General features: G+C 48.7%; 3 protein-coding genes and 1 pseudogene across 14 annotated transcripts; 2 read left to right on the forward strand and 2 right to left on the reverse strand.

The window, feature by feature from the left end:
* Window positions 1-2,178: 2,178 nt before the first annotated feature.
* PTPN5 (protein tyrosine phosphatase non-receptor type 5) lies at window positions 2,179-66,160 on the forward strand. 11 transcript variants are annotated; one of them, XM_032166436.2, is made up of 15 exons: window positions 2,179-2,455; window positions 21,911-21,998; window positions 28,090-28,166; window positions 49,413-49,606; window positions 50,183-50,290; window positions 50,537-50,620; window positions 51,109-51,350; window positions 52,824-53,013; window positions 55,645-55,729; window positions 59,992-60,071; window positions 60,255-60,392; window positions 60,925-61,035; window positions 63,827-63,987; window positions 64,079-64,192; window positions 64,631-66,155. In XM_032166436.2, the coding sequence occupies exons 2-15, from the start codon at window positions 21,979-21,981 to the stop codon at window positions 64,722-64,724; spliced, it is 1,698 nt and encodes a 565-aa protein (XP_032022327.1). In that variant the 5' UTR covers window positions 2,179-2,455; window positions 21,911-21,978; the 3' UTR covers window positions 64,725-66,155. The 11 variants fall into 11 exon arrangements, with proteins under 11 accessions (XP_032022327.1, XP_058302519.1, XP_032022321.1 ...); XM_058446536.1 differs by lacking the exon at window positions 63,827-63,987 and adding an exon at window positions 15,908-16,031 and having other exon boundaries at window positions 2,212-2,455; window positions 21,925-21,998; window positions 64,631-66,160; XM_032166430.2 differs by lacking the exon at window positions 63,827-63,987 and adding an exon at window positions 19,646-19,737 and having other exon boundaries at window positions 2,212-2,455; window positions 64,631-66,160.
* Window positions 66,161-67,487: 1,327 nt separating this feature from the next.
* IGSF22 (immunoglobulin superfamily member 22) lies at window positions 67,488-89,107 on the forward strand. The gene is made up of 23 exons (XM_032166440.2): window positions 67,488-67,602; window positions 69,416-69,557; window positions 71,599-71,730; window positions 71,970-72,106; window positions 73,340-73,439; window positions 73,522-73,561; window positions 73,732-73,909; window positions 74,875-74,988; window positions 75,514-75,676; window positions 76,605-76,877; window positions 77,839-78,123; window positions 78,908-79,032; window positions 79,114-79,255; window positions 79,384-79,680; window positions 81,127-81,429; window positions 82,686-82,859; window positions 83,059-83,187; window positions 83,825-84,121; window positions 85,213-85,301; window positions 85,512-85,704; window positions 86,295-86,594; window positions 87,367-87,696; window positions 89,002-89,107. The coding sequence occupies exons 2-23, from the start codon at window positions 69,449-69,451 to the stop codon at window positions 89,070-89,072; spliced, it is 3,981 nt and encodes a 1,326-aa protein (XP_032022331.1). The 5' UTR covers window positions 67,488-67,602; window positions 69,416-69,448; the 3' UTR covers window positions 89,073-89,107.
* An 84-nt stretch (window positions 89,108-89,191) lies between these two features.
* On the reverse strand, window positions 89,192-94,862 carry TMEM86A (transmembrane protein 86A). 2 transcript variants are annotated; one of them, XR_009215575.1, is made up of 4 exons: window positions 94,731-94,862; window positions 92,360-92,624; window positions 91,263-91,984; window positions 89,192-90,554 (listed from the first exon to the last, which is right to left on the reverse strand). XR_009215575.1 is itself a non-coding variant. In XM_032166441.2 (3 exons), the coding sequence occupies exons 1-3, from the start codon at window positions 94,749-94,751 to the stop codon at window positions 91,548-91,550; spliced, it is 723 nt and encodes a 240-aa protein (XP_032022332.1). In that variant the 5' UTR covers window positions 94,752-94,862; the 3' UTR covers window positions 89,192-91,547. The 2 variants fall into 2 exon arrangements, 1 of the variants encoding a protein (XP_032022332.1); XM_032166441.2 differs by having other exon boundaries at window positions 89,192-91,984.
* Window positions 94,863-129,340: 34,478 nt separating this feature from the next.
* Window positions 129,341-129,936, reverse strand: LOC116477293 (serine/arginine-rich splicing factor 3-like; annotated as a pseudogene).
* Between the last annotated feature and the right edge of the window lie 7,716 nt (window positions 129,937-137,652).

A 137,652-nucleotide genomic window follows, 5' to 3' on the forward strand; every position in this document is an offset into this window, starting at 1 on the left:
GATCTAGAACTAGAAATACCATTTGACCCAGCCATCCCATTACTGGGTATATACCCAAAGGACTATAAATCATGCTGCTATAAAGACACATGCACACGTATGTTTACTGCGGCACTATTCACAATAGCAAAGACTTGGAACCAACCCAAATGTCCAACAACGATAGACTGGATTAAGAAAATGTGGCACATGTACACCATGGAATGCTATGCAGCCGTAAAAAATGATGAGTTCATGTCCTTTGTAGGGACATGGATGAAAGTGGAAACCATCATTCTCAGTAAACTATTGCAAGGACAAAAAACCAAACACCGCATGTTCTCACTCATAGGTGGGAACTGAACAATGAGAACACATGGACACAGGAAGGGGAACATCACACTGTTGTGGGGTGGGGGGAGGGGGGAGGGACAGCATTAGGAGATATACCTAATGCTAAATGACGAGTTAATGGGTGCAGCACACCAACATGGCACATGGATACATATGTAACAAACCTTCACATTGTGCACATGTACCCTAAAACTTAAAGTATAATAATAATAAATAAATAAATAAAAATAAAAATAAAAAACAGTATTAACTCTTCCAACCCATGTATGCAGATGCATTTTCACTTAAGATATTTCTTAATGTATTTTAATAACGTGTAACGGTTTTCAAGATAAGATTGGACTTCTTTTGTTAAATTAATCCCTAAGTATTTCATTATTTTGGATGCCAGTATAAATGAAATTGTTTTAATGTCATTTTCAGATTGCTCGTTAGTATACAGAAATACAATTAATTTTAGTGTACTTATATTTTATGCTGCAATCTTGCTAAATTTTTTAAATAGCTCTAATGGTTTTTTTTGTGGATTCATGGGATTTTCTAAATGCAAAATAAAGTCACCTAAAACTAAAAAAAAAACAAAAAATAAAAAATAAATAAATAAATAAAAAGGCCAATGTGACTGGAGCGTGGGAGAATGGGGAGGGTGGTAGAAAGAGAGGTTAAAGAGCTAAAAGGCAGCTAGCTCCTGAAGGGCTTTGCAGGTCATGAGGGGCCTTTAACTTTCCCTTGGATGAAATGGAGTGCTAGTGTAGGATTTTCAGTAAAGGAACGACGTGCTCTGACTTAAATTTTAAAGGATTGCCCTGACTGCTGTGTAGAGAATCAGCTGTAGGGGGCCCAGGGTGGTAGCTGGGATACCAGTAAAGAGGGTATAATGGAAATCCCAGAGGAGGGGGGATGGTGGCTGGAACCAAGGTGGTAGCTATGTGGTGACTCGCCTCTGATTTCCCGTGTAAAAAATGGAGTTTAGGATCCCTGCCCTGTGTGCAGCCCACAGCCTCAAGCCCCCATGGGGATGGAATGCCGGAAACCTCTGGCCAGCGCAGTAGCAGCCTGGAGAATACGGAAGATTGTGGGAGGATTGTGGGGCGCATGGGCAGCTCCCTGCGCGTCCGGGCCCCTGGTGCCCACGAGAAAACCAAGACAGGTGCGTGCCCCGCGCCGCACGTCAGGAGGGCAAGACTCAGTGGAGGGAGGGGCTGTCCACTCGCTCTAGCTCCCCAGAGGCTGAACAGGGAGAACTGGGAAAAGGGACGCCTCTTCAGCGTCCTAGAACGGGTCCTTGGCACCCGGTATTGCCTGCACCCTAGTATGGGGCCGCTCCACTTGCGCGGGTGTTGGTAACATGCGGGGAGCGCCACAGTATGCCCCCAGTGAGCCGACCCCCTCCCCCAACTCTGCCCCCTTTCTCTCGCTGGCCCCTACTCCCTCTGTCCGCCAGTCTGTCCCGTCCCAGGTTCAGCGCGCACTGCCCTGCCGGGGTCCCTCTGGCGGTTGCCGTAGCGGCGCGGCCCGACCCGGGGCTCCCAAGAGGAGAAAAAATCATGAATGAAATGGATGCGCTGCTCCCACTCCTTCGCCCTCCCTGTCCAGGCAACCTTGGAGTGGGGGCGACGACTGCGGAGACTCCGCGCAGAGTTGCTTGGGAGAGGGAGGCACCTGAGATGAGGTCAGGGGTTAAGGGTCTGTGATCCGGCCCCCTTCATGCCCCGGGAGCAGCCCGATCTCCCGGTCCCCCGCCCCGCCAGCCCTGCGCAATTCCCGGCGAGCGGCACAAGCCCGCCCGGGGGCGGGGCGGAGCCGGGGCTGGGGGGTGCCAAACCCACCCGGCGGCTGCGCCGGCGACTCTGCAGCTGAAGCGCATTTGGTGAGGCGATCGGGCGAGGGAGCGCGCACGGAGCGCGGGACTGAGCGCCAGGCGGACGGACCGAAGGACGGACGCACCGAAGGACGGACGCCCCCGCACACGCAGACGCACAGAGCTCGGCGCGGCCCCCGTCGCACACACACTGGCACAGACACAAGCAGGGACACACGCAGACACACGCACACTCGCGCGCGCACATCCCCCCGCCAGCCTGCCCGCCTGCTCGCCGGCGCCCGGAGCCCGCTCTGGCCGGTAAGTGCGGCGCCTCAGTCTGCGCCTTTGTGTGCGGAGCCGGAAGGTGGAGGGCGCGGGTCCCTCCTTCGGGCGGCCCCGCGGCTGACACCTTCTCCAGCCCTCCGGGCCGAGGAGCCGGCGCCCGCCCCCGCCACGCCCCCGTGGGGCTCTGGGCGCCCCATGCTGGGGGAGGGGTCCCCCACGCAGAGGAGGGGGCTTGGCGCTTGGTAGCCGGGAGGGAGCGGCAGCCACTCCCCACGAAGCCCGTGCGCGGTTCCGGGGAGGAATCGGGATAGTGGTTTGGGGTCTGAGCCTCTGCGGCCGGCGGAGGCTGGTGCGCGGCTCTGGGCTGCATCGCCTCTCCAGAGCTTGAAGCCCCTGAGGGAGTTTGGAAATCGCTGCTAGCCTTCTGGCCTCTAACACGCGGCTCCCAGCCTTCCCATCGCTTCGCCTCCACCGACCCCTTAGCTTTAGCCTCCCGTGTCCCACCCTCCCCTAGAATAAAAGCTTAGCGCGCTCCCCTCCCCCAGCGTGCTGCTTGTTTCTGGATGAGGCCCAGGCTCCTGCAAAACCGGAGATTGCCCGGGTCAGAGCCTTGGGAGCTTACCTTATCAAGGATCACAGGGCTTAGAAGATCAGGGCCAGACGAATCCTGGGAACTTATTCAACCTTCTCATTTTACAGATGGGGAAACTGAGGCCCAGTAAGGTGGCTGGACCAAGGTCACCGGAGAGTTAGTGGTAAAGCTTTCATTAGAATCTAGGGTTCCTGGTTTTCATACTCATGCTCCCCTCCTACACAACTAGATCCTACCCACATTGAAGCCCCAGAACCCCAAATTCACCTGAGTGTACCACGAAAGTGTGTAATTCCAGCCCTGCCCCACTTGGAGGGGCAGGTGCCATTCATTTGCTACCTTCCCTACCTGTTGTACCAAAAAAAAGGAGAGAGGGGGCTTTAATTTGCTTCCTTCAACCTCAAAGGAGAGCTCTCATGTCTCTTATGCAAACACTCAAACACTCCGGGTTTGGGATTCGTTTGGGAGAATGAAGATGCCCGGACCTGAGATCAGATTCCCAGGCGTTAGTCCTGATCCACCCAGGACACACTGAGCCTGAGTGTCCTCAGTTGGACCAGGTGATGTGGCATCCCAGGATTCGTCCTCTTCTCCACTGTGTCCTGACTGCATGCCCTCCCAGTCACCCTTCCCTCCCCCTTGAGGGCCAGATCTTCTACTCCAACCAGGCCCCTTTAGTCATCCCTTTGCCGAGGTCCCCACCTCTTTCTCCTTGGGGCTTGTTAAGGGCAGCCTCTTGGTGCTGCTGACAAAGCTGCTGGGGAAGCTTGAGTTACAATCACACCAGGCTCGGGTGGTTTCTCAGCACACGGCTCCCTCAAGGGCAGCCAGGTGTCCCCAGAGCTGAGCCTGATGCCTGGTGCAGAGAGGGTGCCCCGAGAGGTGTGTTGAAGGAGTACAAGCATAGATGGATGGTGAAGGGATGGAGTCAGTCACCTTGGAGGAGATTCTGGATGGAATAGTTGGCAAGGAGGGCAGTGTTCAGTCTCCAGGGAGCTGAGGTTCTGGTCTCAAGAACTTCCTTTTTTTATTTTATTTCCATAGATTTTTGGGGAACAGGTGGTATTTGGTTTCATGAGTAAGTTTTTTAACAGTGATTTGTGAGAATTTGGTGCACCCATCACCCAGAGTATGCACTGAACCCAATGTGTAGTCTTTTATCCCTCATCCACCTCCCACCTTTCCCCAAGTCCCCAAAGTCCATTGTATCATTCTCATGCCTTTGCATCCTCATAGCTTAGCTCTCACTTATGAGTGAGAACATACAATGTTTGGTTTTCCATTCCTGAGTTACTTCACTGAGAATCATAGTCTCCAGTTCCATCGAGAACTTCCTTTTTGAGGGGGGTGAGCAGCTCATCATGGAGCTGAGCCAGGGTGGCCAAGTGGCAGAACTTCAGGGGCTGCCACTGACAATGTAGTCCATGTAGATGGCATTGGCTATGAAGTTTACACAGACTTGATAATGAATGGTGGCCTCCGGGTTTTTGGCATGTAGGGATTTCTGCCTTGAGAGTGAAGGGATCTGGATTCCAGGCCCAGTCTCTTCCTCACTGGCTGTACAATGTCAGTATATAACCCTTCTGGGTCTCAATTTCTCCATCCAATCATTGGATTGATGATGATGTGAACTATTTGGCGGTGGGGTGGGAGCACATATTTATATAACTGCTATGGGCTTCTTTTGCTCTATGAAGGAATAATTTCTGACTCAAGAATGATGTATGTAGAGTACTTAGTACAGTCCCTAGCACATAGAAAATGCTCAAGAATTGGTAGCTAGTAATTCCACTAGGACCCCAGCTTTGTGGATATACCCTATACTTCTTCCTTTCTTCAGATCATCCAAGGACATGGGATTCTTAAGGCCTCAAAGTCTTCCTCCCTCAAAAAATTCCTTACCCCCTGACCTATTCCTGGACTTCAGGCTCAGCCAGCATAAAACATCCATAAAAACTCCCTGGGAGGAGCAACACTTTTGTTTATTCAACGTTTTGTACATTAGCATGATAGAATTTCATAATTTGTATGTAGTGTCAAAAGCTCTTCCTATACTCTGTCACTTACTCCTCATAACATCAATAGTGTTATCATCCCCATTTTACAGATAGGGAAATTAAGGCTTGAATTTTCACTTATCTAAGGGTGCATACCTCAAAAGTCTTAGATCCAGAGAGCTAGGCCTCCAGCTCAGATGATCTGACTCCAGATTCTGAACTCTTTCTTCTGTGTCGTATTGCCTGTCCTTTCCCAAGACTTGCCCTAAAAGAGAGGCGGATATCCCCTTAAAAACAGTTGAAAGAGGAATTTTATTCTCCTCACAGGTCAGTAGCGGCTTCTTGGAGAACCCAAGTAGCATTTAAACTAGGTGAATGATTTGTACATTAGAAGAAAGGAAGAAAACTATTTCAAGGAGTGGAAACAGCATGAGCAGAGGATGGACAGGCAATGGGGACTTCTAGGATATATACAGAAACTGGAAAGCGGTTCATTCCAACTGGCACAAAAAGAATAAAAGAAGGGACTTGAGAAGGAAGGTTAGGTAAGAGGATGGAGGTTATTGGGGGGACATTGACTGCCAAGCTAAGGAGTTGGGAGTCTTTAGTTTTTGAGTGGGGGAGAAACATAATCAAACCGTAACATGATGAAACTCACTCTGGCTATCCCTTGGAGAACAGATTGGATGAGGAGAGCCTGCTGGCCGGAAGCCCAGGTAGGAAATGATGACAATGGTTTAGGTGAGAGATGAAGAGAGTATGGACTGGGGGTGGTTGTAAGAATGGTTAGAAAAAGGAGTTGATGCAAGAGGCCACAGTGTCACTAAAATTGGTAACTGATTGGATGTAGGCAGTAGCAGGAGGGAGGAATAAGTGATGGCAAGGCTTTGAGACTGAATGGTCAAGGATGTCATTCACAGACACAGCCCAATAGGAGGAGTGGGAGGCTTAGGAGTAGGGGCTATGAATCTACCAGGGACTGTAATGATCCCTCCTGCAAAGCTGGTTCATCAAGCTCCCTAAACTATCAAGAACCAGTTCATTCATTCATTTATTCTCCGAATACATATAAACATCTGTTACATACCAGGTTGTTCTAGCCCCTAGGGATACATTGCTAAAAAGATGAACTTCCTCCCTAAGCTCTACCAGGGGAGACAGCGAATAAAACATAAGCAAAGATAAAATTGTTCAGGTGGTGAGCAGTGCTTTGGAGAAAAATAAAGTAAGATGAGGGATGACTGGGAGAAAGAATGGAGAAAGAGATCTGCCTTTAAATAGAATTGTCTTTGAGGAGATGATATTTGAACAAAGACCTGAATGAAGAGGAGACTTGGGGAATAGCATTCTAAAAAGAGGAGAGACCACAGGTGCAAAGGCCCTGGGGTAACAGTAGCTTGGTGTCTTCAAGGAACCTGAAGTGTAGCTGTAAGAGATAGACAAAGGGGGAAAGTGGTAAGGAAAAAGGTGAGAGAGTGGGCAGAGCCAATCATTTAAGGGCCTATAGACCTAAGAATGAGAAGCTGCATGATGTTAATGAATCTAAGAGAACACATATCCTATTCACCTTATATTCTTTGTGCCTAGCAAACCAAGCCTGGCCCTTCACAGTAAATAATTGTTGAATGAGTGAATGAATGAATGAATGTTGGAAATGACCATTTATGTATGAGACTGCATATCTTAGACTTATATGAACCAATAAATAAAGATATTATACCATAGTAAGGGTATAGAAAGCTGTACTATGATCAAAATAATAAAGCTCAGACAACTTGAATTCTGTGTTGTCGCTCAAGTATGAACATTTAAGTGAAGTCTGCATATTTTATTCAATATGGCTTGATATTATAAACACTACTGTTGACTAAGACAAAATAGTAAAACATACCTGAAATGACTGTAAAACAATGAAAATAACATTTTTGGTCTTTCTTCATCCTCCTCCCAGCACAAATATACATCTTTCTGGCTTCATTTCAAATTTTCTCTTGCACTCTCAACCATTTCCTTCATAGAGGTTTTAAAGAAACTCATCTCTAACACAAAGACCCATATTTGCAGGACAAGATGCTGTCATCTCCAGTAAATTGACACATTCCCAAAAAGAGAAGGCAGTGGGGCAGGAGAAATTATTTATAGACAAATAAATGCTTCAGGCACCTAATCAATTGTTGAAATGGATCTACAGGTAGAGATGGGAAAACTGGCTGGACCAGGCGAGGGGCTAGGTGACATGCAGGCTCAGTCTTAGAATCACAGGATCTCTGGACCCTCTGGTCCAGATTCCATCTGAAGCCACAGGTCTGTCACCTGTAGAAGGTAGAAACTCAGGTCATCTCAAGGGGGGAAAAAAAAAACTAGAAACTCTTTTTCTCTTTTAAGCAGTGTTATCACCAAAAGGCTCTTCCTTATCTTAGGGGATTATGGAAAATAAGATTCTCCCCATTCTAGGCCGGGCGAGGTGGCTCACGCCTGTAATCCCAGCACTTTGGGAGGCCGAGGCGGGTGGATCACGAGGTCAGGAGATCGAGACCATCCTGGCTAACATGGTGAAACCCCGTCTCTACTAAAAATACAAAAAATTAGCTGGGCGCCATGGCGGGCGCCTGTAGTCCCAGCTACTCAGGAGGCTGAGGCAGGAGAATGGCGTGAACCCGGGAGGCGTAGCTTGCAGTGAGCCGAGATAGAGCCACTGCAGTCCGGCCTGGGTGAAAGAGCAAGACTCTTTCTCAAAAAAAAAAAAAAAAAATTCCCCCCATTCTTTAACATCATCTCCATCTTTTCTGCATCTGGTGAGATGTGGAACGAGCATCGTGGCCACTGGTGTCTGGCAAAACTCAGAAATTTCAAACTCTCAGACTGAGAAAAGCTTTTCCCACTGTGTTGCAGCACGTAGAACAGAAGCCACCCTCCTTCCTTTGTCCCCGTTGAAGCAAGCGTGACTCAAGTTTCTATACCTGGGGTGTAGCGTGTTGGATGGGGAGGGGATCCCCTCACACCAGATGTGGGAGATCCACTGTTTGCAGATTTGTAAGGGAACAAGCATCGTGGGAATTCCTAACTTTGGGCTAATGTAAGGGATAAACTGTTCACAGCCAAATTTCCTGGTTAGTCCAATAGCAAAATAAAGACCCTAAATTGCCCTCCTTTTTGTGGTGAGGTAGTTGGTTGGAGTCATTAGAGAGAGACACCAAGTCCCGAAGTGTCTTTCTGAAGAGTCAACATGAAACACCCCCTCGCCTCTCATTCCTCTACAAGCCTTTCAGGAGGGATTTGTGGCCCTCAGTGGTGGCAGCATATGGGCATCTGTTCTTGCAAAACTAACAATGTGTATATTTCATCATCTGCTTAAAGGTGTTGTCTGGTATAAATTAGAAATTACAGTTGTGAAAATAACCATACTCCATGCTAGAGAACAAACATAAGATGAACCATCATTTTATATACCCTATTCTATGTTTTCTGTAGATCTGTATTTTGTAATAGTTGAAATTAGTCCACATATAGGTTTATAGCCTGCATTTTTCACTTAACATTTTGTCATGACTTCTCTGTTTATACTTGGTTGGCTGACCCCTACTTTATTTAACTATGTCTTTATTGTTGCACATAGTCAATAATGAGCATCTCCAGGCACATAGCTTTCCCATCTCAGAGTCTCAAAGCATCCATCTGAAGCACCCCCAAGAGATATGATGGGATTAAGGTGGTTAAAGAGGGGTGCAAGGAAAAGAACATGTCGTGGCCCTGGCGTCTGGAGTAGAAAAAGAACAGAGAGCTTGGCGCGGTGGCTCACGCCTGTAATCCGAGCACTTCGGGAGGCTGAGGCAGGGGATCATTTGAGGTCAGGAGTTTGAGACCAGCCTGGCCAACATGGTGAAACTCTATCTCTAGTAAAAATATAAAAATTAGCCAGGCATGGTGGCGCACACCTGTGGCCCCTCCTACTCAGGAGGCTGAGGCAGGAGAATTGCTTGAACCCAGGAGGCAGAGGTTGCAGTGAGCCAAGATAGCACTGCTGCACTCCAGCCTGGGTGACAGAGCAAGACCCTGTCTCAAAAAGAAAAAAAAAGAACAGGGAACCCAAGAGTTGGAACCAAGGAGAGGATGGAGAGGAAGATAGATCATGGGCCAGGGGGTCAAGGTCACAGAGCCCTAGGGGTGGCAGAGGGGCGTGCAGCTCTGTCAGATTTCAGAGGAAAGTCTGTCCTTCCAGTGTTTTGTTTGTTTGGTGTGGGAGGCTTTTATTAAATTGTGGTAAAATACACATTTACTATTTTAACCAATTCTAAGTGTATAATTTTGTGGCGTTAAGTACATTTACAGTGTTATACAACCATCACCACTGTCCATCTCCGGAATCTTTTTATCTTCCCAGACTGAATCGCTGTACTCATTAAATACTAATTCGTCATTCCCATCTCCCCCAGCCCTTGGTGACCGTTCTGCTTTCTGTCTCCATAAATTCACCTATTCTAGGTACCTCGTGTAAGTGGCATCATGTTTGTCTTTTTTTGTCTGGCTTCTTTCACTTAGCCTAATGTTTTCAAGGGTCATCTCTGTTGTATCATATATCAGAATCTCATTTATTTTCAAAGCTGAATATATTCCATTGTATGGATATACCACATTGTTTAGCCATTCATCTGTTTCCACCTTTTGGCTATTGTGAATAATACGGCTATGAACATTGGTGTGCAAGGATCTGTTTGAGCCCCCGCTTTCAACTCTTTGGGGTATATACCTAGCAGTGGAATTGCTGGATTGTATGGTCATTCTGTGTTTAACTTTTTGAGAGGTGCAGGGTGCATTTTTTAAAAAGGATTTTTGTGTGCCCAGTATGAAGACTACTGAGTGAAGCCTTAGGACTAGAGAGTCCAGGAAGAAGCTGTTAATTTAAAAACTAAATGTTGTTTGGGTTCTGCATGGCCATGGAGGTAACAGAGAAGAGAGAAGAGGGAACAGAATACAAATGAGTCTGACTCCATTTCTGAAGAATTGTTGTGATTTAGAGGCATTGTGGGTGGAAAAAGAAAGCTCTCAGGAGAGATCTTAGTGGGTGGAATTGATTCAAGCATGCAAGTATTTACTGTACCAGGCACTGTGGTGGACACAAGGCCCTCAGCAACCAACATGACCACAGGGACCCTGCCCACAAGGAGCTTAATGTCTAGTGGAGGTGCCAGAGGAGTCACCTGGCAACAGTGGTCTGTATTGATGCATTCTAGGCTCATCATAAGCACTCACTCTTACTGAGTGCTTACTACAGTATCTCAATCTTGGTAACAGTTCAGTGAAGACGGTTTCTGTTATCCTCAATTTGCAGGTAAGGAAACAGAGAGCTTGAGTAACTCTGTTTCAGGTACGCACAGCAAGTAAGAGAGCCAGAATTCAAACCTAGGCAGTAACTGTGCTCTGTAGGGCTGTGGGAACACAGGAGAGACACCTGCCCAGGATGGAGGTCAGAGAAGGCTTTCCGAAGGCAGGGGTCAGGTGAGTATTTTCATGCAAGTCAGCTGTATTCTTCTTCAGCCCGTGATGTAAAACGGTGCTTTTCTATAGTAGCAGCAGTAGCGTTCAGCCCTGCTTCCAGGGACTCCAGACACTCAGGGAGACCCCCCTTCACTGAGACTCCACTTCGGAGGAAGATGATCACTTTTATCATCCTTGCTGCTTATCATGAGGCAGGGAGGCTGGGGGTGAGGCATTGCCATTTCCCACTGCCATCTGCTGCCTCTGCTACTTCCCTAGCTGGTCAGCATCTGAGGTGCCTCGGAGGGACCTCCGGGGCAGCATCAGGCCAGTGGGCTAAGAGTTAGGCAAATATGAGGCCTACGAGTGGCAGTGCAGATCATATGTCCACCTTCTGTGCCACATCACTGTCCCAAGATACTCCCACCACCACAGAGCCCTGTCTTACCAAAATACAGATGTGGCCAAGTCTCTGGTGTCTCCATCCTTCTGTGGCTCCCCATGGCTTGCAGCCGTATTTCTCAACAGAGGCCTACTGGCCTTTGGGTGGGAGAGTTCTTTGATGTAAAAGCATCCCTGGCCCCATCTCCTATATATTTGCCTGTAGCACTCTTCAGTCATTATAACAACCAAAAATGCTCACACATGTTCTTCAGGTTTACTTACAAGCAGTCCAATGTATAGATCTTAAGTATTCTGTTCAGTGCATTTTGACAACTGCATGAGCTCATATAACCATCACCAAGAGCAAGACTCAGAAGATTTCCATCACCCCCAAAAGTTCAGAGATAACGATTATTCCCATTTCTGTCATTGTAGATGGATTTTGTCTGTTCCTAATCGTCATATAAGTGGAATCATATAGTATGTGCCCTTTTGTGTCATGAAATAGTTTTTAAGAAGCCAGACACAGTGGCCCATACCTGTAACCCCAGCACTTTGGGAGGCCGAGATGGGCAGATCACCTGAGGTCAGGAGTTCGAGACCAGCCTGGCCAACATGGTGAAATCCCGTCTCTACTAAAAATACAAAAATTAGCTGGGCCTGGTGGCACACATCTGTAGCCCCAGCTACTTGGGAGGCTGAGGCAGGAGAATCCCTGGAACCTGGGAGGTGGAGGTTACAGTGAGCCGAGATTGTGCCACTGCACTCAAGCCTGGGTGACAGAACGAGACTCCATCTCCAAAAAAAAGAAAAAAGACATAGTTTCTGAGATCCATCCATGTTGTCACGTTTTCCCCACTAACCCCCGATACACACACAGATTTATAAATGCCAATTAGCATGGCAATACCTGCCTCTGTCCCCCTGAGAAAAAAATGGTCTGTGAGTCAAAGTTAGTGTGTCTTAGGCTGATGCATGAAAAGCCCTCTGCTGTGTGACAAGAGTCCCTCTTATGTCTACTCTGTGGCTACACTGAGGTGCCCGTCTGCCTGGCATACCTTGTGCTTTCACCTCTCTGGGCCTTTGTCCTGCAGTGTTCCCTGCCTGGAATGTCCTCCCTGTATCTGGTGAACTCCTGCTTGTCCTTCGGGTCTCTTCTGTGCAGCTTCCCAGACTCTATTTTTGTGCTCTCCTGAGTGCTCCCATAAGACAGCCTCAGTGGGCCTTTAATGCATTTCTCACTCAACTCACTAGGCTGAATGCTGGGTGGAGGGCAGGGACTGGCTCTTAGTTATCTGTGTGTCCCCCAAGGCTCAGTACAAAACCTGATATTAAAGAAATTGATATAAGATTGTAGTAAGATTATCTTAGAGACAAACTGGGTTTAAAATGCAAAATGTATTCTGAACCACCCTCTGGAGCTAATAAAGGTGGGGCTGGGCACTGTGGCTTATGCCTGTAATTCTAGCACCAGGGCGAGGCGGGTGGATCACTTGAGGTCAGGAGTTTGAGACCATCCTGGCCAATATGGTGAAACCCCATCTCTACTAAAAATACAAAAACTAGCTAGGCGTGGTGGCAGGCACCTGTAGTCGCAGCTACTTGGGAGGCTGAGGCAGGAGAATTGATTAAACCCGGGAGCCGGAGGCTGCAGTGAGCCTAGATCACGCCACTGCACTCCAGCCTGGGTGACAGAGGAAGACTCCATCTCAAAAAAAAAAAAAAAAAAAGTGGTCAAAAAAAGACAGTCTGATCTCTGGCTACAGATGATAAATGTAAACTGACTTCCTGCCAGTGAGGCAGAGACCTCCATCCCTTCCCCAGAGGACCTAGCATCATGGGAAGTGGCATGGATGAGTGCAAAGTAGTGCAGCTCAGGAAGTCAAGGGGAGGGGCGGGGGCAAAGATCAGCATCAATCACGGAAGGCTGCCTGGAGGAGGTGACTTCCAAAGGTTTTCAAAGAGGTCTCTGTGTCGAGCCTAGGAGTTTCATAATCAGAGTGTGAGACCCCTAAAGCATGATTCAAGGCCACCTGGATCATGGGCCTGATCTGTCCTCTCATGACCCTGGTACTGAGTGTCATGCAGCAGCCCTTCCCTCCTCCTTCACTCCTTTCCACTCATGTCTGTCTGCTTTTTCTCCCACTTGGTCTTTCCTTCCCATCTTCCTTCCAAATCTGAGTGTAAAGGAAAGAGCTGGACCTGCCTTCCATTTTTTTCCTCCTCTGCACTGGGCTTTCTGTCGTGGGGGATAAAGAGGGAGTTTTATCCCTTGCCCCTTCTCAACCTGGGGAGTTTACAGAAGCCAAAGTTATGGACAAGAGAGCCAAAGTTATGGACAAGCAGCCCGGGACGGGGTGTGGCTCATTACCAGTTTCCAAGTCACAAAAAATGCTGGGGGAAGGATTCAGCCAGAGGAGAGGTCAACACACCCTAGACTCACTAGGGAGGTTTCCTGGAGGAGACCTGGGCTGAGGTGGGCCTTGGAAGGGCAAGAAACCACAGCACAAAGAGGAGGAGCAGGAAGGCCTTTCCTGGCCAGGCCTGAGTACAGAAGGGTTAAACTAGGCGGGGGGCAGGGGCCCTGATGAGAAGCTGGAGCCCACAGCAGGGTGTGGCAGGAGCTAGGGGCCGCTCTAGGAGCTGAGAGACTAAGGCAGAAAAGCAGGAGGGAGCATGGCTGGGGTAGGCAGATGTCATGGCAGAGGAGGATTTGGGAAATCCTGCGAAGTGGAGTTTCCAGTTCTTTTACCCGCCCTTTCCTAGGGCTCTGGGTCTGACTTGGGGACCTGGAAACAGCCTGGAGCTCTCCAGAGGGCAGAGGAGGTTCTGCTGGGAAGACCCCTCTCATCCTCCAGCTGCTGTCACCTGCGTTGTTCTCATTAGCTCCAGTAACACCTGACAGCCTGAGGAACTAGGAAGCAGACCTTTGTAGCTGACGGCACTGCCTGGTACAAAGAGCAGGAGTGTCTCCTGTGTGAGGCTGACTTGGAGGGAGACAGGAAGTGAAGCTTCGAGCCAGGTCAGCAGGAATATGGAGAAGGAGGCCTGCCAAGCTCTCCCTATGTACAGCCCTCGCTTCCCAGGCGTCATCACAGCCCTGCAGCTCTCATCGCTGCCATGTTAAATGGGAGGAAATTGAGGCTCAGAGAGGTTAGGACACCGGCCCAAGGCCCCATGTGGAGAAAGTGGCAGAGCACAGCATTTTAGCCAGGTCTCTCTGCCTCTGAATTCATCCTTTTCCCGGAGGACCATGGTTGCCTTACAATATGTGACCTCAGAATGGTCAGTCTGTCATGCTTTGAGGAATTCAGCCCGTGACTGAGGACCTCTGTTGACAGCCTGCCCTGGGCCCAGGTTTCCAGCTGTCCACTGGCACAGGGCAAGGAGAGAATCAGCCATCCTTGGCCCAGGACCAGGCCCCTTCCTGTATTCTCCATTGGCCACCTGAGCAGGACCAGGGAGACCACGTACCTGCTCTCATATCAGTCCCTAACCTCTCTAAGTGCCTATAGCTCCTGCAGAGTGAGATAATGATGTTTTCATGGGGTTGTCTCAAAGAGCTAATGAAATAAGGTACTGAGAAGCATGTGGCACACGGTAGGTATGCAGCTGCTATTTATTAAATTTGAATTCAAGAGGTCAGGTTCCTTTCAACCTTGACTCTTGGTCCCACCTGGGTATTTTTTCCTAGTTTACACTCTATTTTTTCTTTTTCCTGGCAAAAGAGCCTCAAATCCAGCTAACGTTTCAAAACCCAGCCTGTCTGTGTCTTCCCCTCCAGGCCCTGCTTCTGACTCAGCTAGACTCTTCCACCAAACTCAAAAATGCCGAGATCTTCCCAGGTTGCCATGACCTGAGCCAGGCCTGAGCACAGAAGGGTTAAATCAGGCTGGGGGCAGGGGCCCTGGTGAGAAGCTGGAATTCACAGCAGGGTGTGGCAGGAGCTAGGGGCCCCTCTAGTTGCAGGTGGGAGCAAACTGAGCTCTGAACTTCAGCTTTCCCCTCTGTAAGTACATCCCAGCCCTGTGAGAAGGAGCCTTGTAAGCAATGAGGAGCAGAGCAGATGCCAGAAGGATCATCATGGACCATCCGGAGCAAGGCACAGCTGCACGGGCAGCCCAGGCCCAGGGCAGCATGAGGGAAGTCTAGGGATGAAACCAGAGGCATGAAATAATGTGTGATCAGGGTGGGTGTGTAACCAACACAGGCTAGGCCAGAATTCTAGTTCCGGGGTGTGTTAGACCATTCTTGCATTACTATAAAGAAATACAGCAATTTCGTCACAGCAATGCAAGAGACTGAGTAATTTATAAAGCAAAGAGGTTTAATTGGCCCATGGCCAGGCTGTACAGGAAGCAGGGCACTGGCATCTGCTTGGCTTCTAGGGAGGCCTCATGAAGCTGACAATTAGAAGGCAAAGAGGGTGCAGGCACATCACACAGCGAAAGCAGGAACAAGAGAGTGAGTTGAGGGAGGTGCCACATGCTTTTAAAAGACCAGATCTTGTGAGAACTCTCGTCAGGACAGCACAAGCCATGCGGGATCCGCCTCTGTGACCCACCAGGCCCCACCTCCAACACTGGGTATTACAATTCAACGTGAGATTTGGGTGGGGACAAATCACAGAGGGCGAAGGGAGAGCTGCAAGGTGGACAAGGCCTACTCCCAGAAGGCAGAGACTGCCCATCAGAGCAGAAGGCCAGTTGCTGGGGTTGGGTCAGTGTCCAAGCCAGATAAGCAACAGTGAGACTGAGTTAAAACTCTTAACAGTAATATTGGCTAACAGAGCATACAATGTGCCATGTGCTCGTCTAAGAGCTTCAGGTTTACACCTCAACAGTATTTTGAGTTAGGTCCTATTGCTGATCTATTTTAAAGATGAAACTGAGGCACAGATTGAGCAAAACTCTGGACCTCTGCTACGACTGGCAGCATGACTCTTCACAATCATAGCTTGAAATCAGCCACGGTGGGAGCATTTGCACCATGAAATTGGCAGAGGGCACAAATCAGGGCTCTTTTCCTTTCTTTCAGAGACAGGGTCTCGCCCTGTCACCTGGGCTGAAATGGAGTGGTGCGATCATAGCTCACTGCAACCTTGAAGTCTTGGGCTCAAGCGATCCTCCTGCCTCAGCCTGCTGAGTAGCTGGGACTACAGGTGTGTACCACCATGCCCCGCTCACATATTATTTTTTGGTGAGATAGGAGCTCACTGTGTTGCCCAGGCTGGTCTTGAACTCATGGCCCCAAGCGATCCTCTTGCTTCGGCCTCCTAAAATGCTGGAATTACAGGTGTGAGCCACCATGCCTGGCCTACATTCTTCTTTTTTTAATTCCTGCATAATATTCTAGTTTACTTCATCTTGCTCCCAGTGATACAGCAGTTCAGGTCCAGTAAAGAGAAAGTTAAGAACCAGTTTATCAGCACACCACAAGATTCATCCCAGAGCCTTCATGGACCTTAACCGTGGGAGGAGAAAAGTTACATTAACTGGGAAACAGGCAAAGCCTGAAACACAAGATGATGACAATTAACATTTTTAGAAGCTTCCTGGCCCTGTTCTACACATTTTCCATACATCTCATGTAAAAACTTTGTGTGAAGATCAACATTCATTTAATCTCCTTTATAACCCTCTGAATTGTAGACACACTTATCCTTGCTTCACAGATGAAGAAACTGAGGCACAGAGAACTCAAAGTCTTGCCCAAGATCAGGCAGCCAGTGGGGGAGCCTTGATTCATACTTGGGTAGTCCAGAGCCAAAGCCTATGTGTTTACTACTTTTATGGTGTTGTTTGTTTGTTTGTTTTTGAGATGGAGTCTCAGTCTATTGCCCAGGCTGCAGTGCAGTGGCGCGATCTTGGCTCACTGCAACTTCTGCCTCCCTGGTTCAAGTGATTCTCCTGCCTCAGCCTCCCAAGTAGCTGGGATTACAGGCGCCCACCACCACACCCGGCTAATTTTGTATATTTAGTAGAGACGAGGTTTCACCATGTTAGTCAGGCTGGTCTCAAACTTCTGACCTCAGGTGATCTTCCCACCTCGGCCTCCCAAAGTGCTGGGATTACAGGCATGAGCCACCGTGCCTGGCCCTTTATAGTGTTTTTAATGAGCCATTTGTAAATGCTCAAACATTACCCCACTTTTCTTTTTTTCTTTTTTTTTTTTTAACATTTGCCTGGTGCCAGATACAGTATTGGACATGGGAAACAGAAAAGTCTGTATCAGGTGCTGTAAACCTAGTGATTTAAATAAAGCCCGGGGTTGAGATAAACTGAGTTTGAAGCCTGGTTCTGCCACATACCAACTATATGACCTTGAGCAGGTGACTTAGTGTCTCCAAGTCCCAATCTCCACGTGTAGGTGGAGGATGACTGTTTACCTCATATGGTTATAGAGAGAAGTGAATGATGTCATACATGTGTGGTGCTTGGCATGACATCTAGCACACAATAAGACTGCAATAAAAGGAAGCTGCGGTAATCATAGACCACAGGTTTATGTCCAGGTAGCTCTGTGTGAGGCAGGGAGACTGGCATCAACAGATAATGACCGTATGGAGGGGTAAGAACAGAAGACGGAGTACCCAGTTCTTCCTAAGGGAGTCGGGGAGGGTTCTATTGAGGAGGTAACATTTGAACAGTCTTAAAAGGCAAATAAGAATTTTCCAAGCAGAGAAGGGAAAAGGGGGCTTTCCAGTGGAGGGAAAAGCGCATCCTAAAGCATTATAGGTAGGAGCAAGCATGTAACTGAACGGAAATACCAGAAGACGCCCACAAGAGGTGTGATCACACCTTTGCATTTACGATTGCCTGTTTTCTCCCTGTAAATTCAACTGCATACCTGGGGGCAGGTGCAGGGAGAGGGAGCAGAATGCAATGTTTTCAGAGTCTTGGAGAACAGAGGATCAGACCAGATCACCTTTGAACTCCAAAATCCTGCCTTTCTATCTTTTGGGTCCCTGACCGCCGCATCGTTTATAATCAGGTAGGACCATCCACAGCATCAAATCACAGCTGAACCTGGACTCTGTTAATAATTGGCTCAGGCCGGACACACTTGAAGTTTGGGCTCCATGGACCAAGGCCAGTTTCCCTGATGCTGTGAGCGCCCTCTGCTGGTTCACTGCCTTTCCACCCTCTGCCTCGTTAAACCTGACAGGCCCGGAATTGAAGCCTGACCTCTAAGGAAAGGCCCTTAGAGGTCATCTCATTCAGGTGCTTTGGTTTTCCTTTGGGGCTACTGAGATTCAGATAAGGGAAATGACTAGCCCAAGGTCACACAGTAGCCTGGGACTAGAGCCCAAGGCTTCTGGGGCCTGGGCCAGTGAGTGTATTCGTCACGGCACTGATGGAACACAGCTGCCACCATCACAGGCTCCCCACCCAAGCTAGCCTCCCAAACTCCCCATGCAAGCTAGCCTCCCGAGGCCTGCTCCCTGAGCTACTGCTTCAAGTGGAGAAACCCGAGGTCATGGTCCAGCCCAGGACTTCCAGTCGTTCTTCTGTGGAGAACAGCAGTGAGCCCAAGCAGGGACACAGGCACAGGGATCGCCCTCTTGCTCCTTCACTCGTTCACTTGGGTCACTTCACCCCCTGAGCCTTAGTTTTCTCATCTGTAAAAATGGGGATCATCACATGTTACTCACATAGATTTATGTTGAGGATTTTTTAAAAGAACATACAGAAAGCAACTGCTATGATGTGCAGTCTCTTCCTATTGTATTTGCAGAATATTTTTTCTTACCAAAAGCTAAAAAATGAAAGAGAGGTTAGGAATGTGGGCAGTGGGGGAAGCTCTGTGATGACTAGCTGTGTGGCCTTAGGCAGGTCACTTTACTTCTCTGAATTTTTATTTCCTCCTCTAGAAAATGCAGGGAATGTTAGTACGTTCCTCTAGGGGCTGCTGTGAGGACTGAATCTGCTAACACATGCAAGGCACTGGAGCAGGGCCTGGCCTGTGTGGTCCAGGTGCAGTAGTGATAGCTGCCATTTCTGTTGTGAAGATACCGTCATTGTTATCCTCTTCAGTCAGGAGCTAAGATGTTACTGAACAGGTGGCCCTAAGATTGCTTCTGCCCTTTTTCCTTCTTCCTTCCTCTCTCTGATCACTTCCTCCTGTTCCCTTCCATCCTCACCAACCTGACCATGAAATTTAAAAAGTGTAGATTTTAAAAGAAAGCCAGAGTGGCCCTGAGAAGAGGCTGGGAGGGTCCACAGAGTCTGAGCTGAATCATCATGAATTTCTGACCCTCCCCCCAAAAGGTGTATTTGGGACAATGTGTTGGCTTCAACCATGAGACCCTGGTCTCTCTCAATGCTGCCTACGCAGCTAGCCCCTGCTACTTTGGTCCCAGCAGGGTGGCCAAAGCCAGCAAAGAATCTGTGTGTGTTTTTCCTGCTCCCATACCACCCAATCTAGGAATTTGGAAGGATGGGGGCTCCTCAAGTCCCCTCCAGCCGCCTCCTCCTCAGAGTACAGGCGGAAGCTGGTAAATTCAGTTCATACTGGACCTTTGGTCCAGACCACAGACACCTGCAGGCCCAGCAACGCCTTTCTGTTGTCAGCGAGGGAGGGCACATGGTCCTGGGCTGCCTCTCTTGTCCAGAGGCTGCCCCAGACAACTTGGCATTGTTCAGAGCCTTTTGCCCTTTCTAGAAGCTAGGTTCCCAGCCCTTTCCTGGGAGTTTATACATTGTCTACACCTGCTTCCCCACCACCACTACCACCCTCATTTTTCTGCTGTGCCTTTGTTGGTTGTTTGCACAGATCCTGAGCACCTGCTGTTCACCAGTCACCACGATAGTCAACATTCACCTTTCTCATTCACTGGTGATCTTCACCGCAATCCTGTGTGGAAGGTATTGTCATCCGTGTTAGACATATGAGAAAAATTTAAGGCTCGGAGTGATAAAGACACTTTCCCAGAGCCACACAGTTTGACTAGAGCAGAGTGAAGACCTGTCCCCAGGAAGGCTTCCTAGAGCAATTCAAGATTAAGCTGGAGCTTAAAGTCTGAGTTTGATTTTAAGGAGGGGTGCAAAGAGGTGATGGCCTTCCAGGCAGGAGAGACAGCCTAAGCAAAGGGGTGAAGGGAAGGATGTCCTTCATGGTCACGGGGGTGATGAAAAGGCAGTTATGGTCTGAAATCAGAGTGACTGGAGCAGGTGGCCCAGCAAGGGGGCAGTCCCCAGCTGCAGTCCCAGGCTAGGATGCCCCATCTCTTACCTGATTGACACACCCACCTTTTAGCTGGTCTTCTGCCTCCCAAGCCAAGAATCTATTCTTAGAACTGGTTGGTTTTTTTAATCCTTAATATCAGGTATGGAAGAAATGTCTCATTATGCTCCTTAAATGAAATTAGCCCAGACTCAGAGCTCCCCAGCATTCCTATCTGGTAGGAAATTCAATCCCAGTCATCACTGGAGTGACTCTGACCCACTGCTGTGACCCCCATGCCAGGGATGTTTCAAGGAGACCACACTGATTATAGCCGAGATGCCCCAGCCCCACTGAAGAGCCCCTCTGGGTCTGCAGACTCTGTGCCTTCTGTAGGGAGGGCGCCGTGTTGGGGTGCAGCGGAAGCCCTGGAGGCTGAGATCCAGTCCTCTCTATGCACTCAGTGCCACCCACCCACACAACCAGGCACCAGTCATGGAACTGATGGGCTCTGGGCTCTGTCACCTTCCCAGGCCCGGAGACCCCCTCCCCTTCCTCACACCCCCACCTCCATGACCAAGAGACACCCGCTCCCAGGTGCTCCAGCTTTCACAAAGACTGGAAGGATAGCTCCTCCAGGAACTTGGCCTTTGGTCCTGCAGCCAAGCTGCCTCTCCCAAGGGAGTATAGGTCTGTCTTACCTCTCTGGAAAGAAGGGGAGGGATAAGGAAAAAAATTCCAAGTGAGCGGCTCAGTAGATTGTCCCATCCCACACCACACTCCCCTTTTAGACTACATTTCTTTCTAGTCCTTGAATGTGCCCTGCTTTGTGTCAATTCCAGGCCCGTCTGCATGCCCTCCTTCTACCTGGAGCACCCCACCCTCTCCTGTCTCATCCCACGGCCTCTCACCCCCACTCCTCTTTCACATCTCACCAGAGACGGCCCTTCCTGGGAACCAAACGTCTCCTGAGTCCTCTGCCTCCCTAGGGGTCTGGCTGGCACTCCCAGGGCACCCTGCTCATCTCCCCACACACGGGTCACCTGTGTCACCGTTGCCTTTTCTTCTTACCTACATCCCCCATGAGATACTTGTCGTTCATTGTATTCCCAGGGTCCCACACGTAGCCTGAACATAGCAGGTGTTTAGTAAACGGGTTGAACAAATGAATGGTCCAATCCCTGAATCAGATTTAAATGAAAAATGGACAACTGTTGCCCGAGCCCCTCAGCAGGCTGGGCCTACCCTGCACTTTTCATCTTCCCTTACCTGGGGTCCCTGCCATGCCCGCACCCACTTCTCCCACTCAGAGAAGAGCAGGGACAGAAGGGAAGTCATTTGTCTGGGCACATCCCAAGCAGAGAACACTCAGACCCTGTGTTTGGGATCCAGAACACTCAAGTTTGCAGTCTGCTCAGACGTGAGGACAGATGGCTGGACAGTGGACAGCTGGGCAAGGAGGGTAGGCAGCTTGGCAGGACGGAAATAGCAGTGAACTAAGCATTGGGAGTCCTGGGCTCAGAGCCTATTCATTCCACGAGTTTGCTGCACGCATCAGTCTGGGTTCTGTGGTTGCCAGCAACAGAAGAGGACTCTGAGTAACTTAGGCAGAAAAGATCTTTATTAGAAGGCTTTGGGGTATGATATAAATAACAGGTAACTGAGTTCTGATTCTGGGCTGTCTGTGTAGCAAGGGGCAAGCAGGGCACCAGGGGAGGAGAAAGGTGACTCCCAAAAGGAAATCAGGATTTTAACTACCTGAAAAGAAATTGTTGGCACACTGTGTGAGCTGAGACTAGTCACTCATCTCTCTTTGCCCCGTTTTCCCATCTGGATGATCTGAAGCTGCCCTCTCTCCTTCATTTATATCTCCAGCTTGCTTTTTGCAGAGAAAGCTTCCTGCCCTGGAAGATGGCACCCTTTCCCATCCAGACACCTTGGGAATGAATTATGAGGGAGCCAGGTGAGTGAGCGTTTATGCCGTCCCCCTGTAGCCTGCCCACTGAGGAGGCCAAGCCTTCTCCATCTGGATGCTGTGGGGCACGTGACTCATTCTCATGAGGTGTTCAGCCTGATCATTCCTTTTCCATGAAACCAGCGTGTCCTCTGCCCCTGCCTGCTGAACATGCTGATGAAAATCTGGATGGCATTATGGGCCTCTTCGTGGCTATGGTTTGGCCATCTTCTTTAATTGGGAGGCTCCTAGCTGGAGTCTGCCTTCCTAGAGCCCCTAAAGCTACCAACCCTGAGACCCTGCCACTACCCTGCATTTGGCCTTTAAGGTGTACATCAACAGGCTCAGGCTCTGTGCTAAACACCTGGGATGCAGAGGTGGTTGAGGGGGTGAGGATGCTCCAAAGTCGGAAGTTGGTGGGGGAGGCAGGTGCATAAACAGCTAACTATAGCAGCAGAACAAAGTAAGAGACAAAGGGACATATGAACCAGGTGTGTGGGGGAGCCCAGAAGTGGGAGGACGCAGTTCTTCCTGAGAGATCAGGGAGTGCTCCGTGGAAGATGCACCACCTGAGTCGCACCTTGGAGAATGAGTAAGATTTGACAAAAGGGGAAAAGGATCTTCCAGGCTGAGGGAACAGCGCAAACAAGGCTCAAAAGGAGGAATGGAGAGGTTTAATTCGGTGAATAGAGATGTCAGGTGGGGTTGGAGTTTTAAGAGGGTGGTAGGAGCTCCACGTTGACAGTGAGGGGTGTTTACGGGGTACCAGGAGCACAAAGCCCAGGATAGAGGGCATGTCTGCCTGGGCTTGGCTCAGCCTCACACCCAGGAATCCTGGCTTCAGCATCCCAGTTCTCCCTTGCTCCTCACCCACCTTGGAAGCAGGCTCAGGCTCCCTGACTGGCTCAGCAAACCAGCCAGCTCTTTCTCTGCAGAAGTCCTGGGCAAAGCTAGGACTTCATGTTAGGAGACTCCAGGATGTCTCCTAATAGCATCCCCCATCCCCCACTCTACCCCCCAGGCAGAGGGGCGGTGCCTTTGTTAGAACACTTCACCCAGCCCACGGCAGCGTCTGTTCTGTATCTCCTGCACTGGCCGTGAGCTTCTAGAAAATGGGATGGGTAGTCTAGTCTGGATCTCCAGCACCCAGCACTGATGGCGTAGCTGCACAACGCATTACCTTCACACATACGAACGAGCAGAGGAAGGTGGTGACATTCAAGTTACAACGGGCTTAGAGTCTGACCACCATATTTTCATAAGTGAGGCCTCAGACTCAGAGCGCAGAAAGGATTGCCCAAAACCACAAGCGTGATGGGAGGAGAGTGGAGACAGAGCAGTTTGGTTCATAGGAGCACTACTCACAAATAGCCAAAAGGTGGAAACAACCCAAATGTTCAACTGATGAATAGATAAATAAAACGTCATCTATCCTACAGTAGAATATTATTCAGCCGTGAAAAGGAATCCATGAAAAGGAATGAAGTACTGATGCATGCTACAGACTTGCTAAGTGCAAGAAGCCAAACACAAAAGGCTACATATTTTATGATTCCATTTATATGAAATATCCAGAATAGGCAAAGCCATAGAGACAGAAAGCAGATAAGCAGTTGCCAGGGGCTGGGGGGAGGAGGACAGGGAGTGACTCCCTAATGAGTACAGGATTTCCTTTTGGGGTGACAAAAATATTCTGGAAGCAGATCATTATGATGGTTGCACAACATTATGAATGTATTAAATGCCATGGAATTGTACTCTTTAAAATGGTCAAAATGTTGAATTTTATGCTGTGGGAATTTTAGCACAGTAAAAAGAGTAGTTTCAGACCAGATCGGACGCTACCACCTGGGTCTAAAGTCCATTCCTTAAACATAAGCTGCTGCCCCCACGTCCTGTTACAGACCTACCCAGCCAGACCAGGTGTGAGAGAGCCAGCATCACTCTCAGTGCAGGGAAGCCATAGGGAAGCCACATGATCAAGTGGAAGAGGGCTTCCCCGCCCCCCCCCTCCCCCCAGGAGGCAGGATTCCTGTCTTCTAGGCTGCTTCTTGCCCACGTGCCTCTGCTGAGGCCTAGCCCCCATCTGCTGCTCCATCCCACTGACCAGCCTACTTCTGATTGCACCAGATGTTCCATACATCTTGGGCTTCCATGCCTTGCTCTTTCTATTTGCTCTACCCAAGAAATCCTTTTCCCAACCCCTCATTCACCTAAAAGCATATTTTAAAAACCAGCTCCTGGCCAGGCGCAGTGGCTCATGCCTGTAATCCCAATACTTTGGGAGGCCGATGCAAGCAGGATCACCTGAGGTCAGGAGTTTGAGACCAGCCTGACTAATACGGTGAAACCCCGTCCCTACTAAAAATACAAAAATTAGCCGGGCATAGTAGCAGGCGCCTGTAATCCCAGCTACTGGGAGGCCGAGGCAGGAAAATCACTTGAACCAGGGAGGCAGAGGTTGCAGTGAGCTGAGATAGTGCCACTGCACTCCAGCCTGGGCAACAGAGTGAGACTCCATCTCAAAAATTAAATAATTAATTTTTAAAAAATTAAAACCAGCTCTTGTCTCCCCCTTGGAGAAGACTTCCTCTTCCCCTTGCCCCTCCCACAAATGAGCAGAGCCTTCCCCAGGGTGGTCACATGCATACATCAATTAAAGCAGGCATCAGGGTACAGTCGTGTCTGCCTGTCTGTCTCCCTGAGAAGACTGGGAGCCTGCAGGGAGGGACCTGGATTATTCATCACTGTATTCCTAGGGCAGCTCCAGGCCTTGCTCACAGGAGGTGCTCGGCACACGCCTGTCGAATGCGATGATGGCTTTGGGAAGCTGCTTTCACTCCGGGACATCCTCCATCAGTGAAGTGGGGGCAGGCTGGGTGATTTCCAAGTCCCTTCATCCCTGGTGTTCTCTGGTTATAAGGGAAGCAGTGGTGGGGGCAGCCCAGCAAGTGGCTGCTGTTGTCACAGGCCAGTGTTCTGTTCCTGTTGCCTGGCTGATAGAAGTGGGGAAGGAGAGAGCAGGAGCCTTAGCAATCCAATAAAAGTAGCTATTTCTGCTCTTGGTGGGGAGGGAGGAAGGCAGCACCCAGAGACTGGGTTCCCCATCCAGCCTGAATGGGCCATCTATTTTCTTTGGAAAGCTAATTAAACCCTCCTCTGGACAGCCTAGACACGCAGGCTGTGGCTGGGGTTGCCTGGAGTCCTTCGACTGCAGGGAAGAGCAGCAGAGGCTCTTGCTCCATTTTCCTTTGCAGTCAAGAGGTGCTACTCGTTCTGCTTTTCTGGTTATGAAATTAGTCATTTTCTAGGAAGCTTATTTATAGAGTCCACCGCACACATGCAGCACTGAGCTATTCTGAACACAGCTTGGGGCCTGAGAGGCTTAAGGTGTGAAAGCAGGTGTGAGTCACACATGGGTCCCCTTCCAGAGGTATCTGGATACTGTGCCTTTCAGTACCCAGCCAGGGGTCAGCCCTCATGGGCTGCCATCCAGCTGGGTGCTCTTTAGGGTAAGGAAAGAACAAGTTTAGGATTGGAAGGTTGGGGGTGGGTGCTCTCAAACAATCCCTGTGGCCACCACCAGCTCAATATAAAATGTGGGGCAAGTCAGACCCCATCCTCTGCCTCAGTTTCTCCTCTGTAAAATGAGAGGCCTTCCAGATCTGTGATTCTCTGACTTCTGTGGACAACAGCTGTGGAGGAGAGCTCCCAGCTACTTAACAAAGACCCGTCCACAAAGCAGCTCAGATGATGGCTGTGTTTGAGGTTCCTAATGTTTTCTCAAGAACGTCAGGTCAACATTTACTTATTTTATAAGTGTTTATTTATTGAACATCCTACTACGAACCAGGCACTGTGCGAGGCTTTGAAGATACAAAGTAAATAAAACAGAAATAGTGAACCCTGCCTTCATGAAAGCCACAGTCTAATGATGGAGACAGATGTTGAGGAATGGCATATATTACAGTGACATTTCTAACTGTGTCAAGTGCATACCATGTGAGAGAAAAGCATGTGGAAGGCACTGTGAGGGAAGAGCCTTCTCAGTGTGGCTGGAGTGCAGAGGTTAAGGGGGAGAGGGACATGGGGTAAGGCTGGAGGGATCAACAGGGACCAGACCACCCAACATCCAGTGAACTATGTCAAAGGATTTTTCTTTGTTCTAAATACAATAAGGATGCCATGAAAATATTTTTTCAAGAAAGGTTATGTGATAAACATTGAGCTTTGAGGAATTGATTCTAGCTCCTCTCTTCTGGAGAAGAGTTCACCATGCCACTTTCCATTGCCTGGGGCAAAGGGGACTTCCACATCCAGTTGTGCAGTTTGTAAACTGCACAGATTTTCTATGCCATAAGCATTAGAGCCACGTGGAGAATGTTTTGGAGGCCAGCCTGAGTGGATGCCAGCAACCAGTTAAAATATTGCCACAGCAATCTAGGCAAGAGATGATGGCGGCTGGGACCAAGATGGGGAGGGAGAAATGTGGAGGGACTCCAGAGACATTTAAAGAATGCACTTAAAGTTACCTTGAAGGAGGTGACCTCCTCTCTGCAGGAGTGCTGGGCTCTAGGACTTGTGATTCTCAGAGACCCTGGCAATTGGGTTGAGGAAAAAAATAAAATGATATAATGCCAGTTGAAAAAGAAGATATCAGAGAGAGAAGGGCCGCCCTGAACCTGGCCTCTCTGCCCTTAATTATTTAAAATCTGAACTTGGGCCTGAAACAGGCTCTAGGGCCAGTTCAAGAAGCAGGATAGCAGGACTTGGGGGCAGAGAAGCTGCTGAGCTTCTGGAATTCCTGGAAGTATGCTAGCAAGGCTATGTCAAAGGTTCTTTTGGTTGCCAGTTTCAGAAATCACATCCCACTGGCGTAAGCTAAAATGTGGGGATTTATTGGAAGGATCCATGGCCATCTTATGGTCTTGATGGGCATATTGTCCAAGACTCAGTACAGATGGGAACAAGGCAGCTCTCAGGCCCTCAGCAGCAGGTCTTCTCTCCAGGGCACTGTGGCTACCATGATTCAGCACCAGCGAAATGCACCAGAATGCATTTTCAATGTGCAAGGGAGAGGATCTGATTGACCCAGCCTGGTTTGTGTGTCCAGCCTTGGATCAGTCATCAGCTACTGCCAAGGGTCAGAGACATGAAAGGCAGACAAGGCCATTGGAACCCACACTGCATTTCAGGCCATTCCCAGGGTAGGGGAACCCCTGTGAGTCAAGTGGTTGCCCTCAAGATATGTCTACTCTCAAGATGCTTCATGGGATCTAGCTGATCTCCAGCAACCTTTTTCCAGCTTATCAGGTAAAGGAGAAAAACTAGACCCCCATACTCTCCTATAAGGTACCCTGATAAGCTAGAAAGAGGGTTCTCTGATTTCAGCAAGGAAATATTTAGACTATACAAAACATGTATATAACTATTTTTTCTAGCTATTTCTGGAGAAGAGTTCTGCATGCCACTTTTTACTGCCTGGGGCAGAGGGGACTTGCTTATCCTGGAGAGCTGGACACAGGATTGTGGGTTACTTAGAGCCCTCTTCTTGTCCACCCATGGTTCAAAACCACTGGAACTAGGAGACAGAATGGCATAGCAGCAAGAGCATGAGCCTGGAGTCCTAGGCCATAATTTCAAACTCATCTCTATTCTGTTGAGCCACAGCTCAACAGAACATTTAAAGAACATTAAACAGACCTTGGGCAAGTTACTTAACCTCTCTGAGCCTGTTTAATGATCCCTCATTCATGAGGTCATGGTGAGGATTTAATGTGATAAAGTTTGCAAAGTGCTTGCATATAGTAAATCCTCCTACTGTGGTAGAGATGATGATGGTAATGATGATGATGATGATGATGATGGTTGTGATGATACTGCTGCCACTGATTCCACAAGGAAGACCCTGCAAAATTCTGCTCCTGCCTCTGCAGCTTGACCCCTCAATAGGCTGGTATTTTCCTCAGGTCCCTTTGATGGGGTGGGGTTATTCAAAGGGATACAGAATACAGGAGAGGGAGCCTTCTTATCTTTGCTCAGGGTTTTTGTCTTGATCCTGGCTCAACAGCATCTTCTTACCTTTTCCATCCTGCTGCAGGAGTGAGAGAGAGAACCACGCTGCTGATGACTCCAAGGGAGGGGCCCTGGACATGTGCTGCAGTGAGGGGCTACCGGGTGAGTCTTCCCAGCACCCAGGTCCTTCCAGACCTCAGAGTGGAGAGAGAATGCCCCAGCTGACGCTGGGGCTGGAGTAAAGCCTAGCTAGCTATGAACTTGCACGAGAAGAACCATGCAGCTGCTCCATAGCTCTTGGTTTAAATGGGGACTTATTTTTCTAATCCCTGATGCCTTCTGACCTGTTATCATTTGGAGCTGCTCTAGGCTCACATGGAGGGAAGAGCAGGCAATTGAGGGTGTGCTAGGAAGTGAAAAGAAGGACGAAGAGCTGAGGAGTGCAGGGTTCCTAGGGGATGACCACTGACCGTTCAGTGCTGGGCTGACTTCAAGCGGTAAGGGTAGAAAACAAAACCTGAAGGCAGCATGAGCCAAGGATGCGGTGGGGGATGTGGAGAACTACCTGATCTCCCTGTTGAGAAGCCTGGCTTGAGGGTGAAACTGTGCTGCTTGAGTCCAGTTGACCACACTGGCAGGGAGCCAGGCCATTGCAGCCACCATGGAGATATTACCAAGGCACTCTTGCCCACAGGGTGGCAGCTTGTCCCAGTTGTAGCCCCATGACCCATGCCATGATAAACAGCCTCAGAAGGAAGAAAAAGAAGGGGTGGGGGGACAGTTTTATATTTTTTTATAGATTTTTATTGTTCTTTTCCTTCTTATAACAAAAGGTTAACTGTCAAAATATTAGAAAATAAATACAAATAAAAAAAGAAAAATTGCCATAATCCTGTAAGATAGCATATATTTTCATATCTCTCCTTCTGAACATTTTGTTAGAAGACAAGTCTTTTGGGCTGGGCATGGTGGCTCACACCTGTAATCCCAGCACTTTGGGAGGCCGAGGCGGGCGGATCACAAGGTCAGGAGATCGAGACCATCCTGGCTAACATGGTGAAACTCCGTCTCTACTAAAAATACAACAAATTAGCCAGGCGTGGTGGCGGGTGCCTGTAGTCCCAGCTACTTGGGAGGCTGAGGCAGGAGAATGGCTTGAACCCAGAAGGCAGAGCTTGCAGTGAGCCAAGATCGCGCCACTGCACTCCAGCCTGGGCGACAGAGTTAAGACTCCGTCTCCAACAAAAAGAAAAAGAGAGACAAGTCTTTTGAACTCTAACTTTGAAATTCCAAACCTGTAGCTTGTCAGAGACCTCATGATTGGCAAGGAACCTTAGAATGGAGTCTTCACGTGACACTCTTTAAGATAGACATTGGAAACAACCAGGCATGAGTCTAAAGCGATGACTCTTCAAAATAAGTGGTATTTTATTCACACCACACTCAGTGCCCCCGCTCCTGAGGAAGCCCTTTGGTGCAGTTCATACGTGAACCAGTAGGGGGTGCCATTGCTCAAAACACTTGGGGCAGCCTGTTGAAATGGTCCAAGACGGAACCATCTGTCTAGAAGAGAATTCTCTGAAAAGATGTGAGAACTTCCTGAATATCTGAATGGCTGTCTTGCGGAAGGGGCAGCAGTTCTATTCTGTGTATCTTAGGATGACGTAAGCCCAAGGCATTGAAATTAAAAACAGGCCTCTTGGCCCATAGACGCAGAACTCTCTGACTCTAAAAGTGGTCCAGTCATAGAACTCGATAATTCCAGAGGAAGAAATGAGTGTTCCATCACAGGAGGCATTCAAGTACTAGATAGATAGACAATGGAGAGGAAATTTCCACAATGGGTGGGAGGTCCAGATGACATCAGAAGTCCCCTTCAACTATTAAACAGTTCTGTGATTCAGATATGAGTCATAGAATTCGGAGATGACTCTACAATCAGGGATGGCCCCACTAGAAGAAACCCGCAGAAAATAGGACAGGATGAATAGGAGTCCAGAGAGTAGCACGGTGTGGAGGAAGAAAGAGCATGGGATTTGGTGTTTGAGTCCGCCTGTTCTGCTTCAGGCTGTGTGTTTATGCACAAGTCACTTAACCTTGCTGGAGCTCCAGTCCCTCATCTGTGAATAGAAACAATAGCAATATGAATATTTATCTTCACAAGGGTCCTGGGGGAATAAATAAATGTAACCACTCAGCCATTTCACTCAAGTACTTATTGAGCACCTACTAGGTCTCAGGTACTAGGTACTAGAGATATAGTGGTAAATAAAACAGACATAGTCCCTTCCCTAAGGAAAGTTCATGGACAATTTCCGCTCCGAGCTGCTTCTGCAAAATGGGATGAAGCCACAGCAGAGAGGCTGCAGTAATAAGCCTAATAGGTTGAATCCCAATGTTCTCTCCCATTTCTCCCCAAAAGCCAGCAACCAGTGTAGAATAGAAGAGTTTTGGTCATGTAATATCCCAGGAAATCAGTGTCATTTGCTACTCCCTTCTTACAGATGAGAGGACCAAGGCCCTGGGAGCTTAGGCAGTCTGTCCAAGGTCACTTAGCTGGTAGAGAGAGGATTCACTCCAGGCAGTCTCTCTCAGTAGCCCATGTCATCACCACTACCTTGTTCTGCCTCTGTTGTCCCCATGGAGCCACTGTCATCTTCTGGCACCCTGTGGACTGAGGCAGAAAGAGTTTAGGTGTGTGTGTGCCAGATAGGAGTTTGGAGGAGGTAGACAATGTCACTGTGCCTGTCCCTATCTGTGTCCTTCCCCTGGGAAGTCCTGGTTGCAGAGGCCGAGCAAGTTGTGTGACCCTCTAGACTCCCATGATGCCATCCTGATAGGGGATTGCAGTAATTATTTGCCTCCTCCATGGGGTCATGAGCTCTCTGAAGGCAAGTACCTCTCTATATCGTCTCTGCATCCTCCATGTCCAGCATGTATTCACTCATTTCTTCATTCTGTCACTACTGATAGAGCACCTACATGTGCTGGGCACTGTTGTAAGCACTAGAGATTGAACAGAAATCCAAACTGAAAAAATTTCCCACCCTCCCAGGACAGTATTATGTGCTAGTCAAGAACAGGGACTCTGGACCTCAGCTTGGCCCCACCACTTACCAGTGGGATGATCACGGACAAGCTACTGAATCTTTTTGGGCCTCCCATTCACAATATAGCAAGAACAATATTCACTGCTGTGCAGAGTTGTTAGAGGATTCAGTGAATTAACAGAAATCTTAGAACAATGCCTGGCATGTAGCAAATGCTGTACAAACATTTGCTATTAAGGAAAAATAGACAGCAAATAAGTAAGTCACGCCACATAGTATGGTTAATAGTGGCAAGTGCTGTGAAGACAATTAAAGCCATGAAGAGGGGGGTGGGAAAGAACTAGAGAATGGTTTGACATTGTGAATGGGGTAAATTCACATTGAATTTGTGGAAGTCTACACCAGCGGCTGGCGTAGAGTAGACTTCCACAAATGTTTGTCACGGACACTGACCTGTACTGCAACTTGGACATCAAAGGAAATGGGGGTTTGTAGGCCAAGAGAGTTGGAGTGTTAGGCCTTTAGAAGGAGCCCATGAGCACTGCAGGCAATTGCATAATGATGGTATAAAAATCCAGCCCTCAAGTACTCTCTCCACTCGTGGCTGTCTTGCCAGAGGCAAGGCAGAGTGAGGGCCAGCCATGCCTGGTGGCTCATTCGTTCCCACACCCACCTTCGGATGGGGGCAACATGGCCAACACTCCCAGCCACCACAGTCACCCAGATCTGAGCCAACACGGAGCAGGTCATACAGTCCCCCTAGAGCTTTCTGGAGTGGAAACATCTTCAACATCACCAACACCCCCTGACAGCCCCCCAACAATGCCCCAGGGCCAGGCATGCTGCCTCACAGCCCCTGGGACACCCCCACGTGTGCTCTTGCACACTCGTGTTTGTGCTCACTTGTCACAGCCGCATGCTCCCTGATGCACATGCATGTTCCCACGCACAGTCACCCGGGCACGTGGCCTGCCTCTGTCTCACACAGCCCTGCAGGGGCGGATGCACACCTCCAGGCTCACACACCTGCATGCCTTCCTCTTGCATGCTCACCTCTCTCAGCTCCATCCCTCCATCCCGCGGCTTCCACTCTGCGTGCTTCCTGGAGATGTGCTTACTCTCTCATTCCCTCCTTAGGTGTCTTTCTCTTTCTCCCGCTACTGTACCCCTTCTTCACGCACACTCTTGAAAATGACTAGGCAGACTCCTTTTCTCCCTCTCCGTTCTCTGTCCTCTTCCCAGGCTCTCAGTCATGCCCAGCTCCCCGGTACTGTGGGCGCACTGAGTGTCTACCTCACTGCCTTCCCCAACCCCGTGCACCTGCACACACATGTATTTTTCTTCTCCCTCATGCACACACCCTTTTTCATGTGGTCACCCTCCTTTTCTCTTTCACTCTTCCTTTCTTGCTCACTTCATTTGCTCACAGTCACCCAAACACTTTGGTACATTCAAACTCACACACTCCCTTCTATGTGTAGGTGTTCACATTTGCAAGATACCAGGCAGCACTGCTGATGCTGGGGCCTCCACTCCTTCCCCCAACCAGCACCAGTACAGGCCTAGCCCAGCATAATCCTAGCTCCCAGCAGCTGCCGCGGAGGTACAAGGTAGAAGGAGGTAGATACAGCAACAGGTGCCAGTGGGGGCCAGCACATGGAACAGAGCAACATCACCAGGCATTGCTCTCAGCATCTTCATCGTGTAGACTTGTGGGCAGGCCTGCAGGGACCAAGGTCACACTGCCAATAAAGACCCTAGCAGTATACCACCCCTGCTCAGTCCTGCACTGCAAGGGCCGTTGCTTGCATGCATGCATGTGGGCAGGCCAGTCTGTATGTCCAGGCTTGGTCCACACTGCACCCTAATAGCTACCCCTTGGCCACCCGTCAAACCTGAGGATGCGTAAGCAGGAGACAGTGTCTACCCTCACAGGGATGTACCTGAGCAAGAGACCCATGCAGACTTCAAGCCATTTGGGCAGGAAATCCTGAAGTCCTAGTAGTTAGAGTACATCCTGGAAAGGGGAGCATGGACACCAGCTGGTAAGAGACTCTAGTTGAGTACATCTCCTGAGCCCTATGGACTTCTCTGCTCATGGGGAGTGCCATGGGCAGAAGAGACGGGGCACAGGGCCCAGGTCTAAGGACAACGCTGCTCTTGGGAACAAAGTACTCCTGGAGCCTTCCTGCGGGCAGCTGGCTGGAGCCATGACAATCCCTACCAACCTGAGATTTCAGTGTGTCATGATTAGCTGGCTTTATGCAAGGTCATGAGTATGCAGAAGGCCTGAGTAGGCCATTGCACTTTTGGTAGAAACAACTGGCCTCTTGGGCTGGTGGTTCTGAGACCTACTCTCCACCTTAGATCCTGATGTGTTGCAACCTGTCCCCCAACCCAGCCCTAGGCACTCCTCTCTGTGTCATTGTGGGTATTAAGTGGACCCTCCCTTTGGACCAAGGACAAGGTCTAGGTCTCAGCAAGAGGACACTGCCCATCCCAAGTGCCACTTTTTAAAGTAAAGGAGCTGGAGGCCTGAACCAAGGAAAGCTTTGTCACCCTAATCCTGCAGCACCTATCTCTGACCAGCAGGAAGGAACAAGTCATAGCCTACATAGCCTTCCTACCATGCCACAGATGAGGTCTTGGACCAGTAGCCAACAAGGGCAGTTGAAAAGGCAGCCGATTCTTTTATCCACTCAATTTTATTGAACACCTACTCCATTCTCCATGCTTGCCAGGCACTGGTGATACAGTGACAAGCAAGACAGACATGGTCCCTGCTCCTAAACAGTTTAGGGTGCCATGGAAGGGTACAGCCATTTTGCAACCCTATCTTGGGGGGTCAGGGAAGGCTTCCTCTAAGAAGTGACCTAGAACATGAATAGGGTCTCGGTTCATGTCTTCAGGAACCTGCTGTGTCGAGCATTTTAAGGAGCAGGTTTACCTCATAATGGGCCTCATCCCTGATCAGCTAGCCGCTGTTTTCACAAAGCCCCCCAGAGTGGTGCTTAGTACTGGTTCAAGCTGGTCTGTGGGCAGGTGCAGGAGCCCAGATGGACAAATCTCCAGAAGATGGACCTGGTTGTAGTAGTACTGCTGAGATGTCACTGGTAGCTGTCAACACTCAGTGGTAGAGGTTCTGTTGATTTTTATTTCTTTGTTGAATTGATGGTTCTGTTTTCATTCAAGACTTTACATGCATTTAGAGATATTTATTGTCATTGATGGTACAATGAGTTTTTTACTTGAGTCTTCAGAATGGATAATTGAAGTAAAATGAAACACCATTTGGATGTGCCAAGAACACTAATTGGGCAGTATTCTGTAACGATGCCATTGTATTGAGAAAAGAAGTACCATCCCAGGTGCCCACTGGTCAGCAATAGTAGAGGCTAACTATTCTCAGACACCACGATGGAGCCCATCTAGCTAGGCCTTGGGGTGCTATGGCCAGGCAAACAGACCTGGGTTCAAATCCCAGCTCTGCTGTTGACCAACAGCATGACCTGAGGTAAATTATCTAACTGTTGCGAGTTCTAAATTCCTCACTCTAAAATAAGGGTAGTAATATGATGAGATCTTCACAGAGATTTTGTGAGGATTAAATGCGTTCATGGACATAAAGTGCTTATTACACAGTGCTCTATAAATGGTAGCTAATAGTGACGGTGATGATTGTTCCAGGATATGGAATGTGAACAGAAAAAAACCTTCGCATCTTTGTGTTCCTGTGCCCGGGGCTCGGGCGTCAGGTCCAGGCCAGTTCTACAGCAGCGGAGTGGGGTGGTGTAGCCGGTGGTCCTTTCTTGACTCCCCACCACAGGTCTGAGACTTCACTGAACCAGCACAGCCACAAGCAGGAGTGTTTTCTGCTTGCATAGTCAAGGGGCCAGGGTTAGTGGGGAGAATGATCCTCCATTTTCCTTCACCAGGATAGAAACGGTTCTCATATTCTAGGGAGTTGCCTGGATGTGTGATGACACTTAAAGAGAGTCTTTGCAACTGAAAGAAGGAATGCATCTGGTCCAGTCCCCCGCATCTTCAAAGGTTGATGCCAAAGCCCTTTTAGACAAATGGGCATCCATCATACTCCTAACATATGCAGTGACAGATGCAATTACCTTTCTCTTTGGTCTGGCTCAGGGACAAATCACCCCAGCTCTCAGGAAGTTCTTTATATCTGGGAAAAAAAAAAAAAAAAAACTCATCCTTCCATTGAAGCTCATTTCTTCATTTCAGATCTTAGCATCTGTTTTGGTTGTCTGTTGCTGCCTGACGATCTCAACACGTAGTGGCTTGAAACAAAAACCATTTTATTTGCTCATGACTTGGAGGGTCATGCAGGGTTTAGCTGGGTGGTTCTTGCATTCCATGTGGCATCAGCTGAGGTCACTCATTCAGCTATACACACCTCATTCTGTGCTGGGATAGAATGTCCGAGAAAGCTTTTATTATACATCTGGCACCTCAGTGCTCCTACCTCAGGCTTCCTCACAGCGTGGTGGTCTCATGGTAGTTAGACTTCTTATGTGATTACCAAGAAGGAGCACTCTAAGAGGGGCGAAAAAGAGGCTTCAGATCTCTTAAGGCCCAGCTCCAGAAGTTACACAGTGTCACTCCACTACATTTTGTTGATCAAAGCCAGTCACAGGGTCAGCCTAGATCCAAGGGATGGGAAGTAAATGCCACCTCTTGATAGGAGGAGTGCAGAGAATCTGTGGCCATCCTTCATCCACCAGCACATCCTCTTTATAAGCTTTCGCATTCCTCCTAACACTGGCTTCATCCTCTCCTGAAACTTCCTCCCCTTGGCCTTCATCCCATGTCTCATTCTTTTCCCCAACCTTCCACTATTTGAACTACTGACCCTTTGTTGCTTAAATCTTCGGCTCTTTTGCTCTTCTCTTTTCTTTGGCTCTCCTCCCTGCCACTTCAAAGAGCACAGCTGTGTGTAGTCCCACCCCTAACATTTGTAAGGCTGTATATGTTATGTCTAGATAGCTAACTGTTCGAAAGCAGGCTGATAAGCTTTGAAAGGAAATATGTTGTCCTTCCACCCTGACAAATATTCATTTGTAGAGAGTTTAAAAGCCAGGTTCAAATAGAGAATTCTGAGTTCTGCACCAAAATATGGGGTCTAGGGAAAGCCAGTCTCCAGTCCACCCCTGCTCTGTCCGGCACCACAAGGACACTCATGAGCACTTGGGTAGATGGGTACCCCAGCCCACACATCTGAGCTCCAAACACACCTTCTGCAAACATTCACCTTAGCTAGTTCTAGGAATACACACAACACAGTGTACTCTCATGAAGCAGTCAAAAAAGAGGGCCACCAGGTCCAGGAATCAGGCTGAGGAGCGTTGGACCAGGGAATCTGGGGTTTTGAATATGTGGCCTTACAGGGAGAATGTCCCTTTGGTTCCCTGGACTCCTTACCTGTGAGGAGGAGCATACCTGGTGGAGGATTGGAGCAGTGCCCTTCAAAGTGTGAGATCAGGACGAGGGACATTTTCCTGGGTGTAAGGACAGTGCTGAGTGTGTCTGCCCTTGTATTGGGCATTGCCTTTCACTGATGGGCTTGGACAAGCCCTGTACTGCTCCATCCCTCCCATGAGGCATTTCTACTGTGAAATGAGAAAAGCAATTTTTTTCATGGTAGTTATAAGAATTCAGTGAGACAATGGATGTGAATGGGGGTTTGTAAACCATAAAGTCTTATTTACAGCTCATTTTTTTATGGTTTCTTATTGTTGGATTCAGAAGCCCTGGATGTGAATGAATTTGGACTCTGCCCTTTTTGAGCTTGGATCTTGCGTGAATCACTTTACATCTCTAAACTTTGGAATTTCACACACACACATACAAAAATAATGTGTGGGACAGGTGGGGATGTTTATTAGGACCTTGATGCTGTTTCTTTTTAATTCCAAGTGGTTAAAACCTGAAGGATGGGCTGGTTGCAGTGGCTCAGCCTGTAATCCCAACATTTTGGGAGGCTGAGACGGGTGGGTCACATGAGGTCAGGAGTTCAAGACCAGCTTGGCCAACATGGTGAAACCCTGTCTCTACTAAAAATACAAAAACTAGCCAGGCATGGTGGCTTTTGCCTGCAATCCCAGCTACTCAGGAGGCTAAGGCACAAGAATCGCTTGAACCCGGGAAGCAGAGGTTGCAGTGAGCAGAGATCATGCCACTGCACTCCAGCCTGGGTGACGGAGTGAAAATCTGTCTCAAAAAAAAAAAAAAAAAAAAAAAACACAAAACAGTGAAGGATGTAAGGGACCAAGAAGAGTTATCAGCAAAGAGGGAACTGGGCTGTCTGAACCAGACATAAGCCAGATGTCAGCTGGGATAATATTGCCTTTTAAAATACAGATGAGAAGCCTGCCCAGAATTTCCCATTGCACACCATTTTCCTAAACAAGGCAAGGCTTTGCATAGAGCATCCTTCTTCTGAGGACCAGTCACTAGCCTACCCCCTCTCAGCCCTATTTGAGCTGTGTCTGATGTGACTATTAGATATTGAAAAAGATCATCTTTTTTTTTTTTTTTCTGATAGAGAGTCTCACTCTGTCACCCAGGCTGGAGGGCAGTGGCGCGATCTCGGCTCACTGCAACGTCCGCCTCCCGGGTTCGAGCAATTCTCCTGCCTCAGCCTCCCAAGTAGCTGGGATTACAGGCACATGCTACCATGCCTGGCTAGTTTTTGTATTTTTAGTAGAGACAGGATTTCACCATGTTGGCCAGGCTGGTGTCGAACTCCTGACCTTGTGATCTGCCTGCCTCGGCCTCCCAAAGTGCTGGGATTATGGGAGTGAGCCACCGCGTCAGGCCCGAAAAAGATCATCTTTTTTCCCACATCCCTGTTGAACATCACCTAGCTTGAGACAAACCCCTTATCAATCACAAAGAAGACCATTTGAAATTGTGCATTAGTCCTCTACCCAGCCCAGTGCCACCCTCTGTCAGTCTTGAGTAGCCTCCCAGTGGGTCCTGGTATCTGGCAGCAGGGCAACCCCCATCCTCTTAGGCCTGTCTCTCCTCAGTGGGAATACAGCCTGCTATGAAAGTCCATATTACCTGATGGAGGGATAAAACTGCTTGCATTAGTTATATTTTGCTATATAACAAATTACCCCCAAAATTTTGCAATTTAAAACAACATTTCTTATCCCCCACAGTTTCTAAGTCAGGAAACCAGGAATGACTTAGCCGCATGGCCTAAGTCAATCTGGCTGGATCTCTCACAACATCTCAAGATGTTGACCAGGGCTGCAATAATCCCAAAACTCGACTGTAGCTGAAGAATCCACTTCTAAGCTCACTCACAGGTGATTGGCAGGCTCCAGTTCCTTGCAGCCTCTGGGCCAGAGGTCTCAGTACGTTGCCACACAGGACACTCTACGGGCTGCCTCAGTGGCCACACTGCAGGGCAGCTGGTTCCCCACAGAGTGAGTGATCCAGGAGAAAGCACACGAGGGAGCAAGAGCATGTCCAAGATGGAAGTGACAGTCTCTTAGGACCTAATCCTAGAGTGACATGCCCTCACTTCTGCTGTGTGCTATTGGTCATGAAGACTAACCCTGGGACCACGTAGGAGGGACTGCACAAGGATGTGAATACCAGGAGGCAGGGTTCACTGAGGGCCACCTTGGAGGCTGTCTGCCATATTGCTTAAAAGTTGAATCCTTGTAATCCAAAGAGGCATAGTCTCAGGATATGCCTACGTACAAAACGATGCACGTGGTAAAAGTGCACCTACAATGAGAGAAAAATACATCAAAAGGAAAACAACGCCTTTCTCAGTGAGGCAAGAGTATGGATGACTTGGTTTTGCTTTATGCTTTTATTGTAGGGGGAGGTATTCATATTTTCTAAAATCATTAAGAAAAAATGATTGGCCACTCCAAAATACTAATTAATCCTTGCCAAGCAAGAGTGATAGCTAGTGAGAGAGGGGGCCCTCTGAGTTGAGTCACCACCCTTTGGGTTGATTGGTTCAGCTTGGCAGGTGGAAACCTGGGGCTGACCCAACCCCGGGGATCTTAATGGGGCTGGTTATTCTTGGAGACAGCCACCAAGGCATGGAATTCCCCTCTCCCTGTAGAAAGCCCAGAAAATGACTCAGAGGTCATGTTGGTGAACCAGCTCGGAGGAAACGAGATTCAGGGGTCTCCTTGACAGTCGGCTGTGCTGCAGCTCAGTCCATGAGTCTTTCTCCCTTCAGAGTTGTTGATTCCCAAACAGCCAGGGTTTCTCTCTCTCCAGCTCTGTCAGTTCCAGGATGCAGACAGGGTGAAGGGCCCTCAATTTCCGTTCATTGTTTCCCCCATTGGACCTTGGCTCAACTTCCAACTCGGTGGTTTTGTTTTGGGTTTACTTGGAGAGGAAAAGGTGGTTTTCGAGAATTTCTAGAGCATCATCCATCATACTCCTCAGTGCACGGTCCTGTTATCTCCAGTGGGCCATACAGGCTCTCTCTTTAGTTTTATTCACTTATTTACTTCCTTTCATGTCCCACTGCTGTGCCCCCTCTCTCGATAGGTAATGTGTTTAATGTGTGTTTTTTGTTGCTATGTGCCCTTGCAGAATGGGTGATGTTTTTTGTGTCTATATTTTTAATTGTGCATGTTGTACTGTGTTAAATCCTGTTCTTTTTACTGAATACAGTGTTTCTAAGTTCCGCCATGGTGCCATGGTACTCTGATCCTTTGCTCCTAAGGGCTGCACAGCACTCCCCAAGATGTCCCCGAACACTTGGCCCGCCAGCTTCCCAGCCATGGGCTTGCAGATGTCTCTACTCCCCCACCCCCACCACAGGTAGCACAGGAGAGAACATTGGCTTACATGCACCCTTGGGGACTGTATGAGGATTTCCTTGACATTAACATCCTAGAGCAGAACCACCAGTTTCCAGACTTTTCTGCTTCCCATACTGGTTCCAACAGAGAATCTGGAAGAAGCCAGAGCAGAGAAAACTAGGAGAAGGTGTGGGTAGAGTCTGGGGAGGTAAGCAGGGGCCAGAGCATGGTGGTCCTTTGTTGTTAGCCATGGCAAGGGCAAAGATTTTGGTCTTTATCCTAAGAACAAAGGGAAGCCATTGAATTAAACTAAAGCAGAGGTTCAGATTTATTTTTAAGTAACAGTGGATCTTTAGAGATAGAAGGACCCTAAAAGACCCGTAGTCCCACTCTTTGAATTTACAGGACACTTGGAAGGCCCCCTGAGGTAGTGAGATGGATGCCGAAGATCCACAGCCAGAGAGTCCAGGCCCCCTGACACCTTGAGAACGTGATGTGAGCCTCCCAGGTTGCAAAGACCATCTGATGGTGGCAGCCTCTGGAGGCTTGGGATTTGCCCTGCTGTCCTGGGGGGACCTTGGGCTGAAGAGTTCACTTCCTGTCACCTGGACTTTCCTAGACCTCTGAGGGCATTTAACAGGACCCTTCAAAGAACCCCAAGCCAGGACCCAGCCTTCCACTGCCATGGGGCCTCAAGCCTTAGACTTTCCAGATATCCACAGGCAATCCCTGTTGAACTTCATATGCTAGCTTAATGAGAGAGCTGAACTAGAGGCTTAAAGATGAGCATGGCAGTCCTGGTTTTGCCTCTTATTCTCTGGATCTCATCAGTTTTCTCATCTTTGAAATGAGAGGATGGAGCAAGATGCTCTCTCAAGTCTGTCCCTTCCTCCCCAAGCATTTGTGCTTAAGTCTCAGGCACTGGGGACCTCTGGTACCTCACTGCCGCAGGGCCTCTGCTGTCAGCTCTTTTAGTTCTCAGCATGGGCAGCTGCTGGGGGAAGCAACACCCTCAGAGTTTCATTGACCCTTTTCACCCTCGTACTTCTGGGCCTCCACACCAAAGAGACACAAAGAACTGAGCCTTTGTTTGCAGCAACAAAGCTGTTTGCAATTTCAGATAGAACCATTTTATTATATCCCATCCAAAGAGTACTTGAGTTGTGTTTTGTTTTGAAAGCTCGTTAGCATTCTGGACTTAATTAGCTGGCAGAGACAAAACTCCTCCACCCCCAGTCCATGCCCACTCCATCCACCGACCCCAGTTGCCAACCAGCAGCCTCAAAGCCCCTGCCCATGTCCAGGTGGGGCACCCATTGTCCTCCTGGGAGGCTCATCTGGCAGATGAAAGGGAAATCCTTACTGCTGCCTCTCTCTCACTCTCCCCTTTCCCCATCATCTCTAGATTCTGGCTACCATTTATTGAGTACTCACCATGTGCCAGGCAGCAGGCTAAGCATTTGGCATGTTTTCATTCATGGCATCCTCTAAGTCCTATGAGGCAAGTTTATTTGCTCTTTTAAGATGGAGTTTCGCTCTTGGCTCCCAGGCTGGAGTGCAGTGGCGTGCTCTCTGGCTCACTGCAAACTCTGCCCCCCGAGTTCAAGCGATTCTCCTGCCTCAGCCTCCTGAGTAGCTGGGACTATAGACGCACACCACCACACCTGACTAATTTTTGTATTTTTAGTAGAGACGAGGTTTTACCATATTGGCCAGGCTGGTCTCGACCTCCTGTCCTCATGTGATCCGCCTGCCTCGGCCTCCTAAAGTCCTGGGATTACAGGGTGAGCCACCATGCCCGGTGACTACATGGACTCTTATGACCTAGCCTTACAGCCCTATAACATCACTTCTGCCGCCTTCACTCCATCAGGGCAATCAGCCAGAGAGGGGACATAGATGCCACCTATTGATGGGAGAAGTAGTGAAGAATTACAGACATATTTTAAGACCACCACAGGAGTTACGTTACGGAGAGGTTAAACAACTGGCCTAAGTCATGTAGCTGATAAGTGGTGAGCACCCATGTTTTAGTCCGGAATATTTTTATGTCAAAATTTGATTCCTTTTCCCACCCCCATCCCGCCTGCCTGGAGAGTGTGGAGATGAACAAGACTTGGGCCCTGCCTTCAGCCAGTTTACCATCCGAGATGGACTTGCTGCTGTCCCAAACCCTTATCATCTTCCTACCTCCTCCTGTTGATCTCTTGGTCGTGTTGCTCACTGATCAGCAGGACTAACAGGGTGGAGGGGTTGCAGAGAGCCAGTACAAATTCCCAGAATTCCAAATCCACCACCTGTTTGCATTTGCCTTTGCTGGGAGAAGCTAGAAATTTTTTCCTCCAGGGCTTCTCTCACTAGGATTGCTGTTGGTCAGTGTTGAGGTTGAAACATAGAACATCTTTAAGGCAGGAGATAATCTTAGTGAAGGGCCAGGCATAGAGCAAGTGCTTGGTTAGTGTTTGCCTTGTTGCAGGGACTCTGCTCTTCAGCACCGTATATCCTCTAACACCTACTTTGCCTGCTACACACCCGCAAAAGGCAGCAGAAAATAGGGAGCCACCTCCAGCCTCTCCCAGTGAGTACAGAGACGACAGCAGTGCCCAGCGAGGCCAGGCTCTTCCTCTCAGAGCCCACGGGAGTGCTGAGGGTGTGATATTGCAGTGGTAGAAGTGGCTGATTGGGCCTATTCCTTCTAGACTCTTCCACCACTCTGCCCTTCTCAGTTCCTCTAGCAGTACCTCCTTCGATTCTGGACCTATCCAGGCAAAACTTCAAAATAGGCCGGGTAGGCAAACCTGCTCCACCCATCCCCCTTGTGGGTTTCCAGACCTTTCTGTGGAATAAGAGAAAAATCATAGACTGTGGAGACCCACCAACCTGGGTTCAAGTCCAGTTTTGTCACCGTCTGGCTCTGTGATCCCAGGCAAGTCACTTAACCTCTCTGTGCCTCAGTGGCTCCCCATGTAAGATGTGGGCAATCATGTCAACCTGCAGCACAGTTGTGAATATTGAACAGCATAAGACTGACAATGTGCCTGGCTCCAAGCTGGCAGGATAGGAGGATAAGGGAAGGCAAATCCTCCCTGTGGATTCATCTCTTCACAGGAGAGAGCTATTGGGAAATTGCCCAAGGTCACCCCTACCGCTCCTGTATCACCCTCCGTCCCCACAATGAGATAGGAGCAGCAATCCTATGAACAAGAAGTCAGTGTCTACTGGTGGCATTTTGGACACAGTGACAGGCCATGGAGCCCAGCATCATTACCCAGATGGTTGAGGGGTGGGACTGCTGGAGACTTGTTAACAATGAAGTGGTGTGGGAGGCAGAATGCCTGGTCCTAGGCCTAGGGAGTTAGTCTCATCTCGTGTGTGGCTAATAGCATGGGCTCTGGAAGCAGTCTGCCTGGGTTCTAGTCTTAGCTTCTACCTATTTATTAGCAGACCTCAGCCAAGTGACTTAACGGCTCTGTGCCTCAGTTTCCTCATGTGTAAAATGGAGGTAAGAGCAGCGCCTACCTTCTGGGATTGTTGTGAGGATTAAATGTGTTAATACATGTAAAGCACTTGGAACAGCACCCAGCACACAGTAAGTCTTCAACGTTCAGGCTCTGCCCTTGGCTGGCTGTGGACCTTGGGCAAGCCACTTCCCCTCTCTGGGCCTGTTTTTCCATCTGAGAAATTAACCAGCTGAACCAGATGTCCCTCAGGACCCATCAGGCTCTGACAGCTGGTAGTTCATGAAGTCCGGGCAGGTCTGAGTGTCATGTTCTTTTGGGTAGGGCTGCCTGTGACTGCTGGCCACATTGGGAAGGGAAGAAAAGCTACCTGGGACAGAGCTTGCTTTCTCATGTAAACAGGAACAGGCTGAGCCAGCCTTCCACTCCAGTTCCGGTGGGCTGGCAGCCTGGGAGCTCAAAGAATGAGTCACTGACAGGAGCAGCCACAGTTCTGCAGCTCAGGCGGCACCAGCTCCAGGGCACAGAGTAGCTGCAGAGTTCAATGGTGGGATTTGGGAGCTGGGTGACAGGAGAGGGATCATAGTGTTTCCCTGTGACTCAGGTGAAATCTGAAGGCCATTTGCCTGTATGCCTTACCCAGGATCCTACAGCTTTGGCCTGGGATACTGAGCTTTGCCTTCCAGGGCTTGTTTCCTTCCCTCCATACCATATGTATACTTTGAGGCTCCATCAGCTGGGGACCGGGCACAAAATCTGCGTCGTGGCCCCCATGCAGCTTATTAAGGTTCAAGGTTCCACCCGCCCCCCTCTCTGAACCCAGACACAGGACCTCCCTGCCTTGCTGCAGTGACCCTTTACTGAGAAGCGGGCATGGCAAAATGGAAACATCACTTGATGCTGGAAAGCCCTGGGTTTGAATCTCAGGTCTGCACTTACTTGGGCAAGACACTTAACCTCTCTAAGCCTTGATTTTTCTTGCCTGGAAAATCCCATCATCCTGTGCAAGAGGTGAGCCCATGAGGAGCCTGATGTTAAATCACTTGTCAGCAAGCTGCCTCTGAGTCAGGGTTTCATGCGTGGCAAAGCAGCCACCTCGCTGTGAACTACTGAAAAGCCAGCCCTTGACACAAGCAGCTGCCTCTCTGTGACAAAACAGGGCTGACGATGATCGTGTCTACCTCATAGGGCTGTCGAAAGAAGCAAATGCAATTGCGTGTGCAGAGGCACTTTGGGAACTGCAGAGAGCCATCCCAGTGAGGTGGTATTATTCCCAGAACAAGATAGTGAGTAAAGGAGAGGGCAGGGAAAGAATAAGAGCTGACATCATTTCTAGGAGCAGGACAGAGCCCAAAAGAACAAACGGGCCTAGGACCACAGTGGTCTGTGCAAGTGGAGGCTGTTTCCTTCACTGCTATAACCCCAGAGCCTAGCCCCATGCTTGACAAAGTCGGCACCCAGTAAATACTTTTCTGAATTGCATGACATTGAATCTTTGTGTTCCCAGTGCTTGACATATAATTGGTGTTCAATAAATGTGTGTTGGACTCATGCACAAATCAGCAGAGACTAAAACCAGAGTGGCAGGCCCCTAGCCCAGTTCTCCGTCTTTGAAACTAACACCAATTTCCATCATAGACATCCACTGCCCACCCCTGAGATCAGGGGTTCTTAACCTGAGGTCCATGCATCTCCCCAAAAATTATGTGCAGAATATAGTGTGTGTTTGAAACATATCTTGCTGGATTAAAAAAAGTCAGACTTCTACCCAGAAAAATATCTAAATAAATCCTGCTCTGAAAGATGTACATCTACCAGTTGCCCAGTAAATACCCATCGGTTGGATGCATCTGGTCCCCAGGGCTGCCAGGTGACCAGTAGTCTTAAAAAAATTGTAAGCCACCCCCTCTCTGAGCTACACATCTAGGGCCCTACAAGCCTGCCGTTTTTCCTACCACCTCCATAATGTGCAAGACAGTTAACCTATCTTTCATATGCAAAAGTAATGATCACACATATTCCGAGGGACCTGCCTCCGGAGTGGCTGTTCTGCTGCTGGGTGGGTCTCACAGAGCCACGCATACTCTGTCAATCTCTTACATCCCAGTGTATGCATTTAGATGTGACAGGTGGGAGTCGAGGCCTGAAACCTGAGAATCCTGACTAGGCTTCATGATATCAACTCAGAACTTTGATCTTTTTGAAAAAAATATTTTTCTTACTACAAATACATGTGTGCATGTGTCTGTATATGTATACACACACATATATATTTATCTATTAGAGGAAATTTAGGATATGTAAATGAAATCACCTCTAATCTTACCCCACCCCAAAGACCTGGTGTTGCTACCTGGCTTTAGTCTTCCCATTTACTGTGTACAACATTTATTAAGCACTTACTGTATGCCAAGAGTTCACTGCTCCATGCTGTATGATCTCTATCTCATGTTAACCTCTAATCTCACATCAGGTATTTGCTATCTTTTTATAGACATATTTATACTTTCTTAATTTTTAAGGTCAGTGAGATTATACTGTTTTGTAACCTTGCCTTTCTTAGTCCATACCATCAAAATTTTTTCCCATGTTTATCAAATATTCATCAGCAGAGTCATTTATAATGGCTGCATAATGTTTTATTGCAGGTAAATTCCGTGCTTCTCAGACTGGGGTGCATGTATCCCTGAGGGCAAAGCCATAGGATAAATGTCACACATCTTCCTGAAGCAAAATTTGTGATTCAGAGCTTTAGGAGAGGGAAATAAAACACATTATTTTCATATCAAAACGAGTAAAAATATATTGTAGTGTAGAATACAGAACACCCATATGTCTTAATACAGGCCAGGCGCAGTGGCTCATGCCTGTAATCCCAGCACTTTGAGAGGCCAAGGCAGGCAGATCACCTGAGGTCAGGAGTTCAAGACCAGCCTGGTCAACATGGTGAAACCCCGTCTCTACTGAAAATACAAAAATTAGCCAGGCACAGTGGCTTGTGCCTGTAGTCCCAGCTACGCAGGAGGTTGAGGCAGGAGAATTGCTCGAACCCAGGAGGTGGAAGTTGCAGTGAGCCAAGATCACGCCACTACACTCCAGCCTGGGTGACAGAGCAAGACTCTGTCTCAAAAAAAAAAAAAAAAAAAAAAATGCAGCCAAGTCCAAGATCATGTTATTTCCCATAGTCCCATGTTCCCTCTCCTCTGAGGTTTGCAGAAACATCTAAGAAGCGCTGAATTCTAGTTCAAGCCCGTCTTTTTACAGATAAGGAAACTGAGATCCAGGGAGAAGAAGGGATTGCCCAAGGTCCAAGTATGTGCTCTGCAGAACCAAGGCACAGAAGCCAGGTAACCCCTGGGTCTGTCCCTTCCCACCGTTCCATATTTGGCATCACCTGTCAACTGTGTGTGGACAGAGACCTTGCCCCTTGATAAATCAACCCCCTGCTTATCAATAGTAGCAACTCTTCCCTTCCCATAGATCCTTCTTTTAGCAGCAGCTTTTCCTTTTTCACCTTGCTCCCAGGATCTGAGCTGACTGCTCAGGTGGTCAGGAACTATAACCTCCATGGACAAAGGTAGATGCCCTCCCATGACCCTCTTAGACTCCACTGGCTCTCAGATTTATTGCTTAATGCACTGTATTGTAAACATGTCTTTACTGGTCTGTTTTAGCCACGAGACTGGAGCCTTTTGAAGGCAAGAATTATGTGTTAGCATTATAATCTGCCATTTATTGGGTACTTACTAAATGCTGAACACTATGCTAGGTGTTTCATCTGTAGTATCTAAAATATTTATAACAGCTGCCAGGCGCAGTGGCTCACGCCTGTAATCCCAGCACTTTGGGAGGCCAAGGTGGGTGGATCACTTGAGGTCAGGTGTTCAAGACCAGCCTGGCCAACATGGTGAACCCTGTCTCTACTAAAAATACAAAAATTAGCCAGGCATGGTGGCACACGCCTGCAATACCAGCTACTCAGGAGGCTGAGGCAGGAGAATTGTTTGAACCCAGGAGGCGGAGGTTGCAGTGAGCCGAGATCGCGCCACTGCACTCCAGCCTGGGTGACAGAACAAGACTCCATCTCAAAAAAAAATATATATATATATATATATATTATTATCTCCATTTATCAGGCAAAAAAAACTGAGTAAAAGAGTATCCTTTGCCCATCATCATTCACTCATTTAGTAAACATTTATTGTAGCCTTACACACCAGGACTTATGCTACATGCTGTAGACATCGGGATGAACAAAGCTGATACCACTCTGCCTTCATGGAACTTCTTGGTGGGTAGAGGAGATGATATTCAAAAATTATTTTACAACCCATGGCAAGTGTAATGTAGCCTGAAGCCTATCTGACTGCCCTGGATTGAAGCCACCTCCACCCTTACCAGCTAGGCAACCTTGGGCAGCTCTGTTAACCTCTCTGCACCTCATCTTCCTCTTCTGTAAAATGGGGATAATAGTAGTAGCAACTCCATAGGGGTGCTGTGAAGAATAAAGAAGTTAACCCATGTAAGGCACACAGAGAAGGGCCCCTGCACATTCCAGGCATATTGCTGCTGCTGCTGCTGCTGCTGATGATGATGATATGAAGGAGAGGCATGGGGTGCTCATAGGTGATAGAGCAGGACCTACTTCAGGGGACATCTGATTGAGGTCTACAAGATTGTTACCTTGGCAAAGTGTGTGGGAGGCAGGGGAGGGGAGCAGGGTGTTGGAGGGATGTTCCAGGCAGAGAGAACAGCATGTCAAAGCACAGGGGGCGGGCTTACCTGAGGAACTGCAAGGAGTGCAGCTGAAATGGGCCCGGCTGGGAAGCGGGAGCCTGTGCTACAAACACAGCTCCAGGACCGGGTTCTCTGCACCACAGTCTTGATCCAGGCCATGGGAGATGCTCAGTAAATGTTTGTCAAGTGAGCGAGCAGCTCATGGACAAACAGCTATGTTGGGCCCACATGGTTCTGTTGTCACCCAAGTCCATTGTCCCATATACAACATGATATGTAGACAGCCCCTTCCCAGCTGTCAAACTGTATACATCCATGTTTTGGTCCCTCTCTTCTTGGCAGGGAACATCAAGAAGATGTCCCCATTTAGGGACATCCATGTTTAGGTCCCTAAATCCTGTGAGTTTGGGTGCAGACCTCCAATATCTGGGACTCACCAAGGTGGCCGCAGCTAGAATCCCCGTGCTATAGCCAGGGGCTCAGATCTAAGCCAATCGTATTCAGACTCTTTAGTAGCAGAACTCTGCCTTGAAATAATCTTAGCAGAAATCCAGTATATGGTACAGGGACAGGCAGAGCTTCTGCCCTTGAAGGGCAGACATAGGGCCTCAGCCCCTGTGCACCTGAAAAAACACTAGGGCTCTGTAAAGCACAGTTAGAAAAACTGGGGTTGAACCCAAACCCCGTCTTCCAGGTGGGGAAACAAGATCCAGAGAGGGAGTGACTCTCCGGAATCACTAGGGACAGACCCAGAAGTGGCCCCAGACATCTGGTATCAATTCTGCTACACCAGGATTTTCCTGCACTTCGCCCTAACTGCCCCCAGCCTCTCTCAGTGTGCAAGGAGTCTTGAGATGGGGTGGGGGCACATGGCTGTGGTCTGTCAAGAGTCCGGCCTCCAGCCCCAGTTGGGGCATGGCCCACATGAGACAAAAATCCACAGGGCAGGCGTGGGTGGGTTGCTCAGGGTCATAGCCTGGTTATGCCATGTCTTTTTTTTTTTTTTTCTGCTGCTGCTGCTTTTTTAATTGAGTTTGAGGTGGTTGTTTTTTGTTTCCTTAAGAAATGGAAAAGAATGAAGCTGCGTAAATACAACCATATTAACTCCCTGGAAAACCTCCTGCCATTTTAACTCTGTTACTGGAGAAATAAAAGAGAAATAATTTGTCCACCCACACTTAGCTCTTTCTGACGAAGGTAGGTGAATATTGCTTTGCTAATCGAGGGTGATTGCTGGAAGTGGAGCCACGCTGACTGATCCCAGATTGAGAGGCAGCCACAGCCACCCCAGAAGGGGTGGCAGGGCTCTGCCTGTGGACAGGGCCGGAGTCATCGGCCCGCATGGCCCATCTTCCACAGGTCTCCCCCAGCCGATAGTGATGGAGGCACTGGACGAGGCTGAAGGGCTCCGGGACTCACAGAGAGAGATGCCGCCACCCCCTCCTCCCTTGCCGCCCTCAGATCCAGCTCAGAAGCCACCACCTCGAGGCGCTGGGAGCCACTCCCTCACTGTCAGGAGCAGCCTGTGCCTGTTCGCTGCCTCACAGTTCCTGGTAAGGATGGCACAGGCCTCACAAGGGTCTGGAGAGAGGGTGGGCAGAGGGCCAGCCTCCCACTTCCTCCCCAGGATGGCCACCTGCTAGGCAGGAGGATAAGGGGCCTCCCTGGTGTTCCTCAGGAGCTCCAAGCCCTCAAGGCTGGGATGAGGGGAAGGCTGGAATTCTGAGCTACCGCATCAGCAGCTGAGACCTTACACCCTGCCTCCCTAACCTAAGAATCCGGAACACAGGGCCTCCCCGACCCCTGACCTCCCAGCCCTGCAGCGTTCTCCTGAGAACTCCTGTCTGTGGAGGCCTTTCTGGGAGACTACCCTTTTGATGTACATATTTGTGAGGTCCTCTCTGGAAAGGGCTTTCTCTTGGTTCCCTTCAGTCAGCTTTTCTCCAAGGAGAGTCCTGAGGCCTCCCCTGGGCACGCAGCACCGGGGCCCTGCTCTCAGCTGCCCAGTCTGGACCTTAGAGGTTCAGGGGCCTCCATGCAGGGCCAGATTGAGGCCACAGGTGAGCTCTGCCGGGGGAACACGGGGGAAGGGGCCGGCTCCATACTCATCCTGCTCCCTTGTGCCCCAGCTTGCCTGCGGGGTGCTCTGGTTCAGCGGCTATGGCCACGTCTGGTCACAGAACGCCACAAACCTCGTCTCCTCTTTGCTGACGCTCCTGAAACAGCTGGAACCCACGGTGAGTAAGCTTTGGGGAGTCCTGGGGTAGCAGGGATCTGTTGGGGGCCTCTAGTCCCACCCTCCCCAACCTCCAGATTAGGCTTCTCTGAGTTCAGAAGATACTTCCAAGCCCCTGAAGTTCTTCTGCCTGCTCCCCACCCCAGACCTGGGACGTGATTTTCAGAGTCTTGGTTTTGTCATCATTGCAAGAGCTGAGAACTGTGCCCCCACCACCACCCTGACCTGTTTATCTGATGTTCCCCAGGCCTGGCTTGACTCTGGGACGTGGGGAGTCCCCAGTCTGCTGCTGGTCTTTCTGTCCGTGGTCCTGGTCCTCGTTACCACCCTGGTAAGGCGCCTCCTGACCCCAACCTCAAGGTTGTCCTCCTGTGACCTTGAGGCCTGGATTTCTACCAGCTCCCATCTGACTTACAGGCTGGACGTTCTGGGTAGGGCAAGGAGGGATACCTATCTCTTTGCACAAGTGTGCCAGCCTGGGGCAAGAGCCTCCTCCTTTCCGAAAATTGGTTTGCAGTGATCTGGGCTAAGGAAAGGGGATGAGACAGGGAGAAGACTGGTGTAGGAACTCCCAAGCCCCACTGAGAAGGCCTGAAGCCACAAGAAACAGAGAGCTGGGAGAGGGAGGGGCAGGGAGGGAGAGTGAGCATGGAGCATTCCATCGAGGCCAGGGGCAGTGCCTTGTGGACAACTCCCAGGAAAGCAGGGCTGCTCTAGACACACGGAGGGAGTGGCGGGGCATCAATCCCATGGGCACTCCAGGAACACGGGGGGCAGCCAGCATGGTCCCAGATCTGTGATGCTGTACACCCCAACCAGGTGTGGCACCTCCTGAGGACACCCCCAGAGCCACCCACCTCACTGCCCCCTGAGGACAGGCGCCAGTCAGTGAGCCGCCAGCCCTCCTTCACCTACTCAGAGTGGATGGAGGAGAAAATCGAGGATGACTTCCTGGACCTCGACCCGGTGCCCGAGACTCCTGTGTTTGATTGTGTGATGGACATCAAGCCTGAGGCCGACCCCACCTCGCTCACCGTCAAGTCCATGGGTCTGCAGGAGAGGTGGGAGGGGTGGAGGAGGGGTGGGCTCCACGGGCCCTCGAGCTCTTAGCTCCTGATCAGAAGAGTGGATGCCTGACTCTGACTCTCGGTGCCCAGGGCAGAGCTGGCCTCATAGCTTAGCCAGTGTAGATACGTGCTATCCAGGTCATTCATAGAGATCAAAGTGCCCCAAGATCAATGCTGAGAAATACTGTTACTGCACATGCACACATAGGTGTACACATGTTCACACACACTCTCCCATGCTCAAGTAAGTTTGGGTGGGTTTCTTTGCTGCAGGACTTGTCAGGGCCTTTAACATGCTTGTGTTCATTGTAAACCAGCAAGGGGGCAGTATGTGGCATTTCCCAGAGTCACTTGACCACAGAACTCTATTTTTTTTTTTCTTTACTTTTGTTTTGGATTGAGAGGGTACATGTGCAGTGTTGTTACCTGAGCATATTGCATAATGCCGAGGTTTGGGGTACAAATGATCCCATCACCCAGGTACTGAGCATAGTAGCCAGCAGTTAGTTTTTCAACCCTTGCCCGCCTCTCTCCCTCCCTCCTCTAGTAGTCCCCAGTTCCTATTGTTGCCATCTTTATGTACCTGGGTACCCAGTTAGAACCTGTTTTTATAGGGTAGCTCATAGTGTTCCACAGAGCACACTTTGAGAAGTGTAGACACCCTCTTTTCAGAGTCTAGGTGGGTAAGCCAGATCACACCAAATTTGAGTTACCCGTGTGATGTCATGGAAAGAACACTGGGTGTGGAGTCAGGAAACCTAGCTTTTTGTTTCAGCTCTGCCACCGCCTTACTGGGAGAGCCTGGACAACTCTTGGCCCTTCATGGGGACTCAGTTTCCCCCTCTATGTAATGAAGCCCCATCCTGTCCTGTGGTCTGAGACTCTGAGTATAGTAGAGTTTGCCCATTGTAGACATCCTTGCGGCCACCATGCTTCTCCTGGGACTCCCTCCTTCCTAACAGCTGGAGTCCTGGCCTCTCCTGGACAATATGTCCTTGACTCACCAGCAGCCTCATCCCAGGGCTGTTGGGCCCAGGACTGCAGTGGGGAGGGTCTGGAGCCATCCTCTCAGGCCCAAGCCCTGCTTCTGTGCTTCGGGCAGGTGTCCCCTCTCTGAGCTTCCTGGGGATCACAGGGTAGAACTTCCTCCAACGGTGATGGAGGAGAGTCCAGGGTAAGGCCATGTTGGGGTAGCTTTGGATGGAACTTTTAGAACTGGAGCCCCAAATCCCCGCTAAGTTAACATCTCCACTGCAGGAGGCAGGAGATAGGGAGTCAGGCCAATGCCTCAGGGCTGAGATTCACGCTTCTTTGACAGGGGGTCTTGTCATACTCCCACTCCTCTTCCTCAACCCCACTCTGTTCCCAGCTGATCTCTCCCTCCCTCATTTTCCCACCCCTGGAGACCCCAGCTCATGCCCGTCCCTCTGCCCCAGAGGCTCACACTCCCTTTCCTGGTCCTTCCAGGAGGGGTTCCAATGTCTCCCTGACCCTGGACATGTGCACTCCGGGCTGCAACGAGGAGGGCTTTGGCTATCTCATGTCCCCACGTGAGGAGTCCGCCCGCGAGTACCTGCTCAGCGCCTCCCGTGTCCTCCAAGCAGAAGAGCTTCACGAAAAGGCCCTGGACCCTTTCCTGCTGCAGGCGGAATTCTTTGTGAGTTCCCTTGAGCCGGTCGCCCCACTGTGTGCAGACCTATGTCAATCATCCACCTACCCATGTGGTGGAGCATGGTCCCTGGAACTCAGCATCTGCAGTAGATTAGTATCACTTTATTATCAGCTCTCCCACCATCTTGGGCAAGCTGCTTTCCCTCTGAGCTTCAGTTTCCTTATCTGGAAAATGGGGATGAAAATAATAGAATTGTTGCAAAGATTAAAGAGACTAATATGTGCAGAGCACCCAGCCGGGTGATGGAGGTACAGTGACAATGCTAAGTCTTTATTGTCCAGTGCTGTGCTCTGAAAGCCACAGAGAACCTTCACTTCTAACTCTTGTGTTTTCCCACTTTCCTCCTGCCGAGCGATGTTCTTCTGCCTTTGAAATCTCTCTAGTGGCCTCCCCTCCTTACCACCCCTGGGGCTCTAGCTTAGGTCCTAATCACCTCCACCCTGGCTTCTGCAGCAGCCTCCAGCTGCCTCCTATTGGACTTTGAGGGGCTCAATAAATGGCACCCCTGTTTCCCTGCTTGAGTGCTCAGCCAGTTAAGAGCTAAGGCATAGGAGATCACAATGTCACCTTTGTTGTCAATAAAATACAGGTTGGAAATGAGCTTAGCAGAGTATAGCAAGAGTGAGCCTCCCGATACTGACACCCAGAATTAGATGCATTTTCCACCCTCCGCGGGGGTGCTGGCATATCTTGGACCTTGCCCCATGGGGGCACCCCTATAATTCTTCCCTGGCAGGAGGACCCTGAGAGGAGGAGGAAGGAAGGGGCTGAGGCTCCAAAGCTCCATTCCTCAACCAAATTCACCAAACAGGTAACTCCTCGCTTCTGTGAGCAGGAAAAGGCGAGAGGCCAAGAGTATCTGGGGCGAGTTCCTCCTGGTAGAAGCCAGAGGGGTACGGAAGCAGGTGCCTCCTCCCTCATAGCTCCCTTCCTTTGGCCTCTGCCCTGGGCCTGTCTGGACCGGGTAGCTCTCCCCTGTGAGAAGACCTCCATCACCATCTGATCTGCTGCTCCAAGTTCCCCAGAACTTGGTACCACCTGCATACACCATCAGCACACCTCACCTGGTGTGGCCCCAGCCTCCTTTTCCAGCCTTATGCCCCCATGCCCCACCCCTGCAGGGACTGTCCACTTCAAACTGGGCCAGCCTTGCCTGTGCCTTCCTCCTGCCGTGACTTTGCTCACATCATCACCCACTCCAGACGCCTCTAGAAAGCCTTCCTCAACCACCCCAGCCTCAGCTCCTCCTCTGAGCTCCCACTGCCGTCATCTCCCCTTGGAGAAAGAATCACATCCTCTACCTCATTTCCTGTTCGGTGGGTCACTGTTGAGGAAGGAGCGTGGCCTGAGCACCCACTCTGGGGGCAGTTTTGCATGTGTTGTATTTTTATTTTGATTTTCACAATCCTGGAAAGTGTTATGATCCTCATTTTACAAAGCCCATACTTAGTGTGTCCAAAAACAATGAACAGTGTGAAGCTAGGTGCAGTCAAGGGCTGAGCTGGTGGACACACTGGAAGGAAATGCAGAGGCAAGAGGCATGGAGAGTCATCCTGGAGGATGTCAGAAGGAGACAGACTCCTAGGTGAACTTTTTTTTTTTTTTTTTTTGAGACAGAGTTTCACTCTTGTTGCCCGGGCTGGAGTGCAGTGGTGTGATCTTGTCTCGCTGCAACCTCTGCCTTCCAGTTCCAAGCGATTCTCCTGCCTCAGCCTCCCTAGTAGCTGGGATTACAGGGGCCTGCCACCACATCCAGCTAATTTTTGTATTTTTATTAGAGACGGGGTTTCAACATGTTGGCTAGGGTGGTCTCAAACTCCTGACTTTGTGATCTGCCTGCCTTGGCCTCCCAAAGTGCTGAGATTACAGGCGTGAGCCACCGTGCCTGGGCAGAGGTGAACTTTAAAGGGTGGGAGCAACTTGGAGAGATGGGGGTAGGGGAGACCAGTGCCCTCAGGAGGCAGAACGTCACAAGCTCAGACTCAGAGGCAGGACTGAAAACAGCAGATTAACAACGGGAGAAACAGGCCTAACTGGAAGTAAAGGGAGGCCAGATTTGAGAAGCCCTCACATGCCAGGAGAGAAGTTCAGACTCAGAGCTCTGGACACAGACAGTGGTTGGGAGGTGCAGATACTCCTGGGATCTCAGAAAGAGGCTTCTCTCCTTCTGGAGAATCAGGGAAGGCTTCTCAGAGGAGGCGGGACATGAGATGAGGATGGGGTGTGCGTTACCACAGAGCAAGCAGCACGAACCCAGATCCCGAGATAGGGATGCCCGGGGAGGAATGCTGCCCAGGGAGCGTGGAAGAAGGCAGCCATTGGCCAGGTCACTTTTTGTCTTTTTCTTCATTCATCAGCTATTTATTGACTGTCTATATATGCCAGGCTGGCTCTCCATAAACAATAGTCATTATAATATTTATTACGCACTCGGCATGTGCCAGGCACTGTTCTGAATGCTTCGTGAGCACTAACTCTCTTAATAGTAAGTGTTTGTTGAATGAATGCGTGCACTCAAGCCAGTCCCTGGGCTAGGAGTTGGGGGCACAGCGTCCCCTGGATTCAAACATCTGTGAGGGCCCATAGCTGCTCACACCTCGTGTCCTCCTTCCACAGGAAATCCCCATGAACTTTGTGGATCCGAAAGAGTATGACATCCCTGGGCTGGTGCGGAAGAACCGGTACAAAACCATACTTCCCAGTGAGTACTCGCTGCCCCAGAGGGATGGGGGCAGGCTCAGCTTCCCCTGGGGACCCCCTCACCCTGAGGAGGACCGTAAGCCCACAGCTGGGCCTCCAGCGGTGACGGGACACTCATCACTGGAGGAGGCGGGACAGAGGGCTGGGGGTTGCTGGCTGAAGGGAAGCACCACCCCGGTGAGGCCAGAGGCGGCGAGCTCATTTCCTCACACAGCACTCTGTGGTCCTTTGCCCTGCCTGGCCACGTGTTGTGCTGGGCCCTCTAGAAACCCAGAGAGAAAGGGTGGTAATGACAGCAGCTCCTAGCCACACTGTGGTAACCGAAAGGTCACCTTTCACATCCTCTATCTTTTCCGAGTGGGCAGATTTTAAGGAAAGGAAGTTAAGGCTTAGAGAGGTTAAGTGGCTCACCCGCAGTCCCACAGCTAGGAAGTGCAGAGCTGAATTTCAGACCTGGGCCTCTGTGATCCCGGAGTCAGGCTCTCTGTCTACACTGTGTGGAGTGTGGTCGGGTTGTAAGCCCTCTAACAGGGACATCCACTCCCACAGGCAAATGAGTTGTCTCTGTCAGGGAGTGAGCTCCCTGTTACTCAGTGTATTCGAGTGAGGCGTCATGAGCAGTCCCCTAGAAGGTCTGAAAGGGGTTTTCCTCCTTTGGGAGCAGTTAGACCAGGTGACCTGATGCTCCTCTTTCAGCCCTGGGGTATCATTTTCAGATAACTTTTATCAAGCGTCGATGAGCCTGCCACGCTCGCCAAGTTCTGACCCCAGGCCCCAGGGCTAGCCTGGGCGTTGACTTGTTGACAGTGAATCCCCGTAAACCACTCCATTCAGTTTGTGGAGTAGCAAGGCTTTTAAAAAGCAGTTTTGCCATCAGCATCTCCAACAACATGTAAGATGTCATGACTTATTTTTAACTTTTAAAATATCGACTTGTAGTTGCTATGGTTACACAGTCTCTAGGTAGTTCTGGTTAAACAAAGCGCCATTTAAGGCCAGGATGCATTATTCAGGGATGCTCACCTCTTCCCTCGTCTTGCCCTCCCCGATCCCAGCCCTACCTGGAGGGAGGGACTCGAGTATCCTAGAACCTTGGACTTTGCTGGCCGCTCAGAATGGCCACTGGGAGAAGGTGGGAGCAGACCAGGATGCCATGCAATCCCCGCTGCATTCCGAGAGGCTGGAGCTGCCTCCAACCATGCCCTGAGCCTCCAGGCCCCCAGCCCATTGAAGAATCTTGTCTGTGTCCGGCAAGAATGGACCCTGTGCCCTCAGAGACTGGGTTGGGGAGTGCAGAGGGCAGGTGAGGCTGAGCAGAGGCTACCTCTCAGATCCAGGACATGCTGAGGTTTGTTCTCTCATTCACTGGGCACACACTTCCTCAGCTCCTGCCCCAGGGGCTGAGGATTTAGATGTAAATAGGACACAGACTCTGTGCACAAGGAGCTTCCAGCCTAGTGGGGGAGAGAGGTCCATGCACAGTTACAGTCAGAGTGACCAGTAACCCACAGGCAGCATTGAGAACAAGATGCTGGGAGCAATTTCTGTCCCCTTCTCCGCTGTGTCCCAAGCATCAAAGCAGTGCTGCCTGGCACATGGTAGACATTCTGCACCTATTTGGATTGTTTTAATTTTTGTAGAGGTGGAGGTCTTGCTCTGTTGACCAGGCTGGTCTCGAACTTCTGGCCTCAAGCTATCCTTGCCTGCTTCGACCTCCCAAAGTGCTGGGATTATAGGCATGAGCCACCATGCCAGGGTCTGCACCTATTTGAATGAATGAATGAATAATATCTCTCAAATCTACATTCTCTTCTCCAGCCTCACCGCCAAGTGATGTTTTTGAGGTTAGGGCTTTCATGTTGCCCAATTCCAGGGGACACCATGTACATAGACTACGTTGACATAAGTGCCCCCTGGAGCCATGCCAGGCTGGACAGCCCTGTGATCCTTGACACTTCTTACTTGGATCATTGCAGTAAACCTCTAACTGGTCTTCTGGCTCCCACACTCTCCTCTCCATCTTCTACCATTGCCACCAAAATGAGGCAAAACAGAAATCTGATTGTGTCATTCTCTTCCTTAAATGCCATCATTGTTGTCACCCTTGTAATCCTCAGGTTTAAGTCCAGCTTTCCTTTTTTTTTGTTTTTGAGACAGAGTCTCACTCTGTTGCCCAGGCTGGAGTGCAGTGGCACAGTCTCGGCACACTGCAACCTCTGCCTCCTGGGTTCAAGCAATTTCTGGCTAATTTTTGTATTTTTAGTAGAAACAGGGTTTGACCATGTTTGGCCAGGCTGGTCTCCAACTCCTGATCTCAAGTGATCCGCCCACCTCAGCCTCCCAAAGTGCTGGGCTTACAGGCTTGAGCCACCACTCCCGGCCTAAATCCAGCTGGTTTATAAGACCCTTTGTCACCTGGTTCCTCTCCAGCCTCACTACTCACCACTCCCTACCCTGCGCTGTGCATGTGAATCTGACAGAACAGCATTGCCTGCAGACAAGGAGAAGGGAGATGGCCCATACAGAGCTTCCTGCCCCTCTCTGCTGCAGGTCCCCCAAAATCCCCCTTCCCGCTTACCCTCGCTCCTCTCCATCCCTGCCACCCTCTACACCCCCTCTTCACAAGAACTGCCCCAAATCACCTGCCAAAACCTTGGACAGTGGGGTTGGGCTAAAGAGGCGAAGCTTGTGCCCTTTACCTCCCCAGCTTCTCCTACCGGGTTTAGGATCCTTCTTTTTATCCTTTAACTTGTGGAACTTGTAATAATGTCAGTAATAACAGCAACTGATACTTTGTGTTGGTCCTAGTTACTGGTATAAGGACTCTAGTTGTTAAAGTTAACTCCTTTACAAGATAAGCAAGGTCATTGTGGAATGACCATCCCCAGGTTACAGATAAGGCACAGGGAAGATAAAGTAAATTGTCCATGTTGACACTGCTAGTAAGTCAGAATCAGGATTTGAACCTAGCCTCTCTGGCTTAGCAGTGTAGACTCTTAATGACTCCCCTATACTGCCCGTGAGAGCCTCCTAATGTGCACACTGGAAATGCCTTTAGTCCAGTCCTCCCTATTATAGGAAAGAAACTGGGTCCTGGACAAGTGGGCTGATGACAAAACTAAACCAGAACCCAGGAATCTGGGGCCCCAGCCAGCTTCCCCCTTACCCCATACAACCTCAGTCTTGGCCTCTGCAGGCTGACAGAATAGTCAATGCAGGGAGGCTCTAGCTGGAACAAAACAAAATCTACTCCAGGAAGAAGAGCAGGGTGGGGGCTTGGCACAGTGGCTCATGCCTATAACCCCAGCACATTGAGAGGCCGAGGTAGGAGGATCACTTGAGCCAGGAATTGGAGACCAGCCTAGTCAACATAGCAAGACCTCATCTCTACCAAAAGAAAAATAAAAAAATAAATTTAGCCAGGTGCAGTGGCACATGGCCGTAGTCCTGCTTACTCGGGAGGTTGAAGCAGGAGGACCACTTGGGCCCAGGAGTTTGAGATGGCAGCGAGCCATAATCGTGCCACTGCACTCCAGCCTGAGTGACAGAGACCCTTTTACTGTGGGATTTGCCATTTGAATAAACTGAAAGGAAAAAAACCTTTTGCATATGTGGACATGAGGCTAAGACCCTACAGTCTTAATCCAGATAGAGGAGACTATCATTTTCATGTTAATAGCCTTCCTCAACCTTCTACTGTCGAATCTTAACAGCCCTTTATATTTATAAAGCACTTTACAGTTTATACAGAACTTTCTCATCTCTTTTCTCATTCATCTTCCCAACAGCCCAAGCAAGTAGGCATCTTTGCCTCCATTTGACAGATAGGAAAACTGAGGCTTAGAAAGGCCATGTGTTTTACAAGCCTACACAGCAAGTCAATGACAGTGTGTACTCAAGCTGGCTGTCTCTTGCTGAACAAGATCTGTACAGGAATTTCCCTAGGTAATTCCATTCTTGACTTAGCTGTCTCCTCTCCAGAAGCTAAGACGCAGTGAGTATAGGGCAACTTAAGAGGCATAGACTAAGGATAGAGACACAGGTAGAGACCCGGGGATCCCCCTCTCTCTCCACCCTCCTCCTCATCCTGAGTCCTCACCTGCAAAATGAAGCATGAATGGGTCAGTGTTTTGCTGCTGGGCAAGGGAAGGAAGAACTGCTAAGGTCGCAGAAGAAATGTGGGTATCCTGGAATAGGCCGGAGAAGGTGGGCCCTGCACCAGAGGGCCCAGCTTCCAGCCTTACTTGTCTCCCACCACCCCAGACCCTCACAGCAGAGTGTGTCTGACCTCACCAGACCCTGACGACCCTCTGAGTTCCTACATCAATGCCAACTACATCCGGGTACGTATTCCCACCTTGACAGCCTCTTGCTGAAGGGGAGGCCTGAGTCGATGGGATCCATCCTCCAGCCTTGTCCCTACACCAGTCTGGCTCCTGCCAGCTCCTGGGAAGAGCCTGAGTGTGGGGATGGGGTCCTGGGAGCACTGCCTCTGACCCTGACAGCCTGGACTTGGCTGGCCGCAGGGCTATGGTGGGGAGGAGAAGGTGTACATCGCCACTCAGGGACCCATCGTCAGCACGGTCGCCGACTTCTGGCGCATGGTGTGGCAGGAGCACACGCCCATCATTGTCATGATCACCAACATCGAGGAGATGAACGAGGTAGGGACCCCCGTCCCCATTCTGAGTGTCTGCTACCTCGCGCCCTACACTAAGTGTCTTGTTCTCAAATTAATCTTTATGACAATCTCACGAGGTCGGCGATGTTCACTCCGCTGCCAAGATGAGGAGATGCGAGGCTTGGTGAGGTTAAGTCATTTGCCCCGGGCCTCCCAGATAGAGGCATGCCTGGAGGTGGCCTTTCCACTTCCAGTGCCCGTGACCTTAAACACAGCACTCTGCTGCCTCCCAGCCTGCCAGGACAGATGTTGGCTACTCCTGTACCCGTAAGGGCCCATTTAACTGAATCTCCATAAAAGTCCTTCAGATGGGTAGCACTTCTGTTTTCCCGAGGAAGAAACTGAGTCTCAGGAAAGGGAAGTAGCTTATAGAGTTTGCAGCTGAGATTTGAACCCGACACTCTGTAGCGGCAACCCTGTTGCCCTTGTGTATCTCTCCGCTGGCCCTGAAGAGTGTTGTGGAGAGTGTGGGAAGGGAACAGGATTGTATGGCAGCCTGATCTGGGCCCCTGCAGAAATGCACCGAGTATTGGCCGGAGGAGCAGGTGGTGTACGACGGTGTTGAGATCACTGTGCAGAAAGTCATTCACACGGAGGATTACCGGCTGCGACTCATCTCCCTCAAGGTGAGGCCTGGGGCAGGGCTGGATGAAGCTGAGGATGAGTGTAGGGGCTTAACTGGGGACTCCACAGAGAACAGGTCCCCGAAGTCCGCTGTAACTGACATAAAAGCCAGTGTCACTCCCAGATTTTCTGATAATTACGGATGAGTGAGAGGTGAATGGACTTGGGGGCCAGAGGTAGAATCAAACCCCTTGCATTTCCCAGTCTTCAGTTACATTTCATGCTGTTGGGCTCTGTCTGTCTATCTACTCTGTCATTCATAATGCGTACGAGCTATGCTTCAAATGTACCCAAGGCCAGGACTGTCTGGATGAGGGGACTTCAGCAGCCTCCAGCACTGTGCTTATAATTGAGGGTTCATCATGACTTTGAGATTCTCCGTAGAAACATCTCTTCACCTGGGATCCTGGGCTTCTGGCCTGTAGTGCCCAATCTGTCCACAAGAGGGCAGGCACTCTTTGCTGCTTTGGGGTTGTACAGGGAGGCTGTGGTTACAGAAAACAGCAAGAAAAAGGAAGACACACAAAATATGAGCAATACAAAACAGCCCAGAAGAGTGGGGGAAGGTATCCTCCCACCCTGAAGTTGTGCTTCTTCCAAGATCAGCATAATAGAGGAGAGTGTTCCTTTGAAATCGGGATTAGTGGATTCTGTTTGTGAGAAATAAGACCCATGTTTAGGGAAGGCTGTAATAACCCCAAAGGCTGGAAGAGGTGAACTAGGCATCAGGAAGCTGATGCCCTATCCAGGAGCAGCCAAGGAAGTTCATTGATGCTGACAGCCACAGGGGTTACTGAGCACAAGACCAGAGACTTGGCCCTCTGAGCTGCTCCCTCTCCCACTGGATAGGGGCTAGGTAGGGTGTCAGGAGCATCTCAGCCCCCAAGAGCAGTGTCCCCACAAGCAGCTCTAAGATCCAGGTCTTGTTGGGGGGCATGAAGGGCCAGGAAGTGAAGAGCAGAGGTAGTGGTCGCTGTCACAGCCAGGTAACCCAGGACTTGAGAAAATGGCTTCCCGAGTAGAAATTCCCCAGAAAGACAGGCTGAGATGAGGCAGGGCTGCTCACCTTCTCAATGCCATGGAGATGATGAGGGAAGAACCAGGGCATCTTGGAGTTTGATGGAATTTACTTTCGTCCATAAGACATTACAAGCACCTGGCCTGAGCTTGGTTCTGGGTTGGGTACTATGAACACAGAGCTTCCCAAAGCTTGGACTTTTTTCTTGAGAAGCATGTATAAGATGGTAAGTACTGAGCTAGAGATAGGTATATAGAATATAGGATATGTATATTATATGATGTTATATTGGATGAATATAGGATATGTATATCATATATGTATGTATATATGTATGTATATATGATATACATATCCTATATATACCTATATATAAAATAGATAAATAAATATATAATATATAAAATGTAATATATATATAATATAAATATATATATAGGTGTGTGTATATATATATATATATGTATAAAAGGACACTCTGCCAGCTAATGTGCTCAGGGAGGGCTTCCTGTAAGTGGTGGTGCTGAATGGGGTCTTGAAGGATAAGTAAGAGTTGACCAGGGGCAAACAAGTCAGGAGAACATTCCCAGCGAGAAAAAAAATAAAAGTAAGGACATGGAAGATGGAACACTTGTGTGCGTGTGTGTGTGTGCATGTGTTTGCGTGTGCTGCTGAGATTTTTAACTACAAACCTTTTGGAGTGTGGGAGCATTGAGTACAAGTATGCAGGGGCAGGAGGTGTGTCTGGAAGGGCAGGCCCTGTAGCAGTTGTCTTCCTAGCCAGGCGAAGGACTGAGGAGAGTGGGTCTTATTCTGAGAGCAGTGAGAGACATTGAAGGATGTTGTGGTCTGCTCAGGCTGCTCTAACAAAATACCATAGACCAGGTAGCTTGTAAGCAACAGGTTTATTTTTCACAGTTCTGGAGGCTGGGAAGTCCAAGATCAAGGCACCATGACCCTGGTGAGGACCCGCTTCCAGGGTCATGTCCTCACATCGCAGAAGGAGTGAAAGCTCCTTTTGTAAGAGCACTGATCCCATTTGTGAGGGCTCCATTCTCATGACTTAATCACCTCACAAAGGCCCTCCCTTCAAATACCACCATGTTGGGATTTGGTTTCAACATGTAAACTTTAAGGGGACACACACATTCAGTCCAAAGCCATGGGTTTTCAGCAGGAGAGCAGCACGTCCAGATGTGTGTTGTACACAGACTATTTGGACTCTGTGGATCTGAGACAGTTGGGGATGAGGCAGAAATCTCCTACACTCAAGCAATGATAAAGGTCAAGGTGGCAGTGAAGCGGGGAGTGTGAAGAGGTGGTAAAACTTGCAGCACTAATTGCAGCACTAAGATAGAGGCGAGTCACGCAGATGCAGGCGCAGGTGAGGCACAGCAAGAGGCGAAGAAGAGTCCCGGGGCTGGGTTATGTGACAAAGGGATGACTGGGGGACCATTTGTTAAGATAAGGAACCCTGGAGATAGTAATAAATCGGAGAAGGGGCTCTTGGCCCCTCTTGGATGATCCTGAAGTTGTTGGGGCAGGACCAAAGACAAGATCCATGCCAACGCCGCTGACCAACCCCCAAAACCGAGCTGGCTTTGGGTCTGTGTCTGGTGCCACTGGGCAATGTGGCCTAGATGGAAGGGTGAAGGGGTCCCACTCTCTGTGTGCTTCCTGTGTTCTTCCTCCTCCCATCCCATCTCTATCTCTGGGTGGTCTGTGAGCTGAAAGAGTTCACACGTACCTGGGGTGGGCCTCTGTCTCCTCGACAGAGTGGGACTGAGGAGCGAGGCCTGAAGCATTACTGGTTCACATCCTGGCCCGACCAGAAGACCCCAGACCGGGCCCCCCCACTCCTGCACCTGGTGCGGGAGGTGGAGGAGGCAGCCCAGCAGGAGGGGCCCCACTGTGCCCCCATCATCGTCCACTGCAGGTGGGTCCTCCCAGCCAGCCACTGGAGCGGGGCAGCCCCCCACCCGCTGGGCTGCCCTGCCCCTCATCCCACCGGTCCCCTCGGCCCTCAGTGCAGGGATTGGGAGGACCGGCTGCTTCATTGCCACCAGCATCTGCTGCCAGCAGCTGCGGCACGAGGGTGTGGTGGACATCCTGAAGACCACGTGCCAGCTCCGTCAGGACAGGTCAGCCCACGGGTGGGGGTGGGGACACTCAGGGGAGCTAGAGCCCCGAGGGGGTAGACGGAGAGACCCACATGTGCATGGGGCAGGGCGGGGGAGGGGGTGAGGGGCAGATGGAAAACATTGGCATGGACTGATGGGCAGACAAGGAGTAGCGAGGACAGTTGGGTAGAGGGGCAGGATCCAGACAGTGGGGGGGGCGGATGAAGAGGGAAGAAAAGCAGAGCTGGTGGACAAAAGGACAGAGGCTGAAAGCGGTAGGACATGTCATCTGTGTCCCTGATAGGAAGGGGCAGAGGGTAATGGTTGGCAAGGGTTGGTCTCTCCAAGATGCGCAGGGACAAGGCCTGGCAAGTGATTGCTACTCCATGGCTTTTGAGGCACCCTCCCACAGCCCATCCCTCCACGACCCTGCCCCCACTGTGCATCTCTGCCGGGCAGGGGTGGCATGATCCAGACATGCGAGCAGTACCAGTTTGTGCACCACGTCATGAGCCTCTACGAAAAGCAGCTGTCCCACCGGTCCCCAGAATGACTGCGCTTCTCCTACAAGGTTCTCTGGGCACTGCCCAGCCTGAGTCTCGGCCCTCAGCCAGGGCCCCGCCTCGGGTCCTAGGCCTGCTCCCCACTTCCTCCCCTTCAGTCAGCTCCCTCTGTCCTCTGTCAGCCTGGCCTGGCCCCTACCCTCCAGCATTGCTCTTCCTACTGTACATATTGGGGAGTGGGGGGCAGGGTCGGGGAGGGACATGCCAGGCCAGGCCTGGGGCCCCAGGGCCTGACCCACACCACGCAGATCCCGGGCCCCAGTTTTTAACGATGGTTCCATCAATACCTGATCCAGAATGTTTCCGTGCTACACTTTGTGTCCTGCTGCAGTGTGTTCTGTCTGTCCATCCATCTCTGCTCTCTGTACCGGACACTGTGTCTCCTCGGCCAGGAAGGGGTAATGAGCTCCAGCCCCTAAGCAACCGGACTTGTCTGCCTCGGCCTCACCCGTACTTCTCCCAAAAGGCAGATGACCGGGAGTTAGGCATGGGGAGCTCTGGAGGGTTACCAGAGAGCTTTCAGCTGAGGGAGAGTTCTCTAGGTTGGAGTGGGCATCACAGCCAGGGTGGCCTCTGGGTGTCAGATGTCCTCAGGAGGGTGCCCAGCCTGTGAGGCACTGGCAAGGTAGGGGGCAGATGGGGCATGGAGAACCCAGAGGATCTAGACCCTGTTGGGGAGGGGAGGGGAGCTCAAGGTTTGGGTGGGGACTCAGCCCCAGATCTGTGTGAGGCATTTTTCTGTGTCACTGTGGGAAAGCCTTCCCAGAAGTCTCACTGCGTGTCGCTCTGCGTGTGTTCCCATGTCCATGTGTGTGTTCAGAGCCCATCAGGAGGGCATGCATGACTCTTTGGCAACATGTGTTATCTTGGAGCCACGTGTTTTTATTGCTGACTTTAAATATTTATCCCACGGCAGACAGAGACATTTGGTGTCTTTTTATAATTCGCTCGTGGTCATTGAATAGAGCAATAAACGGAGCATTTTGAGCAAAACTAACCTCCTAGGTCTGTGTGATTTGCCTCTCCCCTCCACTGCCTTCCTTCCTGTACCTGGGACCTGGGTCTTTGTGCCCCTCCCCAGCATGAGCACACAGAGAGCTTGGCCCTTCTGCTCACTGGAGCCCCTTGTGGAGACTGGGAGTATGGAGTGAGTCCAAATTTGTAAAGCCAAACTGGGAACGTTCTGCAGGATTCTCACACAGCCTCAGCCCTGGCCCTGACAGATGCTCTGGGCCATGGGGAGCCTCAAGGACAGGTGTGGAAGGCTTCCAAGGAAGGCACAGTGGCTGACAGATCACCATTTCCAACAGATGTGCCAGAGAAGCCAAGGCTAGGGCAAGGAGACATTCAGGTCACACCCAGGCCCCTCCCTGTTGGCCAAACACTTATCCCATGTTAGCTCCACAGATCCCAACAGCAGCTGCAGCCCAGTAATTTCCCTTGTAAGGCCTGGGCTCAGAGTAGCTCCTCCCAAGGGGCCCAGGGAATCTGCATGTGGGCTGAGATCCTGAGCCATCCTGGACACTCCTGCTCTATTCTTGTCCCCTGCCCCCCTGGGATGAAGCAAAAGTAGCCATGATGCCACTGCTGGCAGATGGGGGTCACCCCAGGGCAGAAGGAAGGGTCCAGGGCAAGGGTGCTAACCAACAAGTCCTTACAAGATGCCAGAACCTTGGGTGGAATCCAGGGTCCAGGCATGCGGGGTGTGCTACAGATGATGAGAAAACAAGAGGGTGGGCTGGACACGGTGGCTCATGCTTGTAATCCCAACACTTTGGGAGGCCGAGCGGGGCAGATCATGAGGTCAGGAGTTCAAGACCAGCCTGACCAACATGGTGAAACCCCATCTCTACTAAAAATACAAAAATTAGCCAGGTGTGGTGGTGCACGCCTGTAATCCCAGATACTCAGGAGGCTGAGGCAGGAGAATCGATTGAACCTGGGAGGCGGAGGTTGCAGTGAGCCGAGATCGTGCCACTGCATCAAGCCTGGGTGACAGAGAGACTCCATCTCAAAAAAAAAAGAAGAAGAAGAAGAAGAAAACCACAGGTGGCTGAAGCAGCCCAGATGGAAGTCCTTGAGAAGAGGCGGCCATACTCTCCAGTCACCCTCAAGCAGAGACCTCCCCACAACCCCCAGAGGATGGGCCTGCCTACTCTTCTACCCAGGTTAGGGAGATTGGGCTGTTGAAGTGGGAAGAGGAAGGAGAGCTAACATTTCCCTGTCCTTCCCCAGGGTGGCCTTGTAAAGATACTCAGGCTGTGTATGAACCACACATAGGAGTGCAACATGAATGGGAACCCCTGGATTTGTGTAGCAATGCAGCAGATCCCAGAGGCCCTCCCCAGTTCACCCTGTCCCAGTCCCTGGAAAATACAGACCTGTTGCTTTGCTCCCTGAGCCCTGCTGGACTATGCATGCACATGTACCTGAGTGTATGCCCATGCACACACACTACCCTGAGCCCCTCAGCTCAGAGAGGTCCCCCCCAGCAGCAGTGAGAGCCAAAACCTGTTCCACAAGGGAACAGAAAAAGTACCCCTGGACCGCCACCCTCGGCCTCCTTCCTGCCTGGCCTTCGGTGTTTCCCCCAGCCTGGATCCAGCCTTGCTTCCTGCCTCCCCTCTCCACTGCCCTCCCCCTCCCCCCACAACCAAGCAGTGTGTCATCCAGCTGAGACAGCTGCAGAGCCAGAGTAAGGAATCGCCCCCAGGGGGCCAGACATTTAAGGAACGGATGACACTGGTAGCCTCACTGTTGGGGCAAAGGAAGAAGGAGACGGGCCACCCTACAGTCCAGGCACTAGCTGAGCCTCTAAAGCCGTGGACACAGCATTCGAGTGTTGGGAGGGACTGGTCAGTGCTGAAGGTAAGGCTCCCCTCCTCCCTCAGGAAGGGGACAAAGCTGACCACCTTCTGAGCCCCGAGGGGACTCGGGTAGAGGGCAGGAACAGGAACAGGGGAGTAGTCTCAGAATCCAAAGGTAGAAGCAACCCAGGCAGAGATATATTAGGGGGTGGAGGGAGGGAATAGAGTTTAACCCCTAACTACCTGGTTTAAAGAAGGCTTTGGAGCCCTCTGGGATGCCACTGGACTGGAGTCAAGGACTAGGAGTCTAGTCTGAGTGACCTTGGACAGGTCATTTCTTTCAGACATCAGTTTCCTCAACGAAATAGGACTTTAAAAACTGCAATGCTGGGCCGGGCACAGTGGCTCATGCCTGTAATCCTAGCACTTTGGGAGGCTGAGGTGGGTGGATCACAAGGTCAGGTATTTGAGACTAGCCTGGCCAACATAGTGAAACCCCATCTGTACTAAAAATACAAAAAACTAGCCAGGTGTGGTGGTGGGCGCCTGTAGTCCCAGCTACTCGGGAGGCTGAGGCAGGAGAATTGCTTGAACCTGGGAGGCAGAGGTTATGGTGAGCCAAGATCGTGCCACTGCACTCCAGCCTGGGCAACAGAGCAAAACTCTGTCTCAAAAAAACAAAACAAAAAAAAACTGCAATGCTGGCCAGATGCGGTGGCTCACACCTATAATCCCAGCACTTTGGGAGGCCAAGGCAGGCGGATCAATTGAGGGTAGGAGTTCGAGAGCAGCCTGGCCAACAAGATGAAACCCTGTCTCTACTGAAAACACAAAAATTAGCTGGGCATGGGGGCACACGCCTGTAAACCCAGCTGCTGGGGACACTGAGGCAGGAGAATTGCTTGAATTTGGGAGGAGGAGGTTGCAGTGAGCTGAGATCGCACAAAAAAACTGCAATGCTCATTAAATAAAACATGGAGGGACATCCATTCGTTGAGAAAACATGGTGCTCTGAACAGGAATGAGGAAACACTATCATCTGGTATGGAAAAAATCTCCAAGACACATTAAATGAAAAAAGAAAGGGTCAGAATAGTGTGTATAATGGGCTACCTTATGTGCTTTTTTAATAAAAAAAAAAAAGGGAAGATAACAAGAACATATGAGTTTCCCTATCTGCATGATGGAGGTCTAGAAGGAACCTAGAGACTGGCTACCTATTGCAATGGGGAAGGTTGTAAGATAGACGCAGGAGTGGGAGGGAGCCTTTCCATATGGATTTTTATATTGTTTTATTCTTTAGCTGTGATTGAATTACCAGTTCAAAGAAAAATGTAAGAAAAACTAAACCTTTGCCTTTACCATGTCGCAAACACAAGCAGAACTGTAGTGATGTTTTGTCGTCTGTTTTAGCATTTCACCAGTGCCGGGGTCCCCAGGGCCCAGGAATAAGAGCCACAGCTTCCTTCTAAGGCCCACTCCAGTATGGCTTAGTCAGGAAGTTCTTTCTTAGGTCTGACTGCATTCCCTCCTGATGAAACATCCAGCACTGCCTCCTTAGTGCCATGTAGCTATCAATAGGTATCCTCAACTCCCTCCAGGCCTTACTTGGTTGGCTGGTAAGTCTAAGCCCTATAACCTCTCCCTCTGAGACCTTGGAATAGTTTGGAGTTACTCAGTGAGAGGACAGGCCTATTGGGTCTGGTAACTAACCAGGAAAAGGAAGCTAGGAAATGAAGAAAAGAGAGCTTGACTGCTCTCCTGGCCCTCTCCTGTGTGCTTCCATCTCCTCTTATGTCTGAACAGACACATAACATCTCCGAATCTCCCTCCTACTCCCTGTCTTGTCCTTCATGGCCTCATCCTCTCCCCAGTCTCACAGGTGAGTGCCCACGCCTGCTGTCACCATGACAACCATTCACAGCCAGCAGATGCTGCAGGAGCACGTGTCCATGGAGTTCTCCAGCTCCACCACCCACGTGCAGACCTTCTCCCAGACAACCAAGATCGTGGGAGGCAAGTGGAATGGGGGCAGGGAAGGGCAGCTATTCTTCCTCCACACCCATCCCTTGGGTAGCCCCAGTTTTGCCACTAATGGGTCCCTCAGGAGCCCACAATACCAACAGCAACCCCCATTCAACGTGTGCTTCTAATCTGAGCTTCGTTAAAGCTTCAGCCAGCTGGATGTTCAACACAGATCAGATCTCCAGGAAAACAGCTTAGAAAAGATCAATCATGTGGATGTGTGTGAATTGCTGAAGGAGATCAGAGCCATAGGCGAACAGATTCTATCTCCAAAGGTAGAATTTTAGGCATAGGGGAAATTAGGAAGGTAGCCACCTTATCTACATATCAGTAATGCTGACCCTGCTCCACTTAAGAAATAGGAGACTTGGGGCTACCAGTGGAGAAAGAAGGTGAACACATAAACAAGAAGGTGACCTTAGCTTCCAGGCTTTTAGCCCTCTGGGGCCAGACTTGGAGGAGGGCAGATCCAAGGGAAAGCTGAGAAATAGTCTCAGAGCCGAACAAAGTGTTTTAGTCATGTCTCTAGTGGAAAGAGATTAAAAGATGGCCAGGAGCCAAGACATTGGATACCCCTTCTCACAGTCATTGCCCCTCCCTCAAAGCCTCAAAGGGATAGAATCCCTCAAAGTCCTTTGTGCACAGAGGTCAAGGCCAGATAAACACTCTATACCAACCAATACCTCCTGGCCAGTGAGGCAGAGCAAGCGGAACAGTTGGGACTCAAGGCCTATGGTCTAGACCAGAAGTTCCAAACTCCAGTGATTTACAGCAGTGATTCTCTGCTCTGGCTGCACATGAGTCACCTTAGTGCAGGGGGTGTGAGGAGGGCAAAAATATGGCAGTACCTGAGTCTCACCCCAGACCATTCAATCAGGTATTTCTTATAAAGTTCTCCATGGATTATATATGTGCAGCCAAAGCTGTAGACCACTGATCAACAGGGCCCAGGCAGGGAACATACATGTGGGGAAAAGACTGGGGTAAACTAGAGACTGTATATCCCAGCTAACGGGGCAGCCACTAGTCACCTCCCACTGACTGTTGCCATATGGGAATACAAGTTTAGCGTTGAGAATCCAGAAATCTGAATTTTTATGTGAAATCTTTCTATTTCAGATGTAGGGCTACTTTTTTGTTTAAACATTTTGGAGGTCACATAAAAGACATCTGCAGGCCAGGTGTCCACTGCACTCTGCCTGTTTGAGACCTCGTGTTACTATTTAAAAGCAGGCCATGAGAGCTTCTTAACACACTTTTCCTCCTCTGTCAGATTAGTGGGATAATAAAGGCACCTACTTCAGTGGGATGCTGTGAAGATGGAATAAAATCATCTCTGATATGTGCCTAGCACAGTTCCTGACTCAAGGAAAGTGTTCCATGATTCAGAGCAATTGTTGTGAATTGATAACTCACCAGCCAAGAAGATTGTCTGTAGTTTTATCCTGCAAAAACAGTTTTTTTGTTTTCCAAATATAAAATTATATTTCCACATTGAAGATGTGCTTTCAGATAAGGATATTCCCACATATAGCTCCACTGGAGTGGGAATGTGTCCTGTCCCTCACTCAAGAACCACTACTCCCAAGGCAATGAATGCTGAACCCACAGAATGGCAGGGAGAAAATCTAGAGCAGAGCTCAGCCAAGCTACAGACCTCCCAGGCAGAAGCAGGCCTAGCCCCTCTTAATGCTACTGGGGGACCAGGACTTCCGGGAGAGAAGGCTAAGAGACCAAGAAAATTCCAAAAGGGAAGCCTCCTTTAAAAACAAAAATTAGGACTCAGGGCTGTGGCCCCATAAAGGTAATGGACCACTGAGGTGTGGGAAAGGAGTTCGCCTCCCCTAGTGGTTGAAACTTGCCATAACACAATGGCCCATCGACCCACCGTTTCTCCCCATGGGTCCTGCTCCCACTTCCCTAAATGCCCTTTGTTCCCATGCTCCAGCGTCCCCTCAAGAAAGCTCAGTCCTCCCATCGCGAGCTGGGCTTCTACCTGGAGCCCATTCTGACCTCTCGCCTGCCCCCACAGAGGAGGTCGTGAGGAGGAAGTCCTCGAGCATAGTGGAGTTCTTCAGCTTAGTGACCCGGAGCTCAAACATCCCTGCGGGCGACAGTGTCCCTGAGTTCGTGGAGAAGCCTCAACCGGTCACCGCGCCCGAGGGTGTGTTGCTGCTTGTGGCTCCCTGGGTCCCCAATGCTTCGCTTTCTAATCGAGTGCCCCCACCCTCCGTCCCACCCCAACGACCTCCAATGCTAAACCCTGGCAGAGCCTGGCCGAGGGTTCCTCCCCTACCCGGGGCCAGGCCCAGGAGTCTGGGAGGAGGCAGAGAGCCGGTAGAGGGTGGCAGAGGCTCTAGCCTGGTGGCTAAGAGGCGAAAACGCGTCCTGTGCTCATCGCAGGGGACAAAGCCGTGTTCCGAGCCCGGGTGCAGGGGAACCCCAAACCCCACATCTCCTGGAAGAGGGAGAGCGGCATCCCCATCAAGGAGTCCGCCAAGATATTCTACGACAGCATTAACAAGGAACACGTGCTGAAGGTGCGGGGGCCGAGCCCGAGTCCAGTTACCGAGAAGGCCAGAGGCAGGGACCCCCAGGGCGGGCCGCCAGTCTTCTCACCGATGAGAGCCTTAACGGCGGCCCGAGAACTGGGCAGTGGAAAAAGCAGCTGTCATTGCCCAAGAGGGGCGGCAGGATAGAAGAGGCCGAGTCAGGAACCGGGATATTGCCGGAAAGAGCAGAGGACCCAAAGTACCCCCGGGGCAGAGCAGAGCAGGGGCAGAGCCAGAACGTGGCGGGGCGGGGCCCAATGGAAGGGAAGGGGCGTGTCCACAAGGCGAGTGAGCCAAAAGGAATGCGGGACCAAGACAGTGGGCGTAGCCATGGAGGGCGGGACCATTGTGGGTGGGGAGGTGCCGGAGGGACTGGTCGTAGAGTAGGGGTGAGGGTCAGGGGCTCTGGGCTCTTCAGCTGAACCCTCCCCAAGGACCGACCATCCTTAGGTCTAACCAGCTTCTGGATCACTTTCTGAGAGCTGGGCCTACCCTGCTGCAACCCCTGGCTCCAGGCCCTTCGAGGAAAGGGAGGGATGGGTCACTGGGAGATCTAGGCCTATAATTACTTCTGATCCTATAATCACTCGGGTCCTGACCCGATTTCCAGTTGTGAAAGGCAAAGGGCCTCCTTTTTTCCCCACAGACAGAAGTAGTCTCCTCCCAAACGCCCATCATCACTGGACCCTAAGCCCCCCACAGCACACACGAGCTGCCCCAGGTCCCCCTACTGGCCACCTCTTACACAAGCTCATTCATTCAGCAGACACTTTCTGAGAGCCTAGCAGACTTCTGCAAGGACCATGCAGAGGGCACCAAGTCAGCCTTACTCACCACTGTTCCTTCTGGGGCTCAGCCCAGTGCCTGGTACAGAGGAGTAAATTGTATTAAATGAAGTCTCAGCCAGATGATGCCAGAAACTGCAGATAGAGTTACAAGGCAGGGGAAGTCCTGCCTTCTGGAAGCTCACAGCCAAGGGGGAAAGTCTGATGGAGAAGCAGACGGTTTTATTGCTATGGAATCAGGCTACAAACATGCATACTCACACTGCCTACTAGCTGGTACCTCCAAATCATACAAGCTGCTTAATCCTCCACACATATACCCAACAGTCAGCTCCTATTGTCCCCTAAAAAAAAAAAAGGCCTCCTTCCTTATCTCACAGAAAGTCTCCCCGTGGTTCCTTTTCCTTCCCCCACTAATGGCCGGACTTTGATCCAGCTGGAGCCACTGACCTTGGATGACTCTGACAACTACAAGTGCATTGCAAGCAATGACCATGCAGATGCCATCTATACCGTATCTCTGCAGGTAACAGAAGGTGAGTTGGCCCCTTCCTCTTGGCCTTTCTTCTTAGGGACCAGACTCCCCCTGTCTGAACCTGTCCCTCTGTCTATCCTTAGGTCAAGAGAAAATGGACTTCAAAAAGATGCTGAAGAAGAGGTGAGGCTGGCAGGTCCTTCTGCCCAAGATATTGTCTCCTCATCCAGGCTGAAGCCTCTCAAAGGCCTCTCAACAGGGCCTGAGTTCCAAGAATCCATGGAGTAGGGAGGGGTTTCTCAAGGTTGGGAGAGGCCTTGTGTACAAGCTTAGTCCCTTCCTCCTTCTCCTAGGGCACCCCCTGCTCCCAAGAAGAAGCAGAAGAAGGTGGCAAATGAGAAAGAGATGCTGGAGATATTGTCCAAAGTGCCCAAGAAAGACTTTGAGAAGGTCTGCATGGAGTATGGTTTCACTGACTTTCGGGGGCTGCTCAGGAAGCTCAAAGAGATGAAGAAGAAAGTAGAGGTAGAGGTAAGTACCCTGCAGAGAGCAGGCGCCTGCAGACTAGGGGCAGGGCCTCACCCAAAGTGCTAGTGCCTGTGTATTTCTCAGCAAGAAGGTCTCCCCAATTCTGCACACACATACTCAGAGGCGTACTTTCTACTGTGAAAGCAGCAAGGGAGCACAAGTCACCTTCCTTCTACTTCTGTCTTCACCACTCCCAAACATACTTGCATGGACTTTGGAGTCAGATAGACCTAGATTCAAATCCCAGTTCTAGGCTGGGTGCAGTGGCTCACACCTGTAATCCCAGCACTCTTGGGAGGCCAAGGTGGGTGGATCACCTGAGGTCAGGAGTTTGAGACCAGCCTGGCCAACATGATGAAACCCTGTCTCTACTAAAAAAAAAAAAAAAACGCTGGGTGTGGTGGCACACAACTGTAATGCCAGCTACTTGGGAGGCTGAAACAGGAGAATTGCTTGAACCCAGGAGGTGGAGGTTGCTGTGAGCCAAGATCACGCCATTGCATTCCAGCCTGGGTGACAGAGCAAGACTCCGTCTCAAAAAAAACAAACAAATCCCAGTTGTACTGCCTTATCAGCTGTGTGAACTTGGGCATCTCTCTGAGCTTCAGTTTCCTCATCTACAAAATGAAAATTATACTTCCTTCTTTCATTTGTTTTTGTGTTGTTGCTGTCATTCATTGGTTCACTCAACCAACTCATTAAGCCTCTACACTGGAATTAGGGAATCTATATAATGGGCCCAGGTACATAGTGACTATTCCATGAATGATGGTTTTTTTACTCATCTCCCATTAATATTCCTCTCCTCCTAAATCTTTCAATTGGTCAGTGGAGCACTGCAGGTTGTTATCTAATGAGCCCAGTCATTTCTCCCCACATGCTTAAGAGTTTCTCCAGGATTGAGGACACAGTCTGGGCAGGCTTTGGGTACCACTGACACTCGTCATTTTATTATCATAATCTCTCAGGCCATCCGGATTCTGAAGCCCCTGGAAGACAAAGAGACCAAGGTTGACACCACAGTGGTCTTTGACTGCATAATGGAACTAAAAGACCCCAATGTCAAGATGATATGGATCAAGGTGGGGGATGCCTAGCCAGGGTCCACCTTGGCAATATCTCTTCCTCTCTACCCCCTTCTCTCACTATCCATAAGCCATAGCCTGTCTTCCATCCCATCAAGAGGATGCCTCCTGGTATGGTTGAAAGAGGCTGGAATTGGGCTCTACTCTTAACTGTTTCACCACTTTGTTGTGTGAAGTAAGACAGTCACATTCCTCTCTCTATGCCTCAGTCTACCCATCTTTAAATTGAAAGGCTAGATTAGACAGTCTTGAAGGTCACTGAAGATCTGTGCCTCTAAGGAAAAGCATCTAATGAACTCATGCATATTAAGAGCTCGGGCCTGTGAGGAGGCCTGTGGGGAGGCAGGGATCTTGGAGCCCACCAAACCAGATGATGAGGCTATAGAGATCATAGGGACCTCTGTGTGTCTTTAGAGGGTTGGACATGCACCCTCCAGCTTAGGCTGGTGCTGGGGAATGGAGACCTCTGGAAGACTCCTCCTAAAGCCCTTCATCAGCTTTCCTACCTGTTCCATGAGGCAGGGTACTGAGCCACTGAGGATCCAGTACTCCCTGGGCAAGTACGATGTGAAGCAGATGGGCACCAAGTACATGCTGGTTATTAGCAACGTGAACATGAACGATGCTGGCATCTACAGCCTGTCCGTGGGCGATAAGCGGATGAGTGCAGAGCTCACAGTGCTGGGTATGAGTGGGGGCATGCAAGGGCACAAGGAGGACATGTCGGGTTGGAAGAGAGGAATGGCCAGGGTTGGGGTCCATGGGGATATTGAAGAGAGGACTATGGGACTATGCAAGAAAGGATTGTGTGGGGATGGGAGTCAATGGAGGGAGGAAGCATCAGATGTAAGGGAGAGGACTATGAGATAATAAGTGCTTTGGGGTTGTGTAGCATAGTGATTAAGAACATAGACTCTAGGCCAGGCGTGGTGGCTCATACCTGTAATCCCAGCACTTTGGGAGGCTGAGGCGGGAGAACCGCTTGACACCAAAAGTTCAAGACCAACCTGGGCAATATAGTGAAACCCCGTCTCTACAAAAATAAATAAATAATTGGCCAGGTACGGTGGCACACACCTGTAGTCCTAGCTACCCGGCAGGCTGAGGCTGCAGTGAGCCATGATCCTGCACTGCACTTTAGCCTGGGTGATGAAGCAAGACCCTGTCTCAAAAAATAAGTTAAAAAAAGAACACAGACTCTGGAGCTAAACTACTAGAGTTCAAATCCCACTTTCTACCACTTATGAGCTATGTGATTTAGGTCAAGTTATTTAACTTCTCTTTGATTCAGTTTCCCCATCTACAAAATGGGGAATAATAGAATCTACCTATGTGATAATTGGATGAATTAATATGGCTAGAATGGTGCCTGGAACATATCTAAAACCACATTAGTGCTTTTAAAATTGCTTTTACCATTACTGGGGAGAAGACCACATGAACATCATAGGAGGGGACTCCAGGCGAGAAGGGCTCGAAAACAAAACCAAAGGAAGGGTGCTTTCCCCCAGCCATGGGTTACAGGAGGCCAGTGACATGTGAATGCCCTCTTCACCATTCCACCCCTCAGGAGGGACCAGCCCAATGACTACCACTCCTACTGTTTGCTGCAGATGAGCCACTGAAGTTCCTGGGAGAGATGAAGCCTGTGAAGGTGACAGAGCGCCAGACAGCTGTGTTTGAGATCCGCCTCTCTAAGAAAGAGCCCAACTTTGTGTGGAAATTCAATGGGAAGGAGCTGAAGAGGGATGACAAGTATGAAATCACGGTGTCTGAAGATGGTCTGACGCACACGCTTAAGATTAAGGATGCCAGACTCAGTGACAGCGGCGAGTTCTCTGCTGAGGCGGGGAACCTGGCGCAAAAGGCCCAGCTCACTATTGACCGTGAGTGGTTGGGCAAGAGCCTAAGGGGTGGGCTTTATGGCACAGCAACCTCCATGCAGGTAGTCATCATTTATATATCCATCTATCCATCCATCTCCTCTCTGCAAAGCCCTGTGATAGGTACTGGAAAGATAGGGGGATCTCCTCTCTGTTAACACCTAGTCTAGTAGCGGAGGCAGGTATGAAAATGAAATTAGAATAGCAGTTATTATTCCAAGAGTGAAGACACACTGGGGTCTTATTATCGGCTGTGAGATCGTGGACCAAGAAAGTATTAGTCTATGTCTCTAATGTCATATATTACAGCACATCTGTGTCACCCTTGTCTACTTACATTCTGCTATCACAACTACTTTGGGAATTCGCAAGTAATATAGGTACACCAATGAGCATGTCACATATCTGAACCGCACCTGGAATCTATATCACATGGAATCATCATTGCTGTGACGGAGAGAGACACAGGGGCTGTAGAAGACCAAAGAAAAGGCATCACCTGGCAACATCAGAAATGATATAATGAAATGATGTCCGAGCTTTACCAAGAACTAAAAGGAGTTCCACTTTCAAAGAATGAGGGAGAGTAGAGAACATCCCCAGCAGAGGTAATAGCATGTATAAACGTCCAGACGTTAGAAAGACAATGCAGGTATGGTTGGAGCTCCAAGGGGGCATTAGAAATATTGAGCTCTGTAAAAGTTCTCACCCCATTTTACATACGAGGAAACTGAGGCTCAGAGAGCTAAATGAGTTGTATATAGTCAACTAGCAAGTCAAGGCCAGAGCTGAGACTCTCCCTGTCAGGTACTTCTGTGAGTCACATATTGCACACGAACACATTCAACATCACAAGTTCTTGTGTTTTCTGGGGCCAGAAAGAGGGACAGGGCTTATGGCGCTATAGCTGCAGAAAAAAGATGTCGTGGTTTGGGAGCAGGCCCAAGTGTCTGTCTGTCCACAGGCATCCCCATCAAGTTTGTGAGCAACCTCAAAAATGTACGTGTGAAAGAGAGGAGTCGCGCATGCCTGGAGTGTGAGCTGACATCCAAGGATGTGACACTGCGCTGGAAGAAGGATGGGCAGCTGCTGATGCATGGCACTAAGTACAGCATGAACCATGAGGGCAAGCGAGCAGAGCTGATCATTGAGGATGCACAGCTCAGTGATGGCGGCGAGTACACTGTGGTGGCCATGCAGGATGGAGACCCTACTGAATACTACAGTACTGCCATCGTCACTGTGGAGGGTAATACCCGCCCTATCAATCCCCACTGACCAATCCCCCTGACACTGGTATTCCCTTACAGTGGACATCGATTGCCCCCCTCCCACTAACTCCAACCCTCCCATAGACCATGACCAACTTGTGTCTCCCTGCTCTGATGACCCTCACTTCCTAAATTCTGACCATCTCTGACCTCTCATGCCCTGAACATTTATACCTCCTAGACACTGATCACCCCCATCTTCCAGAGTCTATCCCAAATTTCCTGACTTCATCCTTCACTTTGAGACTGTAACCATCCCCAGCAACCCTGATATCCCAGACGTCTTGATCCTGGCCATCTCCTACTACCTAACCATAAACGACTTTCCACAGACCCTGGCTACCCTCAACCCCCAATGACCTTATGTATCCCACAGTCTAGCATAACCACAACTAAACATCCCAACTCCAGTAACCACCTGCATCTTCACCATCTATTTCCCTCTTCAACCCAGCATCCTAAGTCCCTGCTGACCACCCTCCATTAATCAATCCCCATTAGCCATCTCCCAGTTTTCCTGGTCACCATTTCCCAAGCCACTGACCTTTCCCCATCCCCCTCCCACCTGTTGCTCCAGTTCCCCCCACTGAGCACCCCCCAATCACCTATTGACCACATTGGCAAGCCACCTGCTCATCATAAATTATTTTGATTGACGCAGCACCCCTGACCAGTCCCATGACCATCGCCACCAGGCCTTTTCCCGGAAGTCCCTCCCACCCCAACATCCTGAGCCAGTCCCTTGCCCACCTTTCTCCCCAGAGCGTCTGGCCACAGTGAAGAGTGGGATGTCCGACGTGCACGCAGCCACTGGGAGCCCAGCTGAGTTGTGTGTAGTGCTGAATGACGAGAAGGTGGAGGGTGTGTGGCTGAAGGATGGCAAGGAGGTCTGAAGGAGGGGCCAGGGAAGGGGGTGAAGGAGGTAGACCTAGCCTATGCTCACACTCACGCCCACCCCTGGCCCCCAGATCACGGACTTGCCGGGCGTGCAGATTGTGAAGCAGGGTGCAGTGCACAAGCTCATCTTTCCCAGTATGGGCCCTGAGCACGAGGGCAAGTACACATTCCGCGCCAAGGGCGCGGAAAGTGAAGCCTCTGTATTCATCGCAGGTATGGATCTGTCCAAGGTAGGCAAAGCTCAACCATGCCTGGCCCACCTACAAGCTCATGGCTTCTCCCCCACCTCATGGGCTCCTCCGTGCCAATGCTCAAGCCTTCCCTGCCGCCCCGCCCCACAGATCCTCCTACCATCGACCCGTCAGTACTGGAGGCACTGGCCGCACACCCCATCACCGTGAAGGTAGGCCACACGGCCCATATCAAGGTCCCCTTCCGGGGAAAACCGCTGCCCAAAGTGACATGGTACAAGGATGGCATGGAAGTGACGGAGGAGGAACGCGTGTCCATGGAGCGTGGGGAAGACCAGGCACTGCTCACCATCTCCAACTGTGTGCGTGAAGACAGCGGCCTCATCCTGCTCAAGCTCAAGAATGACCACGGCTCAGCCACGGCCACTCTGCACCTTAGTGTGCTGGGTAAGGGCAGGGCCGGTCTGGGCTGGGCTGAGCTGAGGGCATCTGCTGCCCAGACTCAGGGCAGAAGGCAAGCTGAGGAAGAGGTCAGAGTTGAAGTTTGGGCTGGGAATGGGCCTAGAAGGCTGGCTTTTCAGCCAGAAGCCCGCTTTCTAACTTCCCAGCTAGCTCTTGGCCGAGTGAACCTCCCTAAGCCTCAGCTTCTTACCTGGAACAGGGTGATTTTTTTTCTAGTATCCATTTCTAGTGAATTTAAAGTGCACAGCTAAGAACGCAGGACATAATATACTTTCAGATGTTACTCAAGTATTGTTATTGACTTGAAGAGGAAAACTTAATAGGAAGTAAGGTGGGAATGAGGTGAAAGAGAGGTGGAATTGGCCAAACATGGTGGCTCACGCCTATAATCCCAGCACTTTGGGGGTCCAAGGCAGGTGGATCACTTAAGGTCAGGAGTTCGAGACTAGCCTGGCCAACATGGCGAAACCTGGTCTCTACTAAAAATACAAAAATTAGCCGAGCATAGTGGCACACACCTGTAATTCCAGCTACTTGGGAGACTAAGGCACAAGAATCGCTTGAACCTGGGAGGCAGAGGTTGCAGTGAGCCAGGATCAGACCACTGCACTCCAGCCTGGGCAACAGAGCAAGACTCTGTTACCAAAAAAAAAAAAAAAAAAAAGAAACAACAACAAAAAAGAGGTGGGATTTAGGGATGGAGGTGAGGTTGATTGGAAAGAGTAGTGAGTTTGAAAGTGAAACAGGGTGAGGTGGGAGGTCAGATAGAGCTGGAGATAAAATAAGGTGGGAAAGATGGAATGGGGATTGGGAATGGGATTTGGGATTTGTCTGAACATGAGGATATAAGGAAAGAGATGAGGAGCTGGCCTGAATGTACTTATATTCAACACGCCACATACACATCATCACCACCTCCTCCACCTGCATTTCCATCAAGCTGTGGGATGGGAAAGTTTGAGTTTCAATTCAATTCAGCAGCAAGTCTGAGCACCTCCTCTGTATTCTCACTGCTGGGTACACAGAGATGAAGTATGCCCAGCAGTTCCTCAATCCAAAAGGGGTGAAACTGGTAGACAGACTGTAATTATAACATAAGGTAAACAGTGGTACTAGAAAGTACTGGTGTTCTCAAAGCTCAGAAGAGGGGGAGAATGTGTTTGGAAGAGGACAGGGAGATCAGCTAAGGGCAGGGGCCCCTAAGGTCTCTAGCCTACCCATTGCTAGGCAGATGGGAAACTCAGGGGGGCAAGGATCAAACTCTTTGGGCAAGTCTTAGAAGAAGGGATGATGGACACAGGGAGGGGCAAAGGATCCAAAAAGCTCCAAATCCAGCTATACCCTAGTCTGGGCAGACCTTTGGTGAGTGGGAGGAGGCTCTTCTGATCCTTTGTTCCAAAGCCCCATTCTGAAGCTGTTCTCTGTCCCCAGACCGTCCGAAGCCTCCACAGGGCCGGGTGGAGTTCCTGGAGCTCTCAGGTAGTTGCGTGCACATGAAGTGGAAGGCCCCAAAGGACAACGGTGGACGACCTGTGACACAGTTCATAGTGGAACGGAGGGCAGTTGGCAAGAAATCCTGGATTAAGATAGGCGAGGTGGACGGCAAAGTCACCAACTTCTCCACCAACAAGGTGGAAGAGGGAAAAGCCTACCAGTTCCGTATCCTGGCAGTCAATTCAGAAGGTGTGAGTGACCCACTGGAGACGGAAGAAGTGTTTGCAGGAAATCCCATAGGTCGGTGAGATAGCCTGGTGCTCAGTGGGGAACCCGAGGGTCAGCATGGGGATCTTAAGCCAGGGAGGAACACTGATCTGTGGGGAATTCCACAGGAACATCTCTCTAGCTGTCTTATGAGACAGACTGATTCCAGAGTAAAAACAGAACATCATTTTGGGCAGGAATTGTCAACTTTGTCCAGTCATGTCACATGCACAACACACTCCCATGGGTATACCCAGGACGTGCACAACTTCGGGGAACTGACTCCACTTCTTTCTCCATCTCAGAAGTCATCCCAGAATCCAAGTGAGCATGATGTTGCTTTAGGGATAACCTTGAAACCACTCTAATTTTTCCCCACAGAAAATCCTTGACAACATTGGCATTTTAATTATAATTGCAGGCTGGGCTCAGTGGTGCACACCTGTAATCCTAGCACTTTGGGAGGCCAAGGTGGGCGGATCACCTGAGGTCAGGAGTTCAAGACCAGCCTGGCCAACATGGTGAAACCCTATCTCTACTAAAAATACAAAAATTAACTGGGTGTGGTGGCGGGCTCCTGTAATCTTGGCTACTCGGGAGGGTGAGGCAAGAGAATTGCTTGAACCCGGGAGGTGGAGGTTGCAATGAGCCGAGATCATGCCACTGCACTCCAGCCTGGGCAATAGAGTGAGACTTCATCTCAAAAATAATAATATTATTATTACTGCAAATTAGTTACTTGCTATACCTCTCCCAACTGATCTCCAAATCTCCATGTCAGGACAGTAGATTGAGAATGATGGGATTGGGGGTCACACTGTGGGAAAGTTTAAGTCACTGATTCTCAACGTTGGCTATACATTAGAATCACTTGGTTTCTTTAATAATGCTAATAATACTTGCCATTCACACCAGGCATAGAATATGGGTAGGCAGGACCCAGACACTAGTTGTTGTTAGTGGGTCTTTTTTTGTTTTGTTTTCATTTTTGTTTTTACTTCCCACTTGATGTTAATGTGCAAGCAAAGTTAAGAATCATTTGTGCCAGGCATCGTGGCTCATGCCTGTAATCTCAGCACTTTGGAAGGCCGAGACAGGAGGATCACTTGAGCCCAAGAGTTCAAGATCATCCTGGGCAACAGAGTGAGACCTTGTCTCTAAAAAAGGAAAAAGAAAAAAGAATCACTGGTTTGAGTTTATTCAAGCAGGCAAGGCAGAAGTCAGCATGAGGTAGGCAACTATCTACATGCTCCCCCTCCTAACCTTTGCACGCTCTCTGTCCCCCACAGAGCCTCCTGGTTTTGCCTCCCAGCCTCAAGTGACTGATGTGACTAAAGAGGCCGTGACCATCACGTGGAATGCCCCTACCCAGGATGGGGGAGCCCCAGTGCTCGGCTACATTGTAGAACGAAGGAAGAAAGGCAGTAACCTGTGGGTGCCAGTCAACAAGGACCCCATCCAGGGTGAGGTCCTTGGAACAGAGGCCCAGGAGTGACCAAAGGAGGTCTTGCTGAGTGGACCCATTAACTACTGACACAGTCCCTCCTCCAACTCTTCTGGAAGTTTTAACAACATCCCATGACCTCCTCTTCTACGTCTCTCACTCTTGTTCTCACCCCATGGATGCCTCTGGCCTCACGACCCCTCATCTTCCCATTTCAGGCACCAAGTGCACTGTGGATGGTCTCCTGGAGGACACAGAATATGAATTCCGAGTTATAGCTGTAAATAAGGCAGGCCCTGGACAGCCCAGTGTGCCATCCAGCTCAGTAGTGGCCAAGGATCCTGTTAGTGAGTATGGGGCTGCCAGGTCCTGACACACAATGGAATTAGCCCAAAGTAGAGAAAGAATTTCTTCCCTAGGAAAGTATGACACGAGGTATCACAGTCTCTACACTCTGCAAACTGCCAGCCTCATAGAGGGACAAGATTCACATGCCAGAGAAAGCCAGCAAATAAAGATTGAGAGTCAGGGACAGTGAGGAGGTGGGGTGCAAAAACGTTTTTTAAATTTCATGTATTTCTAGTTAGGTGAGGTAGGAGGGGCATGCTGAGGGTTGAGTAAGGTGTGAGGTAGATGGTTGGAGGGTGTTGCATTTAGGAAGCAAGGTGAAGGTACTGCCTGGAAGTGGATGTGGTGGAGGTGGTTGGGTTAAAGGCTGGGGTTTTGAATATAGAAGCTTTGAATATGTGGGGTATGTTGAATTTAACGGATATTGAGTTTAAGGATGGAAGTGTTAAAACAGTAAGATAACTGAATTTTATTTGGAGGTTGAGTGTATAAGGTCAGGTACTGAGGGTGTTAACTAAGGGATCTGGAGCTAGAAGTAGTGAAAGATGGGGTTCAGGAGTATTGAGTGTGGGAAGTGGGCACAGCATTTAGTGGAGATGAGCTGGAGGGGCTGACTACATGTCTGTTCTACCCCAGAACCCCCAGGCCTGGTCCAGGACCTGCATGTATCTGATTCCTCCAACTCCAGCATTTCCCTGGCCTGGCGGGAGCCTGCAGAGGGAGACCCACCCTCTGGCTACATCCTTGAGATGAGGGCTGAAGACACAAAGGAGTGGTCCAAGTGCACAAAGATCCCCATCTCAGGCACCTGCTACACAGTGGGAGGACTCACCGAGAGGCAGAAATACTTCTTCCGAATCCGGGCTGTGAATGAGGCTGGGGTTGGGGAGCCTGTGGAGCTAGACGAGGGGGTCCGTGCCATGCCACCACCAGGTGAGGACACAGAGAGGGCTGGGGATTCGTGCCCAACATCGTACCTCCAAACCTTCTCCTCTGGGGCCTCATCCCACAGGAAAATTGGATGATGCTATGATCATGAAAAAGTCATCCATAGTTGTTGTGCCTGGACAAAGTTAGGGGTAACTTCAGGGGCACCCCCACTAAAGCAATCATTGTGTGCTAAATAGCATCCACTGTGTGTCAAAGTGTAACCACCCAATGGGTTCTTCTTGCGCGTTGTACACGCAAAACCAGTTCACTGAGACCACAGCATTGCAACAAAGAGTTTAATGGACACAAGGCCAGCCATGCTGTATGGGAGACGGAGTTATTACCCAAATCAACTCCCCGAAAATTCAGAGTCCAGGAAGCCTGTTTCTGAGTGGGGCCACAGGACTTGTGGGGTGGAGGGTCAGCAGGTCCAGGTGGAGCCATCAGTCGTCAGAAATGCAAAAACCTGAAAAGACATCTCAACGACCAATCTTAGGTTCTACAATAGTGATGTTATTTGCAGGAGCAGCTGGGGAGTTGCAAATCTTGTGACCTGTGGAATAATGACTGATAATCTTTTATGTCTACACCTTAGCAGAATTCAGGCTCCTCACATCCTCCTAACCTGGTGGCCTTTCATTAGCTTCACAAAGGTGATTTAGTTTGGGGGAAGGACTCTTATCATCTAAACTATAAACTAAATGTCTCTCCCAACGTTAGCTTTGACTGAAACCAGGAATGATTAAGGGCAGTTTGGAGGTTAAAGGCAAGATGGGGGTTGGTTAGATCAGATCTCGTTCACTGTCATAATTTTCTCGCTGTTATAATTGTTGCAATGGCAATTTCAAAAGGAGGTGTTAGGGATATAGAAACAAGACACAGGACTTGCCTTCCAGCGTCTTGCATACTAGTAGAACGAGACAGATGAGAAAACAAATAAATGCTTCACAGTGTTGCAGGGCAGCTAGATGTCTGTATGGCCTGTAGTGGGGGCATAAAAGAGGAGAGGTTGGGAAGGCTTTGATGAGGAGGCTTTAAGCCGAGTCTTCTTGAAAGAGAGACCCATGCCTCCACCTCTGTCTCCTCCATCTCAGCTGCACCCAAGTTTGACCTCAGTGCCCGGCTGAAGAGTCACATGGTGGTTCGCGCTGGGACAGCCCTCTGCATCCATGCAGCCTTCTCCGTGAGTTGCCCCTGACCCTGACCCCCATACGCTCTCCACATAACCAAGATGGCTATTGTAGCCATCACAGTCTCTGACTCTGACTCTGACTCTGCCCCTCACCAGACCCCTAGTGCGACAGCCTGGCAGGAAACTCCTCGACAACGGAGGAAGGCCTGCCCCCAAATATCATCTGCGTGACCAATTGTGCCATCTCCTGTCACTACTCAGGGCTCACCACCACCTGACGTGATCTGGCAGAAAGATGGCGTTCCCACCAAGGGCCGAGAAACAATTACCAAGAGCAAAAACCACTCCCAGTTCCTCATTAATAGCACCAAGCGCTCTGACTCAGGGGTGTACCGAATCTTGCTTCAGAATGAGTTTGGAGAAGCACACTATGACATCCATGTGCGCGTGGCAGGTATGGAGAGAAGGCAGAGGCCTCCAGGACTCATCCCTGTACACTTTCCAAAGTGCAGCTCCCTGGTGCTGCTTGAATTCCTACCACAGGAAAGTCATGCCTTAGGGCCATGAAGATTTCTTTGACACCACAGAGCAAGACTTTATCATACAGAGTATGGTCGGCAGAGACAGTAGAAATGGGTGGAGGGGCAGGAGGGACAAATGGAGATGAATCCATAAAAAATTGGGGTGACCGCTTAAAGAGAGCTGGAAGCTTTAAAATAAAGCTCTAAACCCCCAAGGAAGGAATGGATTCATTTTTACTGAACAGTAACTACATGCCAGCCTCTTTACCCACTATTTCTATGAAATAGTCATCGTTAGCTCTATTTTGCAATCGAGGAAAGAAGTCTCAGATAAGTAACTTACCCCAGGTCACAAGGCTAGTAAATGGCAGAGCAGACTTCAGAAATAGTTTTCCGACTCCAAGACACCAGCTGCCTGAGACTTGTCCCATCTTATCGTCCATCGGACTTGGCAGATGGCTGGGGTGGGGACACAATACTTCAGGTCCCCCGAGGTCGCTGACAGATCTTCTAACTCTTCCAGATTTCCCTCGGCCCCCCACAAACCTACGGTTGTTTGAGGAAGTCCCCAACACAGTGACTCTGACCTGGAACCACAGCCCAGATGTGCAGGAGGACGGTGAGGCTCACTACGTCATCATGAAGCGGGATGCAAGCACCGCCACCTGGTACACGGCAGCCGAGCGTGTCTTCAGCAACAAGTACACAGTGACGGGGCTGCTCCCAGGCAGAAGGTACTACTTCAGAGTCGTGGCTCGGAATGAAATCGGTGACAGTGAGCCACTTGACTCCACGGACACCTGGCTCATCAATAAGGACCAGAGTGAGTCTGGGACTTGCAGTTAGGGTTAAGTCTGGGTGCCCTGATGGTGGGGATGACATAAGGGTCCCAAAGGGTACCCAAGAGGCAAGATAAAATCTGAAAACCATTGAGATAGAACGGTTAATATCTGGGACGCTGCGGAGAGAAGGAAATATTGGCTTTCTTCGGCGTACTTAGGAGTGAGACTAAAGTGGAGGTGGGGAGGTACCTTTGGGGGCGGAGACGACGGTGGAGGGGCTGCGGAGGGACTGAGAGCGCAGACGCGTTCTGCTCTGAGGGGAGGGTCTAACGGGGCTGAGAACAGGGGAGGGCTCTAGGGAGCCGGGAGGATGTCTGGGATCCCTGGAGGCTAGGGGTTAAGGGTGGGGGCCGCGTCGGGAAACTCGAACTGAGGAGCTAAAGGGGTAAGAGGGGAGACTGTGGACGCTGATATGACGTAGGGGAAGCTTGGAGGCGGAGTTAAAGGCTGGGAATAACCGGGTCCAGGAAGCTGGCGCTGGAATGACATCTCGGCCCCAGGGGTGCGGGAAAGCGTGATTTGGGTGGCAGAACCCTGGAGTGGCTGGGGACGGGGCTGGGGGGTCGGGGGGGGCCTGGGGGCGGGTGCGGAGCCCTTAGGAACCAGTGTAACATTGGGCCCCCAGAGTTGGTGGCGCTGGGAATCTGGCCTAGGTCCTCGGGGTTCCGTGTAAGCTGAGCTGTAAGACGTGGGTGGTGGGTGGCGGCCTTGGGGCGCGCTCACGGCCCGCCCCGCCCCGCCCCGCCCGCGCAGTCCAGGACCTGAGCGCCAAGCTCAAGCCCTACGAGAAGAAGGACTGGCGCCACGCGCCGCGCTTCGTGACGCCCCTCAAGCCACACACGGTGCTCCGCGGCCAGGACTGCACCATGACCTGTGCCTTCCTTGGGAACCCGCGGCCCACAGTGACCCTCTACAAGGGCGACGTCAACATCACGGCCAACTCCAAGTTCTGGTACAACTCCACCAGCGGCGTGTGCACCCTCGTCATCCCCACCTGCACGCTCAAGGACAGCGGCGATTACAGCGTGCTGGTGGAGAACGAGCTGGGCAAGGACCGCAGCAGCTGCACGCTCACCGTCTATGGTGAGGGCGCCGCGGGGTCCGGCCTCGAGGAGGGGGAGAGGCGCAAAAGGCTAGTCTTGTGGGCCACTGGTCAACTCTTTATTTGGCTGGCACCGTTTTTTAATCTGACTACCAACAGGTGGTGCAAACATTCTTAACTGGCCACAGTTCTTACCACTCTCCCATCCTTTCGATGTCATTTGTTATATGCCTGGCCCCTGCAGACATGAGAGTTCTCAATCCCTAGATAAGATGTGGTTTGCAACTCTTGGTGAGTCTAGACCTGCCTTCAAAAAAAAAAGATACTGGTGATCAGGACTCAGCCAGACTCACCAATCACGATCTCTCTGACACGGTTCACGATCTCTCTGACACGGTTCTGGAAATAACCTATATGTTTACAAAATTTTGCGGGTGATTCTGATGTGCAATCAAAATTAAAACTGGTCTAGGATAAAGACAGGTGGGGGGCACAAACAAGGGGAGGAGCGAAGGGAACTCTCCCTTTTGTACATGCATGCCATGTTTCTACTCATGTGTGCACACATAGGGGGAAGCATTTTATTCCTTCCCAGTCTACTGTCTTCATAGGCACACAGCTAGCAGCGTGAACTCTAAATGCAAAGCTGGCCTGCCTTGCTTTCTGTTGCTTAAATTTCCCCCAGCTTTCCTCTCATGATAAAATCCCAAACCAACAAGGTTTCCCCCTCCCCCACCTCTCATCTCACCTTCTGCTACTCCTGAACCTTCCATGACACTCCATTGCTGTGGTCTCCATGGTTACAGACCTTTTTTATCCAGTTATAGATACCTTTCTTTGGGGAAAGGACCTTGTCCTGTTGCTCTGTCTCTCGAGTGCTTAGCTAAGTGTCTGGCACTGAGACAATATCTCCAGAGAGGCCGCTGAGCTGTGTAAAAGAACTAGGCCAGGGATGGCACTGTGGGTGCTATCCAGCTTTCATTCCACAGCTAAAGAGATCCCTGATAACTCAACTCTGGTTGTAAGCACAGCATGTGGGCCCAGGGTCTTGGCTCTGCCACTGATCAGCCATGTGACCTTAGCAAGCTACCTCATTGGGCCTATTTTCTCATCTTCTTTATAGGACTATGAGGCTTAAATGAGACAGTACAGAACTGCCTGGCACAATGTCCGGCAAATATTAAGTGCTAGATAAATGGCAGCTTTTGCCCCTTCACACTCTGCCAACCCAAGATTAAGGGTCCCAGGGTCCAGCTCCTGGTTTCCTGCATAGGAAGTCTAGCAGTTTGGAATTTCCCTGGTCCCCAGCATCATTAATATAACGAATACTTCCTTTGCTCTTTCAGACAAAGATGATAAGTCAATTGTAGCATCCATCACCGAGAGTCTGCAGAAGAAATCAAAGCACCTTATGTGAGCTCCAGCCAAGCCCAGGCATGAGGCGACTGTTATGATGTGGAGTTTCTTGGCCTGCATGGCCCGGTGTAGGAAGCCCAGTTTGCTCTCTGGTGTTTGTCAGTGTAAACATTCAGTGAAGGGATGGGACAATAAACTAAACTCATCCTTTCCTGTTCCTGAGGGTGGTATACAGCAGGGACCAAGGGGATGGATGTGACTGCATGATATGGAATCCCAGACCTGGACCCCTGAAAGCCTAGTCCAAACCCACCCACAAGGCAGTGACCAGCCTCCTTGTGACTGGGCCTGGTCTTCCCTTCCCCTCCTCTACATCCACATGGCACCTTCCCCCTCCCCTCAGAGCTTGGGGGCAAGTCCTGCTGACTTCATCCTTCTCCCCATCCTGCTTCCTCCCATTTCTCCACACTAGGTAGGTCTGTGTTCAGAGTTCTGAAGTTTGAAAGGATCAAGATCTTCCCTCTTTAGTGTCCAGGGTTCAGAGCTAGAAGGGATTGATCAGCCAGCTCACTAAGTTTCAAACTTACAGTTTTCAGTGGAATCCTTCCAAAACAAAACAAAACAAAACAAAAAAACACAACCTAAGAAGCTACTGGACTTGAAATAAGGAGAGGAGGTCTTTGAGCCTACCTTCTCTCATTATTCCTTCACTACCCCCTTACCAGGAATCTCTGTAAAAACTAATTTGGAAATCACTGATTCATCCAACCACCCATGAGACTTGAGTCTCCTAAATCACATCCCCACAAATGTGCAACACCTCTACTGATGGCATATCCACCACCACCCAAGGCTTCCCTTTCTACTTGTGGGTTAGGGCATTGTCTGTTAAGTTACAAATGCTCCTGGAGCAGAGTGATGCGTTATTCTGCCAGGGCTTTACAACTAATGAATGAATCAGCCAATCTAATCCCATTGCTCCCAGCTGTTCAACTAAGCCCAGAGTCCAAGATGAGGGAGATGCTTGAAGGGAATCTAGATCATTTCGAAGGAAGCAGCAGGTCTCAAGTGAGGAGGGGAGGAGGTGGGCAGCAATAGATGACACTGGGTAACTAAAGGTCACCAAGGGTGCTGGGCACCTGTGCACAGGGGAGTACATCAAGGACAAATTTGGACAGTGGCAAATACCACTCATCCCCATCCTCCTAAAACACATCCTCACCCACACCAGGGAAGTGAGACATACTCCAACCAGCACAGTGTCACCAGAGCCAGGTAGCCAGCTTAGCACCAAGATGCATTGCCTAGGACTGTGACTAGGCTGTGAGGACAGCCAGAGCCTCTGGCACCATGCCCTCACGCCCTCTCCAAGATAGGCATGTGCCACACAGGCCCACAAACAGGGCAGCCAGTGGCTCTTGATTTTTATTTTTTTTCACATGGGCAGCAGAAGATGGAGTTGTCCCATCCTTGCTCCCCTTGCATTGAATGTGCCTTAGGTCTTAAAACCCCAGAGTGTCATTGGAGCCCCCTCCTCTTGCTCCTAGTGTAGGAGGGGCAAGGAGGAAAGCACTGTGAGTATGTGTGTTGGAGGGGAGGGGTCCCAGCTCCCTGAGCCAGGCTCAGCACCCCTCAGCAGCTCCCTGGGGCCCTCTCTGAGACTTTTGACAGACAGCAGGACAGAAACATATAGCAGAGAAAGACATAGGCAGACTAGGAGATAGGCTACACACACACACACACACACACACACACACACACACACACACACACAGAAGCTGGCCCCTTCCTTTGGCATGGTTCACCCTAGCCCTGGGGATAGGATCTAAGGGTGGTGTATGGGACCTGAGCTTTGGGCTTGCCTGAGAGAGAGATGGGGCCACTTGAATTCTTGAGACCCCAAGCTCCGAGACCAAAGAAGTTCTCTCTCCTGCCTAACCTGGACCCACACCTCTTCACATCCCCACCCACCACTTAGAGACTGAGATTGTTCAAGTAACAAGGATAGAAGAGGGAAAAGAAAGGGAGGCTCCACTCTCATCCAGTCTTCCCAACTAGGGGCCTGCGAAAGGGGCTCCTGGGTCTGAGTCTTCTCAGCACAGATTCTCCCATTTCCCTCAACTTTGTGCAGATGAAAAAGGGGAGGAGTGGGTAAACCCAGCACTGCCATTGGTCCTAGGCATAACACATGGAGTCAGACTCTTCCACCTGGTAGGGGGAGGGGGGGTGTCAAGAAGCTGAGCACCATCACCTTCCAGGGGGGTTTTGAAAGTCCTGATAGGGTAGAGGTGGGGAGATGGCCACTTCTGGCTCCAGTCAGGTATTAGGCTGGCTCTTTTAGCTCTCAGCATTGTCCTGGACCACGAGTTCTGCTAGGGAGATCCTTTTCCAGCCTCCCCACTCGAACTTGCAAATTCCTCAGGCAGTGCCTGCTGCCCCAGGCTGGCACTGCAGCCATCCTGATCCAGCTCCTGCAGGTTCCCAGGATCTGGGCCCCAGCCCCAGGAGGAGAAAGGGGTGACCAGACCCTGGCACCTCAGTTGGCCTTGGTCAGTCTGTAGTGTTCCACAGGCTCCCGGCTTTCGACAGCTGACAGGGCGACGAGCATCTGGGCCGCATAGTAGGTGGACATGATAAGCGCCCGAGAGTAGGGCACAGGAAAACAGAATTTGTTGAGGGCGATGGTCAGGTCTGAGATGATAAAGAAGAATGCACCACTGCCAGCTGCCAGCTCTGTCCAGCGCCAGTCTGCCCTGGCCAGCCGCAGCCCTGCCATAGCTCGCCAGCCCATGAAGCCGATAAGGGCCACATAGACCCCCACCAGGTAGGTGAAGGCACCTGAGAGGCATGGGTAGAGGAGGGCATAGCACAGGCCCGACAGCACTGCCATCACCAGACCTGTCCGAAGAGCCAGTGGCCGCATGCCAAAGGCCGAGGCGTAGAACATGTGGGTCACAGCAAACATCAGCAGACCTGGGGGTAAGAGGGGCAAAGGCAGCTGAGGGCAAGCTTGATGAAGAATGAGTAACAGGATGGGGGTAGGGATGGACGTGGGGATGGAGTGGAGTGTTTGGGATAACCCAGCAGCTTTGCTTTGGGATAACAGGGGTAGGAAGATCTAAAGTTAAAGACCACCACCCCAGTCCCCTGAAGGACTCTGGAACTGATCACTAGTTCCCTTGCGAGGTCATCCCCTAACAAGTACCCTCACAGTCCCTGGCCTCAGAAACCCTCAGGCTCCCCATCCTCTGGTTCAAGAACCCCCTCTTCCAAATCTTTGCCTACAGCCCAGGACCCTCTATCCCCCAGCCTCAGGACTCCTCCCAGGCAACTACTACGGCCACTGACCATGCACGAAGTATCCTTGATCCTGCCAGATGAGGAAGGCGTCACCTACAGCAGAGAAGACAAGCCCCACAAAGATGCGGGTGGCACTAGGGTGGGCCAGCAGGAATCCCAGGCCATGGGCCAGAAGGAAGAGCCAGAGGCAGAAGATGGGCAGGCACTTGATGAGGGTGCTGACCCACGATGGGCTAGATGAGGGCAGCCAGAGCACAAAATACACGCAGGTGGCCTTGAAGAATGGCACCAGTTTGGGTCCTTCACTCTTCACCTGGAGGACACAGGACAAGGGCAGCACTCAGAACTTGGGGGCTTAAAGTCAGCACCCTCAGCCTAGGCATCCACCCCAGAGACACTCCCATCCATACCCCCACCTCACTTCCACCCGCAACCTGAGAAGACTGACACAGAGAAACCCAGCCTGGCCTGCCTCTACCAGCCAGCAGGTTGTGGCCAAACCCATTACTGCCCTGAGGCTCCGTATATTAGGAGGGGGAAGGGCTCCACAGTCCTTGCTATCTGCCTCCACTCTTGGCCCTGGGGCTGGGCTGGAATAGTCACTCACTGGGCAGCAAACAGACTTTGGAATAACGTCCCTTCTGCAGCCTAGTGTGCTTCTCCCTTCCTGCCCCCTCCTTCTCCCTCCTCAGGGCCCCTTTAGCCCCCCTCTCTGCCAGCAACAGCCCCCAGCTGTCTGGAATGGAGTGAAGTCAGTGGGAAACCACAGAGACGCCCTGACTGGCCAACTCGTGATCCTCAGCATGGGGCCAGGGCGCAGCCTTAGGGCCCTGGCAACACCAGGTGTGTGCCAGGAATGTGGGAAGGCAGGCAATGCCAACCACCTCAGCCACCACAGCCTCTCTCCTCCTCAACCAGTCTGTTCCTCAGCCTCCACTCCACCTGCCCCAGCCTGAAGGTGGCATCAAGGGCAAGGAGAGCTATGCTAGGGATGCTGGCTAGACAAATGGACCCATGAGTTGGGAGCAAGAAAACTGTCCTTCAAACACCAAAGATTTCAAGAACGGGGGGAAGGGAGGGTGTGTGTCAGTCAGCCTCATTTCCCAGAGAACAAGAGCAACTCAAGCCACACCAGAGAGAGGCAGGAAGGGGGGGAGGGGTTCTCCCAGCTTCTGATCTGGAGCCAGCAGACAGGCTGGGAGATGGGGAACTGAGAGGGGGAAGTTAGAGCAGCTGACTTGGTCTCAGCCGGATTAGCAGAGGGCAGCTAAAGAAAGGTTGTACCCAAGGCCACTGCAGGCAGAGTCCAAGCTGGGGGAGGGGGCTGCAGCGATGTTCTGAATCTGTGATCCTTGAAACTCCTTTCCTTGGGCTGCTAACAGATCCCTTGAGGGTGATATGGAGCAGCTGGGGTTCCCTGTACACCCACACTCTGCCCAAAGTGATTTGTCTCTGGCTAGGTGAGCTGTCCAGCACAGGACTTGGGTAACACTCAGACTCCCAGACGACCAGGTACCTAAGGGCTGATCAGACTGTGATGAGGAGGATTGGGAAGAGGCGGATGGGTGGTTCCAGGGTCCAAGCCTTTCCTTGTTCTGCCAGAGGTAAGAGCAGTGAGAAGAAATGACTTCCACTTTCCATGGAAATTAAGGCTGGTCAGGGTAGGCGCATGGTCAGAGGAGGAGGCTGGAGGGGATGCCCAGGCCCACAATGCCCAGTAACCACCTGCCAGCCCCTGGGAGCATTGACCTCCGCTCCATGGCCTCTCCCAGCCCCATATTTTCTAGAAGGAGATACCGGCAGTAGCTAGAGAGACCCTGACAGTTATAGGGAACCCAGTAGTAGAATAAGGAGGATGGGGAGACGAAACAAAAGGTTCGAGTTGAGAAAGTCTGAAAAGCAGGGGATGTCATAGAGAATGCCCCCTTTTCCCCCAGCGCGTTATCAGCGCTCCTTAGACTCAGGGGCATCCGCCAACTTGTTTACAAAATGAGGAAGGTTAGGAAACAAACTTGGGACGGCCTTCCCAGGAGGTCCCTGTCATCCTCCCAGCACCCCCCGCCCCCACGCCTCCCTGTGGTCCGCCTACGCGGAACTCGGCGGCCGGCAGCGGTCCCCTCCCTCTCCCGGGCCCCGACCCCGCCGACCCGCGCCAAATACATGGAGATCAACAAAGTCACGCTTCCGAGTCACGTGGCCAGTGTTTTCCTCCCTCCGCGGGCGGGCTGGGGGCGCGCGAGGAGGGGCGCCGCGAGTCTGAGGAGCCAGGGGCCGTGACAGCGCCCACCTCCCGCCGGGGGACTCCGGCCGCCGCGTGACCCCCGCCCCGCCTCGGCCGCTAGCAGCTCGCCGAAGTCCGGTGGCCAGGCCGGTGGGCTCCAGCCGCGCCGGGCACTGACTCGCTCGCTCGCTCACTCACCACAGTGACCGGGGACACCATGGCGGCGGCGGCGGCTGGCACCCCGCTCCGGGCTGCAGCGGCCAGGACGCGCCCACGGCCAGGTGAGCCGGCGACGATTCTACAAAGCCGGGAGGGACGGACAATACCTCCCGAGCGCCCGGCGCCCGGGTTCTGTCAGCTAGCCCCGTGACGTCACCGCGGCCAGGGCCAATGAGCGGGCGGGAGCCGGGGGGGCGGGGCCCAGCCGGCGGCGCCGGCCAGGCCCCCGGCTGCTGCTCGGAGAAAGGAGGCATCTCCCAGGGGTCAGAAGGCGGGGACCCCCAGGCCCCGCCCCCTTGGGAGGCCGTGCCAAGGCGTCCACGGAACGTGAACGTGACCGTGACCCCGGTGCCTGGGTGAGGACTGAGCTTGGCTCAGAGACAAACACATTGCTGTCCTGGACGCACAGCCACATACATTTTCTCATAACCCAGGAGCAAAAGGCAAAGACAGATTCCCTGAAGCCTTTAAACATGCAGTCCACACCGATACAATTGCAATTGGACCCACAACCTTCACTGTGTACAAACACACATCCAAATCATCAGCAAACACACGACCTTCGACTTGAAAAGCGGCAGGTATATAGGTATGCAGCAGCCATGGACCCATAATCGTAGCATATACATCACACATACAGAATCACAATTACCCTTAAGCACTCAACAAGTACACAGATCCAAAACCAACAACCACAAATTGACATATATTCTCCACGTACAAAAAGAGACATATACAGGGACTCCACAGCAGCTCCTAGACCCATGGCCCTAATATAGAAACAAACACAGATAATTGGCCGTAGGCACACACCTCTTACAACTCAGAGACCACTGCCACACATACAAGAGCACCCCAAGAATGACAGAGAGGCAGACCTGAGTATACTTAAGGACCCAAAGAAGCGTGAGCTAAATTTGCCAAAAATACGTCCCAAGTGGATTTAATGTTGATTTTACGTAGACTAAAGGAACACAAGCTCATTCAGAGCCGTGCATGTTCAGAATCATTGGAATTACATGGATGGAGAGGTAGGTGGCCAGATGGACTGAAATCTAGTCCCAGTTTTGCCACTTCCATGCTGTTAGATTGGGTGAATCACTTCCCCTCTCTGGTCTTGATTTCCTCACTTAGAAGATGAGCGGGTGAGTTCCAAGGTTCCACCCAATTCTGACATGTATAGGATGGGGAAGAGGAAGGGCTGCTGGTTTTAGGAAATTTAAGTCTAGCAGTCCTGGAGATGGAGATTTCAGCTGTATCTCAAAGGATGGGCAAGTAGTCTGTAATCTGCTGTAGAAGGGCAGTAGCTCTGTGTCAGGCTTTGGGAATTGATGGGAAAGGGGTGACCCGCCCTAATTAGCAGCCATAAAGGAGTTTCAAACATCCTGGCATGGTGACACAGGCCCTTGTGCTGGTCCTGAGCCTTGTGCTGTTTGGGCAGAGACCCACAGGCTGAAGTCTCCTGTAAGCCCCTCCCACAATGGGTCTCTTCCTTTTTCTTCTGGATCCTACCCAGTTTTGCCTAAAGTCCCAACACCCATTCAGAGGGGTGATAGTCCTTTTCTGGTGACAGAATTGGCAACCAGAGATTCAGAGTCCAGTACAAGAGTGAGAGTCAAGGCTTGGGACAGGGGTCACCCAGATCTTCCCCCAATCCCCTCCAGTCCCCTCCAGCATAGAGTTCTAAGGGTTAATGACCTCTGCCTACTCCGCTTTCTTTCCAGTTAGGGGCTTCGGGGAGAGCACCTTACCAGAATGAAGGACTAGAACTGCTGCCCCAGGGCTTTGTCACTCACACACACACACACACACACAAACACACTTCTACAAAGTGTGCTGCCTAGAGAGAACACTGGCTTGAGAGTTAGAAACGCCATTCTTAGTCCTAGTGCTTCCTTCTCCGTGACTCACTACTGTGGTTGTATAATTGAGCACATCATTCCATCTTTGGAGCTTCAGTTTTCTCATGAATAAAATGGAGGAAATGGGCTAGTAGAAGGTGCAAATATTCCAGTTTTCCAGCCAAACCCTCTAACGTCACCTGAGGGATAGTTCTCAAACAGAAATTTGCCAAGTCAGGGCATTTTTCATTTCTCTAGACCTTAGTTTGCCTCTCTATAAAAATGAGAAGGTGGACTATATCCGTGGTTCTCAACAAGTAGTACCTATCAAAATTACTTGGAAAGCTTTTAAAAACATAGATGCCCTTGCCCCACCCAAGGCCTACTAATTAGTGGCACCAGTTTTAAGAAGCTTGAACATACAAATACCTAACAATACAAAACATGAGACTTAGAACTCCCATCTACAGGGTTCCACTCACTGCTTAATTACCCAGTAGGCAAACTAATCATATACACAGGTCGCCTACAAAGCGGAGGCATCCCCCCCTCAATGCCGGTTTTTCTCCATTTGCCCTCCCACCACCTAGATTCATTCTTGGCTCTTCTCTACCCTGTCCTGGGAGCCTGAGCTCTATGGACTGTATCTGCAGGGATCACCAGGGCCATGGCTTCTGGTTGAGTTCAGCCAATGAAATTCAGAGGCAGGAGAGGAGAGCATGGACGAGGCCTGATGGCCCAGGCTGAGATTCTGGCTGTGGCCTGCTTCTCCATGACTACAGCCCCAGGCTCCCTCCCCATACCTTCAGGCCAGGGTTGGCAACAGTTTCTTGCTGTTGCTAGTCTTTTTTTTTTTTTTGAGACAGGGTCTCGCTCTGTCGCCCAGGCTGCCATGCTGTGGTGTGATCTATGCTCACTGCAACCTCTGCCTCCTGGGTTCAAGCGATTCTCCTGCCTCAGCTTCCCTGGTAGCTGGGATTACAGGCATGTGCTGCCATGCCTGGCTAATTTTGTATTTTTAGTAGAGATGGGGTTTCACCATGTTGGTCAGGCTGGTCTCGAACTCCTGACCTCAGGGGATCCACCCGCCTCAGCCTCCCAAAGTGCTGGGATTACAGGCGTGAGCTACTGTGCCCAGTGCTGTTGCTAGTCTTTAGGTGCCTCCTCACCCATGGCTAGTTTCATCTCTGCAAATAGTCATTAAATTCTCTTCAGTTAAATTATTGAATGTGCCAGCACCCTGGCTGATATAGGCACCCACAAAGCAGGGGCACCACCTTCTTCTCAAAGAGAAAGAGCTTATTCTGACTTCATTCACATGGTTGAGATGTGTTGTTTCAAAAATAAATTTTCATTTACTATTTACTAGTGTTTACTATTTACTAGTGTTTTTATTTTGAATTGCATATTGCAGGAGGCAGAAAGTGGGATAAGGATTCCTGAAAATGGGTATTTCTTCCTTTTGGTAGGAACTGGCATTTCTTCCTTTCCAACCTATTAACATGGCGCTTTTCACACAGCTTTGTAATTTTCCCTGTGCTTGTGAGCCCATTCACTCACTCATTCATCCAACAAGTGTTTACAGTGCACCTAATATGTGCTAGCCACTGTATTAGGTGCTGGGGTGTAAAATATTGAGTAAAATATATTCTCTATCCTTATGGAACTCACAGTTCATTTCAGACAGGTAAGTAAACAATTATGCAATGTGGCAGCTGACCTAATGAAGTATGAAGGTGTCACAGGTGGCATTAAAAAAGACATCAGAATTATACATTGCACCTGGAGCAATTGGAGAAGCTAGAGTTAAATCTAGAAGAACGAGTTAGTCTTTATTGAGCAGACACCAATGGATATGCCATTCTAGGCAGAGAGAATTGCATGTGTACATAAGAGCACAAGAGACACACTGAATTCAGGGAAATATCTGTAGTACTGATTCGAGCTGGGGAGTGAGAAGGTGAAACTGAAGAAGCATGAGCCAACTCAGATCTTGAAGGTTCTACTCAGCCAGGCGCGGTGGCTCATGCCTATAATCCCAGCACTTTCGGAGGCCAAGGTGGGCAGATCACCTGAGGTCAGGAGTTCGAGACCAGTCTGGCCAACATGATGAAACCCCGTCTCTACTAAAAATAAAAAAATAAAAATTAGCTGGGTGTGGTGGTGGGTACCTTTAATCCCAGCTACTTGGAGAATCGCTTGAACCCAGGAGGCAGAGATTGCGGTGAGCCGAGATTGTGCTACTGCACTCCAGCCTGGGCAACAAGAGCAAAACTCTGTCTCAAAATAAATAAATAAATAAAAATAAAAATGAAGGTTCTACTACGAAGTTTTGACTTGACGCAGTAGATGACACTAAACCAATTGTCCTCTGTTCCTTAGCATCTCTAATTGTGCCCACTGTCACCCACCAGCCACATGGGCAATGCACAGAAATGATGACCTATCATCATTCTAAGCTTGCCTCGCTTCCCCCATGGGGCTTCTTCTCACCCAGTGGCCTCCTTCATCTCTGACCCCTGTTGTTTTGCCACAGGATATTTTTCCTCACTTAGTTTGTCCTGCTTGAAATAATTATCCAGCCCTAAACTGGTTATCTTATTCCCGACCTGATGCTGGATCTCAACTAATTTCTTTTCTGTTCCAGGCCTCCAGAGCACTTTTTTTTTTTTTTTTTTTGAAACGGAATCTCACTCTGTCGCTCAAGCTAGAGTGTAGTGGCGCAATCTCGGCTCACTGAAAGCCCTGCCTCCCCGGTTCACGCCATTCTCCTGCCTCAGCCTCCCGAGTAGCTGGGACTACAGGCGCCTGCCACCACACCTGGCTAACTTTTTGTATTTTTAGTAGAGACAGGGTTTCACCATGTTAGCCAGGATGGTCTCGATCTCCTGGCCTCGTGATCTGCCTGCCTCGGCCTCCCAAAGTGCTGGGATTACAGGCGTGAGCCACTGCACCCGGCCTCCGGAGCACTTTTAACCAACTCTCAGGGTCACCCCCATACCCGATTCTACCCCCACCCCACCTGCAGATATGGTGAAGAAATCAGAGATGTTAAGGAGGGTGTGACAAGGTCAGATGTTCTGATAACAGTGTGAGGGCGTCAGTTGTTGAGTTGTAAGGAGTGAGCTGAATGTGTGTCAGCCAAGTGGAGAATGTTTGAGTGGAACTGGATACAAAACTAGGGCTCAGGCTCACAGGGAAGATTTGGAAGTCTCAACCATACTGAAAGTCTGTGGATGTGATGAACCAGAGAGGAGCCTTGAGGGAGTAGAGAAGAGGACTAGAACAAGCACTCTGGGGACAAACATTTAAGAGAATGGTGGAAAAAAGGAAAAGAAGGAAGAAGACAAACACACAGATAAATAGATATGCTGAGAACGTATCTGGCACACCCAGATATACCTAGTCCCAAGTATACTCACAGGGAAAGAGACAGACACACCCAGAGAAGTGTATGTTCACAGATGATCTGTGGGTTTTGTGGTTTCGTTCCCTCCCTCTGGAACAGATCGCAGGTGCTGGTTCTGCTTCCCCATTGTGGTGGGCCAGAAGCTTTGAAGATAAATGACCATGACCCATCACCATTACTGACTGTGCACCCCATGGCCCAGGGTCTGTGGGAGGCTCCATGTACCCAATCCCAGACCAGGCATTCCTCCAGGTCCCTCCTGCCCTTTCTGCTTACAGTTATCAGCAGCCTAGAATCCATTCTAGAAGGCCTCTGTCATGCTGGAGCCCACTTGGGTCGGGGAGGCGAACCCTGGAGTGGCCGACATGGTCAGTGACACAGAGTCTGCTCCTGGAGGCACTTAAGAAAAGGACAAAGATTTTAGCAGAACTTCTCTTCCAGACCCTTGGTGAGGGTTAAATATTGATGCTGTCCTGAGATAATATGTGGGGCAGTGTCCCTAAGGACATTCCGGGCTATCCGGTTAGCCTCTGGGCTTGGAGCCAGGCAAACATGGGTTTAAGGCTCTTCATCTACCGTGTGGCTTTGGCAAATTGTTTAACCCTCTGAGTTTCAATTTCCTTTTCTATAAAATAGCAAACCTGGCAGGGATGGTGTGAAAGGAAGTTTGCTGATGCATGTACCATATCCAGCATAGCCCCTTACCCACAAGATACTTACTCTTCTTTCCTTTCCTTTGCCTATTTGTTACTGGAAAGGGATCTTGATCCAGACCCCCAAAAAGGGTTCATGGACCTCATGAAAGAAAGAATTCTGGGCGAATCCATAGAACAAAGTGAAAGCAAGTTTATTAAGAAAGTAAAAGTAAAGGAATAGACCAAGCATAGGATTACATGCCTGTAATCCCAGCACTTTGGGAGGCCAAGGCGGGCAGATCCCTTGAGGTTGGGAGTTGGAGACTAGCCTGGCCAACATGGTGAAACCACGTCTCTACTAAAAATACAAAAAATTAGCCGGGCTTGGTGGTGCATGCCTATGGTCCCAGCTACTTGGGAGGTTGAGGCAGGAGAATCACTTGAACCTTGGAGGCAGAGATTGCAGAGCTAAGATCAGACCACTGCACTCCAGCCAGGGCAACAAAGTGAGACTTCATCTCAAAAAAAAAAAAAAAAAAAAAAAAAAGCCAGGCACGGTGGCTCACGCCTGTAATCCTAGCACTTTGGGAGGCCAAGGCGGGAGGATCACGAGGTCAGGAGATCGAGACCATTCTGGCTAACACGATGAAACCCTGTCTCTTCTAAACATACAAAAATTAGCTGGCCGCGATGGCACATGCCTGTAGTCCCAGCTACTCGGGAGGCTGAGGCAGGAGAATCGCTTGAACCCAGGAGGCAGAGGTTGCAATGAGCAGAGATCCCGCCACTGCACTCCAGCTTGGGTGACAGAGCGAGACTCCGTCTCAAAAAAAAAAAAAGAAAAGAAAAAGAAAGAAAGAAAGTAAAGGAATAAAAGAATGGCTACCCCATAGGCAGAGCAGTGACAGGGGCTGCTCAGCTGAGTATACTCATAGTTATTTATTGATTACATATTAAACAAGGGAGGAATTATTCATGGGTTTTCTGGGAAAGTGGTAGGCACTTCCCAGAACTAAGGGTTCCTCCCCCTTTTAGACCATATAGAGTAACTTCCTGACATTGCTATGGCATTTATTTGTAAACTGTCATGGCCCTGGTAGGAATGTCTTTTAGCATGCTAATGTATTATAATTAGCATACAATGAGCATTGAGGACAACCAGAGATCACTTTTGTCGCCCTCTTGGTTTCAGTGGGTTTTGGCTTTCTTCTTTACTGCATCGTGTTTTATCAGCAGCGTCTTTGTGACCTGTATCTTGTGATACCAGTCCTGTCAACATCCTATCCCATCCTGTGACTAAGAATGTCTGACCTCCTGGGAATGCAGCCCAGTAGGTCTCAGCCTTCTTTTACCCTGTCCCTAATCAAGATGGAGTTGCTCTGGTGGTGCTTTTTTTTGTTTTTGTTTTTGTTTTTGTTTTTTTTGAGGCTCTTGTCACCCAGGCTGGAGTGCAGTGGCACAATCTTGGCTCACTACAACCTCCACCTCCTGGGCTCAAGTGATTCTCCTGCCTCAGCCTCCTGAGTAGCTGGGATTACAAGCACCTACCACAACGCCCAGCTAATTTTTGTATTTGTAGTAGAGATGGGGTTTCACCATGTTGGCCAGGCTGGTTTCAAACTCCTGACCTCAAGTGATCCACCTGCCTCAGCCTCCCAAAGTGCTGTGATTACAAGCGTGAGCCACTGTGCCTGGCCTGAGTCACTCTCGTTCTAATACCTGACATATTTCTCCCCTCCCCTTTACAAGGGGACCCTTAATTCTAAGCGTTGTAGAGGGACAAAGATCCATCTTTTGCAACTTCTTCAGGCTGAATAAGGGTGACGATATTCCTGCCTTACTATTAGGATCTTTTGTATCCAGGGTAGAGAGGAGCTCAGTCAGAAAGCATTGGTATGCTGAGGGCCATTCATAACTCTGAGTTCTGACAAAAGGTGAAATCTGAAAGATTAATAAGTACTCAATTTAAGAAAATGTTGACTAAGCTTATATATTCCACAATAGTAAAGCAAAATAAGTAAAACTATCCCAAGTAAACTAAATAAGAAGGCTTTCCATGAACTGGGCAACTGTTGGAACCAAGCTGATATGGAGTTGCTAGCTAATTCTAATCAGAATTAGATTCGTGCCAGAATTGGATCCAGAGATTGACATTACCCATCCCTCTTGTTTCTTTTTTTTTTTTTTTTTTTCTGTCACCCAGGCTGGAGTACAGTGGCACAATCTCGGCTCACTGCAACCTCCGCCTCCCAGGTTCAAGTGATTCTCCTGCCTCAGCCTCCTGAGTAGCTGGGACTACAGGTGCGGGCCACCACGCCTGGCTAATTTTTGTATTTTTCGTAGAGACGGGGTTTCACTATGTTGGCCAGGCTGGTCTCAAACTCCTAACCTCATGGTCCGCCTGCCTCGGCCTCCCAAAGTGCTGGGATTACAGGCGTGAGCCACTGTACCCAGACCCCTCTTGTTTCCTCTGAGCTGCAGTCAGAGATCACTGGTTGGTTCACAGGAATAAGCAGGGTCAGTCTAAATTGCAGAAAACACTCAAAAACAACTGATGAGATGAGAATTTAATAACAGGTGTACTGGCCAGGTGTAGTGGCTCATGCCTGTAATCCCAGAACTTTGGGAGGCTGAGGCAGGTGGATCACAAAGTCAAGAGATAGATACCATCCTGGTCAACATGGTGAAACCCCATCTCTACTAAAAGTACAAAAATTAGCCGGGCGTGGTGGCACGCACCTGTAGTCCCAGCTACTCGGGAGGCTGAGGCAGGAGAATTGCTTGAACTCAGGAGGTGGAGGTTGCAGTGAGCTGAGACTGCACCACTTTACTCCAGCCTGGTGACAGAGCAAGACTCCATCTCAAAAATAAATAAATAAAAATAACAGGTGTACCATAGTTGTTGAAACATATTTTTTCTCTCTCTAGTCTCCCATTTTTATTAAAAACAAATCATAATGGGACCAATTTCCTTGATTATACTTGGCCTGATTATTTGCATAAAGCACAGCAAGAGTAATTATTTGCCACATAGGCTCTTTTTTTTTTTTTTTTTCTTTTTGAGGCAGAGTCTCGCTCCGTCCCTCAGGCTGGAGTGCAGTGGCGGGATCTCGGCTCACTGCAAGCTCCGCCTCCCAGGTTCACGCCATTCTCTTGCCTCAGCTTCCCAAGTAGCTGGGACTACAGGCACCCGCCACCATGCCCGGCTAGTTTTTTGGTATTTTTAGTAGAGACGGGGTTTCACCATGTTAGCCAGGATGGTCTCGATCTCCTGACCTCGTGATCCACCCATCTCGGCCTCCCAGAGTGCTGGGATTACAGGCGTGAGCCACCGCGCCTGGCCCACATAGCCTCTTTTTTTTAAATTGGCTTTGATGGAACTTTGTTCCATAAGGAATCTCAGTTTTTAAAGCCTTGAGCCCAGCCATGGGTTTGTACCACAAAATAGCTCCATGAGTTGGATAAATTTCATACCTCTTGAGGTCCCAAGATAACTTGGAGCTACTTGGCCAGTCAGAAAGTGACATTCTTTACTTGCCACAAGTCAGGAACCCTGTGCAGGGACTGTGTATACAAGGTATAAGGCCAGTTTTCCCAAGGGGCTTTTATTGGCTCTGTAAGTCAAGTTTGAGTCCTGAAAGGAGTCTGCTTGTATCAGAAAGCATGCCATTCCAGTCAAAGCCTTGGTAAAATAACCAGTGTCTCCAACTGTGTCCTATTATAAAAGAAAGCAGATTCCTATTGCACTTAACGCAAGTAACTATATTGCCATAAGTTAAGAATTATCACAAATAGTTTTCAAATTCTGGAGCAATCAAGTAGAGAGAAAGAGGTATGCTCCAAATTTTCCTCACAAGAGTATATTTTTGTTAAAAGCTACAAATAGCTCAAAATAAAAGTTTTCTTGACTCTGAAAAACAAAACAGAAAGGATCAGAAATGTTAAGCAAAAAAGTCATAAAAAGATTCTTTGGTTCTTGTATTAGTTCAGTCTATGCAACTAACCCCTGCTTTGCTCAATATTTATGTACACATTAGTTTTTCTTTTTTTTTTTTTTTTGAGAAAGAGTCTCGCTCTGTCGCCCAGGCTGGAGTGCAGTGGTGCAATCTCGGCTCACTGCAAGCTCCACCTCCCGGGTTCACGCCATTCTCCTGCCTCTGCCTCTCCGAGTAGCTGGGACTACAGGTGCCCGCCACCACGCCTGGCTAATTTTTTTGTATTTTTAGTAGAGACGGGGTTTCACCGTGGTCTTGATCTCCTGACCTCGTGATCCGCCCACCTCGGCCTCCCAGAGTGCTGGGATTACAAGCGTGAGCCACCGCGCCTGGCCCTCACATTAGTTTTTCAAGAGAGTCTTGGAAGTTTCTTCCTCTCTATTTTAATGGTCCATTTTCCACAGTTATCAGAGACCTGCATTCAAGAGCATCTGTCATAGTCCCATAGCTGATTATATAATGCCTTTTAGGCCAGGTGTGGTGGCTTACACCTGTAATGCCAGCACTTTGGGAGGCCAAGGCAGGTGGATCACTTGAGGTCAGGGGTTCAAGACCACCCTGGCTAACATGATGCAACCCCGTCTCTACTAAAAATCCAAAAATTAGCTGGGTATGGTGGCATGTGCCTATAGTTCCAGCTACTCAGGAGGCTGAGGCAGGAGAATCGCTTGAACCCAGGAGGCAGAGGTTGCAGTAAGCTGAGATCACACCACTGCACTCCAGCCTGGGTAACAGAGTGAGACCCTGTCTCAAAAAAAAAATGATAATAATAATAAATAAACCACCTTTTAAAGAGAATCAAAACAAGACAACAATTATCTGTGGACAACAAAAAGTCTTAGGCGAGCATGGTCAAAGACACAACTGACAAGGAAATTTGCTTATCTTTGTGGCACACCATAATTTAACATAACAATCATAATTGTTGCTGATAACACACACTAAGTCGTATCAGAATTATAAGAGTTTATCGTAATTTTGGAATGCATACCAATAACATTTATACAAATACAGTCTAAAGAAAGCAAAACACCATTTCATATTTGACAGTGCTTCCTGTATGATTTTAATATACCAAATAAGCCAAATATGTCATTTTTGGACTTTAGGGGACCTAATATCTGAAGGATTAATTAAGTCAGAAAAAGACATAATTTATCATTTGATTTTGGAAACTTTGTCAAATATCAAAGGTTTGAAAGTCAAATATCAAAGGTTTGAAACACCTGATGCTATAAAATCAAATCCTAGGTCTCCATTAAGTCATTTATTTAGCCAAAACGATAATTCAAAAAGGCAAAAAGCTTTACTCATTGATAGAGGGAAGACGTAGGTTTCCAGACAATCTTTCTCTTTTCTTTCCTTTATTTTTCCTGTAGTTTATTCAAAAAGCAAATAAAAATATTTCATTATCTTTTACTGTTAGATGAAAATCTTCTTCAAGAGATAGCCAAATCTCACCTTTGCATTAGCATACCATTAATGTCAAACCCAGATCTTTTTTTTCTTTCTTTTTTTTTTTTTTTGACACAGTCTCACCCTGTCACCCAGGCTGGAGTGCAATGGCATGATCTCAGCTCACTGCAACCTCCGACTCCCAGGTTCAAGCAATTCTCCTGCCTCAGCCTCCTGAGTAGCTGGGATTACAGGCAGGCACCACCACACCCAGCTAATTTTTTGTATCTTTAGTAGAGAAGGGGTTTCGTCATGTTGGCCAGGATGGTCTCAAACTCCTGACCTCATGATTTACCCGCCTCCACCTCCCAAAGTGCTGAGATTACAGATGTGAGCCACCACGCCTGGACCCTTTTTTTTTTTTTTTTTAATTGAGACAGAGTCTCGCTCTGTCACTCAGGCTGGAGTGCAGTGACGCAATCTTGGCTCACTGAAAACTCCGTCTCCTGGGTTCAAGCAATTCTCGTACCTCGGCCTCCCGAGCAGCTGGAATTATAGGCATGTGCCACCACACTCGGCTAATTTTTGTATTTTAGTAGAGACGGGGGTTTCACCATGTTGGCCAGGCTGGTCTCGAACTCCTGACTTCAGGAGATCCACCCACCTCAGCCTCCCAAAGTGCTGGGATTATAGGCATGAGCCACTATGCCAGGCCCAAGCCCAGTTCTCAATAAAACCTTGTAGACAAATAATATCCAATCTTAATCAGTTTGACCATAAGGTAAGATTCTCATAAATCTTTTTGATAACTCTTAATTTTCTATTAAAGAGCAGATCACTGCTCTAAGAAAACCCTGTTGTGCTTTTTTTTTCTTTCTTTTGAGACGGAGTTTAACTCTTGTTGCCCAGGCTGGAGTGGAATGGTGTGATCTCGGCTCACTGCAACCTCCGCCTCCTGGGTTCAAGCGATTCTCCTGTCTCAGCCTCCCAAGTAGCTGAGATTACAGGCACATGCCACCACGCCCAGCTAATTTTTGTATTTTTAGTAAAGATGGAGTTTCATCATATTGGTCAGGCTGGTCTCGAACTCCTGACCTCAGGTGATCTGCCTGCCTCGACCTCCCAAAGTGCTGGGATTACAGGTGTGAATCACCACGCGCAGCCCTGTTGTGCTTTTAGTCCAATGTTCGATTTATGTAAAAATTGAATAACACCCCTTTAACTTTAGCCAATATGTTCACATACAGAATTTTTTACAAGGTTAATCTTTCACAAACCTTCCACAATTTGCTTAAACATTCAGCTTTATCCTATCTAACTTAAAACAATCCTTTAACTCTCTAAACTAGGCACAAAAAAAAAAAAAAAATCCACATTCCCATGCCTTCTTATAATATTTTACCAAAAGCACATTCTACTTTCCATACACACCTTGCATGTAAAACTGTTTTTCCAGTAGTTTCAAGTACATGTTACACTGTGAACTCTTAGCAACTTTTATGTTTGGTGAAAACACTGGTGATTTTAATTATGTACCAGGTGTGGAGCCTAGAACACTAGACAGAGATGCAGATAAGGTCTGACTCTTTCTGGCATATGCTAGGGGACGAGGCTAACTCCACATATCCCCAGGCCTTACCTAGAATCTAATGGCTCCAAAGCAGGTAAGTTGAACAATTTTCAAATGGCAAAGAAGCAGCTTATAACCTTAAAGAATTTAGCAAACCTAATATCTGGTCTGCCTAATTTAGACCAAATGTCTGAATTATGAAGACATTTTTAACCAATAATCTTTACAATTGTCTTTATTTCCCAAAGATTACTAAAGCCACATAAACTAAGACATTACAGTTTTTACTTTTCTGACAAAATATTTGATTTAAATGCTATTTTTAAGCCAAATCAGAGCTCTTTTATATAAACATCACACACACAATGTATATAATACATAGACAGACAGAAGATTCAGTAGTTGTAAGAGTTTTTCATTTGTCAGTTTTTGTTTCTTAATTAGATTGCTGGCTTCAGGGTGAACCCCATGGAGGAACAGGGCCAGGAAAACATGCAGTTTCTAGGGCGTAATAAGCAAACACAGCTGGAAGGTAAAACAGATCCCAAAAATCAAGGATCTATAGTGGATCCTGGATCTCCAAAAGAAAGAAACATTACAAAATAAGCCAATGCAATGATTTTACAGTGCATTTTATTTCAAGGCAACCCAAAGCCAATCAGCCCATTCTGTAATCAGCCCATCCCCCGTGAGAGTCTTATTTCTCAGTCCAGGAGTGGGGACGTTTCCATACCTTCCTGGTAGCCACGAGCACGCTTCTCTCATCCAAACGTGCAAATAGCTAAGTATTCCCCCATAACTGCCATGAGCCATCCCTAAAAGTATATTTCTCGCCTAGTTATTACACACCAAACTCTCATAATGCGAAGTAATTTCTGATACCCCCAAACATCAAAATCATCAGATAACACAATGCAACACAGAACAAAGCCTTGGATTTTGAGAGGGATTTTTTCCATTCTCAGTTCCTGGGGTTTCATGTGGAAAACAGAGGTTTTTCCCAAAACATGCTTATAAGAAGGCATGGGAATGTGGGCCTCTGTTTTTCCAAAGGAGTCCCAGCCTGTTAGAAACCATCTTAGCTCCTCTCAGGTGTGCATCAAGAATGGCAAGAAGACAAAAGGGAGAAAAACAGTTCAGTTGACTGAGAAGAAAAAAATTTTCTTTTCTTCGGGAAGATAAGATCCAAGAAGAGAAGAAAAACACAAAGGCCTTTTAAATATATGTATAGCTTGGATATCTGCTATTAATTAAACTGACTTAACCAAATCTCTTATTAGCAGACTCTAGCCAGGACAAACAGCCAATATTTCTGGCTTTTGAATTTTACCAAAGGTAACCTCCCATAAGCCTTAACTAAGGTTACGACTTAACCACGAGTGTAGAAGCTATTTTCAAAGAGGTGGTTAGTAGTTTTTACAAAATCTAGAATCTCCAAAGGTAACTCAGAGAAAGGAAAATTCAATAAGGGAAGTCAGAAGTTGTTCATGAGAATCAATAAGTGGCAAAGGTCACACAGATATCAAACCAGAAAGGATTCATTCTCTCAGCCAGGAATTGAACCCAGGCTGCCATTGTGAAAAGACAAAGCCTTAGCTACTAAATACAGCATTGGGCTGTTTCCATTGCTCTTCCCAGAAGGAACCTAGAGCAGTCAGTCTTGAGCTTGCGAAGGCTTTTAAGTGCTTGAGATAATTTTTAGAGCAAACTATGATATGAACTCCCAAATTCCTATCTCCTTGATGGCAGAGAACAAGATAAAGTATTACCACATGGTTACAAGGTCAAGCTCCCAAGGACATAAAACAAGATAACAAGGAAACCTTATCCCACTTTTTTGTTTGTTTGTTTCAAGGACTTGCAGCAAAGCTTCTATCTGACTAGTTTGTTGGGCCAGCTAGGGTAGCAGGTTTATAGCGGTCTTAAGCCCACATCCTATTCTATGGCACACCTTTTCATGACAGGATGACAAAGACAAATTCATAGCACAAAGTACACCAGATTCACTACAGCTTAAGACTAGCCTCAGATATCCATTTTCTTATTAATCAATTCCCTTGCAAGAGAGACAAACAGTGATTTTATCATTTATTCAGTAGGTTTGCACAGAGAGGCTAGAAGTCTGACTGGTAAGAAATTCTTACCCTTTTGCCAGGATGCCAGGTTTCTGGGTTCCCTTTTTCTCTAAGTGACGTTGATGGCCCAGCTTGCTGCGCCATAGCTATGGGGGCCAAGCCACCTTACAAAGGAGAATCATCTTTTACCATTTTATGGAATCACAGGCAAAAAGCCTCTTGATTTTGTAAGACGCTGCTCAAGGGGTTGCATGGGGTAACCAATTTACATTTTCTATTCCAGCCAGAGAAAAATACATGTGACAGGCCCAGCACAGTGGCTCATGTCTGTAATCCCAGCACTTTGGGAGGCCAAAGTAGGTGGATCATGGGGGCTGAGGCAGGAGAATCACCTGAACCCAGGAGGCAGAGGTTGCGATGAGCCAAGATCATGCCATTGCACTCCAGCCTGAGTGACAAGAGTGAAACTCCATCTCAAAAAAAAAGAAAGAAAAAGAAAAATACGTGTGATAAAACCTAGACATTAGCCACTCTGCTTAGTGCCCAATATCAAACTGGCAAGGCTCAAACTTGCCCCAGGTTGGGCCCTGTCATGTTTGATCCACTCAAAGTGGGGTGGAATGACCTCCAATGAGGAATTTCAACATGTGGTCTCTGCGCAAGATGGAAGAGTGGACAGTTGCCCTGGGTGACAGAAAAGGTGGGAAGAAAGGGAAAGGAGAGAGAGACAGAAAAGCATTGCCTGCGGTGGGGTGGGGAAGGCAAGAACATCAGGGAGAGCAGAGAAAGACTCACCCATTGCAGCGACACATCATGAAGGGACCTTTACCAGCAGTCGTTTCAGTTGTCAACTGTCCCTCTTTGGGGAGAAAAGAGCTCCCCATGTCCGATGATCCTATACATGCCGAATTCTGACACCCACAGTAGTCAGCAAAGAGTACAAGGCAGATTAGTTCAATGAGAATAGCGGTTAACATCCCATAGTGCCAAATTCATTTTTAACCGAGAGGGACTTTACCGAGGGGGGCCTCTAACCCCTTAAATCTTAGGAAAAACTCTAACCTTCCTAAGTTGGGCCTCGAACCCAATCCCATTTTTTACCCAGGTAAAATGAACCCCACCACTCACCCAAAGTCGGACAATCGGTGCTGCGCAGACAGTTTTCCTTTGTGTCAAGGGTCTCTTCAGTATAGTCCCTTCGTGGTTTGCCAGGAAGATGTTACCAGAAAGTGGTCCCGATCCAGACCCCAAGAGAGGGTTCTTAGACCTCATGCAAGAAAGAATTTCATAGAGTAAAGTGAAAGCAAGTTTATTAGGAAAGTTAAAAAAAATAAAAGAATGGCTATTCCATAGGCAGAGCAGCAGCATGAGCTGCTCAGCTGAGTATACTCATGGTTATTTATTGATTATATGCTAAACAAGGGGTGGATTATTCATAAGTTTTCTGGGAAAGGGGCAGGCAATTTCTTTTAGACCATATAGGGTAATTTCCTGACATTACCATAGCATTTGTAAATTGTCATGGCACTGATGGGAGTGTCTTTTAGCATGCTAATATATTATAAATGGTCTATAATGAGCAGTGAGGACAACCAGAGGCCACTTTCATCACCATCTTTGGTCTTAGTGGGTTTTGGCTGGCTTCTTTTCTTGTTTCCTTATTTTTATTTATATATATTTTTTGAGACAGAGTCTCACTCTGTTGCCCAGGCTAGAGTGTAGTGGTGTGATCTTGACTCACTGCAAACTCCACCTCCTGGGTTCAAGTGATTTCCCCACTTCAGCCTCTCAAGTAGCTGGGATTACAGGTGCCTGCCACCACACCCGGCTAATTTTTGTATTTTTAGTAGAGACAGGGCTTCACCACGTTGGCCAGGCTCGTCTTGAACTCCTGACCTCAAGTGATCCACTCACCTCGGCCTCCCAAAGTACTGGGATCGCAGGCATGAGCCATCACACCCGGCCTTGGCTGGCTTCTTTACTGCATCCTCTTTTATAAGCAGTGTTTTTGTGACCTGTATCTTGTGATACCAGTCATGCCAACCTCCTATCTCATCCTGTGACTAAGAATATCTAACCTCCTGGGAATGCAGCCCAGTAGGTCTCAGCTTTATTTTACCCAGCCTCTATTCAAGATGGAGTCACTCTGATTCAAATGCTTCTGACATATTGATGGGAGCATCATCAGGCCTTGAGACATAAGTGGATTTCTCAAACTATAAAGCTGCCAAACCAAGAGTCTTCTAACAGGGTTCAATACCAGGGATGCCCCAGGATGAATCCCTCTCAGTGAGGTGTGTGGGATTAGATGACCACCAACATCCAAGTTTCAGAGTTGCAAACTCTGTGAAGTCCAAGTGTTTTTATGAAGTCCTTGTGTTGTGGTCTCTGAGTACAGCCCTCTCACTGACTCCAGTCCCTTCTACCCCCACCCCATCCAGACCCGAAGCTCTCGAGGGTGCACCTTTGAGCTGCTTTTTCCTCCGTGTTGGGAAGTTAGTAGGAGGAAGTAGAAATAAGAAAGAAGTGTCTGGGGATTGGGCAGGAGAATAGCCTTTAAGGGAAAGAAAAAAAAAAAAACCTAGAAGATCCCACCCACCGAGCCCCAGGACCCTGAATTAATAATTCTCTCCTCAACGTCAATGCCTGAGGACCAGTCTTGGGATAACAGGGCAAAGCAGACCTCCCTATCTCTTTCTCTCAGAGACTCCATCTTCCCAGACACTCATCTCCCCTGCCCAGACCTTTCCTCTAGTTAGCCTCACTCATATATAATAATTAATTCATATTACTAGGTCAGGCACAGAGGCTTATGCCTGTAATCCCAGCACTTTGGGCGGCTAAGGCAGGCAGATCACCCGAGGTCAGGGGTTGGAGACCAGCCTGATCAACATGGCGAAACCCCATCTCTACTAAAAATACAAATTAGCCGGACATGGTGGTGCATACCTGTAATCCCAGCTACTCAGGAAGTTGAGGCAGGAGAATCGCTTGAACCCAGGAGGCGGAGGTTTCAGTGAGCTGAGATTGCGCCATTGCACTCCAGCCTGGGCAACAAGAGCAAAACTCTGCCTCAAAAACATATATATATATAATTAATGTAACTGGTATTTATCACCCACTTACAACAGGCCAGGGTATATCTGGGACACAGACATGAACAAAGACCTTCCCTGTCCTCATGGAGCTCACCAGCTGGCAGGAGAGGCTGACACAATGACCACGGCCTCAGCTTCCCTCCTCCACCCTGCCTCTCTCTCCTACAATCTCGCAAGACCAGAAAAATGGGCAGGGACAGCGAGAGCTTGCCAGGCCTTCAGGGAGATTCCTTCCAACGGACCAGAAGCGGAGCAAAGGGCAATGAAGCTGAGGCACCCTGTGCAGTGGTCAGGAGAGTTATTTGTGTTACCTCGGCCCTCTCTCAACCATTTCCTTGGCTTCCTGCCTCCCATTCAGAGAAGACGGGGCTTTGGGAGTGTATATCACTCATGTATTACAATAGAGTTTAAACTGTAAACAAAAAAGCTGGAATTGTGACCATATTCCTTTCCCTGTCCCAAGCCCTGATGGCTCCCAACCTCAAGTTGAGGATGCAGACTGGTTCCCCATCCCTCTAGAAGTGAAAAATCGACCATTCTGCTTATTACCACACACACACACACACACACACACACACACACACACACAGCCCCTGCAACAAGCACCTAAATTTCCGTTGTACTGGGAAATGTTTTAAGTGACCTCCACCTGCTGCAAGAGAGTCAGCCAAGCAAACGCTCACACTGTGGAAGTGAGACTGCATTGAAAGCAGTCATAGGCCAGGTGCAGTGGTTTGCACCTGTAATCCCAGCACTTTGGGAGGCTGAGGTGGGTGGATCACCTGAAGTCAGGAGTTTGAGACCAGCCTGGCCAACATGGTGAAACCCCGTCTCTAATAAAAATACAAAAATTAGCCAGGAGTGGTGGCAGGCACCTGCCTCCTACTCAGGAGGCTGAGGCAGGAGAATCGCTTGAACCCGGGAGGCGGAGGTTGCAGTGAGCTGAGACTGCACCACTGTACTCCAGTCTGGGAGACAGAGCAAGATTCCGTCTAAAAAAAAAAAAAAACAACAAAAGCAGTCATAGCCACCTTTTGGGATTTCCATAACCAGTCAATTCTTTTTTCTTTTTTTAGAGACAGAGTCTTGCCATGTGGTCCTGGCTGGTGTCAAACGCCTGGCCTTGAGCAATCCTCCCACCTCAGCCACTCAAGGCTCTGGGATTACAGTCATGAGCCACCATGCCCAGCTTGAACCAGCTTGGTTTTTTTTCTGCTTTTTTTTTTTTAAATTGAGGTGGGGTCTTGTTACCAGCAGCAACCTCAATTCTTGCCTCCTCCAAAGAAAGAATTCTACTGAGGGGCATAAGGCAGAAGGATAGACTGAGGCAAGTTTCACAGCAGGAGTGAAAGTTTATTAAAAAGCTTTAGAGCAGGAATGAAAGGAAGTAAAGTACACGTGGAAGAGGGCCAGGCAGGGGACAAGAGATCAAGCGCACCATTTGATCTTTTGACTTGGGGTTTTGTTTTGTTTTGTTTTGAGATGGAGTCTTGCTCTGTCACCCAGGCTGGAGTGCAATGGTGCAATGTCGGCTCACTGTGACCTCCGCTTCCCAGGTTCAAGCAATTCTCCTGCCTCAGCCTCCTGAGTAGCTGGGATTACAGGCACCCGCCACCACGCCCGACTAAGTTTTGTGTTTTTAGTAGAGATGGGGTTTCATATGTTAGCCAGGCTGGTCTCGAACTCCTCACCTCAGGTGATCCACCCGCCTCAGCCTCCCAAAGTGCTGGGATTACATGCATGAGCCACAGCGCCTGGCCACCTTGGGGTTTTATACATTGCATATTTCTGGGGTCTTGCAGTTTACCTCTCCCCTGATTCTTTCCTTGGGGTAAGCTGTCCGCATGTGCAGTGGCCTACTAGCACTTGGAAGAAGAGCATGCTCAGTGTGTTTACTGGAGTTGTACACATGCTCACTTGAGGTGTTCTTCCCTTGCCAGTCTAGCATTCCTAGAGGAAGGTCATATACCAGTTAAACTCCGCCATTTTGCCTCTTAATGCACGTGCTTGAGCCAACTTGCCCAACTCCTGGGATCTTACCATCAACAAGCTGTTAATGACTGGTTTTGGGTATTCTGCCTTTTCCTGGTGCTGGCTGTGACCAATTATTGTTTAAAGAGCCAGTTAACAACTGCCTGACCATCACCTGATGGTCACCTGACATTCGTGGTATATGTATGGCAGGGGTATAGCAGGGAGCCCTCTCCTGCCCTGCTTATGCCTGACTAGCTACCTAAAACAACAATCTCACTGTCTTACCCAGGCTAGTCTTCAACTCCTGAGCTCAAGTGATCCTCCCACCTTGGCCTCCCAAAGTGCTGGGATTACAGGCATGAGCCACCAAGCCCAGCCTTGAATCATTTCTAAAAACTCTGGCCAGTGTGGTGGCTCACACCTGCAATCCCAGCACTTTGGGAGGCCAAGGCAGGTGGATCACGAGGTCAGGAGATCGAGACCAGCCTGGCTAACATGGTGAAACCCCATCTCTACTAAAAATACAAAAAATTAGCCAGGCGTGGTGGCACACGCCTGTAGTCCCAGCTACTCTGGAGGCTGAGGCAGGAGAATCGCTTGAACCTGGGAGGTGGAGGTTGCTGTAAGCCAAGATCACGCCACTGCACTCCAACCTGGGCAACAGAGTGAGACTCCATCTCAAAAAAAAAAAAAAAAAATTGAATGCTAGCCAGGTGTGGTGGCTCATGTCTGTAATCCCAGCACTTTGGGAGGCTGAGGCAGGCAGATCACCTGAGATCAGGAGTTTGAAACCAGCCAGACCAATATGGTGAAACCCTTTCTCTACTAAAAAAAAAAAATACAAATACAAATAAAAAAAAAAATTAGCCAGGCGTGGTGGCGTGCGCCTGTAGTCTCAGCAACTCAGGAGGCTGAGACAGGAGAATTGCTTGAACCTGGGAGGTGGAGGTTGCAGTGAGCTAAGATCGCGCCACTGCACTACATCCTTGGCTACAGAGCCGGACTCTGCCTCAAAAACAAACAAACAAACAAACAACAACAACAACAACAAAAAATTTTGATGCCAAACTAGGGTTCTCTACTTTTTTTTGTTTTACCAAATACAGACATTAAAAAAGGAAACAGTCCACTACCATCATCATCACTTTATGAAATAAAAGACATTTTAACTATAAAAATAAAGAAAATAATCTCAGAATTGAGGTCAATCATTTAGTAAAAAGAGTTGCATTACTTTTATTTTTCCCATTTATCTTAGGCCTGGTGAAAGCACTATCAGGGACCAGCACTAGTTTGTTGGTGGGTATTTGGGGACAGCAAACCCAAGGCACATAGCAGAGAGGCATTGGCTGTGACAGGTATGGGAGGCAGCCTGGGGCTACGGAAACAGCTCTGGAGGCCAACCACTTCTGGTTAGCCTCTCACCACAGCAATTTCTCCTGAGTGAGTGACGGAATCTTTCTGAGCCTCAATTTTCTTTGAAATCAGGAGACAAGTAGTTCCCTCAGAGAGTTTTTATGGGAATTAAATGAGAAAAGTATATAAGGCCCCTAAATATATGCCACCTGACACTTAATAAGTATTGAGTAAATAGTGCTTTCCTGGCTGGGTGCGGTGGCTCATGCCTGTATTCCCAGCACTTTGGGAGGCCAAGGCAGGCAGATTACGAGGTCAGGAGATCGAGACCATCCTGGCCAACATGGTGAAACCCTATCTCTACTAAAAATACAAAAATTAGCTGGGCGTGGTGGCATGTGCCTGTAATCCCAGTTACTCGGGAGGTTGAGGTGGGAGAATCGCTTGAACCTGGGAGGCGGAGGTTGCAGTGAGCGGAGATCGCACCACTGCACACCAGCCTAGCGACATAGTGAGACTCTGTCTCAAAAAAAAAAAAAAAAAAAATTGTGCTTTCTTCCTTTGAGGAAACTTAAACTCAGGGTGGGCCTTTAACTGCCTAGAATGACTTAGGGATGGCCTTTTCTGAAAATAAGTAGGTTTCTCAACGTTCACAAACTGGAATATATCAGAATAACTGGGAAGCTTGTTAGACATGTACATGACAAAACCACCTAACAAGTTCCGATGCCAGGGCTTTAGGGTGAGGCCCTGACATCTGTATTTTAACAAGCTCTCGAAGCGATTCATATGCACACCAAAGTCTGAACCTCTGTGCTAATAACTCATTGATTGAGCCATTCATTGAATAAGCATGTGCTAGGTGCTGGGCAGAGGCAAAGAAAATTATATATAGTTTTCTATATATAGTCCCAGCCTCCTGAGTAGCTGGGACTACAGGCACGTGCCACCACACCCAACTAAATTTTTTATTTTTAGTAGAAACAGGGTTTCACCATGTTGTCCAGACTGGCCTCGAAGTCCTGACCTCAAGTGATCCACCCACCTCGGCCTCCCAAAGTGCTGGGATTACAGGCGTGAGCTAGCGCGTCCGGCCAAGAAAACGATTTATTTTTTGATATACCAATGCCTACCACAGGGTCTTGCACATGTGAGCATTTATTTAAAAGTTAACACATAACAGTCTTTAAGGAGGTGCATCTTTATGTGGGAGACAGACATAAGAATCAATAAATCCGTAAATAGATTGAGTACCAAGAAAGGATATCTGAAAGGAACTAATGCTGCCTTCGGAGAGAGATGTCTGAGAAGGCTTCCTAAGGAAGGGACATCTGATAGCTTAAAAGACAAGCAAGGTTGGGGCCAGGCGCGGTGGTTCACACCTGTAATCCCAACACTTTGGGAGGCTGAGGCGGGCAGATCACAAGGTCAGGAGTTCAGACCAGCCTGGCCAACATGGCAAAATCCTATCTGTACTAAAAATACAAAAATCAGCTGGGTGTGGTGGTGGGCACCTGTAATCCCAGCTACTCCAGAGGCTGAGGCAGGAGAGTCGCTTGAAACTAGAAGGTGGAGGTTGCAGTGAGCCAAGATCACACCACTGCACTCCAGCCTGGGCCAAAGAGCAAAACTCCACCTCAAAAAAAAAAAAAAAAAAAAAAAAAGGCAGGGTTTACCAGCCAGAATATCGCATGTGTGCAAAGATGCAGAGGAGTGACAGAAAATGACTAGGTGTGTCTGGAGCTTAGGGTACCAGGGAGAATGGTGGGCAAGGAAGCAGGAAGAGGTGTGTGTTTGAGGACCAGATTGTGGTGGGCCTGCTCTGCTAAAGAGTTTCAAGTTTGTGATGAAGTTCATGGGAGCCATGAAGATTTTCAGATAGGAGGTGAATTATCAGATTTTCATTGTAGAAAGATCATTCTAGCAGCAACCAATGTGGAGAATGGGAGGGCACAGTCAGTACTGGAGGCAAGGAGAGCAAATAGGAAGCTGTTGCAATAGTCCACAAGAAGGATGCAGAAGATCTGAACTGGAGTAGTGGCAGCGGAGTGTGGAGGGGAGGCATGAAGACCCATTCAAAAGATTTTTAAGCAGTTCCTTCCAGTATCATGATTCTGTCATCCCAGCGTGGCCCTTTTCAAAACTTAGGGGAAATATTTTTTGCCTTATAGGCTATTATAAAGAACCTTTATGGTTATATAGGCTGGGCCTATATATATATATATATAAGTAACATAGGCTGGGCGCGGTGGCTCACGCCTGTAATCTCAGCACTTTGGGAGGCCAAGGTGGGTGGATTACCTGAGGTCAGGAGTTCGAGACCAGCCTGGACAACATAGTGAAACCCCATCTCTTCCAAAACTACAAAAAATAGATAAATAAAATAGCCAGGCATGGTGGCAGGCACCTGTAATCCCACCTACTTGGGAGGCTGAGGTAGAAGAATTGCTTGAACCCAGGAGGCAGAGGTGTCAGTGAGCCGAGACTGTGCCATTGCACTCCAGCCTGGGCAACAAGAGGGAAACTCCGCCTCAAAAAAAAAAAAAGTAACATATATATTGATTATGAGAACTTTAGAAAACATAATAAAGCATAAAGAATATAATACAAATTGCTGGCCAGGCACAGTGGCTCAGCCTTAAATTTTTATTTCATGCATTTTTCTTGACCCTTTGACACTTTCTATCTATACAAAGGCCTAATGTATTGCAGCAAGTTATGTAATCGTTAAAATTAATATATCAATGTTTCATAAAGTACACAAGCAATAAGACAACTGAGGCTGTTGGGAAATATCTGGGAAAGAAGGTTGCAGGTGGCAAGATTTGTTTGGACATGGCAACCAAGCTTCCTAAGCTGTGACCTTAGAAAGTGGTATGAGAGGCCGGGCACAGTGGCTCACCCCTGTAATCCCAACACTTTGAGAGGCCGAGGTGGGTGGATCACCTGAGGTCAGGAGTTCAAGACCAGCCTGGCCAACATGGTGAAACCCCGTCTCTACTAAAAATACAAAAATTAGCCAGGCATGGTGGCATGCGCTTGTAATCCCAGCTGAGGCAGGAGAATCACTTGAACCCAGGAGGCAGAGGTTGCAGTAAGCCGAGATCAAGCCACTGCAGTCCAGCCTGGGCCACAGAGCAAGACTCCATCTCAAACAAACAACAAAAAAAGTAGTGCTTGCATGTGGCCAGAGGGGAAGAGTCAGCTCTTTTGGTGAACACATTGTCCTTGCTGCCTTAGGCTGAGGTTGCAGTTAATTAAATTCCAAAATATTTTCTTCCATTCGGTACTTCACAATTTTCTGGATCTCAATTCAGGACTTGATATTTTTCCTATCGTGTTTCATCTGCTATCTTCCTGACTGGGGAGAGCTTTGTGGATCCAGATGATTCTGGCAATAAATTCCACAGGTCCTGTAAATCCCCTCTGCTATGGACTGAATTGTGATCCCCCAAAATTTGTACGTGGAAGCCTTAACCCCCAATGTGATGGTATTTGGAGATGGGGCCTATGGGAGGAGGTTAGGATTAGATGAGGTTATGAGTGTGGGGCGCTCATGTTGGATTAGTGCCCTTATAATAAGAGACTCTAGAAAGCTGCTTTTGATTTCTCACTCCCCTGACCCCAAACTGTGTCCGGAATTGGTGGGTTCTTGGTCTCACTGACTTCAAGAATGAAGCCGCAGACCCTCGCGGTGAGTGTTACAGCTCTTAAGGTGGCGCGTCTGGAGTTTGTTCCTTCTGATGTTTGGATGTGTTCGGAGTTTCTTCCTTCTGGTGGGTTCGTGGTCTCGCTGGCTCAGGAGTGAAGCTGCAGACCTTCGCAGTGAGTGTTACAGCTCATAAAAGCAGCATGGACCCAAAGAGTGAGCAGTAGCAAGATTTATTGCAAACAGTGAAAGAACAAAACTTCCACAGTGTGGAAGGGGACCCGAGCGGGTTGCCACTGCTGGCTTGGGCAGCCTGCTTTTACTCTCTTATCTGGCCCCATCCACGTCCTGCTGATTGGTAGAGCCGAGTGGTCTGTTCTGACAGGGCGCTGATTGGTGCATTTACCATCCCTGAGCTAGACATAAAAGTTCTCCAAGTCCCCATCAGATCAGTCAGATACAGAGTATCTACACAAAAGCTCTCCAAGGCCCTACCAGAGCATCCAGACACAGAGTGTCGATTGGTGCATTCACAGACCCTGAGCTAGACACAGGGTGCTGATTGGTGTATTTACAATCCCTGAGCTAGACATAAAGGTTCTCCACATCTCCACCAGACTTAGGAGCCCAGCTGGCTTCACCCAGTGGAACCCACACGGGGCCTGCAGGTGGAGCTGTCTGCCAGTCCCGCCCTGTGCGCTGGCACTCCTCAGCCCTTCGGTGGTCCATGGGACTGGGCGCCGTGGAGCAGGCGGTGGCGCTCGTTGGGGAGGCTTGGGCCGCACAGGAGCCCATGGAGGGGGTGGGAGGCTCAGGCATGGCGGGCTGCAGGTCCCGAGCCCTGCCCCGCGGGAAGGCAGCTAAGGTCCGGTGAGAAATCGAGCGCAGTGCCGGTGGGTCGGCACTGCTGTGGGACCCAGTACACCCTCCGCAGCGGCTGGCCTGGGTGCTAAGCCCCTCATTGCCCGGGGCCGGCGGGGCCGGCCGGCTGCTCCGACTGCGGGGCCTGCCAAGCCCACGCCCACCCGGAACTCCAGCTGGCCCGCAAGCGCCGCGCGCAGCCCCAGTTCCCGCTCGCTCCTCTCCCTCCACACCTCCCTGCAAGCTGAGGGAGCCGGCTCCCGCCTTGGCCAGCCCAGAAAGGGGCTCCCACAGTGCAGCAGTGGGCTGAAGGGCTCCTCGAGTGCCACCAAAGTGGGAGCCCAGGCAGAGGAGGCGCCGAGAGCAAGCGAGGGCTGTGAGAACTGCCGGCACGCTGTCACCTCTCAAAACCATGTGAGGAAGAAAGCCCTCACCGGAATTCAACTATGCTGACACCACAACCTTGGACTTCCAGCCTCCAGAACAGTGAGAAAATAATGTCTGTTTTTTAAGCCAGCGTATAGTAGAGTTGACCCTTGAGCAACACAAGGGCGGGGGAAACCAACCCACCACATAGTCAAAAATCCACATATAATTCTTGACTCCCCCAAAACATAACTACTAGCCTACTGTTGGCCAGAAGCCCTGCTGATAACATAAACAGTAAGTTAACACATCTTTTGTATGTTATATGCATTATATACTTTATTCTTACAAAGTAAGCTAGAATAAAGAAAATGTTATTAAGAAAATCATAAGGAAGGTAAAATATATATACTATTCATTAAGTGGAAGTGGGTCACCATAAAGGCCTCCATTCTCATCATTCTCACAGTGAGTAGGCTGAGGAGGTAGTGGAAGAGGAGCAGTTGGTGTTGCTGTCTCAGGGATGATAGAGGTAAAGGAGGTGAAAGGGGAAACGAGAGGCAGGCATACTTGGTGTAACTTTATGAAAATACATTGTAATTTGTCTTTTTTGCTTTTTCATTTCTCTAAATTTTTTGTCTATACAATACCAATCCTTCTCCAACCATATGCTTTAGTTTCAGTCTCTGTATCACAGAAAGGATGTAGAAAAAGAAGTCAAAAGCGGCCGGGCGCAGTGGCTCACGCCTGTAATCCCAGCACTTTGGGAGGCTGAGGCGGGTGGATCACTTGAGGTCAAGAGATTGAGACCATCCTGGCCAACATGGTGAAACCCCATCTCTACTAAAAATACAAAAATGAGCTGGGCATGGTGGCGCGTGTCTATTGTCCCAGCTACTTAGGAGGCTGAGACAGGAGAATGGCTTGAACCCGGAAGGCGGAGGTTGCAGTGACCCAAGATCGCACCACTGTACTCCAGCCTGGCGACAGAGAGAGACTCCCTCTCAAAAAAAAAAAAAATTAGCCAGGCGAGGTGGTACACACCTGTAATCTCAGCTACTCTGGAGGCTCAGGCATGAGAATTGCTTGAACCCAGGAGGTAGAGGTTGCAGTGAGCAGAAATTGTGCCACTGCACTGGAGCCCAGGTGACAGAGCAGGCTGTGTCTCAAAAAAAAAAAAAAAAAAAAAAAACAGCAGAACAACAAGAAATTACTTTTTTTTTTTTTTTTTAGACAGCGTTTCACTCTTGTCGCCCTGTCGCCCTGTCGCCCTGGCTGGAGTGCAGTGGCGTGATCTTGGCTCACTACAACCTCCACCTCCCGGGTTCAAGCGAATCTCCTGCCTCAGCTTCCCAAGTAGCTGGGAATTCAGGCGCCTTCCATCATGCCCAGCTAATTTTTGGTATTTTCAGTAGAGACGGGGTTTCACTATGTTGGCCAGGCTGGTCTCAAACTCCTGACCTCAGGTGATCCGCCCACCTCAGCCTCCCAAAGTGCTGGGATTACAGGCGTGAGCCACCGCGCTCGCCCTAAGAAATCACTTTTTACTGTGATGTATAATTTCCTGGAGAGATTAACTGCTCACTTGCTCACTCAGAGATGATCAGCGTCACACACTGTTTTAAGTGGCTACCCACCATGCTTGAGCTCACCACAAAAGCAACAGGAAGTGGCTAGGAAATTATTATAGTAGTATAATATATCCTACTATTATTGTATACAATTATGATTTAATACTGCATCTTTACATTTACATATGTTTCTCTTAACTTTAAATGGCGCCATGTGCTGTCTGTGTATGTGTGTATGTGTTTTTATGAACTTTAACTTTTTATAATAGATTTCTGTGTATTTTATGGTAGTAAGTGATAAAATAGACTAATATCTACATGTATTTTATGTATTCATAACATACCTTTTTCTTATTTTTGATATTTATTTCCAGGCTACATGGTTCATCTGTATTTTTATTTTATTTTTATTTTTTTATTTTATTTTTGAGATGGAGTCTCGCTCTGTCACCCAGTCTGGAGTGCAGTGGTGCAATCTTGGCTCACTGCAACCTCTGCCTCCTGGGTTCAAGCAATTCTCCTGCCTCAGCCTCCTAAGTAGCTGGGACTATAGGCGTGCGCCACCACACCTGGATAATTTTTGTACTTTTAGTAAAGATGGGGTTTCACCATGTTGGCCAAGCTGGTCTCAAACTCCTAATGCCAGGTGATCCACCCGCCTCGGCCTCCCAAAGTGCTGGCATTACAGGCATGAGCCACCATGCCTGGCTGATCTGTATTTTTAAATCGTCACAAATCTCAAAAAAATTTTTCAATGTATTTATGGGGAAAAAAATCCCACATATAAGTGGACCTGCACAGTTTAAACTCACGTTGTTCAAGGGTCAACTATATTTTGTTATCGCAGCCAGAGCCTGAGCCAATTAAGACACCTTCTTTATCCCATTATCTCATGACTCCATTATCCTCAATTCTCACTTTCTTGTCATATAGTAGCATCACCAGGTTACATGGTGACTCACCTTCCAGTGCCCTTGCATTTGCTCCACAAGCTGCCTTAGGTCCCACCTGGCCTCCAACCCCCACACCTCCTACAGATTCGAACATGCCCTCCTCGGGGCCCTCCATCCCCCGTTAATCAAGATATGAAAGACAGACAGACACTAATATTTAATAAAACAGTTAAAACCATAGGCTTTGAGGCCAGAACGTCACAGTTCTATCCTCTGTTAATTCCCTGACTTTAGGCAAGTAATTCAACCTACCTGTGCTTCAGTTTCCTTATCTGGAAAACAAGGTAATTACATGAGTTAGTCTATCCATAGCACTTGGAACAGTGTCTAGCACATTACAAACATTCAGTAATTGTTACCATAATTAATACTCTGTCTCAGGCACAGTGCTACGTGCTTCATATGTAGTATCTTATGTAATTTTGATGTCAACCCTGTGAAACAGAATTGCCATCTCCTATTACATATAAGCAACATCCCTAGTCACTCTATCATTTTATCTTATTTTATTGTTTTTGTTTGTTTTTTGTTTTGAGACAGGGTCTCACTCTGTTGCCCAGGCAGGAATGCAGTGACACCATCACAGCTCACTGCAGGTTCCACCTCTTGGGCTGAGGTGATACTCCTGCCTCAGCCTCCCAAGTAGCTGGGACCACAGGTGCACACCACCACACCAGCTAATTTTTTGTTTATAGTAGAGACAAGGTCTCACTATGTTTCCCAGGCTGGTCTCAAACTCCTGGGCTCAAGAGATCCTCCTGCCTTGATTGGGATTACAGGTGCGAGCCACCATACCCAACCATCTTATCTTATTGTCTTTATAGTATCTACTACTATTCCCATATTACATCATTTATTAATTTTCTTGTTTATTGTGTCTCCCCAACAACCCTGCATGCCTGAAAACTCTTAGAGACAACAGACTTTGTCTCGTTCACCACAAAATTGCAGTGCCTAGCAGTAAATTCTCAATAAATATTTTTGAATACATGTATCATCAAATGAATGAAAAGGAGAGGTGAGGCGAGGTGCGATGGCTCACGCCTGTTATCCCAACACTTTGGGAGGCCGAGGTGGGTGGATCACCTGAGGTTAGGAGTTCGAGACCAGCCTGGACAACATGGCAAAACCCCGTCTCTACAAAAAATACAAAAATTAGCCAGGCATGGTAGTGGGCACCTGTAGTCCCAGCTACTTGGGAGGCTGAGGCAGGAGAACGACGTGAACCCAGGAGGCAGAGCTTGCAGTGAGCCGAGATTGTGCCACTGCACCCAGCCTGGGCAACAGAGCGAGACTCCATATTAAAATAAAATAAAATAAATAAAATAAAATAAAATTAAATTAAATTAAAATAAAATAAAATAAAATAGTGAACTTGCTAGGACAAGGTCACACAGCAAGTAAGTGACAGAACCAGGATTTGACATCAGGTCTAGATGTTTCTAAAAATCAATATTTACTTCTGCTTTCCAGAGCAGCCACAGTTGGGGGCAAAAAGCTGTAGGTGGCAGGGAGAGGGAGTGGATAACATTCAGCTCCCTAAGCCAGCGCTTCCCCTCTCTCCTCCCATTGGTCAAGTGACATCACAGCTGGCGGAGCCGACATTGATATCGAAGGTGCTTTATGGACTAGCAACCCAGCTCCAGGTTGCACTTACAACCTCTTATGTCTCCACATCTAAGGGAGAGTAAATCTGTCTGATAAATCCCTAGGAGTTACATCGATTAAAGGCTACGTGCATCTCTTCTTTTGATATTAATCCAAAGAGGATGCACCAGTCTCTACTCATATAGTATTTTCTCACACTTTCACAACAGAGTACTAGTAATCTTTTTTGATATTTTAATTTTTGCCAATCTGAGAGATGCAGCTGGAGACTGCAATATTCTAAACCTCCCCAAATTGCTCCCGGGGATAACATCTTAGGTTACAGAAAAACCTAAGATCAGTGCTTGAGATAGTTTGCAGATCCTGTACTCAATGGATCAGCTGACACCACCCAGATCAATAAACTGGCTCATCTGGTCTTGTGGCCCCCATCCAGGAACTGACTCAGCACAGGAGGACAGCTTCAGCTCCCTATGATTTCATCTCTAACCTGACCAATTAGCATTCCCCACTTCCCGAGACTCTACCCAACAAATTATCCTTAAAAACTCCGATCCCTGAATTTTTGTGACCAGTCTCTGCTCTACATAGTATTTTCTCACACTTCCACAACACAGTATTAGTAATCTTTTTGATATTTAAATTTTTGCCAATCTGAAAGATGGAAAAGAACTCATTTTAGGTTGATTAATTCAATTATGAGTGGGACTATGCATCTTTTTTTCTTTTTCTTTTTTTTCTTTCTTTCTTTTTTCTGAGGCAGAGTTTCACGTTTGTCCTCCAGGCTGGAGTGCAATGGCACGATCTTGGCTCACTGAAACCTCCGCCGCCCGGGTTCAAGTGATTCCCCTGCCTCAGGCTCTTGAGTAGCTGGGATTACATGTGCCCACCACCACGCCCAGCTAATTTTTTGTATTTTTAGTAGAGACGGGGTTTCGCCATGTTGGCCAGGCTGGTCTCGAACTCCTGACCTCAGGTGATCCGCCTGCTGGAGCCTCCCAACGTGCTGGGATTACAGGCGTGAGCCACTGCACCCGGCCCGTCTTTTCTTGTTTATTAGCCATGTATAAGCTGTTTGTCTGGAGCTGCCTGTTCCTGTCTTTTGCTAATTTGATTTGAGATTCTGCATGAGGACCTAGAGAGGCCCCAAAGTCCCACACCCGTCCGCTCTTCTCTCCCCACTATCAGCCCCCCGCCTGCTCTGCTCGGTTCTCTACTGCCGCCTAGTGACAGGGGTTAGTCTTACCACAGACCTCACAGACGCAACTACTGCCTGCCTCTCCCTGAGGTTAAATTTCCTGCTGGAATCATGCCCTTGATTCCTAGGTGGGATTGCCAGGTGTAGTTAATAAGAATGCAGGACCTCCCATTAAGTTTTTAGGATTGCCAGGTTTAGTTAATAAGAATGCAAGATCTCCCGTTAAATTTGAATTTCAAATAAACAAATACCTTTTTAGTTGTGACATACTTTTATCCAAATTTAACTGAGTGTCCTGTAATTTATCTGGCAACCCTATTCCAAGGCTTCCCATTAAATTTCAGTCCCCACCCTCCACCATTCCTTACTGGCTCTCATTCTCAGCAAGTTCCATTCTACTACATTCCTCCCCAGTGGTTTCCTAAATGGCACCGTTAGGCGGTACATGAATCACTGTTTTTAAGACCTTGTCTCTGGCTCAATCCTGGGTTTGAATCCTAGCTCCAGCCATTTTGCTAATTTCTTTTAAAACTGTATCTAGTCAGAACTTAATCATTTTATTGCATATGTTTTTATAGTTGCCTTCTATTTAAGTCGAGTGATAGTGAATTCCCAGATTTCTTTTTAAAACAGATTTAAGGCCAGGCGTGGTGGCTCACGCCTGTAATCCCAACACTTTGGGAGGCCAAGGCGGGTGGATCACGAGGTCAGGAGTTCAAGACCAGCCTGATCAAGATGGTGAAACCCCATCTCTACTAAAAATACAAAAATTAGCTGGGCGTGGTGGCAGGCTGAGGCAAGAGAATCGCTTGAACCCAGGAGGCAGAGTTTGCAGTGAGCCAAGATCGTGCCACTGCACTCTAGTCTGGGCGACAGAGCAAGACTCTGTCTCAAAAAAAAAAAGAAAAAATGAAAAAAAAATTAATCTTTAAAAACCTGGAGAAAAGGGATTGAATAGTACAGATGATAAGTAGAAATGGCAGAAGTCATAAGGCAGCTTCTGAAATGATTAAAGTTTGGGAAATACTGCCCTGTTCCCATCCTGGGAGTCAACACAGATCAGCACAGTGCTGACTGAAATAATGTGCTCCTTTTGTAGCAGGACAAGCTGCAGACAAAACCCCTCAGACACCGAGTTAAAGAAGGAAGGGCTTTATTTGGCCGGGAGCTCGGCAAGACACATCTCCAAAAACCAAGCTCCCCGAGTGAGCAATTCCTGTCCCTTTTAAGGGCTCACAACTCTAAGGGGGTCCACGTGAGAGGGTCGTGATCGATTGAGCAAGCGGGGGTACGTGACTGGGGGCTGCATGCACTGGTAATCAGAACGGAACAGAACAAGACAGGGATTTTCACAATGCTTTTTCATACAATGTCTGCAATCTATAGATAACATAACTGGTTAGGTCAGGGGTCAATCTTTAACCAGGCCCAGGGCACGGCGCCAGGCTGTCTGCCTGTGGATTTCATTTCTGCCTTTTACTTCTTCTAGTTTTTACTTCTTTCTTTGGAGGCAGAAATTGGGCATAAGACAATATGAGGGGTGGTCTCCTCCCTTACTTTATGTGGCCCTGGTTTCAGGAGGAACCTTCATAACTCAGAGGGTGCCTAGAGGAGGAGGGAAAACTCAAGGATATGTAACTGTTTAATTTGGGGGCTGTGGCAGTGTAACGACTCAACAGGTTTTCCTTGCCTGCTGCCTAGACAAAGCTGATGTATCAAGACAGGGGAACTGTAGCCAGGCGCGGTGGCTCACGCCTGTAATCCCAGCACTTTGGGAGGCTGAGGTTGGTAAATCACAAGGTCAGGAGTTCGAGACCAGCCTGGCCAACATGCTGAAACCCCGTCTCTACAAAAAATACAAAAAATTAGCCAGGCGTGGTGGCAGGCTCCTGTAATCCCAGCTATTTGGGAGGCTGAGGCAGAGAATTGCTTGAATTCAGGAAGCAGAGTTTGCAGTGAGCCAAGATCTCACCTCTACACTCCAGCCTGGGTGACAGAGCAAGACTCCCTTTACTTTACTTTCTTAATAATTTACTTAATTCCTTTACTTTCTTAATAAACTTGCTTTCACACCGTCTTAAAAAAAAGGGGGGGGGGAATTACAATACAGAAGGAGTTTAATTCACACAGAACTGGCTGTACAGGAGACCAGAATTTTATTATTACTCAAATTAATCTCCCCAAAATTTCAGCAATCTGAATTTTTTTCTAATATTTTATTAATTCAAAAGCACTTTACAAGAAAATATAAGTATGGCTTCCAACAGGAATGTTATACCTGGACTTGGTACCAAGCTCACAGATTTGAGTTTACAAGGAAAAACAGGCTTTCAAGTTAAACAACAATTTGTAACCAAAACTTTAATCCCAAGAATTCTCATAAAACATATTACAAATGACAGCATGAAAAAAAAAATCTTGCACAGTAACTCAAAGTTCGGCTCTACAATGTACCCTTAAACTGACAGGACATTTTTGAAATCTCAAATTTGCACATAAAGAATGTCACGAACAGCCATGTATTCATATACAGCAATCAAATAAGGAACTTATGACCTAAAGCAAAGGTAAACTTTCTTGAAACTTAACAGATTCTATACCAACTAGGCAACCTCTGCCCAGGGTGAAAGTGAGTTGGATTTTTCAAAAACATCTGATTTAATAGTGCAGCGTTTTTTTTACCTGATGGCTTGTGTTTCACAGCAGTTTTTAAAGACTGCTTGTTCAACTATAGCTGCATCCTATATCCCAGCTATGGAAAAAAAGTAAATCTTAGTTCAATTTTTGCCAGTTGTTTCTGTATTAAAAAAAAAAAATCACACTTCTGCTGGGCAGGTTTAGAGGTTTATTGTCAGTCTATGAGTAACTAAAGTTCAAAGCAAATTCAATCTTGCTTAAGGGAACATTGTAAAATAACAATTCTTGGTATTACATGCCTCATATGATCCATTTCAAACCATAGAGAATTAGCTCTGTGTCACTGTTTCCAGAGACAAACAGATTCGAACAGCTAAAACATCTTAAAAATGCACCAAGCTTATGAAGTCTCAAACAAAACTTGAATTTTCTGTACATACTCCTGTCAGATGAAGTAATTTCCGGTATGCCACTTCTCTTGCAAACTGTCTTCTATTTCCTTTCATTTGACCTAGATTGGCTACGAGACCTAGAGAAGGATCGGGACAGCTTGTGATTTCTCTCCCGAGACAGCGATCTCTCTCTTCTCCTATCTCTAGAAAGGGACCTGCTGCAACTGCCAGAGAAGTTTCTCCTTCTTGGAGATCTGCGACGAGGTGGAGGACTACTCCTACAATAATCATCTTGAGGGCGATGAACCCAAGAGGGAGGTGGGCCATGATTTCTACTTCTTTTTTCACCATTGGACAGTTCCACTCTTACGCGGCAGCCACATAGTGTTCTTCCGTCTAGCTCTCGGGGATGGAACTGCATCAGCTACATCTCGGGGATCTTCAAATTCAACAAAAGCAAACCCGGGTGGGTTTCTAGCAACCCACACACTTCGGAGTGGTCCATAGTAGCCAAAAGCCCGTTCCAATTCGGTCTTGTTGCCATTGTTTCCAAGATTGCCTTCATAAACCTTTCAGTCCAATGGACAGGAATCACAATGCATTTCGAGATCTAGGGTTAAAAACTGCGGCGACTCAAATCCACATGCTCCGATGGGCCTTCCTGCTTTCCTCCGGCCCAACACCCACCAATGCTCTCGCTCACCCGGCGTCCATGAAATGGCGCCTAAATTTTTTTTTATTTTATTTTATTATACTTTAAGTCTAGGGTACATGTACACAATGTGCAGGTTTGTTACATATGTATACATGTGCCATGTTGGTGTGCTGCACCCATTAACTCATCATTTACATAGGTATATCTCCTACTGCTATCTCTCCCACCTCCTCCCACCCCATGACAGGCCCTGGTGTGTGGTGTTCCCCACCCAGTGTCCAAGTGTTCTCATTGTTCAATTCCCACCTATGAGTGAGAACACGTGGTGTTTGGTTTTTTGTCCTTGTGATAGTTTGCTCAGAATGATGGTTTCCAGCTTCATCCATGTCCCTACAAAGGACATGAACTCATGCTTTTTTATGGCTGCATAGTATTCCATGGTGCATATATGCCACATTTTCTTAATCCAGTCTATCATTGACGGACATTTGGGTTGGTTCCAAGTCTTTGCTATTGTGAATTGTGCTGCAATAAACGTACATGTGCACGTGTCTTTATAGCAGCATGATTTATAATCCTTTGGGTATATACCCAGTAATGGGATGGCTGGGTCAAATGGTATTTCTAGTTCTAGATCCCTGAGGAATCGCCACACCGTCTTCCACAATGGTTGAACTAGTTTACAGTCCCACCAACAGTGTAAAAGTGTTCCTATTTCTCCACATCCTCTCTAGCACCTGTTTCCTGACTTTTTAATGATTGCCATTCTAACTGGTGTAAAATGGTATCTCATTGTGGTTTTGATTTGCATTTCTCTGATGGCCAGTGATGATGAGCATTTTTTCATGTGTTTTTTGGCTGCATAAATATCTTCTTTTGAGAAGTGTCTGTTCATATCCTTCACCCACTTTTTGATGGGGTTGTTTGGTTTTTTCTTGTACATTTATTTAAGCTTTTTGTAGATTCTGGATATTAGCCCTTTGTCAGATGAGTAGATTGCAAAAATTTTTTCCCATTCTGTAGGTTGCCTGTTCACTCTGATGGTAGTTTCTTTTGCTGTGCAGAAGCTCTTTAGTTTAATTAGATCCCATTTGTCAATTTTGGCTTTTGTTGCGATTGTTTTTGGTGTTTTAGTCATGAAGTCCTTGCCCATGCCTATGTCCTGAATGGTATTGCCTAGGTTTTCTTCTAGGGTTTTTATGATTTTAGGTCTGACATGTAAGTCTTTAATCCATCTTGAATTAATTTTTGTATAAGATGTAAGGAAGGGATCCAGTTTCAGCTTTCTACATATGGCTAGCCAGTTTTCCCAGCACCATTTATTAAATAGGGAATCCTTTCCCCATTTCTTGTTTTTGTCAGGTTTGTCAAAGATCAGATGGTTGTAGATATGCGGCATTATTTCTGAGGGCTCTGTTCTGTTCTATTGGTCTATATCTCTGTTTTGCTACCAGTACCATGCTGTTTTGGTTACTGTAGCCTTGTAGTATAGTTTGAAGTCAGGTAGCGTGATGCCTCCAGCTTTGTTCTTTTGGCTTAGGATTGACTCGGCAATGCGGGCTCTTTTATGGTTCTATATGAACTTGAAAGTAGTTTTTTCCAATTCTGTGAAGAAAGTCATTGGTAGCTTGATGGAGATGGCATTGAATCTATAAATTACCTTGGGCAGTATGGCCATTTTCATGATATTGATTCTTCCTATCCATGAGCATGGAATGTTCTTACCTTTGTTTGTGTCCTCTTTTTTTTTTTTCTGTATCTTACTTTTTTTCATTGCCTTTTTTATTATTATACTTTAGGTTTTAGGGTACATGTGCACAATGTGCAGGTTTGTTACATATGTATCCATGTGCCATGTTGTTGTGCTGCACCCATTAACTCGTCATTTAGCATTAGGTATATCTCCTAATGCTGTCCCTCCCCCCTCCCCCCACCCCACAACAGTCCCCGGAGTGTGATGTTCCCCTTCCTGTGTCCATGAGTTCTCATAGTTCAATTCCCACCTATGAGTGAGAACATGTGGTGTTTGGTTTTTTGTCCTTGCGATAGTTTACTAAGAATGATGTTTTCCAGTTTCATCCATGTCCCTACAAAGGACATGAACTCATCATTTTTTATGGCTGCATAGCATTCCAATGGCCGAGATTGTGCCGTTGCCTTCCAGCCTGGGCGACAGAGCGAGACCTCGTCTCAAACAAACAAAAACAAACAAACAAAAAGGAAGCAGTTAGGTTAGGAAGCAACCACTAACCCCATAAATGAGATAGAAGATCCAAGGAAGACCTACGGCTGAGATCCAGATCTTGTTGGAACAGACATGGCTGTGGCTTACTAAGTGACAGAAATCAGTGGAACTGATTGGAAATCCATCCTCTGAAACGTGTTAAATATCTGTCTTCTAGGGTGCTGGGGAAAGCTGTTCACAGGGAGATGTCTCACTGTAGGAACTCTTCTATAAAACTCCCTGGGGGAGAGTACTGGGAGGAAGCTGTGGCTGCTGGTGCACCAATCGCCATGCACTGCAGGAGCCTGAGGACTAAGACACCAACTTGACTACAAGGAGACAGCCAAAGAAGCACACAGGAACCAGGAAGCAAGAGACTCTCCTTCAATGTCTCTAGCATCACTTGCAAGGGAAAAATATTTAAAGGGCCCAGAACTGTTATTTAGAGAGCCATCAAAAAGGATGAATTTGGAAAAGGCAATAAATTGGTAATGGGCACATAAGGTCATACACACAATGACATTTATTGCAGGAGTTTTTGTAATGTTTAAGCCCTAGAAATAACTTGGGTGGGCCGGGCGCGGTGTCTCACGCCTGTAATCCCAGTACTTTGGGAGGCTGAGGCGGGTGGATCACGAGGTCAGGAGATTGAGACGATCCTGGCTAACATGGTGAAACCCCATCTCTACTAAAAATACAAAAAATTAGCCAGGCATGGTGGCGGTCGCCTGTAGTCCCAGCTACACGGGAGGCTGAGGCAGGAGAATGGTGTGAACCCGGGAGGCGGAGCTTTCAGTGAGCCCAGATAGCACCACTGCACTCCGGCCTGGGTGAAAGAGCAAGACTCTGCCTCAAAAAATAAATAAATAAATAAATAAATAAATAAATAAATAAATAAATAAATAACTTGGGTGTTCTCAACAAGAGAATGATTGACTAAAATCATGGTATACCCATCCCACCGGATATTGTGGCAGCTACTTAAAATATACGTTAGAGCCATATCAAGTGCTCTAGAGGGGCTTCTGTGAGCTTTGGCAAAATGAAAACAGCAAATTTCAGAGGAAAGCCTATGATTTCTTTTTTTCAAGAGACAAGATCTCACTCCATCACCCAGGCTGGAGTGTAGTGGTGAGATCATAGCTCACTATAACTTCAAATTCCTGAGCTCAAGCAATTCTCCTACCTCAGCCTCCTGAGTAGTTAGGACTATAGGTGTGTACCACCACACTGGGCTAATTTCTTTATTTAGTATAGAGATGTGATCTCACCGAGTTGCCCAGGCTGCTGGAACTCCTGGCCTCAAGCTATCCTCCTGCCTTGGGCTCCCAAAGTGCTAGGATTACAGACTTGAGCCACTGTGTCTGGCTGATTCTAGTTTTGTAAAGTGAACAAGAATTAAACCCTTATAGATATTTAGGTATGTTTGAGCATGAAGAATGAGCAAGGAGAAAGGGGGTGAAGAGGAAAGAACGAGTGAGGTAAGAAAAAAAAGTTCCCAGCAAAAATACAAGGATAAAATAATGGAAAACTAGTACAAAAATGAATTAAAAATACTTGTTGCCAAGTGTTCTTTATACAGCAAAAATGTAGAGATAGCTTAAATGTTCATCTACAGAAAGTTCATTATTTTTATTTATATTTATTTGTCAATTTTTTTTTTAGAGAAGTCTCGCTCTTGTCCCCCAGGTTTGAGTGCAATGGCTTGATCTCGACTCACTGCAACCTCTGCTTCCTGGGTTCAAACGATTATCCTGCCTCTGCCTCCCAAGTAGCTGAGATTAAGGTGCCTGCCACCATGCCTGGCTAATTTTTGTATTTTTTAGTAGAGACGGGGTTTCACCATGTTGGCCAAGCTGGTCTCGAACTCCTGACCTCAGGTGATCTGCTCGCCTCGACCTCCCAAAGTGCTGAGATTACAGGCATGAGCCACCGTGCCTGGCTATAGAGAGTTTATTAAATTAACTGTGGTATGCACATGTGATACTCTATAACCACTAAGAATAATGTTGTACATGAAATAGTGTTTAAGATTTATATTAATAAGTGAAAACATTAGGTGATAGGTGAAAAAAATAATAGTGTAGTATAAGCTCATCTATTTATATGTTTTTGTTTTTGAGATGGAGTCTTGCTCTGTTGCCCAGGCTAGAGTGCAGTGATCTCGGCTCACTGCAACCTCCCTCTCCCAGGTTCAAGCAATTCTCCTGCCTCAGCCTCTCGAGTAGCTGGGATTATAAGTGCATGCCACCACGCCTAGCTTATTTTTGTATTTTTAGTAGAGACAGGGATTCACCATGTTGGCCAGGCTGGTCTCAAACTGAGGAATTATGTCTGAAAGAAGGGAAGAAATGACCATGGTGGCCTTCTCAGACCCTGTGGGAAAGGCCTCTCCCCATCCAGTGAAAGTGTCTACCTAGACCAGGAGGTATTTTTGTTTCCTGACTCGAGCATGTGAGTAAAGTCAATTTGCCAGTCCTGGGTGGGGGCAAATCCACGAGCTTGATGTGTAGAGAAGGGAGGGGGCCTGAACAATCCCTGAGGAGTAGTAGAATAGCAGATGGAACAACTAAGAAGTGATTTCCTTGAGGATAGATTTCCAAGATAGAGAGATTCTAAGAGGCGGGCTAGCGGCTTGTAACCTACATGGAAGAGGTTATGAAATGATGATAGAACAGAATGGGCCTGTGAGACTGGAAGGAGATATTTTCCTTGGTCTAAGAACCATTTGCCTTCTGTGGGAAGAGACTGATAGGTGGAAGTTTCAGTGGGGGAGTAGGTGGGAGTGACCAGATGAGAAGGAGAAAAGGGAGAAGGAGGAGGAATGGAGGGTGGAAGACTCCCTATAGTGAAGGAGACAAGTTTAAAGAGAAGGGTAGAGACAAGGAGGGGGAGGGTGGGGAGCAGCCCTGGGCTGCAACGTGGGTGAGCAGCCAAAGCAGGCGTCCCCGCAATTGACTTGCCACCAAGGGAATGTGGATGAATGACCAAGGCATGCGTCCCCACGGAGAAATTCCACCCAGATGGAATTTCTGCCGTACGATGGGAGAGACAGTGAGATTGATGCCAAAGAAATAATCAAAATACCCACTGCAGATGTGAACAATTTAAAGAAGAAAAAAGCCCAACAAATTATCAAGTAGCATACGAAAAGATGCTAGCTGGTAATCAAGGATATGCAGAATAAATAATGAGATACTTTTCACCCATGAAATTGACAAAAATTTAAGTTTAATAATATCCAGATCTGATGAAGTATAGAGAAAAGGGTGCTCCAATAGCTCCAATATATTGTTGGTGGGAATCTAAATTGGTATGCCCTTTTTGGAGGACAACTTGGTAGTAGCTATTAAAATTTTAAATGTACATACCTTCATCCCCCCAATCCAATTTCTAAGTATCTAAATATCTAACATAGGGAAACATGATCAGTATTTGCACAAAAACGCATGTGCAAGGACATTCATGGCAGCATTGTTCATGATAATGAACATTTTTAAGCAGCCTTACAATTCATTAATAGTCCTGTGGTTAAATAAACTATGTTAAATACATACTCTGGGCCAGGCACAGTGGCTCACGCCTGTAATCCCAGCACTCTGGGAGGTCGAGGCCGGTGGATCACTTGAGATCAGGAGTTTGAGACCAGCTGGCCAACATGGTTAAACCTCATCTCTACTAATAATACAAAAATTAGCTGAGCGTGTTGGGGGCTGCCTATAATCCCAGCTACTCGGGAGGCTGAGGCAGAAGCATCACTTGAACCCAGAAGGCGGGGGTTCCAGTGAGCCGAGATCGTTCCACTGCACTTCAGCTTGGGTGACAGAGCCATCTCAAAAAAAACAAAACAAAACTACGGAATATGATATGATGCAGTAGTTATACGAAACAAAGTCGATCAATTTGTACTGACAGGAAAACAGCTATAAGACATATTTTAAATTGAAACAAGAGAAAACCCAAGTTACATATTGTCTGAATCTGCTATGGCTGCCATAACAAAATACCGCAGTCCAGTGACTTAAACAACAAAAATTTATTTTCTCACAGTTCTGGAGGCTACAAGTCTAAGATTAAAGTGTCAGCATGGTTGGTTTCTTCTGAGACCTCTTTGCTTGGCTTACAAATTGCTGTTTTCTCACTGTGTCCTCACATGGCCTCTTCTCTGGGCGTGTGCATCTCTGGTGTCTCTTCCTTTTCCAAAAAGGGCTCCAGTTCTATTGGATCAGGGCCCCATCCCAATGACCTCATTTAACCTTAATTACCTCTTTTTTTTCTTTCTTTCTTTCTTTTTTTTTTTAAATGGAGTCTGGCTCTGTGGCCCAGACTGGATGGAGTGCAGTGAGATGATCTCGGCTCACTGCAACCTCTACCTCCCAAGTTCAAGCAATTCTCCTGCCTCAGCCTCCTGAGTAGCTGGGACTACAGGTGTGTGCCACCATGCCTGGCTAATTTTTATATTTTTAGTAGAGATGGGTTTTCACCATGTTGGTCAGGCTGGTCTCGAACTCCTGACTTCGGGTGATCTACCCACCTTGGCCTCCCAAAGTGCTGGGATTACAGGCATAAGCCACCCCACCCGGCCCTTAATTACCTCTTTATTTATTATTTTTTTTTAGAGATGTAGTCTTGCTCTGTTACCCAGGCTGGAGTGTGCAGTGGTGCCATTTCAGCTCACTGCAACCTTTACCTCCCAGGTTCAAGTGATCCTTGTGCCTCAGCCTCCTGTGTAGCTGAGACTACAGGCATTTACCACCATGCCTGGCTAATTTTTGTATTTTTAGTACAGATGGGGTTTTACCATGTTGGCCAAGCTGGTCTCAAACTCCTGACCTCCAGTGATCAGCCTGCCTCAGCCTCCCAAAGTGCTGGGATTACAGGTACGAGCCATCACGCCTGGCTTTAATTACCTCTTCAGAGGCCCTGTCTCCAAATATATTCACATTGGGGGTTAGGGTTAGGGTTTCAATACACAAATTTTGGGGGGACCACAATTCAGCCCACAGCACATATACATATGTATGTGTGTGTCTCATTTCTATAAATAAACCAAGGACACACAACCAAGTTATATATTTTCAAAGACACATATCCTAGATTTATATTGATATGCTAATATTATATGTTCTATGTATCCTACATATATATAGTACATTTATATATGTGCATTATATATTGTACATTAGGCATAATTTTGTGTATACAAACATCTCAGAAGCACACTTAGCAACTTTATATGGTAATATCCTCTAGGGAGGGAGATGAGATTGAGGGAGGCTGATGGAGCTTTATGTTATTTTTTTGTTTGAAAATTTTTTACATCAAACCTTATATTCAAATACTGTGCCATACATCAAAAAGTACAAAACAGAAACTTGACTAAGGACACACAGCCCTTCCACGGCAGAGCCTGGACCTGCGGTTGGCAAAGACCCAGTT

Source organism: Hylobates moloch, unplaced genomic scaffold (assembly GCF_009828535.3).
Source record: "Hylobates moloch isolate HMO894 unplaced genomic scaffold, HMol_V3 SCAFFOLD_11, whole genome shotgun sequence".
Lineage (NCBI taxonomy): Eukaryota > Metazoa > Chordata > Mammalia > Primates > Hylobatidae > Hylobates > Hylobates moloch.

Coding starts and splice junctions, on each gene's coding strand:
- PTPN5 (XM_058446536.1), top strand. CDS start 21,979: ATGAATTATGAGGGAGCCAG. Junction 21,999..28,089: donor ATGAATTATGAGGGAGCCAG/GTGAGTGAGCGT, acceptor ATCCTGCTGCAG/GAGTGAGAGAGAGAACCACG. Junction 64,193..64,630: donor TGCCAGCTCCGTCAGGACAG/GTCAGCCCACGG, acceptor TCTGCCGGGCAG/GGGTGGCATGATCCAGACAT.
- IGSF22 (XM_032166440.2), top strand. CDS start 69,449: ATGACAACCATTCACAGCCAGCAGATGCTGCAGGAGCACGTGTCCATG. Junction 73,562..73,731: donor AAAAAGATGCTGAAGAAGAG/GTGAGGCTGGCA, acceptor TCCTTCTCCTAG/GGCACCCCCTGCTCCCAAGA. Junction 74,989..75,513: donor TCAAGATGATATGGATCAAG/GTGGGGGATGCC, acceptor TCCATGAGGCAG/GGTACTGAGCCACTGAGGAT.
- TMEM86A (XM_032166441.2), bottom strand. CDS start 94,751: ATGGTGTCCCCGGTCACTGTG. Junction 92,625..94,730: donor TGGTGTCCCCGGTCACTGTG/GTGAGTGAGCGA, acceptor TGTGTCCTCCAG/GTGAAGAGTGAAGGACCCAA. Junction 91,985..92,359: donor TCAAGGATACTTCGTGCATG/GTCAGTGGCCGT, acceptor TCTTACCCCCAG/GTCTGCTGATGTTTGCTGTG.